The following is a 144,179-nucleotide window of genomic DNA, read 5'->3' as shown; positions in this document are numbered from 1 at the left end:
TTGCAAAGTATAAAAATAATTCTGAGTCACTTTGGGGTCATAAAGATGTTCTAATTTTCATCACTCAACTCCATTGTCTTGACAATTGTAACATTTTTGGACTGCCCATATAATTTAAAAGCACATCGAAGAATCTGGAATTTTGCCTACATTTCTGCTTTGATTATGCTTATAGGATTTTTTAATGGACTTACATATTATTGGAATTTAAACTGCTTTTCTTGAAAGTCAGCTAAAAGCTTTTATCTGATGTTCCGAGCTTGAGAGATAGACCTTCACAAAACTGGTTGTATACACCTTTCTCCTAGCTTTGAAAATTCCATGATGTATTCTGAAAAACCTGGCCTTTTCTAATACCTTTAATTGCATTGCCTGATGAGTAAAATGTTGTCTTCTATTAAAAAAAAACTTACAGTTTTTATGTGGCTGTGTGGTGCAGGCTTGTTTAAAAATATTTTTGTTGATTCTTACAGTTACACTTCTAAATTTGATTTCAATGATATAGCACCTGTGGGACTACCAATGGTTCTAACATAACTAAGGTCAACATCTACCCTCCACATCTAGTAAAGTTGGTACATGAACACAGGTAAGTGATGGCAACTAGTCAGGTTCTCTCACAAGCACCTGAAAAGTCTCTTTGGAAAGGTTTTCAGACACATCCTGATTTCAGAAATGTCACAATGTGGGAAATGTTCATCTTGATATCAAGCTAATAGCTGATATTCTTTTATTGAGATAGTACACGATAGACTTTTTCATGTAAGTAAATCACATGGTTTAATTGATTTAATCTGCACAACAATCTAGGAAGTTATAGCTCCTATGCCCATTTTACAAATGAGGAAACTGGTCATAAGGTTAATTAATTTCCTGAAGACCACCAAGTTAGATAATAATCAAGTGAGATTTGAGGCCAGCCCATCCGATTCCATATCCCATGTGTTTAACCAGTGTGTCAAAATGCTTCCTAATTAATTGCACCATAGCCAAGAAAAGTCATTAAGAGAAAATTAATAATCAGAATCAATCTATCTTGATATTATTCAATAACTGAGCTATTGCTGTTTAATCCAAGAAATGCAGACAGCACTACTAAGCAGTTAATGTATACATCAACATCATTTCTGGTACTAAGTTGGATAAATCACAAGTCACATGTACTTAGTTCTCTCATCTTAAAATGAATGGAACCATGTAAAATGACAATAATAATAAGTGGAAAATAACTCGCAGTTAAGGGGTTTTGAGGCGCCGAGCTCTTGTTTCACCTCTTCTGGTCCAGGCGGCTGGAGCAGGACAGTGCCATCCTAACCATCACTTTCACAGGATGAGGGACAGAGCAGATGAGCATGAAAAGGCCCCTGCCCCTTTCTTTTTTATTTATGTATTTGCTTTTATTGATATATAGTTGCTTTATAACGTGTTAGTTTCTACTGTATAACAAAGTGAATCAGCTAAGCATGTACATATATACCCTTTTTTTAAATTTCCTTCCCCTTTAAGTCACCACAGAGCATTGAGTAGAGTCCCCAGTGCTATAAATAGGTTCTCATTAGTTATCTATTTTATACATAGTGTCAATAGCCTCTTTCACACATAGTGTCAATAGTGTATATTGATATTATGTGTATAGTCTCAATTTTCCAATTCATCCCATGCCTCCATTTCCCACCTTGGTATCCATATGTTTGTTCTCTACTTCTGTGTCTCTAGTTCTGCCTTGTAAATAAGATTGTTGATACCAATTTTTTCAGATTTCACAAGTATGTGTTAATATATATGCATTGTTTTTCTTTTTCTGAGTTTTTCACTCTGTATCACAGTTTCTAGATCCATCCACATCTCTACAAATGACCCAATTTTGTTTCTGTCTATGGCTGAGTGATATTCCATTGTCTATATGTACTGCATTTGCTTTATCCATTCCTCTGTAAATGGACACTTAGGTTGTCTCCATGCCCTGGCTATTGTAAATAATGCTGCAGTGAACACTGGGATGCATGTGTCTTTTTAAATTATGGTTTTCTCTGGGTATATGCCCAGTAATGGGATTGATGGATCATATTGTAGTTCTATTTTCAGCTTTTTAAGGAACTTCCATGCTGTTCTCCACAGTGGCTGTATCAATTTACATTCCCACCAGTAGTGCAAGCTGCTGCTGCTGCTGTTAAGTCGTGTCAGTCGTGTCCGACTCTGTCTGACCCCATAGACAGCAGCCCACCTGGCTCCACCATCCCTGGGATTCTCCAGGCAAGAACACTGGAGTGGGTTGCCATTTCCTTCTCCAATGCATGAAAGTGAAAGTGAATAGTGCAAGAGGGTTCCCTTTTCTCCACACCCTGTCCCGCATTCATTGTTTATAGATTTTGTGATGTTGGCCATTCTAGCTGGTGTGAAGTGATACCTCATTGTAGCTTTGATTTGCATTTCTTAATAATTAGTGATGTTGAGCATCTGTTCATGTGTTTATTAAGGCTCCTGCCCCTTTCACATCAGGACTAGTACCAAAGGAATGGGAATGGTACCAAGGGGTGGAGTGTGGGACAGGAGGATGTCACTCGCCTCAAAGCATCAAAGGACAACTCAAGCACAGTAGCTATTGCAGAACATTAATGTCATCTAAGGGCCTATATTATCTGTCAGGAAACTCTGATGCTTCCTCATCCAGACCTGCCAGGATGGGTGAGGAAGGCCTTACTCTGTGCTGTGCTGTGCTTAATCGCTGTCACGTCTGACTCTATGAGACACCATGGACTGTACCCCGCCAGGCTCCTCTGTCCGCAGGCTCCTCTGGGGATAATCCAGGGAAGAATACTGGTGTGGGTTGCCATGCCCTTCTCCAGGGGATCTTCCCAACCCAGGGATTGAACCCAGGTCTCCCGCGTGGCAGGCAGATTCTTTACCATCTGAGCCTCAGGAAGCCCAGGCCTTACTCTAGCCACAACCAATAGCAAACATCTTGCCTATTCATTTAAAGTGCATCAATAAAGCTTGCAATATTATACTTCAAGCGCAAGGAACATTTGCAATACAAGCATAGTAACTCAATCAGGGCACCAGCAGGTTCTTAAGATTTCCTTCCCTGATTCTGAAAACCCATCCTGGAAAGCTTTATAGACTTTCCAAAGTCAATGTGGTTATTTGTTTTTCTTTAATAGTTTATCTAATGACCTAAAGAAACACATGATCATTGTTTAGAGAACTAAATAGAAGGCACAGCAACTTTCTGTGTGGGCTTTAAATGTGTTTGCCTTATTTCTCATTTCCTGTTACTTTCAGGCTCTGGGCTTGCTCTGTTGCCCATCCTTATGGCTTCCTTCCTTTGACATTTCCATCTCCCTGCAGCTCATCAGGCTCATCCTTGTGACTTTTAGGTTAAAACCGGTTACCTTCTGGTTGGTGTATCCTTTTCTTTCTTTCATTTATATTTTTCATTCATCTGTGCTACAAACACTGATTGAGTCCCTGCCATGTCTCAGATGCTGCTAAGTATGTTTGTCTGTGGTTCTCATTCACTGGGAACATTGCAGTCAGTTCAAACAAACACTAGCTTCATTCAGTAACAAACAGAAATTCAGTTCTATTCTTCCTTGGAATTGCAACTGGCTTCTGCATTGCCTTGGGACACCCTTAGAACAGAACCTAGATCTGCCTGTCTTTAAGTATCATCCCTGCTGTGCAGCGGGAACCTCAGCCTTTGGAGGATTATAGATTTTGGCCTTGTTCTCTTCCCATCCAAATTCTATATCAACTACCAGGTGTGAAATCAGAAATAAGTTTCATAAATTCTCCAAGTCTCTGTTTTCTGCATTTAGTAAACGTCATTGTGCCTTTACCTCAGAGTAGTTCAGAGGATCAAACGTTACTGTAAGTAATGACGAACCAGGCAGTCGTAAATGTTACTTCTCCAAGGACCTACCCCGTTCTTATTTATGTATTCCTCCCATTTATGTTGTGTTACATATTCATTCTTCATCTGTTTACTGAGCCCCTATTAGGTGCCAGGCCTTGGGCCAGGCTTTGAGGACCCAATGGGAAACAAAATGACTCTATGACACATGCCATAGAGTTTACTGCCTGGTGAAGATAAACTCTTAACTGAAAACAAAGAGAGTTAGACATTTTCCCTCTCAAACGGGGCAGAAGAGAATGACAGTTCCGGAAGTTCTAAATAGGAAGATCTTACAGGCACTCTCGGAGAAGGCAATGGCAACCCAGTCCAGTACTCTTGCCTGGAAAATCCCATGGACGGAGGGGCCTGGTGGGCTGCCGTCTATGGGGTTGCACAGAGTCGGACACGACTGAAGCGACTTAGCAGCAACAGCAGCAACAGGAACTCTGATGGAATGGAGACTTATCTCAAGGCTTTATTAGCAGAACAAGGTAGCTTTCTACTAAAATCTCTGTCCATGGGGTTGGGACTGGGAATGCTGATGGGAGGTACAGCCCTACCCGCATTGCACCAGCCAACCTCCCTGCAGAGAATGCCTCCTTCTGCTTACACCTGAATTGCTTCAGCTATTGATACTGCAGGCCTGCCCTGTGCATGGAGGTGTTTCAGGCTGCCCTCACTCATGAACCAGACGAAAAGAAGATTCCATGGCTTCCCACATCCTTGTCAAGAGTCCCCAGCTCTCCTGCCAAACTGGCTTCCAGGAAGGCAACCAACTTCTCTGCCGGTTCATCTTTTCTCCCCTGGCTGTGGATGAGGAGACCTCTTAAGCCAGCTTCCTCAGTCACTGGATTCTTTTTCTTCTACTCACGAGTCCTTTGCTTATAAGGCAGCCATACATAGTTCATTTAATTACTAGTGACAAAACCTATTTTTTTATTTCCTTTGTTCTTGGGTTTCGAAGTGAAATACTTGCGTGCATATATATTAGGAATATCTGTTTAGTGTTTTTTTAGGCCACATTTCACATACCTTATCTCATTTAACTCTTAGGACAACCCTGAGATATAGGTGTTATTACTCCTCCTATTTTGAAGATTTAAAAAAATCAAAGCATAGATTGACATGCAGGAGTCTTCAACTCCATAGGCTCTTTCCATTAGCCCAATAATGAAGAATTACTACAAATATTCTGCAGACAAATTCATAAGTAGAATAGGACACAAAAATTGTATGTGCAATGGCCAGCTGATGCATGCACTGAACTTGCCTTTATTTTTCACTTGTTAAATATTCAATCCTAAGCACACAGGCATCTTCTATTCTATAGAGAGCACTTGAGTCTAAATTTTGAGAAGCAATATCTCAACTTATTCATCCCTATCAAAGGGCCATTCGGTAGTATATTTTCTTAAGCATCAGTAGACCAGAGGACTTTATAAAAGTAATGGAGTACAATTATTACCATGCACATCAATTCTTTGTGTCTGTGTTACATTTATTTACTGACAATGTCCCCCCAGTGCAGCACTATATCTTTAATACAGCTTTAGAAGAGAATTGTGTTCTCCTCTGACTCATACATCTCTAACAAAATTATTTGCAAAGATCCAGTTCTCAATTACAAGCACAAAATAGCCTACATTTTAGCATATATCAAACCCATCTAGTTCAACAAGTGTTCTCTGACACTGATTAGGGTGAACAGAGAACACTGATTAGTGTTCCCTGACACTGATGTATTTCATCAGGATGGGACAAGTCAGTAAACCTTACAAGTTCCTCTAATATCATATTATTAGATTGTATTTTTCTTTTAGATCTTCAGTTTTTGCCTTCACACCCTAAAATCAATAGCGATCAGTTTTAAAGTAGATTTTTTAAGGCATGTGTAACTTTGAAATGGACACCTCACCATCAAGATGGGAAAATTTTAGCAAATTTGCCCAAGAAAACTCCTCTAATTTTATAAGTGAAGTTTTGGGGGTCAACCAACTTACTGCTTTATTCTTACTCACCCTAGTAAATGTTCAACAGTGTAATATATCCTAAATGTTACAATATGAAGGCCTGCCTTAGTCTTCTCGAGCTGCTATAACAAAATACTATAGACTGAGGGAGCTGAAACAACAAACATTGGGAAGTCCAAGATAAGGTGCTGCTATGGTCACATTCTGGTGAGAGGTCTCTTCTTGGCTTACCAATGGCTACCTTCCTGCTGTGTCTTTACACAGCAGAAAAAGAATATGCAAACTCTTTGGTCTCTTCTTCAGTTCAGTTCAGTTCAGTCGCTCAGTCGTGTCTGACTCTTTGTGACCCCATGAATCACAGCACGCCAGGCCTCCTTGTCCATCACCAACTCCAGGAGTACACTCAGACTCACGTCCATTGAGTCGGTGATGCCATCCAGCCATCTGATCCTCTGTCGTCCCCTTCTCCTCCTGCCCCCAATCTCTCCCAGCATCAGAGTCTTTTCCAGTGAGTCAACTCTTCACATGAGGCGGCCAAAGTACTGGAGTTTCAGCTTTAGCATCATTCCTTCCAAAATAATCCCAGGGCTGATCTCCTTCAGAATGGACTGGTTGGATCTCCTTGCAGTCCAAGGGACTCTCAAGAGTCTTCTCCAACACCACAGTTCAAAAGCATCAATTCTTTGGCGTTCAGCTTTCTTCACAGTCCAACTCTCACATCCATACATGACCACAGGAAAAACCATAGCCTTGACTAGATAGACCTTTGTCTCTTCTTATAGGGCATTAATTCCATCATGAAGAATTTACCCTTATGACCTCCTCTAGACCCAATCACTTCCCAAAGTCTTTACCTCCAAATACCATCACAGTTGTGTTGGGGCTTTAATACATGAATTTTCAGAGGACATAAACATTTAGTCTATGACAATGCCCTAATCATCTAGGATGATTCATAGATTCATTCTTTGATGATCTAAAAGGCTTTAAATTGCTGGTCCTATTACTGGCTTGCGTTCACTCGAAACTATACCTAAAGTATCCTTTGCTAATCATAATAAAGCAACAAAAAGCCAGGGTATGATCAGGGAGGAAGACTAAGAGGGAATAAGTTAGGATAATAAAAAGAAGAGACAATTAGGAGTTCAGGGACCTGGATCCTGTACAGCTCTGTCACTATTTCTGTCTCCTTATATTGCATCATTTGCTTGGGTGGCACCTTACTTACCAGAAAAATGAGTGAGGCAGAATGATCTCTAAAGTATCACCAGCTTCAATAAATAAAGATTCTATGATTATATGAATAATTTATATCCTGAGATTGTTGAGAAAACATACCACAGACCTCACTGAGGAAAACTTTACAAAGAATAAGTGTGAACAAAGCCATAGTGAATAAATAGTGCCTACTTACTGAAATAGTTATCTTGCTAGCTTCTCTGTTTCTAAGGGGAACGAACTTAAGTGAGATCAACAAAATTTTCCTGCTTAGAATAGACCAAGTAATAAAATGTGAATTTATAATCTATAATACAAGTAATGCTTGCCATCTGTTGGGTTGATATTCTGTGCTGGGCACTTTATGTCTTTACCTCCTGTGATCCTTAAACAACCTTGCAAAGTAGACTCCATCACTGCCTTCTTCTCTCTGCTCCAATCACATTAGTTTTCTGGGTCCTTCAGATACAACAAGCTCACTCCCACATCTCCTGGCTCATCTTGCTTCTAGTTTTATCTCACCATTTGGGTGTCTACTCAAATGGCACATATCATCTGAGAGTTTTTCCCTGGCTAAGTACCTACTCTGCCTTTACTCATAGTCACTTTCTATCCCATTGCCCTATATTCTTCATACCACTTATCACTATGTGAAATTATTTTATGTGTGTTTTTTCTCCCTCCATTCTCCACCCTGGCTGCACTGTGAGCTCCATGAAGTCAGGTACTTAGCTTCCTCACAGCTAGATCCCCAGCACTTAGGACAGAGTTAGCTTAGTTTCTACACATTGAATAAGTGAAGGTCATCCTCACTTTACAAATACAAAACTTCCAACCCAGAGAAGTTCAATGACTTCCCCAAGGCTACATACCAAAGTGCAAGGGCCAAGGTTTCAAGTCCAAGGTTCCTGAGCCCTAACATCCATAATCTTCCCAGTGTTTCCCAAATTCATAGATGTCGGCATCGTCTCTACAATAGTTTGGTTTTTTGTTTCGTGGTTTTGTTTTTCTGGTAATCTAAAAGTAAGCATGTTCAGAATGATATATCATGTCAGCTTATTACTTTAAAAATGAATATGGCTCCCAAATTTTAGGGCTTGGCTTGCTCTTGGATTTGCCACGACGTTAACACCATCTAAGCAAACATACAGAGGAGGCTTATTTCCAAGAGAAGACTAAGTGATGTAATGACATACTATAGGAAATAAAAGTTTTACAATAGTTCAAATGGGAAAAAATGGTAGAAGAATGGAATCATCACTTGGCTTATGATGATTTAAACATGCCAAATTCAAATGAACCTGTGTCCTAGCATCTAGCACCAAGACACATGAGCAGAATTGTCTGAAAATGGTCCTAAGAACTCACTCTGAGTCACCTGAATCACAAGCCCAGTGTCCACCTTCCCCCAGCAGGACAGTCCGGCCAAAACCCAACTCTACATGGATTCCTTAATGTCTCCAAGTAGCTGGTTTTCTCAGACAACTTTTTTAACACTGGAATCAAAAATTCAGATATCCTATGGAGTTGAGTAGTGTGTCTCACTTCTAACATGATGGCTTTGCTGCATTTATACTATTAAAAAGGTACAGCAGTAGGGGGCAAAGAACCTTCCTGAAAACACACATCCACAGCATGTCCAGTTAAGCTTGCTAACTCCAACCACCTCCCTCCATAGCCAACCGTATGTCTTTCTTCTCACAGAGTCTTGCCTTGTAAGTTTCCCCTAGTGAGACCTGTTCCCTATTCATTCTGGCTGGCATTGTGAAATTATTTCTGAACCCTCTTGCAAGATGGATAGTGATCCTGAAAGGAACTATCTTCAATGAAAGGTGGTAGCTACAAAGTATCCACTCACATAATGAAAGGTAATTTAGTTTTTAACAAACCAGCATTAAATAAGTGTCCCAGATTTGGATTCTGTTGATCTTACAGGTTGTATCTAACTAGTTTGTAAATTTGATTTGTGTTATAGTTATATAAAAGCTATAAGCATAAACTGTTGATATCTGGTTCTGGATTTATCCATATGGTCATACCTCATTTTATTGGGCTTCACAGTTACTACAGTCTGGGGTGGGGGGCTTTTTTTTTTTTAACAGATTAAAGGTTTGTGGCAACCTGCGTCAAGCAAGTCTATCAGCATCATTTTCCAACAGCATTTGCTCACTTCATGTCTCTGTGACATATTTTAGTAATTCTCAAAATATTTTCATTATTATTATATTTCTTATAGTGATCTGTGATCAGTGATCTGTGATGTCACTGTTGTAATTGATTAGAGGCATTGCAAACTGTGCCCAAATAAAGAGTTTGGTGGGATATATATATATACCACACCTTCTTTATTCATTCATCTGGCAATGGACATTTAGGTTGCTTCCAAGTCTTGGCTATTGTGAACAGTGCTGCTATGAACATAGGGGTGCATGTATTTTTTGAATTACAGTTTTGTCTGAATATAAGCCCAAGAATGGGATTACTGGATCATATGGCAATTCTATATTATTTTATTGGTAAATCTCCACACTGTTTTCCACAGTGGCTGTACCAATCAACATTGCTATTGACAGTATAAAAGGACTCCCTTTTCTCCACACCCTCTCCAGCATGTGTTATTTGCAGACTTTTTAATGATGGCCATTCTTTCCTGATTGAGGTGCTACCTCACTGCAGTTTTGATTAGAATTTCTCAAAGAGTCAGCAACGTTGAGCATCTTTTCATGTGCCTGTTGGCCCTCTCTATGTTCTCTTAGGAGAATGTCTATTTGGGTCTTCTGCCCATTTTTTAATTGTGTTGTTTTGTTACTGTTGTTACTGACTTGTATGTGCTGTGACTAGCACATTTCTGTTTTGCTATGGAAAGAACTCCCTAAGAGGGTGCATCTTGGTAACAATGAGTTTCTGCAGTATTTCAGTGACACTAAGTAGCATCCCAAACATGTGGGTATGAGTAAGCCTGAATGAGGAGGATGCTATTCACCCCTCAATATTAGGAAATATACTTTGGGCTGAGTTTCCCTTTGCAGTCATGAGTTGTACTGAGTCACACATGATCACATGCTTCTCCCAGAGGTTGATGGGAGAACCCCTTGATATAGAATATTTTAGCCTTAAACTACTTCAGCAAAACCTGACCTTATCAAAATTTAAGATTTGACTGGAGTACAGGAAGGGAACATTCTATAATACTCCATTCCTACGGGAGGACTGAAAATATTCCCTTGAGTTTCCCTATGGAATCAAGCAGTCCCAGGCCCCCTTTCTGACACCAACACTAAATTTGCCTAAAAAACTTAGAACAGTAAGAGTTTTATCAGACACAGGAACCAAACCAAAAAGTACAAACGTGAAGGATAAATCACTGGACACATTCGTTTTTCTCTCCCTCATTGTACTTTATCAAATCTACAACCCCTAGTTCCATTTCTGCTTCTCCCTCTGCCTTTAGGGAAATCTTGCCAAGCATGTGATCCCTTGGAAATTAAGCCCTAATGACTACATCTCTAGTCGAGTTAAGTTGGGTTCTTCTCTCATTTGTTTTTCCATAAATCATTTGAGCTTGTGAGTTTGCCAACAAGCATGATTCATAAATTCATTTGCTATTGAGTTTCTCAATATAATTTTAATTCTGTAGTTTAATGAACTGGCTTATAACAATATTCTAAAGACATCAAACCTCACTGTTGATCCTATTTTGGCATGCTGTGTTCACCCTGCCTCCTACCTACATGTTTATTCTTTCAGAGAATTAACTTATTAAGTCAAATTTCCAGAAGAAGACAATAGTTAATCCCACTGCTGTTTCTAACTCAAAGCAAATGCAGTAATTGGTTTTGTATAGAGAAGAAGCAGCCAACTACATTAATATATAACACTATCAAAACATATATGTCAAATGCTATTTTAATGTGCTATTGTTTAATAAATTATCCAAATATTATCAAAATGTAATGTTTCCATGTACTTTAAACCATGCATCTGTTTAACACTTCTTTAGGAAAGTTTGCATAATTATTTTCCTGTTTTGTATTGAATTAGACTAAACAGACCAGTAGAAAGCTCCTAGGAACTGTTCAGATATCAGAGATAAAAGCTTAAAAATAGAACAACACTTTTTAGTGTTTATTAAAAACATTCCCCATAAGGCTTTTGAAAGGAATCATTTGAAAAGCTATAGCAGTTTAGTTGTTCTGGAAATGAGGTTTTATTAAAGAGAGAGGAAAAAAGCAAGGTGTTACCAAAGAGATGGAATTTCAAAGAAACTGTGAGTTAAAATTAAAACGTAATTTAATGTCTCAGTTCATAGGACTCTTAAGACTTCAGCTCAAATTTTAGACACGACTAAAAATATGATAGGAGTATTCTGATGACCACACTCTTCTTCCCTCAGTGACCCTCACTGACCCTCCTGCTCAAGCCCTTCATTTGGAGAGACTCACAAAAGAAGACTGCCTTCACACCTTCTTTATTGAGCATCTCAAGAAACGCCCAAGAAATTAAGATGTAACCTGTCACAATTAGGAAAGGGAAATAGACAAAGACTCTAGTATTAGAGGAAAAAAAAAAAACCTCACCCAGAGATAAGTTTAAGTATTGCTCAAAGAGGCCATGTGTGTGTGTGTGTGTGTGTGCATGTGTGCTAAGCCGCTTCAGTCATGTCCGACTCTTTGCGGTCCGTGGACTGTAGCTCACCAGGTTCCTTTGTCCATGAGATTCTCCAGGCAAGAATACTGGAGTGGGTAGCCCTGCCCTTCTCCAGGGGATCGTCCCACCCAGGGACTGAAACCGTGTCTCTTAGTCTCCTACATTGGCAGGCAGGTTCTTTTCCACTAGTGCCACCTGGGAAGCCACACATATATATATATACACACACAAACACACATATGTATATAAATGTATGTGCATATATATATATCACAATCCATATATCTATATACATGTATATGGATGAATATACCATATGTCTATGTATATATATTTGGAAAGAGAGAGCATGTGTTTTCTTTAGGAAGATTCTGTTCATTTCTGGTTTAGTCTTTCTCTGCATAATCCTTTAAACATATATATATTTCAAAGAGCGTCTGTATGTCAATATCAGTATAGATATGTTACAGTAAAAATATAGATACAATACAGATACAGATATGTTAACAGTAGCAACATAAAGAGTTTTTACAATACTTTAGGATTGAAATGTACACACTGCTATATTTAAAATAGATACCCAACAAGGACCTACTGTACAGCACAGGGAACTCTGCTCAATACTCTGTAATAACCTAAATAGGAAAAGAATTTGAAAAAGAATAAATGCATATATTTATGTATTTATCACTTTGCTGTACATGTGAAACTAACACAAGATTGTTGACCAACACTGCTGCTGCTGCTAAGTCACTTCAGTCATGTCCGACTCTGTGCGACCGCATAGACGGCAGCTCACCAGGCTCCCCCGTCCCTGGGATTCTCCAGGTAAGAACACTGGAGTGGGTTGCCATTTCCTTCTCCAATGCATGAAAGTTAAAAGTGAAAGTGAAGTCGCTCAATCGTGTCCGACCCTCAACGACCCCATGGACTACAGCCTTCCAGGCTCCTCCATCCATGGGATTTTCCAGGCAAGAGTACTGGAGTGGGGTGCCATTGCCTTCTCCGTGATCAACTCTACTCCATTACAAAATAAAACTTTTTAAAAATACCTAAGAATAAATTTAACTACAAAGAAGCAGAACCTTCTTGAAGCAAATGTTTTATCTATATTGAGGTCCATAAAAGACTTAAATACATCACATACCCTGTTCTTGGGCTAAAAATCTTAAACTTGTAAAAATGTCAATTCCATTTAGATTAATCTATAAATTTAGTGAGATCCAAGTAAAAATACTGGAAAGTCTTTTAACCTTGCATAACTGCAATTTTTTTCCTTTTGTATAATTTTATTGGCTAATTCTTTCAGAAAAAATTAAATAATGACAGTAATAATTGTCACCTTTTTTATTTTTACTATACTTTCCATCATTAGGAGTTAGGCCAACATTGGTACGACATATACGTACTGTAATTTTTTAGTTACATGAAATAAACTTAACACTGAACTTCTTAAATTCAATCAAACACAGCTTATCTGTCTTTCTACTTTCTTCTGGTGGCTTCTTATGCCACCATACACTCCCATCTCTTCTTCACTATGGTCCTTTGCTGTCTATACCTCTTTATTCTGACGTCTAAAAGTTGAAGATGCCTCAGAGTTTCTCTTTATCTAAACTCTTGTTCATGTAATCTCATCTGGTCCATCGATAAAATCCTAAATTAAAAGAGCCAACCTGGGCCTCTTTCCCAAGTTCCTTCCTCATATCAACTCCCTTAATGACATCTCCACTTGCATGTCAAATAGGCATCTCAAGATTACCATACCCAAAATAGGACTCTCTGTTCTCTCTGCCCCCAAACCTATTAGTCACCTCACACACTTTGTCTCAGTAAATACCACCAACAACCCACTCAGTTGCTTAAGTCAAAAGCTGAATGCTTCTTGATTCTTCCTTTTCCCTCATACAGTCCTTTTGGCTGTACCCCCAAAATACCTTTCACATTTCTTCCTTTTGATTTCTATTCCTCCATCCCAGTGCAAGCCACCATCATTTCTAACCTAGACCCCTACAGCAGCCTCCTGGCCAGTCTCTCTGCTTCCGCTCTACTTGTGTCCCCGACCCCACAGCCCATTCTCCACGCAGCAGCCAGAAGGATTGTTTTAAGCATTAACCACATCTTGTCACTCCTCTGCTTAAAGTCCTCCAATGACTTCTCCTTGAAAGTACCAAAAAGTCCAAGCCTTTCTCTGCACCCCAGCCAACAAATCCCTTGCTGGTAGGATTCCCACTCACTCCTCCAACCTCAACTCACACCACACTCTTCATCACAAGTTTCCAGCTTTCTGGCCATGAAGAGAGAAGGATCTGATTAACTTTTGATTTCCAAATCAATAATTTTCTCCTGATTCTGGTGTTTAAATATACAATTTTTTCAGTGCAAAGTTATGATATTTTAAAGGAGTCCTCTATTTTACCCACCCTGTTGTCACTTATTGATTTATAGCTAGTGTTGTATTTAAACAATTCTTGTCCTTTGCACTAAATCTAAACTCCCTTCTACCACATATAGTCAATGCTTCCCCACTCCATCAGGTGCACAAAATATCTTTACTGAAATGAGCTTATATTCAGTGAAACAGGCAGACCAAAAAAAAAAAAAAAAGGTTGGATAGAAGGATAATTATGCTGTACAAATCCCTCCAGGGGATCTTCCCGACCCAGGAATCCAACTCCAGTCTGGTAGGTCTCTCACTGCAGGGGATTCTTTACCACCAGCGCCACCTGGGAAGCCCCATGTGGAAACTGACACTCCTGCGAAATTTTGTGCATGTGCAGCTGAGCTCAAAGACTTTCACACACGGCTTCTGATTATGGGTATCCAACTGAAGCAGTGCAAGTGTGGGGGTTCCTGTCTCCTGCTTATCTTACCCTTTTTCTTACTCTCTAACTTTGAGTACTTCATGCTTCCTCCATCCCACTTCCTCCACCCCAAACCAGAAGTCACTCAGCATCTTCACTGGCACTTGTCTGGTGTGCATTAGTGAAAATGATCCAAGGCTTATTGTAAGCATTTGTCATTTAAACTTTTACAAGAATAAAGAAGAGAAGGGCTTTGTTTCCTATAAAGGCTTTGGGAAACTTAGGGAAACCCTCCATAGTCACTCTGTGTTGTGCTTAGTCATGCAGTCACTTCCGACTCTTTGCGACCCCGTGGACTATAGCCTGCCAGGCTCCTCCGTCAATGGGATTCTCCATGCAAGAATACTGGAGTGCATTGCCACACCCTCCTCCAGGAGATCTTCCCAACCCAGGGATCTTCCCAACCCAGGGATCGAATCCAGCTCTCCCACATTGCAGACAGATTCTTTACTGTCTGAGCCACCAGGGAAGTCCCCATAGTCACATTAGGTTGTGTCTTTTAGGTAAAATGTACACATTTTTTAAGGACACTTGTATATCCAAGCATGTTTTGCAAAGTCCTTACATTGATTATTTAAGGTGGTAGAAGAAGTAAGTACAGAAAAGTGGAATTAACCATTGTATTCACTTCCTACTGCTGCTGCAACACCTTTCCAAAAATGTGGTAGTTTGAAACAGCACAAGTTTATTTTCTTCTCATTCTTGAGGTCAGAAGGTCAAAATGGATCTCACTTGGCTGAAATCCAGGGGTCAGCCAGCCTTCTGTTCTTTCTGGAGGTTCTAGGGAGGAATTGTTCCTTGTTTTTCTGCCTCTAGAGTCTGTCAATGTTCCTTGGCTCGTGTTCACCCTCCATCTCCAAAGTAAGCATCTCATGACCACTGACCTCTGCTTCTGTCATCACACCTCCTTCTCAAATTCAGACTCTCCTCCTTCCTCCTTTTGTTTACAAGGACCCTTGAGATTATACTTGGGTGAGCCTGGATAAACCAGGATAAAATCTTCATCTCAAAACCTTTCATCACATCTGCAAAAACTCTTTTGCTGTATAAGGTAATATATTCTCTGGTTCCAAGGATTAGGACACGGACATCTTTGTGGGGGAAGGTGTAACTAGTTTGCCTATCACAGTGATGAGGGGGAAAAGAACAAAATAGAGCAAGAGAAAGGTAAATTACCAGTAGAAATAATAATGGGTCTGTAAATTCCATGCATGTGAGATTAGGAACTCCTTGTTTCACCAGAGTGTTGTACAAACCAGTGATTCTCAGCCTTAGGTACACGTTGCAATCACCTAAGACGTTTTTAAACCTCCTAAAAACTAACCCGGAGGCTTCCCAGGTGGCTGTGTGGTAAAGAATCTGCCTGACAAGTAGGAGATGGGAAGTGGGAAGATATCCTAGAGAAGGAAATGGCAAACCACTCCAGTATTCTTGCCTGGAAAATCCCATGGGCAGAGGAACCTGGTGGCCTACAGTCCATGCAGTCACAAAAGAGTCAGACACAACTTAGCACCTGAGCATGATCACAAATAACCAACCCACACCCCAGGCAAGTTAAATCAGAATCTCTGAACGTGGGGAACATCAGGAGTCTTAAATGTTTCTCAGGTGATTCCATTTGGCAGCCGAGTTTGAAAACCCCTGGTCTAGGTTCTTGATGCTAAGTAAAAACCTCTTCCTGTGGGTTTTTATTGTTCCTGATTGGTTACGGGACCTAGAGCTCTCCCAGTTGGCTGCTGCCTAGTTCCAGCTATGTTCAACCCTGACTGGGTGCTCCATTCCCAGGTGAAAGATGCCCCATTCTAGTTACTGTCTCCAAGGGCGCCTGTCTTCTCCTTCAAAGCCGACCCTCCAGGCTGCCAGAGGCTGTCACCATCTCACTGTGCTCTCCACCTACCTCACGATAGAAACTGCTGCCTAAATCTCTTCTACCCCATCCTAACTTCCTCCCAAAGTGTGGTGACAATGCTTCGCTCTCTGGAAAGGTCATTCCTAGTTCCTTGGCCCTGTCTCTCTTTTAGGCCTCCAGCATCCAGCAGAGCAGCCTCTGAAACACCCAGAGGGTGGAAGCGAGGACACGGAAAGAAACAGAGGAAAAACACAGCTGCCTAAGAACCTAAGAATTGAGAGGTTAGTTCCAGACAGAGTGTGTGTGTGTGTGTGTGTGTGTGCGTGCATGCATATGTGTTTTAAATTCCATGTGTAAAAAGTACAAGTGATTATCATTTTGAATAACTCATGGGAAGAAAAGCTGTAACATCTCATCTTGATTCCACAGAAAGTAATACCAAGTGATTTTCATGAATTGTTTATTACTTGCATAATCATTGCATAGCATGAATATTATATATAATTTTATGCTGCTAAGTCGCTTCAGTCATGTCCGACTCTGTGTGACCCCATAGACGGCAGCCCACCAGGCTCCCCGCCGTCCCTGGGATTCTCCAGGAAAGAACACTGGAGTGGGTTGCCATTTCCTTCTCCAATGCATGAAAGTGAAACGTGAAAGTGAAGTCGCTCAGTCGTGTCCGACTCCTAGCGACCCCATGGACTGCAGCCTACCAGGCTCCTCCATCCATGGGATTTTCTAGGCAAAAGTACTGGAGTGGGGTGCCATTGCCTTCTCCGACAATATACCCAATTAATGCCAAATGAGTCCTGTTCTATCCAGTGATTCTTCAAGGAGCTTTTTACAATGTTCTGTCTGATAAGATGCCACCTTTTCCTGTGACCTGGTGTAGAAACAAGACTGATTAACTGAAATATTTTCAGTACACTGTTCATAGGTACAGATAGTGTATAGAATATCCATTCTTCCAGCAGGGGGCTGTCTCACTATTAGAAGTGTAGCTGGGAAAAATTATTTAAAATTATCCACTTCATTGTACATTCACATACCCATTCACCAAAATATCATTGAGTGTCTACTAACTGCCAAATTCTATTACTTTTCAGGAATATAGTAGGAAGCCCTTGGTCTCAGGGAACATAGAATCTGATTTCTAAATTTTAAGTAAAAGCTGTTATTACTAGGACATTCATTTGGGGATTGGGTGATTCTGGTTGCTGAGAAAGTACTTTGAAAAGATTTGGAATACACATTAAATTTGATTTTGTTCTCCTCTGTGCTCTGAGAGATATATTTCCTGCGGCAACTAGAAAGAGAAACTGCCTCTGTTCCTTTGATATACTCTTCTGAGATCCAGTCAATGCTCGATTCTGAGAGGAAATGACTGACGTAAAGGTAGAAGCTTCCTATGCCAACAATTTCAAATTGCTTGTAGAATTGATTATTCTAAGAGCTGGTGGTGTCCCTGGTGGTTCAGTGGTACAGAATCTGCCTGCACAGCAAGGGACACGGGTTCGATCCCTGGGTGGGGAGTATCCCCTGGAGAAAGAAATGGCAACCCACTCCAATATTCTTGCCTGGAAAGTTCCATGGACAGAGGAGCCTGGTGGGTTACAGTCCATGGGGTTTCAAGAGTCGGACACAACTTAGCAACTAAGCCACCAACCACCACCATTCTAACAGCAATGAGAGAATGAGATACAATATTCAAGATGCAGAGACCATAAACATCACCTCGTACAATGCTTGTCAAGTGGTTTTATATAGGGACTAGTCAAGAAAACTCAAGATTTTTCAGGTTACATTTCTGTCTTCCTTCCCAATGAAAATGACACCATTGCTTCTTATGGGAGAAAACCGTTCCTACAACTTGGATTTCCCACTTTAATGAGTTTTTTAAATGCAAATTAGAAGATTGGTACTGTTTTAACAACCAGTAAAACATTAACATGAGAACATATTTGAGAGGTAAAACGTAACGGCGGCTTCTAATCTTCTTTCTTAACATTTCAGGCTGGATGCAGCTTCAGGGCTACAGAATGTACCTTGACCCCATATCCAGCCGTCTCATCTTGCAGATTAAGGCTCTAGAGCCCAGGGACAACTCAGGATTTGTCCGCGTCGCACATTGAGTACTCAGGACATCCTTTTTTTTTTCCCACAATTAGTTCTTAAAGATTGTGAAACCAGAGATTCTGCAACTTAAGTTAACCAATTCAACCAGCCCAAAGTGAAAGCCAGTTCAGTAACCCCTCTGAAAAGACATCACTTAAGAAATGACAGATTGCTAACTGCCTTCACCCCATCACAGGAGCCCGCTCCATCCTGAGAATTATCATCTTATAAAATCACACTTTGGGCCCAAAGACAACTTCTCATTGTTTCTAGTTTTGTTCTCTGCATCTGTATAAAGGGTTGCACTATAATTATTTAAGAACAACCATCATAACTTCAGTTCTCTTTTCCAAGTTAAACATCCTCAATTTTTCAGGCATTTTGCATTTCCAAAGTTTCTCCTCAAATCCCACCCAGATCCTAACATGTGATGTCTAATGTGAAGTAATTTCAGAAGAATGTGAAAAGCAGTGAGTACAAAGCAGTGAGTGGGATATTCAGAGAAACAAAATATGTCCATTTCCCAGAAAATGTTTTATCTACAGATGAGAGAAAAAAGAATAATCACTCTGAACAACTAGAGGAAAAACTTCTTGCCTTCATGCCATTTCAATCAATAGAAGGACTTTTTCAGTTTAGCCAGTTCTTCAACCTAAAGAATGAGTTTATTTGGGGGGAAAAAAAATCAAGACATTTCATCCATATGATAGCAATTTACAAATCAACCCAGAAACTCCAGCTACCTCTCCTTCCACCCGAAAATCCCAGAAAGGTCCAAATGGATCAATGTGCAGCTGGAGGTTCAGTGCTCTTCTGGCGGTATTACATTGTCCTGAAACACATATTCTCCACTGTCTGGGATATAAGAGGTCTTTGGACTAAAATAATAAGCATACCAGAAAAACCACCAAGGTGTCATCTTCTACTGGTAAGTAATTCTGGATGTGTTTTTATAAATCAGTGAGTAAAAGATACTCTTTGCAACAATTTCCAAATACAGTTCCTAAAACTAGTTTTAGCTGTTTAAATATGGTAAAAATGAATCCATTGTCCTCGGGCTCTTTATGATTGAGCGAATCAGTAGTTACTCAGAATAGTCCAGCTTAAGGCCAGCAAATCAGTATCGACAAGTGTTCAAATTTCACACTAGCCCCTCACAACTTACGTGATTTGTCCTTTGAATTTTGTTAGTCAGAAACCAGCCATGTGTTCATCTTTTTACCTGTGTGTCAAGGCAGAGTTTAATTTCAGAGACTTACAGTGATCATATATATTGTACTGAATTGAAAGTCATAAAACTACATTCTAAGTCCATCCTCTGCAACTACTCCTTACTCCTGTGGGTAAGTTATTCCTTGGAATCTGTTGCCTAACAGAAAGCCCTCACGTAAAAAAAAAAACTGTCCTAGTAGAGTTCAGTTCAGTCACTCAATCGTGTCTAACTCTTTGCGACCCCATGAACTGCAGCACGCCAGGCCTCCCTATCTATCACCAACTCCTGGAGTTCACTCAAATTCATGTCCATTGTGTCCATGATGCCATCCAACCATCTCATCCTCTGTCATCCCCTTCTCCTCCTGCCTTCAATCTTTCCCAGCATCAGGGTCTTTTCAAATGAGTCAGCTCTTCACATCAGGTGGCCAAAATATTGGAGTTTCAACTTCAACATCAGTCCTTCCAATGAACACCCTGGACTGATTTCCTTTAGGATGGATTGGTTGGATCTCTTTGCAGTCCAAGGGACTCTCAAGAGTCTTTCCCAACACAACAGTTCAAAAGCATCAATTCTTCAGTGCTCAGCTTTCTTTATAGTTAAACTCTCACATCCAATCATGACTACTGGAAAAACCAGAGCCTTGACTAGACAGACCTTTGTTGACAAAGTAATATCTCTGCTTTTTAATATGCTGTCTAAGTTGGTCATAACTTTCCTTCCAAGGAGTAAGGATCTTTTAATTTCACGGCTGCAATCACCATCTGCAGTGATTTTGGAGCCCAGAAAAATAAAGTCAGTCTCTGTTTCTCCATCTATTTGCCATGAAGTGATGGGACCAGATGCAATGATCTTAGTTTTCTGAATGTTGAGCTTTAAGCCAACTTTTTCACTCTCCTCTTTCACACTTTCATCAAGAGGCTCTTTAGTTCTTCTTCACTTTCTGCCGTAAGGGTGGTGTTATCTGCATAACTGAGGTTATTGATATTTCTCCCGGCAACCTTGATTCCGGCTTATGCTTTATCCAGCCCAACATTTCTCATAATGTACTCTGCATAGAAGTTAAATAAGCAGGGTGACAATATACAGCCTTGACATGCTCCTTTTCCTATTTGGAACCAGTCTGTTGATCCATGTTCAACAGTTGGTTCTAATTGTTGCTTCCTGATTTGCATACAGGTTTCTCAAAAGGCAGGTAAGGTGGTCTGGTATTCCCATCTCTTGAAGAATTTTCCACATTTTGTTGTGATCCATACAGTCAAAGTCTTTGGCATAGTCAATAAAGCAGAAATTAACTTCCTAGAGTTGTTATAAATATGCAGTAAGAATAATACATGTGAAAAATATTTCTCAAAATCCTACATGAGACATTGTTATTGTTATGCTTTGTATTTACTTGATTTTCTCCTTTATTTATAAGATATAACCACCTGGAATATTTTCACATTTCCATCTTTATTATAGCTAAACAATAATAAAACATTAACACAGTGAAGTACTTTTCAAATGTTAATTTTCATAGTTTGCCAAACATACAATAACAATGCTCTACCTTTGATGTTCCTACCATTTCATTTTACTTCTTCTAACAAGTACAGAGAATGATGAATTTAATTAAGAATGATTTCAGATTAACTTCTCTAACATAAAGCACTCAACTTTTATAATATATGTAGAGCAAGTATAATAAGCACAGAAATATGTAATTGCTTTTTAGGAAATATTTGTTTCCAATTTAGGTTTCAGAGAAATGTGGAAGACTAAATTATATCATTTTTAATGGCTGTCAGGTAAAACTCTCAGGATCAGTAGTAGATTAAGAAATAGACAGGCAATTATAGAAAAAAGAAAAGTATACTTTAAAAGCACTGGACCTTAGGCTCTACCATTATTCCGTAAACCACAAGAAGACCATTATTGCTGAAGTAATATTATCAGTAATGCTCTCTAATATTCCTGTATACAGCTAGTTCTACCCTGTTTTAACATTTGTAAGTATAGATTTTAATCCCACTTTTTCATTTTTATAATCAACAAATAAATCCATATATATTCATCTTGGTGATAATTTATAATTACTTTCATCCTGTATTTTATCTTCATTTTTTTAAAGTCATATTTAGGAAATGTTGTTCAGTGTATACCTGTAGGGTCTTTCTGGCACCCAGGTTTGGGTGCCCCATCCCCATTTTCTCTGACTGAACTAAATTCTCAGAATTTCCTTACTTAGTGTGTGTTAGTCGCTCAGTTGTGTCCAACTCTTTACAACCTCATGGGCTGTAGCCCACCAGGCTCCTCCATCCATGAAGTTCTCTAGGCAAGAATACTGGAGTGGGTTGCTATTTTCTTCTCCAGGGTATCTTCCCATCCCAGATTGAAGCTGGGTCTCCCACATTGCAGGCAGATTCTTTACCATCTGAGTCACCAGGGAAGCTCCAAATAATTAGAAAGTAAAAGGAACTAGGTTCCACCAAGACTTGAACTCAGATTGCTGGATTCAGAGTCCAGAGTGCTAACCATTACACCATGGAACCCCTCAGCTACTTAACGTCTGCTGTTATTTGTAGCATGCCCCTCTGGCCACTTCCTATCCTATTCCAGCTACATCCAGGTGTTTGGTGTGTGCTTCTAGTTATCTGCAAGCCAGCTGCTCCCTTCATGGATCCAATGAAAGAGCAGGTAGGCAGGATGTCTTCATCCTCAAAAGAAAAATCTGAAAATAGCCTTAGCATGCTCCTTGTCCAAAAGTAGAGATGCCAGGGGGTCCTTAATTGTTTGTGCGTGAGTTCATTCATTTAGAGATGTTGTAACAAAGTATCAGAGCACCACCTCTAGAACAGCTTCCATTCCTAACTCTGCTGCTTATTAGCTATGATCTTGGGTGACTTAGTTCAGTCTCTTAGTCATGTCCGACTCCTTGAGACCCCATGAATCGCAGCACAGGCCTCCCTGTCCATCACCAACTCCAGGAGTTCACCCAGACTCACGTCCATCAAGTCAGTGATGCCATCCAGCCACCTCATCCTCTGTTGTGCCCTTCTCCTCCTCCCCGCAATCCCTCCCAGCATCAGAGTCTTTTCCAATGAGTCAACTCTTCACATGAGGTGGCCAAAGTACTGGAGTTTCAGCTTTAGCATCATTCCTTCCAAAGAAATCCCAGGGCTGATCTCCTTCAGAATGGACTGGTTGGATCTCCTTGCAGTCCAAGGGACTCTCAAGAGTCTTCTCCAACACCACAGTTCAAAACCATCAATTCTTTGGCACTCAGCCTTCTTCACAGTCCAACTCTCACACCCATACATGACCACAGGAAAAACCATAGCTTTGACTAGACGAACCTTTGTTGGCAAAGTAATGTCTCTGCTTTTGAATATGCTATCTAGGTTGGTCACAACTTTCCTTCCAAGGAGTAAGCGTCTTTTAATTTCATGGCTGCAGTCACCATCTGCAGTGATGTTGGAGCCCCAAAAAATAAAGTCTGACACTGTTTCCACTGTTTCCCCATCTACTTCCCATGAAGTGATGGGACCAGATGCCATGATCTTCGTTTTCTGAAAGTTGAGTTTTAAGCCAACTTTTTCACTTTCCTCTTTCACTTTCATCAAGAGACTTTTTAGTTCCTCTTCACTTTCTGCCATAAGGGTAGTGTCAGCTGCATATCTGAGGTTATTGATATTTCTCCCAGCAATCTTGATTCCAGCTTGTGTTTCTTCCAGTCCAGCGTTTCTCATGATGTACTCTGCATAGAAGTTAAATAAGCAGGGTGACAAAATACAGCCTTGATGTACTCCTTTTCCTATTTGGAACCAGTCTGTTGTTCCATGTCTGGTTCTAACTGTTGCTTCCTGACCTGCATACAAATTTCTCAAGAGGCAGATCAGGTGGTCTGGTATTCCCATCTCTTTCAGAATTTTCCACAGTTTATTGTGATCCACACAGTCAAAGGCTTTGGCATAGTCAATAAAGCGGAAATAGATGTTTTTCTGGAACTCTTTTGCTTTTTCCATGATCTAGCAGATGTTGGCAATTTGATCTCTGGTTGCTCTGCCTTTTCTAAAACCAGCTTAAACATCAGGAAGTTCATGGTTCGCATATTGCTAAAGCCTGGCTTGGAGAATTTTGAGCATTACTTTACTAGTGTGTGAGATGAGTGCAATTGTGCGGTAGTTTGAGCATTCTTTGCCATTGCCTTTCTTTGAGATTGGAGTGAAAACTGACCTTTTCCAGTTCTGTGGCCGCTGCTGACTTTTCCAAATTTGCTGGGATATTGAGTGCAGCAATTTCACGGCTTCATCTTTCAGGATTTGAAATAGCTCAACTGGAATGCCATCACCTCCACTAGCTTTGTTCATAGTGATGCTTTCTAAGGCCCACTTGACTTCACATTCCAGGATGTCTGGCTCTAGGTGAGTGATCACACCATCATGATTATCTGGGTCATGAAGATCTTTTTTGTACAGTTCTTCTGTGTATTCTTGCCACCTCTTCTTAATATCTTCTGCTTCTGCTAGGTCCATACCATTTCTGTCCTTAATCGAGTCCATCTTTGCATGAAATGTTCCCTTGGTATCTCTAATTTTCTTGAAGAGATCTCTAGTCTTTCCCATTCTGTTGTTCTCCTCTATTTCTTTGCATTGATCGCTGAGGAAGGCTTTCTGATCTCTTCTTGCTATTCTTTGGAACTCTGCATTCAGATGCTTATATCTTTCCTTTTCTCCTTTGCTTTTTGCTTCTCTTCTTTTCACAGCTATTTGTAAGGCCTCCCCAGACAGCCATTTTGCTTTTTTGCATTTCTTTTCCATGGGGATGGTCTTGATCCCTGTCTCCTGTACAATGTCACGAACCTCAGTCCATAGTTCATCAGGCACTCTATCTATCAGACCTAGGCCCTTAAATCTATTTCTCACTTCCACTGTATAATCATAAGGGATTTGATTTAGGTCATACCTGTATGTCTAGTGGTTTTCCCTACTTTCTTCAATTTCTGTCTGAATTTGGCAATAAAGACTTCATGATTTGAGCCACAGTCAGCTCCTGGTCTTGTTTTTGCTGACTATATAGAGCTTCTCCATTTTTGGCTGCAAAGAATATAATCAATCTGATTTCGGTGTTGACCATCTGGTGATGTCCATGTGTAGAGTCTTCTCTTGTGTTGTTGGAAGACGGTGTTTGTTATGACCAATGATTCTCTTGGCAAAACTCTATTAGCCTTTGCCCTGCTTCATTCCATATTCCAAGGCCAAATTTGCCTGTTACTCCAGGGGTTTCTTGACTTCCTACTTTTGCATTCCAGTTCCCTATAATGAAAAGGACATCTTTTTTGGGTGTTAGTTCTAAAAGGTCTTGTAGGTCTTCATAGAACCGTTCAACTTCAGCTTCTTCAGCATTACTGGTTGGGGCATAGACTTGGATTACTGTGATATTGAATGGTTTGCCTTGGAAACGAACAGAGATCATTCTGTCATTTTTGAGATTGCATCCAAGTACTGCATTTTGGACTCTTTTGTTGACCATGATAGCTACTCCATTTCTTCTGAGGGATTTCTGCCCGCAGTAGTAGATACAATGGTCATCTGAGTTAAATTCACCCATTCCAGTCCATTTTAGTTTGCTGATTCCTAAAATGTCGATATTCACTCTTGCCATCTCTTGTTTGACCACTTCCAATTTGCCTTGATTCGTGGACCTGACATTCCAGGTTCCTATGCAATATTGCTCTTTACAGCATCGGACCTTGCTTCTATCACCAGTCACATCCACAGCTGGGTACTGTTTTTGCTTTGGCTCCATCCCTTCATTCTTTCTGTGGTTATTTCTCCACTGATCTCTAGTAGCATATTGGGCACCTACTGACCTGGGGAGTTCCTCTTTCAGTATCCTATCATTTTGCCTTTTCATACTGTTCATGGGGTTCTCAAGGCAAGAATACTGAAGGGGTTTGCCATTCCCTTCTCCAGTGGATCACATTCTGTCAGATCTCTCCACCATGACCCGCCTGTCTTGGGTTGCCCCACGGGCATGGCTTAGTTTCATTGAGTTAGACAAGGCTGTGGTCCTAGTGTGATTAGATTGACTAGTATTCTGTGAGTATGGTTTCAGTGTGTTTGCCCTCTGATGCCCTCTTGCAACACCTATCATCTTACTTGGGTTTCTCTTACCTTGAGTGTGGGTATCTCTTCACGGCTACTTCAGCAAAGCACAGCCGCTGCTCCTTACCTTGGACGAGGGGTATCTCCTCACCACTGCCCTTCCTGACCTTCAATGTGGGATAGCTCTTCTAGGCCCTTCTGCGTCTGCGCAGCCAGGGCTCCTTGGACGTGGGGTTGGTCCTCCCGGCCGCAGCCCCTGGCCTCGGGTGTGGGGGCGTGGGGTAGCTCCTCCCGGTCACGGCCCCATGACTTTAAAGTGACACACAGGGCTTTTCTCTTTTTAAAATTTTTACTGCAATATAGTTGATTATATGTGGTTTTGGAAAAGGCAGAGGAACCAGAGATCAAATTGCCAACATCTGCTGGATCATCGAAAAAGCAAGAGAGTTCCAGAAAAACATCTATTTCTGCTTTATTGACTATGCCAAAGCCTTTGACTGTGTGGATCACAATAAACTGTGGAAAATTCTTCAAGAGATGGGAATACCAGACCACCTGACCTGCCTCTTGAGAAACCTGTATGCAGGTGAGGAAGCAACAGTTAGAACTGGACATGGAACAATACACTGGTTCCAAACAGAAAAAGGAGTATGTCAAGGCTGTATATTGTCACCCTACTTATTTAACTTCTATGCAGAGTACATCATGAGAAACCCTGGGCTGGAGGAAGCACAAGCTAGAATCAAGCTTGCCAGGAGAAATATCAATAACCTCAGATATGCAGATGACACCACCCTCATGGCAGAAAGTGAAGAAGAACTAAAGCGCCTCTTGATGAAAGTGAAAGAGGAAAGTGAAAAAGTTGGCTTAAAGCTCAACATTCAGAAAACTAAGATCATGGCATCCGGTCCCATCACTTCATGGCAAATAGATGGGGAAACAGTGGAAACAGTGGCTGACTTTATTTTTCTGGGCTCCAAAATCACTGCAGATGGTGATTGCAGCCATGAAATTAAAAAACGCTTACTCCTTGGAAGGAAAGTTATGACTAACCTAGAAATCATAGTAAAAAGCAGAGATATTACTTTGCCAACAAAGGTCCGTCTAATCAAGGCTATGGTTTTTCCAGTGGTAATGTATGGATGTGAGAGTTAGACTATAAAGAAAGCTGAGCACAAAAGAATTGATGGTTTTGAACTGTGGTGTTGGAGAAGACTCTTGAGAGTCCCTTGGACTGCAAGGAGATCCAACCAGTCCATCCTAAAGGAGATCAGTCCTGGGTGTTCATTGGAAGGACTGATGCTAAAGCTGAAACTCCAATATTTTGGCCACCTGATGCAAAGAGCTGACTCATTTGAAGGGACCCTGATGCTGGGAAGGATTGAGGGCAGGAGGAGAGGGGGATGACAGAGGATGAGATGGTTGGGTGGCATCACTGGCTCAGTGGACGTGGGTTTGGGTCCACATCCAACTCCGGGAGTTGGTGATGGACAGGGAGGCCTGGCATGCTGCAGTTTGTGGGGTCGCAGAGAGTCGGACACGACTGAGCGACTAAACTGACTGAACTGGGTGACTTACTTAAACTCTCTGTGCCTTAATTTCCTCAACAAAATGTGGGAAATAATTGGACTTACTCATAGAGTTCTTGCAGGAAGTAATTGAGTTAATATGTGTGAAATACTTAGTTCTTGATACTTAACATGTGTCCTGTGTGGTTCTATTAGTATGACTCTTTTTATTACTATTATTATTCACTCACTAATTAAATATTTACTGGTCCCTTCTAGTGCTGTTACTTGAGGCATTATTGTACAACCCTGAGGAAAGGAAACAAACAACCCTTGTTGAACCTAGACAAACGCAACTCAAATAATCTCACAAATATACAATAACAAACATGATATAAATACATAAGGGAAGATTGCCCCCCTGAAAATCATGAGTCGTATTTACCAGCTTTCTTTTTTTTATTTGGCTGCATCGGCTTTAAGTTACGGTCTGTGGAAACTTCTTTGCATCATGTGGGATCTTTTGTTGCAGTATGAGGGCTCAGCAGATGTGGCACACAGGCTTAGTTGTCCTGCAGCACATGGAATCTTAGTTCCTGGACTAGGGATCAGACTCACGTCCCCTGCATCGAAAGTAGATTTTTAACCACAGGAGCACTAGGGAGGTCCCTGCTGAATTTCTTAATACCTGTAGTTCTTCCATTCTTTCCCAGGTGACAGGAAGAAGTGTGCTCAGTTACAGACTAGTGAACTAGTAACGACTTATCCTTATGCCCTACTTCCAAGAAAAAGCCTGGCTCCCATTCCTCTCCATCTTGTTTTAAAATACCTCTATTTGATAGTAGAACCCATATCTCATGATTCCTGCAACACAGAGCTGCCCTTCTGAAGCTCAGCCCAGGCCCTGGTTCTATTTAAACCAGCAGCCCTCCTGGGCTCTGCCGCTCAGATAGCAGTGGACTTTCATTGTTTGGAATGTTGCCAGTCTTCCCACACCCTTCTACTGCACACACTTTAGGACACCCGTACCTGGCTTCAAGGGCTTCCCATGTGTGCTAGTGGTAGAGAACCTGCCTGCCAATGCAAGAGACATAAGAGACGCGGGTTTGATCCCTGGGTCAGAAAGATCCCCTGGAGGATGGTATAGCAACCTACTCCAGTATTCTTGCCTGGAGAATCCCATGGACAGAGGAGACTGGCGGGCTACAGTCCATGGCATCACACAGAGTCAGACATGACTGAAGTGACTTAGCACACAGGCACGCATCTGGGCTATGACAATCATCTCTTACATGACCTACCTATTTCCCCCATTAAGCAATTGTTTTTTGAATAATCATTTGTTGGTTATTATTTCCAACAATCAATTCTTCACATAACAAAGTGGCCTGTTGAGAGTACGAACACAAATCCTATCATGTCACCCCCCTACTTAAGACTTCTGGTGCTTCCTGATGGACTTAAAACATAATCCAAGCTCCTGACCCTGGACATGAGCCTATACCACTTGGCGCCTTAGCTCCCCTCTCCTGCCTTACCTTCCACTCCTACTCGTCCTCTCCTCCTATAACACTAAGCTCCCCCCACACTGTCTTCAAACACACCACAGTGGTTCCCACCCAAAGAGCTGCATGCATCTTACTTTCTCTGCCTCACATCCTGAACCTGGTCTTGGCAAGACTGGCTTTCTCTTCTTCCTTCTAGTCATACCGAAACACTTCTGTCTCTGAGAAGCCTTTTCTAGCTTCCCATTTAGAAAAACAAGTCCTTCAAACTTCCCCAGTCATTCTCTGCAAAGCACTACCCAACAGGACTTCCTGTGATGGGAATGTTGGAAATGTTCTATAATCAGTGCTAATCAATACAGGAGCCAAGAGTCAAGCCACATGTGGCTATAGGTCAGTTGAAATGTGGCTCCTGCAGCTAAGGAATTAAGTTTTTAATTTTATTTCATTTTAATTTATATTAATATGAATAGTCCCATGTACAGATCTATAGCAGCACTGTATTTTCTTTTTCTCAGTGCACAGTAACTACTTAAATTTATGCTCATTTTTTTCATATTGTTGCAGGAAGAAGAGGGGCACAAGGGGAGAGTCATGTCCCAGGACCTGAGGAGTCCCTAGGACTGGCTGCCAAGTGTGGGTCCTTGGTTTCATGCAGGAAAGAATTCAACAGTGAGCCATAGTAAAGTGAAAGCATGTTTATTTAGACAGCTACATTTTCCAAAAGCAGAATACAGTTTATCTCAGAAAGCGAGAGGACCCTTGGGAGAAACACACTCCGCAGAGTGTAGACCCTTTGAGAAGACGAGAGGCCCCAGGGTACCTGGTTGTCAGTTTTTATGTGCTCAGATGCTCAATCGTCTCTGACTCCTGCGCATCATGAACTGTAGCCCACCATGCTCCTCTGTCCATGGGATTCTCCAGGCAAGAACACTGGATTAGGTTGCTATGCCATCCTCCAGGGGATCTTCCTGACCCAGAGATCAACCCCACATCTCCTTCATTGGCAGGAGAATTCTTTACCACTAGCACCACCTGGGAAGGCCATCAGTTTTATAGGGGTAGGTAATTTCATAGGCTATGTGGGAGGATTATTCAAACTCTTTTGGGAAAAGAGCAGGGATTTCCATGAATTAGACCATAACCTACTTTTTGGCCTTTCATGGTGGGCCTTTGAATAGTCATGCTGCCTATAGATATGCCATTTAGCCTGATGATGTGTTACACTGAGCATATTCTGAGGCTCAAGTTCTAGTGGAAATTGACTTATCCACCATCTTGGACTTAGTTGGTTCTAACCAGTCTATGTCGTGTCCTCAAAGGCTGTCATTCTTTTAAACATTGTGCCTTACCTCCTTCCTGTCTCGGTAAGTTCCATAAGGGCAGGAACCTGGTGTACCTAGAAAAAGTGCTGGACACACTTTCTTTTACAGTATCAGTTGTCTATTTCTGCATAACAAATAACCACGAACTCAGTAGCTTAAAACAGCACTTATTTATATCACGGTTTCTGCGATTCAGGAATTCTGACATGACTTAACCAGGGTGCTCTGCTCCAGTGTCTCTCACAGGTCTGCAGTCAAAGCGTTGGTCAGGGCTGGGGTCTCACCTGAAAGCCTGACTGGGGAAGGATCTGCTTCTAAGCTCATATGGTTGTTGGTTGAGTTCAGTTCTTTAAGGGCTCTTAGAAGAAAAGTCTGTTCCTAGCTGGCTTTTTGCCTGGAAACTGCCCTCAGTCCCTGTCTGTGTAGGCAGCTCTTCCATTCCAATTTACTTTGTCAAACATGCAAGCCAAGAAGGAAACAGAGAGATTGTGCTAGCAAGAGAAAAGTTGCAATCTTATGTAAACTGACCATGGAAGTGACATGGCATGACCTTTGCTGCATTCTGTTGGTTAGAAGCCAGTCACTAGGCCAGCCTATATTCAAAGGGAGAGGAATATACAAGTGCATGAATACCAGGAGGCAGAGATCATTAGGGGCCATTATAGGGGGGTCTGCCTGCTGCAGGAGGTTCTTAAACGTCCTCTGGATGAATGAGTGAATGAATGAAGATTCTATCTTGGCTGAGTGGCTGTTGCGGGTGTAGTACTTTTATTCCTCACTGTGGAGTGTAAAGTCTCTTGAAATGATCAAAGAAAAGATAAGGAATCCTTCCCTGAAGAAATATGAAAATTAAAAGAGCAATGGAAAAGGAAACTTTTCACAAATTAGGTAGGTGTCTACTTCATAACTATTAAGAGGACAGGCCCTGACATCAAATAGCTCAGATTTAAAGCCCAGTACTGCATTTTACCAGTCATGCCCTCAAGTTCTCCATGCCTCAGCTTGCTCATAGCACACAGTTGTCAGGGATCAGTGAGCTAATAGATGTGGTGAATTTAGAACAGTACTTGGCAGAGAATAAGCACTCCAGTTACTATTGTTATTATTACTGCTACTGCTACTACTAAGTTTTGTGTTGAAAACAAATTTTCTGCTTTTACAGTTGTTAATGAGATTCTTATAAGTTAATAATTGTATCATTCAGGGTTCTTAGTTGCAGGCAACAAAACCCAACTCCAGCTGACTTAAACATGAAATGGGGTTCATTAAAGACATAAGGAATGACTCCCAGAATCACTGGAAGAATTAAAGAGCTGGCATAGGGCTATGCAATCAATAACAACACCCCAAATCATAAGGCAGAACCTGTCTGGTGTGACCCCCCTCTTCCCTCTTTCCCCGCTATGCCATTTTCATCTCTGAATATCAGATTTATGGTTTGCACCTCTGGCAGCCCCAGTTCCAAATGCTGTCCTGAGGAACTCAGTCTTCCTTCAGCTGTCACCACCATAGAACTGAACTCTTATAGCTACCATATCACTGGCTGTGGGCTCCAAATGGCATCATCTAACTGATGGAGGCTAGGTCTCAGAGAAATCCCAGAAGAGCAAGGATATAGCATCTTCTTCTATGGTTGTGGCTAAGCCCACCTTCTTCCAAGATTCATTAGAAGGGGGATTTCTAAAACCTAAGATGAGCATCTAAATTGTAGATGGCCAAAACTATTTTTAAAGATGAATGTCCACTAAAGTGGTCATTAATGATTTCTCCATAATGTTGTTCAGTCACCAAATCATGTCCGACTCTTTGCAACCTCATGGGCTGCAGCACGCCAGGCTTCTCTGTCCTCCATTATCTCCTGGAGTTTGCTCAGACTCATGTCCATTGAATCAGTGATGCCATCCAACCATCTCATCCTCTGTCACTCCATTCTTCTCTTGCCCTCAATCTTTCCCAGCATCAGTGTCTTTTCCAATGAGTTGGTTCTTTGAGTCAGGTGGCCAAAGTGAATGATTTTTTTAATACATGGGCAAATAATCTGCTTGCAATGCAGGAGACACAGGAAATGCAGGTCTGATCCCTGGGTGGGGATGGACCACTGGAGGAGGAAATGGCAACCCACTTCAATATTCTTGCCTGGAGAATCCCATGTACAAAGGAGTCTGGTGGGCTACAGTCCTAAGGGTCACAAAGAATCAGACATGACTGAGTAGTTAAACACATATTAAAATTTCAGGAAGTTTCTGCAAGGAAGTTCTCTTAAGGATTTACATCCTTCTTTATATTCTTTTCAAAGTTATAATGGTATTCTTGGAGCTGAAATGAAAGGTTGGATCAAAATACTAATTGTTTAATTTATTTGCATTACTATTTTTTCACCAATGGATTTTCCTTCACCAGGAAATCATTAATTGCATATTATACTTCTCCAGCAATCCTTGTGTTCTTTCAGCATTCAGAAGCTGTGATATTACAAGCCTCTCACCCTGTAAAAATTAAGTGGTCTTTATTCATGACTTCCTTGAAAGAAGTTCAAAATCTTATTGCTTATAGTATTTTAATTTTATTTTTCTAGGAGATAGTCATAAGAGCGTCTCTCATCAGAAATTTGAAAGAAATGGCTCTGGGCCCTTGTGATTCAGCACTAAAGTTAAAGTTAGTCATGTAGTCGTGTCTGACTCTTTGTGACCCCATGGATTGTAGCCCACCAGGCTCCTCTGTCCTTGGAATTCTCCAGGCAAGAATACTGGAGTGGGTTGCCATGCCCTTCTCCAGGGGATCTTCCCAACCCAGGGATCAAACCCAGGTCTCCCACATTGCAGGCAGACTCTTTACCGACTGAGCCACCAGGGAAGCCGTGATTGAGCACTAGTGAGCTTGATATGAAGTAGAGGCTCTCCACATGTTAAAGATGGAGTCGCTGACACCAACATCAAGATCATTTTACATGCCTACCAACAGCTTACATTTAATGTAAAAGAGGAAGACAAGGTATTTCTGCTCCAGGTAATATTCTACTGCCATTATCTCAAGAATCTGAAATTTTTCTCTAGTCTTTTACCTTGAAACCATAATTTCCTCTTTTATTTATACCTGATTTTTTGTTGTTGTTTAGCGACTTAGTCTCTAAACATGACTTAGTCTCTAAGTCATGTCCATTTCTTTGCCACCCTATGGATTAGTAGCCCACCAGGCTCCTTGGTCCATGGGATTTCCCAGGCAAGAATACTGTAGTGGGTTGCCATTTCCTTTTTCAGGGAATCTTCCTGACTATAGAGGGTCACCCAAAAAGCACTTGACAAGTTGATTGCATTCCTTTAAAAAATACTTTACAATAGTTTGAAGCAATAAAAAAAAAAAATACTAAAATGCAATTCATGTGCAGGCTGGTAAACACGAAGTTTAAATCTTCATTATTTAATTCAGCTTGACCCATCTTAAATAGTGGCTCAACCAAGGCAACTTTGTCCTTTGGGGGACATTTGGTAATGTATGGAGATACTTTGTCACAACTAGGGATGGGGAAGGGCAATGCTACAGACACTGGTAGAGGCCAGGGGTGTTGCTAAACACCCTACAATGCTCAAGACAGCTCCCTACAACAGACAAAAAAAATCATCCCACCCAAACGCCCAGGTCAAGAAACCCTAATGTGAACACAGTGACTTTCCCCGGCGTTTCCAGTTTTCCTTCCTCACGTCATAGTCCTTTCCCTTCCTGGTCTAGAGATAACTTGTGGCTCTCAGGTCTTTAAAGAAGCAAGATTCTCTCCAAATGGTCGCTCCAGAGCCCAGCATCAAACTTGAACTGTAGTAGATGAAGCCTGCTCTTTGGTTCTGAAAATTCTTTGGGCAAATTTGCCTTGGTAAATACCCCTTCAGTTCAGTTCAGTTCAGTTGCTTAGTTGTGTCCAACTCTTTGTGACCCCATGGACTACAGCACACCAGGCTTCCCTATCCATCACCAATTCTGGGAGCTTGCTCAAACTCATATCTATCAAGTTGGTGATGCTGAAAGGTTGTTGCTGAATCATGCAAAGATGCCGGGATTCTTGGCCCCTGGAGGAGAAGAATTCAATCTGGGGCCAGAGATGAGGCTTGATCGCTCAGAGCTTTGTGTAATAAAGTTTTACTAAAGTATAAAGGAGATAGAGAAAGCTTCTGACATAGGCATCAGAATGGGGCAGAAAGAGTACCCCCCTGCTAGTCTTCAGCTGGATGTTATATAGTCACTAGCAGTCTGTTAATGAAAGAAAGCAATGTCTTAAAACTCAGAATGGCACCAGGCCCTCACCCATAAGATGCATTTTGGGATAATCTTGGCAGCAAATGGTTCATCCTGGGCCATAAAAAGATTAACTTGAATCTTGTAGAAGGACAGATTACCATACAAATAGTTTCATTTACATAGATTAGGGGAACAATATCTGAATACAACATACCAGTTTGTCAAGCAGGTTTTGAACCATTAGGCAGAACCGACTTGAAGACAGAGTTTGGGGTAAATGTATACTACATTAGTATAGCTTAAGACAAACATTTCCATAAGAAAAATGCATTGGTTACCTCAAGGTTTGAGAATAGTTCACTTCAGGTGAAACCAAGTGTCATTATGGCAACAGAGTATTTTAAGAGAAACCTCCTTTTAAATTTGTATAGAGAAGGAAAAAATTATCCCTAGTTTCCTCCTGCCAATTAAGAGAGATAAAAATGTCTGACACTTGCAGGCTATGTCCTCCCTTTGGAAATCCCTGGCCTTCCTGCCTGTTACCCTCTTAATGCCAGTCAACCATCTCATCCTCTGTTGTCCCTTCTCCTCCTGCCTTCAATCTTTCCCAGCATCAGGGTCTTTTCCAATGAGTCAGTTCTTTGCATTAGGTGGCCAAATTATTGGAGCTTCAGCATCAGTCCTTCCAATAAATATTCAGGACTGATTTCCTTTAAGATGGACTCCTTTAGGATTTAGGGGTAGGTAATACCGCTTGGTTTTGAGCCTTTTCTGAAACACTGTTATGTATATTTGAACCTGAGATTTAACACACTTAACTGCTGTTCTCAGCAAAGATGCACATTTGTACACCCACCTCCACCGTTTCTCTGAACAGTATCATCCTAAAGCCCTGATGGGCTTCCAGCTTCTCCACCTAGAGCTCATGTGGCCTTGGAAAGTCAGACAAGCTCTCCCTGCTTCATTTATTTCCACATCTGCAAGATAATATAATGAAACTATTAATAACTATTAACGACAAGGTAGTTTTATGGTCAGATGAAATAATACAAAAGCATTTCGTAATCAGTGAAACAGTAGAATGCTTTTGCCATTATCGTTCTTTTTCTTGCCAGTTCTTTTTCACACCTTACTCCCCTGTGGTTAATCTGTGTGGCCTTCCTGATAAGGATGTCACACAGAATGCCAGTCAAACATTTGCTTTTAGCAACAAAATCAGCATATCTATAACATGAGTTTTTGTTACTCTTGCTCCTACCCATAGAGGCAATGAATCTATTGATGCATAATTACATGTTTTAAAGCATAGAAAAGGGATGACAAGGGACTTACTTCCCTGGCGGCCCAGTGGTTAAGACTCGCCTTCCAAGGCAGACAGTATAGGTTCAATCCCCGGTTGGGAGCTAAGATCCCACATGCCTCCTGGCCAAAAAGACAAAACATAAAACAGAAGTAATATTGCAAAAGGACAATATTGAAATTGGCCCCTCCCCAAATCTAGCAGAAAAAAACATTATAGACATGATTCAGGATTTTTACTAAAAGACACCTGGGGATAGAAAATAAAATGAATTATCACAAAATACCATATTTTCTCTTAGGCACAATCTTATGATTTGTAGTTAGGGAAAAAAAGAAAAGCCACCATCAAATAAATCTAAGAAAGGACAAAGAATAAACAAAATTCTATAATCTCTGAAACAGAAATTTACTCCAACCCATAGAAAATAAACATAAATGTGTCAGACAGATCAATACCTAATATTTGTGTTAGGCTTAACATTTATAAAACTTTTTTATTGATGACTTAGTTAGTTTATGTTATAAAAACACAGTTCATGGAAGTTTGAATTAGCGTCTTCCTTGTCCTTTAGGATGTTTCTCAAAACTTAGTATAAATAATCCATTTACCTTGGAAAGCCTTACAATGTTGAGACCACTGTTCATAGAGTCATTGCTATAGCTAAGCATTTGAAGCTTTCCCAAAGAACTTGAGTTCCCCGTTGCCTCTGTCCTCCAGTATTGAATGGGAAAACAAGCCACATAGGAAAACTATAAGAAAATGAGTGACACAAAGGACAATCCCAGTCCACTGGCTGTGAACATTGGAAGGTATTAATGAGTTGGCTGTTGATGAAAACGTCAGTTTTCATTCCAATCCCAAAGAAAGGCAATGCTAAAGAATGCTCAAACTACCACATAATTGCACTCCTCTCACATGCTAGCAAAGTAGTGCTCAACAGTCTCCAACCCAGGTTTCAACAGTATGTGAACCATGAACTTCCAGATGTTCAAGCTGGATTTAGAAAAGACAGGATCCAGAAATCAAATTGCCAACATCCGTTGGATCGTCAAAAAGGCAAGAGTTCCAGAAAAACATCTACTTCTGTTTTACTGACTATGCCAAAGCCTTTGACTGTGGATCACAACAAATGTGGGAAATTCTGAAAGGGATGGGAATACCAGACTACCTGACCTGCGTCCTGAGAAATCTGTATGCAGGTCAGGATGCAACAGTTAGAACTGGACATGGAACAACAGATTGGTTCCAAATCAGGAAAGGAGTACATCAAGGCTGTATATTGTCACCCTACATATTTAACTTATATGCAGAGTACATCAGGAGAAACACGGGGCTGGATGTAGCCCAAGCTGGAATCAAGACTGCCAGGAGAAATATCAATAACCTCAGATATGCAGATGATACCACTCTCATGCCAGAAAGTGAAGAACCGAAGAGCCTTTTGATGAAAGTGAAAGAGGAGAGTGAAAAAGCTGGCTTAAAACTCAACATTCAGAAAACCAAGATCATGGCATCTGGTCCCATCCCTTCATGGGAAATAGATGGGGAAACAGTGGAAACAGTGGCAGACTTTATTTTTTGGGGCTCCAAAATCACTGCAGATGGTGACTGCAGCCATGAAATTAAAAGATGCTTACTCCTTGGAAGGAAAGTTATGACCAACCTAGATAGCATATGGAAAAGCAAAGACATTATTTTGCCAGCAAAGGTCCATCTAGTCCAAGCAATAGTTTTTCCAGTAGTCACGTATGGATATGAGAGTTGGGACTATAAATAAAGCTGAGTGCAGAAGAATTGATGCTTTTGAACTGTGGTGTTGGAGAAGACTCTTGAGAGTCCCTTGGACAGCAAGGAAATCCAACCAGTCCATCCTAAAGGAGATCAGTCCTGGATGTTCATTGGAATAACTGATGCTGAAGCTGAAATTCCAATACTTTGGCCACCTGATGCAAAGAACTGACTCATTGGAAAAGACCCTAATGCTGGGAAAGATTGAAGGTGGGAGAAGGGGACAACAGAGGATGAGATGGTTGGATGGCATCACTGACTCAATGATCATGAGTTTGAGTAATCTCCAGGAGTTGGTGATGGACAGGGAGGCCTGGTGTGCTGTAGTCCATGGGGTCACAAAGAGCTGGACATGACTGACCGACTGAACTGTTGATGACAGAGCCTTTTGAACAGCAGGTCTTAAAGACCCATCCTCTCTGCTTATCATGTTGCTCCCCTGAGTTACCTCCCAGACTTTACAGCAGCATGAAACACTTACCCCAGAGACTGAAGAGTGACTGATTCTATTCACAGCAAGGTGAATCCTGGGTGTCAACTATCCAACTACCCACATTTGATATCTACTTGTAATTCCTAGTAAACCACCTTTCAATTTTATAAAATGTGATTCTTTCACGCCATATGTATTCTTTGGTAAGTATGTATAAAGAAGACATTTCAGGATTATTTAGTAATGTTATATATGCAGATACTTTGATGTGTGTATCCTAAATGGAAAATCCACTCCCCTGCAGCTACAAGCACATTTTTGGAAATTATTCTTGATGTATATGAAGTGAAGTGTTAGATACTCAGTCGTGTTCAGTTCTTTGTGACCCCATGGACTGTAACCTGCCAGGCTCCTCTGTCCATGGGATTCTCCAGGCAAGAATACTGGAGTGGGTTGCCATTTCCTTCTCCAGGGGATCTACTCCAACCCAGGGATCAAACTCCAACCCAGGGATCAAATCTCCCACATTGCAGGCAGAGTTTCTTTACTGTCTGATCCCCCAGGGAAGTCAAATACTGTGTCTCTATATTATTACTGGAATCAGCACTGACAATTAATGGTGCCTGCTCTTGAACACATATTGTTGTTTAATAGTCCAGTGAGATTTCAGCTCTTCAAAAGGTCATTAGTTGTAGCATGCACTCAACCGAATGTGGCAGACTTTGCAAGCTAAATCTCTGATTCTTAATCCATCCTGTCTGGTCTAGTTCCCTAAGGGTCCATTTCAGCATTTGCTATCACTTGTGGCTGCATGATCTTCGCCTTTTCTATCTAGGTTCAGGATTGCAAAAGTGACACCTCAGAGACTATTCATCTCAAACCCAGGAATATGCCTGAAAATTCAAGGGCTGCCAAAGCTGAGTAGTGGTCCCTGGCACTAGGATCCACATCAGTTCAATTCAGGTCAGTCGCTCAGTCGTGTCCGACTCTTTGCGACCCCATGAATAGCAGCACGCCAGGCCTCCCTGTCCATCACCAACTCCCGGAGTTCACTCAAACTCATGTTCATCAAGTCGGTGATGCCATCCAGCCATCTCATCCTCTGTCGTCCCCTTCTCCTCCTGCCCTCAATCTTTCCCAGCATTAGGGTCTTTTCCATTGAGTCAACTCTTCACATGAGGTGGCCAAAGTACTGGAGTTTCAGCTTTAGCATCAGTCCTTCCAAAGAACACCCAGGACTGATCTCCTTTAGAATGGACTGGTTGGATCTCCTTGCAGTCCAAGGGACTCTTAAGAGTCTTCTGCAACACCACAGTTCAAAAGCATCAATTCTTCGGCGCTTAGCTCTCTTCACAGTCCAACTCTCACATCCATACATGACCACTGGAAAACCATAGCCTTGACTAGACGGACTCTCCTCTTTCACTTTCATCAAGAGGCTCTTTAGTTCTCCTTCACTTTCTGCCATAAGGGTGGTATCATCTGCATATCTGAGGTTATTGATATTTCTCCCAGCAATCTTGATTCCAGCTTGTGCTTCATCCAGCCCAGTGTTTCTCATGATGTACTCTTCATATAAGTTATATAAGCAGGGTGACAATATACAGCCTTGACATACTCCTTTTCCTATTTGGAACCAGTCTGTTGTTTCATGTCCAGTTCTGACTGTTTTTTCCTGACCTGCATATGGGTTTCTCAAGAGGCAGGTCAGGTGGTCTGGTATTCCCATCTCTTGAAGAATTTTCCACAGTTTATTGTGATCCACACAGTCAAAGGCTTTGGCGTAGTTAATAAAGCAGAAATAGATGTTTTTCTGGAACTCTCTTGCTTTTTCAATGATCCAGCGGATGTTGACAATTTGATCTCTGGTTCCTCTGCCTTTTCTAAAACCAGCCTGGACATCAGGAATTTCACAGTTCACGTATTGCTGAAGCCTGGCTTGGAGAATTTTGAGCATTACTTTACTAGTGTGTGAGATGAGCGCAATTGTGTGGTAGTTTGAGCGTTCTTTGGCATTGCCTTTCTTTGAGATTGGAATGAAAACTGACTTTTTCCAGTTCTGTGGCCACTGCTGAGTTTTCCAAATTTGTTGGCATATTGAGTGCAGCACTTTCACAGCATCATCTTTCAGGATTTGAAATAGCTCAACTGGAATTCCATCACCTCCACTAGCTGTGTTCGTAGTCATGCTTTCTAAGGCCCACTTGACTTCACATTCCAGGATGTCTAGCTCTAGGTGAGTGATCACACCATCGTGATTATCTGGGTCGTGAAGATCTTTTTTGTAGAGTTCTTCTGTGTATTCTTGCCACCTCTTAATATCTTCTGCTTCTGTTAGGTCCATACCATTTCTGTCCTTTATTGAGCCCATCTTTGCATGAAATGTTCCCTTGGTATCTCTAATTTTCTTGAAGAGATCTCTAGTCTTTCTCATTCTGTTGTTTTCCTCTATTTCTTTGCATTGATTGCTGAGGAAGGCTTTCTGATCTCTCCTTGCTATTCTTTGGAACTCTGCATTCAGATGCTTATATCTTTCCTTTTCTCCTTTCCTTTTCACTTCTCTTCTTTTCACAGCTATTTGTAAGGCCTCTCCAGACAGCCATTTTGCTTTTCTGCATTTCTTTCCCAGGGGGATGGTCTTGATCCCTATCTCCTGTACAATGTCACAAACCTCATAGGTATGAATTAATAAAAGGAAAAACAGCATATTTTCCAATTGGTTGTATTTTGTTTATAACAATATATTTGTTTCTATAAACCAAGGTAGTAACAATAAATTATTCTCTAATAATTAAATATAAAGTGAAACATAATTCAGAACAAGGAAGAAATTCACACATCTCAGTAAAATGTCTGCAGTAAGTCAAGATCTTCCCATGTCTCTAAATTTCTCTGTTTGGTCAAGTTATCTCATTGTCTTCCTAAAATGGTCAAGGCTGTTTAATCTCTAATGACTTCCATTCTAAAAATGAATCTAGATCCTGTGAAGTGGTGGTACCTAGGCTCTAGCACTGTATTTGACAACTCAAGTTGTATGCCCAGCCCAGACATTGTGACCATCCAGATTCACAGCCATCCCCATTCACCCATCCACAAGCATACACAGCACGGTCTGTATGCTGCCCCTAGGCCCAGCTTTGACCTTGGACATCATCAACACTTGCTACCTGGAACTCAGTGCTCATACCCAAGCATTAATTTGTGAGTGCTTAATCGGGAGGAGCCTGGTAGGCTGCAGTCCATGGGGTCGCAAAGAGTCAGACATAATTGAGCAACATCACTTTCACTTTTCACTTTCATGCATTGGAGAAGGAAATGGCAACCAACTCCAGTGTTCTTGCCTGGAGAATCCCAGGGATGGGGGAGCCCGGTGGGCTTCCGTCTATGGGGTCGCATGGAGTCAGACACGACTGAAGCGACTTAGCAGCAGCAATCGGGACATGAAGGACAGAGTTCTTTGAAGCCTCATCTCTCTCTCTCTTTTTTTTAAAGGTATTTGAACCATATGTGAATATATCCATTCATATTTTTTATAAAGTTTTTATGAGTTTGTTACAATATTGCTTTCGTTGTTTATGTTCTGGTTTTTTGGTCATGAGGTGTGTGGAATCTTAGTTCCCTGACCAGGGATCGAACGTGTGCACACCATGCATTGGAAGGCAAAGTCCCAACCACAGAACCATCAGGAAGTCCACCTTGAAACCTCATCTTGAAACGGTTTACATATAAGGGTCTTAATTCTTCATGACGTGGAATCTAACTGAGGCATGCACGCATGCTCAGTCACTCAGTTGTGTCCAGCTATTTTGTGACCCCATGGACTAGCCCACCAGGCTCCTCTGTCCTTGGGATTCTCCAGGCAAGAATACTGGAGTGGGTTGCCATGCCTTCCTCCAGGGGATCTTCCCAACCCAGGGATCTAATCTGCAGCTCCTGCATTGGCAGGCGAATTCTTTACCACTGAGCCACTAGTATACTCTAAATAAAAACTTGACCATAGCAAGAGAAATAGGAAGATGAATTTTATACTCATTAGACTGTCTGTGTGATGTTAGTGCCATCTTAGCACTGCATTGTTTTACCACATTGTCAGTAATATTCTATAGGTCATTCTTTCATCTCCCCCAAGAAAACCCCCACAGCATATTCAGCAATCCACAACATTGTTGGGACTTGCCCTGGCTATTTATATACACCTCCCTACTAGCTGAGCCCACCCAACTCCTAATTCTGCCAAGCCTATACCCGCCTTAGCCTTTGTAATTGCTGTTCCTTCTTCTTGGAACGTTCTCCCTGCAGAAGCTTCAGTGGCTCACTCCTTCTCATCCAAGTCTCAACTCAAATATTCTGCTTCAAAGAGGCTACCTTTCATTACCCTACTTAGCAACTTTGCATCCCTCCAACAACATTCACTATTATAACACCCTTCTTTTGTTTCTTCATAGCACTAAACACTACCTAAATTAGCTTACTAATCTACTTGTTTATTATCCCCCACTAGACTATTGATCTACTTGAGAACAGGAATCTTATCTGTTTAGTTATCACTTCCTTCTCAATTTCCCAAACAGTGTCAGGCACTGAATAAATATTTATTGAATTAACTACTTGTTGTAAATTCATATTATGTTTGAATATCTGATAGAACTATGTCTACCTCATTGCTCTTTCTTGTCACCTGCCTTTATAATATTTTTTATTGCAATGACTGCAATTCATTTAACTGAATTGGACATAAGCTCTACTCTAGATGTTGAACATATCTGGATATGCTCTCGGAGAAGGCAATGGCAACCCACTCCAGTACTCTTGCCTGGAAAATCCCATGGACTGAGGAGCCTGGTGGGCTGCAGTCCATGGGGTCGCTAAGAGTCGGACACGACTGAGTGACTTGACTTTCACTTTTCACTTTCATGCATTGGAGAAGGAAATGGCAACCCACTCCAGTGTTCTTGCCTGGAGAATCCCAGGGACGGGGGAGCCTGGTGGGCTGCCGTCTCTGGGGTCACACAGAGTCGCACACAACTGAAGCGACTTAGCAGCAGTAGCAGATATACTCTAGATATTAGATATCTGCTCTAGATATTAGATATTGTCACCCTGCTTATTTAATTTATATGCAGAGTACATCATGTGAAATGTCAGGCTGAATGAAGCTCAAGATGTAATCAAGATTGCTGGAAGAAATACCTATAACCTCAGATATGCAGATGACACCATCCTTACAGCAGAAAGCAAAGAGGTATTAAAGAGCCCCTTGATGAAGGTGAAAGAGGAGAGTGAAAAAGCTAGCATAAGACTCAACATTCAAAAAACAAAGATCATGGCATCTGGTCCCATCAGTTCATGGCAAATAGATGGGGAAACAATGGAAACAGTTAGAGATTTTATTTTCTTGGGCTCCAAAATCACTGTGGGTGGTGACTGCTGCCCTGAAATTAAAAGACGCTTGCTCCTTGGAAGAAAAGTAATGACAAACCTAGACAGCATATTAAAAAGCAGAGACATTACTTTGCTGACAAAGGTCTGTCTAGTCAAAGCTACGGTTTTTCCAGTAGTCATGTATGGATGTGAGAGCTGGACAATAAAAAAGGCTGAGCGCTGAAGAATTGATGCCTTCAAACTGTGATGCTGGAGAAGACTCTTAAGAGTCCCTTGGACTGCAAAGAGATCAAATCAGTCAATCCTAAACCAAATCAGTCCTGAATATTCATTGGAAGGACTGATGCTGAAGCTGAAACTCCAATACTTTGGCCATCTGACGTGAAGAGCCCATTCTTTGGAAAAGACCCTGATGCTGAGAAAGATTCAAGGCAGGGGATGGCAGAGGATGAGATGGTTGGATGGCATCACCAACTCAATGGACATGAGTCTGAGCAAACTCCAGGAGACGGTGAAGGACAGAGAGGCCTGACATGCTGCGATCACAGCATGTCACAAAGACTTGGACACAACTGAACGACAACAAGTCACAAAGTCACAAAGACTCGGACACAACTGAATGACAACAGCAACAACTACTTAGATATATGACTTAATAAAGCTAATTTTATTTTTCTGATTCTTAAATTAATATTTGTTGATAGAAAACTTAGAAAATATGGGAAAATATACAGAAGAAAGCAAGATATCAACCATACTCCCATAACTCAGAGAATGACACAATTAATATTTGATTCCTTCTAGTTTTTATATGCATACACACACACAGTTAATGGTTCTGCACCCAATTCTATTGTATGTGGAGAAGAGACTGGGGGAGTGTGAGAGGGGTTTCTCCACACCAACAAGAAACATTCAGATATCAGCTGGATGTCCTACAGTTCTACCCAATTATGACACTATCTAAAATGGCAGCCAACTCCAGTATTCTCGCCTGGAGAATCCCATGGACAGAGGAGCCTGGCAGGCTACATCCATGGGATCACGAGAGTCGGACATGACTTAGCAACTAAACCACTAAACCATCACCACCACCACTGGGGGATAGCACCAGATTCCAGAGGCGAAGGGGTCAGTCCTACAATCCTGCCCCTCCCCACCTCAGTTTCAGATGCTAATCACAAGCCCAGGTTGTTATCTGTGCCTCTGAGAGTTCCATCCCTCTAATCACGTGGTTGGTTCTACTGGCAACCAGCCCCCATCCATAGATGGGATCCCAAAGTTATTTTATTAACACTATAAAATTCACCTTTATAGTTCTCAGCACTTAGGAGATTCTAAAGGTTTTAGGAGCTTTGTGTCAGAGACAAAGACCTAATATATATTTCTAATGATAAGTCACAATGGCACCATGATACTCCTTTTAAAAATTTATTTCTTTATTTATTTTTGACTGTGCTGGGTCTTCACTGCTTCATGGGCTTTTCATTAGTTGCGGCGAGCTGGGGCTTGTTTCTGGTTGTAGTGCTTGGCCTTCTCACTGCGGTGGTATCTCTTGTTGCAGAGCACAGGCTCTAGGGCATGCAGTTGTAGTTCCTGGGCTCTACAGCACAGGTTCAATAGTTGTGGCACACAGGCTTAGTTGCTGTGTGGCATGGATTGAACCTTTATCTTCTGCATTGGCAGGTGGATTCTTTACCACTGAGCTATGAAGGAAGCCCTTAAAATACTCTTATAAATCCATTTTTGTATGTTTTTATTATCTCAAGTTTAACATGCATACCATAGTTCCCCAGTACTGCTGAACATTGTCAGTGCTTATCTGTGGGAAAGTAAGTGGTGTGGTTTAAGAGAGAGATCAGAGACTGCAAGAAAGCCTGTTTTCACTTTTTTACTCTATGTGCAGTGATGTTTCCTTAAAATTTTAAAAACAGGCATACATTCACATAGTACTTTTGCAAATGGAAATTGAAGAACATGGCCCTCCTAAGATCCTGCTCTGGTAGCTCAGGTGGTAAAGAGTCTGCCTGCAATTCAGGAGGCCCCAGGCTTGATCCCTGGGTCAGTAAGATCTCCTGGAGAAGGGAATGCCAACCCATTTCAGTATTCTTGCCTGGGAAATCCCATGGACAGAGGAGCCTGTAGGGCTGCAGTCTGTGGGGTCGCAAAGAGTTAAATATGACTGAATGATTTTCACTTTACTTAAGATTATTCTTTTTATGTGTTATTTTGAAGCAACCTCAAAATTTGTTCTGAAAACTCTTAGGCCTGTTTCCTGGCATTATCTTGACTCATCACCATGCAAAATTGAGGTGACTATTCAGACACAAATTTTGGTTAATTAAGGTCTTTCTTTAATTATGCTAAGAGAATTCACCCGTATATTAATTCATGAAATATTTATTGAGCACCTACTATGAGCCTGTGAAATGAAAATATTTCCTGCCATATCAGTAGACAAGAAATGTCATAGCCATCAGTGCTTTCTGGCCTCCAAATGTGAAAGTGTGTGCTCTGTGCTAAATCATTTCAGTCCTGTCCAGCTCTTCACACTTCCTGCATTGGCAGGCGGGCTCTTTACCACTAGTGCCACCTGGGAAGCCAGGCAAAATGCTAATGAGGGCTCCCCAAACTGTGATCCAGCAGATGCTGCAACCCTCTGTGTTGATTGCTGAGGAGCTGGGGCAATGCAAGAAGCAAGGTGAACAAAGAAACAGGATTGGCCTCAGATAGCTGAGGTATACATGAAAGGAATGAATACAGTGAGCCCAGAGACTTGCTTCTTCCCATACATAGAATGCTAAATTCCTTAACTTGATCCTTGATTGTTCAGACTGCCTGCTCCCTTTGTTGCAAACTCATATATAGCCTGACTTCCCCTCCTGCCTCCTTGGAGCAGTTTTCTCAGAGCTACTGAGATGCTGTCTCCTGGGCTCAGAGTCCTAAACATTCCCACCAAATAGAATAGCTCTCTTCTTTTAGGTTGTGACTATATGTTTTAGTCAACAAGCCAGTGTAGTGATAAATATTTGGTATATACCTTATAGCAAGATAGACAAGATTCTTATCCTCATTAAGCCTACTTTCTAATGCAAAAAGCAGACAATAAATAGGTATCATTCAGGATAGGCTAGATTATTCTGCAGTAATATACAACTAATTGATACTACTTGTCTACCACATATTGGCAGGGGAATCTGCTTCTCATGGTTACTCAAGAACTCAGACTGAGGGTTTGTTTACTGGAAAAGAACATCGGAGGAGCCCCCAATGGCAATTAAATGTTTGTGGGAATTCTCTGACTGTCCAATGGTTAGGACTCTGCACTTTCACTGCTGAGGGCCTAGAATTAAGAGATCTCGTATGCCATGCTGTCTGACCAAAAAAAAAAAACTCTTAAGGCTCAAAAGTGATATATCACTTATGTTCCTGGCTCATTTGCCAGAACTAGTCACATACCCCTACCCAATCACTAGGGGGCCAGAAAGTGCTCCCAAAGGGGAAGACTGAGCAAGCAAGACCAATGACTACCACAGTCATCCCTGCTCATCAGATATTAGGTTTACTTTTCTTCCCATATGCAAAATATACGCATATTCTCTTCCAGAGAAATAAACAAAAAATTTCATCCTATCACAACATCAAGCTCAAAGTCCAGGATCTGACAGTAGTCAAGCCTAGATTTGTATCTTCTCTGGATCTAGAGACATATGAAGAAAATTTTGCACCACACCCCTTACCTAATAGATAATGACAGAGGAGAAACTGGGTAACTGCCATAAACACTCCCATTTGAAATGGAGAAAAACAGGAGCGATAGCAATCAGTGTCCAGCAACTGTGGAATCCTACCAGGCAGACACTGCAAGGGTGTTGCCTCCCAGTCTTTCCACTAGGGTGGGGGATGTTACCTTTTAGGCCCCAGTTCTGATCCATGGTACACTCCCCTCCCCCACTACATTGTTTTTTCCCAGATCCTTAGCTCCATCTTCTACCTTCGAGGGAAGGTCTTTTCCTTCATTCCCCTGTGCCCTATAGACGTTGTTCAGTCGTTCAGTCGTTCAGTTGTTCAGTCAACTCTTTGCAACCCCATGGACTGCAGGATGCCAGGCTTCCCTGTCCAATTCCTGGAGCTTGCTCAAACTCATGTCCACTGAGTCCAAGATGCCATTCAGCCATCTCATTCTCTGTCATCCCCTCCTCCTCCTGCCTTCAATCTTTCCCAGCATCACGGTCTTTTCTAAGGAGTCAGCTGCTTGCATCAGGTGACCAAAGTAATGGAGCTTCAGCTTTAGCATGGGTCCTTTCAACAAATAATCAGGACTGATTTCCTTTAGGATTGACTGGTTTGATCTCCTTGCAGTCCAAGGGACTCTCAAGAGTCTTCTCCAACACCACAATTCAAAAGCATCAATTCTTTAGCGCTCAGCCTTCTTTGTGGTCCAACTCTCATATCTATACATGACTACCAGAAAAACCATAGATTTGACTATACAGACCTTTATTGGCAAACTATTGTCTCTGCTTTTTAATATGCTGTCCAGGTTTGTCATAGCTTTTTCTCCAAGGAGCAAGTGTCTTTTCATCTCACTGCTATCACCATCTGCAGTGATTTTGGAGCCCAAGAAAGTAAAGTCTGTCACTTGTTTCATTTCCCCATCTACTTGCCATGAAGTGATGGGACCAGATGCCATGATCTTAGTTTTCTGAATGTTGAGCTTTAAGCCAACTTTTTCACACTCCTCTTTCACTTTCATCAAGAGGCTTTTTAGTTTCTCTTCACTTTCTGCCATGAGGGTGGTGTCATCTGCATATCTGATGTTATTGATATTTCTCCCAGCAAACTTGATTCCAGCTTGTGCTTCATCCAGCCCAGCATTTCTCATGATGTACTCTGCATTTAAGTTAAATAAGCAGGGTGACAATATACAGCCTTGATGTACTCCTTTCCCAATCTGGAACCAGTCCTTTGTTCCCTGTCCAGGTCTAACTGTTGCTTCTTGACCTGCGTCCAGGTTTCTCGGGAGGCAGGTAAGGTGATCTGGTATTCCTATCTCTTGAAGAATTTTCCATATTTTGTTGTGATCCAGACAGTCGAAGGCTTTAGTATAGTCAATGAAGCAGAAGTAGATGTTTTTCTGGAATTCTCTAGGTTTTTCTGTGATGTTTTTTGATGTTGCTTTTTCTGTGATTTTGGCAATTTGATCTCTGGTTCCTCTGCCTTTTCTAAATCCAGTTTGTATATCTGGAAGTTCTCATTCACGTACTATTGAAGCCTGGCATGGAGAATTTTGAGTATTACTTTGCTATCATATGAAATGAGAGCAACTGTGTGGTAGTGTGAACATTCTTTGGCATTTCAATAAAAACTGACCTTTTCTGATCCTGAACATAAAGAATAAGTCCTCAGGTTTTGAGCAGTTTTGTCAAACTACTTCCTGACCACAGAAAAGTGAGGACCAAGGGTCATTTTAAGTTTCACTTACAGTTTCCTTTAGTACTCACTGGTAGATATTTTGGCACTACCCTAAAAATTTTAGTCATCTTCTTTATTTGACTCAAGTCATCTGAGACACAAATTTTTATATCTCTCTTGTGGGTAACTTGAGCCCATGAAGCTTTGTTAACAGGAAGACCTGGGCCAGTGTATCCAACTTACTGGGCACCACTTTAATCCACTCAGAGGTTTTAGTCATGAGAATTGGACTGTGAAGAAGGCTGAGCGCCGAAGAATTGATGGTTTTGAACTGTGGTGTTGGAGAAGACTCTTGAGAGTCCCTTGGACTGCAAGGAGATCCAACCAGTCCATTCTGAAGATCAGCCCTGGGATTTCTTTGGAAGGAATGATGCTGAAGCTGAAACTCCAGTACTTTGGCCACCTGATATGAAGAGTTGACTCATTGGAAAAGACTCTGATGCTGGGAGGGATTGGGGGCAGGAGGAGAAGGGGATGACAGAGGATGAGATGGCTGGATGGCATCACTGACTCGATGTTTGAGTGAACTCTGGGAGTTGGTGATGGACAGGGAGGCCTGGTGTGCTGCAATTCATGGGGTCGCAAAGAGTCGGACATGACTGAGCAACTGATCTGATCTGATCTGATCTGTGACAGTAATATCCTTGATTTGATCCTTGACATAAGGCTGAATTCTAATTAGCCTTTGTTGCTCATCTCATTTAAAGATAAGAATCATTTGTATCTTCCAACAGTGCAAGTTTCCAAATTTCTGGATTCTTTATAATCTCTTCCATTTATAACTGTAAACTTAACAATTACTCTCTGATTCATCTTTTCCTATAATGTCTTATGTAATCAATAATTACCAACATTCGAATGTACCTAACAAACATATACAGAATATTTTATCTGACAGTATCAGAATACACATTCTCCTCAAGTGTACATGGAAAATTTTTTAGGATAGATTATATGAAAGTGTTCGTCACTCAGTCATATCCAACTCTTTGCGACCCCATGGACTGTCACCCGCCAGGCTCCTCTGTCCATGGGATTTCCCAGGCAAGAATACTGGAGTGCCTCACCATTTCCTTCTCCAGGGGCTCTTCCCAACCTGGGTCTCCCACATTGCAGGCAGATTCTTTACCATATGTAAAGGGGAAGAAGCCCTTATGTAAGGCAACAAAACAAGTCTCAAAAAATTCAAGATAGAAATTATATCCAGTATCTTTTCTAGCCACAGTGGCATGAAACTGGTAACAGGAGGAAAGCTGGAAAATTCACAAATATGTGGAAATTTTTTTTAATTAACTTGTTTATTTTAACTGGAGGATAATTACTTCACAATACTATGGTCGTTTTTGCCATACATCAACATGAATTGGCTATCGGTATACATGTGTTCCCCCCAAAATATGTGGAAATTAAACAACACAATTCTGAACAACCAGTGGATCAAAGAAGAAATCAAAAAGGAAATTTAAAATATCTTAAACCCAATGAAAATGGAAACACAACATACCACAACTTATGGGATATAGCAAAGCAGTTATATGGAGGACATTATGCAAGGTGAAATAAGTCAGACGGAGAAAGACAAATACTGTATGGTCTCATTTAAATGTGGAATCTGAAAAATCCAAACTCACAGAAACAGTAGATAGATGGTTACCAGAGGCTGTGAGGTGGGGGAAATGGGTGAAAGTGGTCAAAGAGTACCAAATGCCAGTTATAGGATGAATAAGTTCTGGAAAATCTAGTGTGCAGCATGGTGACTACACTTAACAATACTGTATTGTATACCTGACAAATGCTGAGAGAGTAAATCTTCCAAATTCTCACCACAAGAAAAAAAGTAACTATGAAGTGACGGTTGTGTTAACTATTCTTGTTGAGGCAATAATTTGCAATGTATACGTATGAAATCATCATGCTGTATATCATACACGTATTCAGTGTTATGTCAATTATATCAAAGTAAAGCTGGAAAGAAAATAAATAAAAACATGTCCTTCACCTCCCCAACACCCCACCCCACCCTCACCAGGCAACACATAAAAATAGTTACCAACACATGCCACCAGCTTTCCATTTCCCATTCTCTTCCACCAGAGCCACACGTTTACAGCATACATTCATTATCTGCCTTCCATGCCTCACCATGCTATCACAGGAGGTTGTTTTGCCCAATGTTTCTTTCCTGCGAATATGAATCACCATCCATATGGCTTCCAATACCACTTCCTTTGTTGTGTACCACCTAGCCCCTAAATCAATGCCATCTATTGAAGACTTGTGTTCTAGTGATAGCCCACCACTGTCAGTCAAAATTGGCTCAGTGTTGCTGCAGTCATAAACACCACAATCTCAGTGGCTTGAAACAATGAAAGTTTTATTACTATTTTATTTATTATGGAGTGGCAGGGGAATTCTGCTCATCGCAGTCGCTCAGGAACACAGCTGACGGCCGCCACTGTTTTGAATGTTGCTGGTTGCCGTGGGAGAGAGAATAGGGCCCTCTGAAGGGTCTTGCATTGGCAAGCCTGGAAGTGACTCATGTTACTTCTGCTTATAACTAATAGGCCAAAATTAGTTACATGACATTATCCAACCACAAGGAAGCCAGGAAGAGGAATTCTCTCTTGTGCCTGGGATGCCAGACAAAGGAAAAATTGCTGAATGCCTGCCAAAACAGGTAACCAAAAAGCAATGAATATATTTGTGATAAGTGAGCTAAATTAAAAAAAAAAAAAAAAAGTAGGTTATAGGCTAGACACGATTGAGAGACCTATTTAAAGTGAATAGTCTGGGAGGCATCTCTGAAGAAGTAACATTTGCATTGAGACCTCCAAGTGAGCATGAATTAAGAGACCATTCCAGACAGGAAGCAACAAGCTTAACAGCCCTAGGCTGGAATAGGCTTGATTTTTACTGAAACTGCCAGAAGATGAGATCTATGAGAAACAAAAAAGTAAAGGGATGTGAGGGGAGTGTTATGGATGGGAGAAACCATCAGGGTCAAGTCACAGAGGACCCTGAATGCCAGAGCAAACCAATAGAATTTATTCTAAAATGCAATAGGAAGTCATTGAAAGGTCTTAAGAAATGCATGTTTGATTTATATTTAAAAAAGTAACTGGCTCTGTGGTAAATTACTTGGAAAGGAGTGAGAGTGAAAATGGGGATGCCAGCTGGGATGCGATTGTAGCAGTGCAAGAGATGACAGGGTTAGTAAGGGCCGTAGCGGGGTAGTCAGCAGGGAAGATGCCAAGAAGTGAACCACTTAAGATATATTTTGCAGAGCTTACTGATGGATGAAATAAAAGAAAGGTTGGGAACGGCAGGAGTTGTCTACGACTTGCATTGTCAAGGATGAACAAAGCAGGACATTAGTTAATGTGGTAAGAACAGATTTTTATTGGTAATAACTACTGCTGTAAGGAAAAAAGAGTCCCACATGAACTGAACAAAACTTCAATCTGTACAGAGATGAATAGATGTTTTAAAGGGAGAATGAGGGAAAGGCGGGAGAGTCAAGTCAGGGGAGTAAAAAATTACAAAAGATTAGTTAGTGTCAACGTGTCTGAGTGTTTCAATCCCATGCACTGTAGCCCGCCAGGCTCCTCTGTCTGGAATTTCCCAGGGAAGAATACTGGAGTGGGTAGCCATTAGGAGGTTATGACAACCCACTCCAGTATTCATGCCTGGAGAATCCCACGGACAGAGGAGCCTGGCGGGCTACAGTTCTTAGGATTACAAAGAGTCAGACTCAACTGAAATGACTTAGCACACACGGACGCAGTCAGTGTCGATGCAATTAGGCCAGCTGTGTCTGCTAGTGGTGACGACTGGAGTTAGGATTCTACCCTCCTGCAGAAGCTGGGGGAGAGAGGTCCCAGTCTTGGGTGTTGACTGGAATAAACAGGGGCTTTGGCACCCTTGAATTTTCTCATCCAGGCACTTTAAGAGGATTGGGATTATTTTAGGATGTGGCCTCGAGAGGACCTATGTTCCTGTTCGAGTCTTTATAGACAGAGGTTGAAGGCTAGTCAAGGGGCTTCTGACTATAGTTTAGTCAAGGAGAGAAAATTTGTTGCTATGTTTTTGGTTTTAGTGGCAGGTGCTTGGTGATGTCATTCACAGAGAAGGGATGGTCTAGGGGACAACTAAATTTAGAATACAGAAGAGACCAAATCTTATTTTGGACACATTAAGTCTGAAACATTCAAATGAGTAAGAAGTTAAATATCAGAATGGATCACATAAGAGAAGTCTGGACTAGAGATATAAATCAAGAGCTTTCAGCAGGATGTAACTCAGAGATCACAGAGGTGGGAGTTAGAAGAGACATAGGAACCTCAGGAGTTACCCAACAAACTCATCCTTGAGATTTCTTTCCAGAAATGTATCATCGTTAGGTATGTGAAATTGTATTTCTAATTGTCAGAAAGGAAAATTAACAGAATAACAATCAAGGTAGCTATTAAATATTTGGAGATTTTTTTCTATTTTTCTTTTGGTTTGAATCCTATCTCTATTTGCTACTGCTAAATTATAGGGCTTCCTGGGGGGTGTGAGTGGTAAAGAACCCACCTGCCAACTCAGGAGAGGTGGGTTCTATCCCTTGTTTGGGAAGATCCCTTGGAGGAGGGTATGGCAACCCACTCCAGTATTCATGCCTGGAGAATCCCAGGACAGAGGAGCCTGGCAGGCCACAGGCCATGGGGTTGCAAAGAGCTGGACACAACTGAAGTGATTTCATAGATAGCATATTCAAAAGCAGAGACATTAATTTGCCAACAAAGGTTCGTCTAGTCAAGGCTATGGTTTTTCCTGTGGTCATGTATGGATGTGAGAGTTGGACTGTGAAGAAGGCTGAGCGCCCAAGAATTGATGCTTTTGAACTGTGGTGTTGGAGAAGACTCTTGAGAGTCCCTTGGACTGCAAGGAGATCCAACCAGTCTATTCTGAAGGAGATCAGCCCTGGGATTTCTTTGGAAGGAATGATGCTAAAGCTGAAACTCCAGTACTTTGGCCACCTCATGCGAAGAGTTGACTCATTGGAAAAGACTCTGATGCTGGGAGGGATTGCAGGCAGGAGGAGAAGGGGACAACAGAGGATGAGATGGCTGGATGGCATCACTGACTCGATGGACGTGAGTCTGGGTGAACTCCGGGAGTTGGTGATGGACAGGGAGGCCTGGCGTGCTGCGATTCATGGGGTCGCAAAGAGTGAGACACGACTGAGTGACTGAACTGAACTGAACTGAAGCGATTTAGCCACACATGCACAAATCATAGGTAATATATATGCATGTATTGAACACTGTTCTCATACACACTTAACATACATGGAAAACTGTACCGAGATGGGTTAAAAAACTTGCCTGAGGTGACACAAAATTAATATAGTTTGGGTCCTTTATTAAAACTAAGCATTCTGGTTCCAGTCTGTTTTCTGATCCCCTATTCTCTACAGCAAGCCTAGAAAAGTAGCTTGGTTTATCATTTATCAGTTTCAGTTCAGTTCAGTCGCTCAGTCATGTCCGACTCTTTGCAACCCCATGAACCGCAGTACGCCAGGCCTCCCTGTGCATCTCCAACTCCTGGAGTTCACCCAAACTCATATCCATTGAGTCAGTGATGCCATCCAACCATCTCATCCTCTGTCATCCCCTTCTCCTCCTGCCTTCAATGTTTCCCAGCATCAGGGTCTTTTCCAATGAGTCAGCTCTTTGCGTCAGGTGGCCAAAGTATTGGAGTTTCAGCTTCAACATCAGTCCTTCCAATGAACACCCAGGACTGATCTCCTTTAGAATGGACTGGTTGGATCTCCTTGCAGTCCAAGGGACTCTCAAGAGTCTTCTCCAACACCACAGTTCAAAACCATCAATTCTTTGGTGCTCAGCTTTCTATATAACACAACTCTCACATCCATACATGACCACTGGAAAAACCATAGCCTTGATTAGACGGACCTTTGTTGACAAAGTAATGTCTCTGCTTTTCAATATGCTGTCTAGGTTGGTCATAACTTTCCTTCCAAGGAGTAAGCGTCTTTTAATTTCATGGCTGCAATCACCATCTGCAGTGATTTTGGAGCCCAGAAAAATAAAGTCAGCCACTGTTTCCACTGTTTCCCCATCTATTTCCCATGAAGTGATGGGACCGGATGCCATGATCTTAGTTTTCTGAATATTGAGTTTTAAGCCAACTTTTTCACTCTTAAGAGGCTCTTTAGTTCTTCTTCACTTTCTGCCATAAGGGTGGTGTCATCTGCATATCTGAGGTTATTGATATTTCTCCCGGCAACCTTGATTCCAGCTTGTGCTTCATCCAGCCCAGCGTTTCTCATGATGTACTCTGCATGTAAGTTAAATAAGCAGGGTGACAATGGGTCATAAATAATAGACTATATATATATGCATATAATTGTTCCAATAAGAGTTTTTATTGCCTCTCTCTGTGTTGATATTTGCACACCTGGATCATTAGGGTTTAAGCACAATTCACCTAGTGGCTGTGCCCCAGGTTATTACAGTCAGTCTCTAGGAAAAGTGGAACTGGTTTTGCTAGAATGGTCCTGAAGCCTCAAAGCAAAAGAACAAAAATTCTTAAAACAAAATTTTTTAAAAATACACATTGTACCGGTCAGTTAAGTTTGCTCTGCTCTGTGGCATCAAACTAAAGTCTTAAGTCTCTGGACAGCATTTGCCAGTCAGAGAGATGAGTCAGTTTTCCCTCCACAGAACATTATGTGTAGTATTGACAGACACACAGCTTTCACATCGTTGTCTTAAGTATGGAAGAGTTCCTTGAGGGCAGGAATTGTTTTATGCCACTCTTTTTTTTTTTTTAATCTCCTTGGAAGAAAAGTTATGAGCAACCTAGACAGCATATTATTAAAAAGCAGAGACATTAATTTGCCACCAAAGTCCATCTAGTCAATTCTATGGTTTTTCCAGTGGTCATGTATGGATGTGAGAGTTGGACTATAAAGAAAGCTGAGTGCGTAAGAATCGATGCTTTTGAACTGCGGTGTTGGAGAAGACTCTTGAGAGTCCCTTGGACTGCAAGGAGATCCAACCAGTCCATCCTAAAGGAAATCAGTCCTCAATATTCATTGCAAGGACTAATGCTGAAGCTTAAACTCCAATACTTTGGCTACCTGATGTGAAGAACTGACTCATTTAAAAAAAACACTGATGCTGGAAAAGATTGAAGGCAGGAGGAGAAGGGGACGACAGAGGATGAGATGGCTGGATGGCATCACCGACTCAATGGACATTTTGAGTTTGAATAAGCTCCGGGAGTTGGTGATGGACAGGGAGGCCTGGCGTGCTGCAGTCCATGGAGTCGCAAAGAGTCCGACGCGACTGAGCAACTGAACTGAAGCTTTTTTTTTTAAAGTATATTCTCTGTGCCCAGCAGAGCCTGACATGTAGTAGGAGCCCAAGGATGCTCGATAGTGGAGGAAGGAAAGGAAAGATCAAGGAAGGGAAGGAAGGAGGGAAGGAGGGAAAAGAAAAGGGAAGGAATTCAATTTCTATTGAACACTTAGAAAGTGAGCAGGGTGCGCTCCGACATTATAAGTTGTTTCTTTAAGTTTTTCCCATTCATGCTGCGCAGTTCCTCCACTAGCGCTATGGCCCTTCTTGACCTCCAGACCCAGTCGTCTGGTCTCCTAGACACGCCCACTACTCCCCGACTCGCGTTCGCCCGGCGGCTCAGTCACTGCGTCTGCGCACGCGGAGCGCTCCGCCGCGCGCCTTCGGGGCGGGGTCCCGAGCAGGGCGTTCCGCCGCGGGGAAGAGGAAGAGGAAGTTGGGGGACGGTCCTAGCCGGGAGTGAACCGGAAGTGCAAGCGCTGCTGCTTCTCCTCGGCCAGGCGGAACCTGCTCTGCTGGGCCCGGTGGCCGCAAAAAAAAAAAAACAACACTTTTCTTTCTCCCGCCCTAACGGTCGCCGCGGCCAACTGCCTCGCCCGCCTGGCCGCCTACCCCGCCTTCTCTTCTGTGCGGCTACCGCGCGGCCCTGTGTCCCTCTCGCCCGGCGGTATCCGCTTGCCGCTGCCACCGCCGCCTCGTCTTGCTGTCCGGCCAGCTGGCCCGCCCCGCTGCAGTGATGTGCGACAAGGAATTCATGTGGGCCCTGAAAAACGGAGACCTAGATGAGGTGAAAGACTATGTGGCCAAGGTACGTGGAGGAATGAGTGGAGTCGGCGAGAGCACGGAGGTGGGATGGAGAGGAGGCTGAGGAAGCGGGGGCGACCTCCTGGGTGGAGGTGGCACGGAGAGAGTGGGAGGCTGGGAGCGTCTAAAGCCGAAAACTGGGTCCACAGAAAACGGTCGCGTTCTGGGTCAGATAGCTGCCGTGGTGACACAGGGTCTTGCCTTCCTGGCTTCTCGGGGGAGGGGAGAGTGGGTGACCAGCTCTTCTAGAGTCGCTTATGAGCACTGAGGACTTGAGTTTGGCCCTGTTCGACGCCAGCATTACTTCCAGTCTTTCTTTGGATGAGGTAATTCTCCATCTTGGACCTGCCCACTACTGAACGAAGTAACAAGTGATTAGAATCAGAGTAACGTTTTCTATTTAACTTTGGGCATGTTATGAATTTTTAAAGTATTCCTTGACCGTGGAAAAAAAAAAGAGTACCGAAAATAGCAGTAGTTAAAATTCTGAAACTTGGTGTCACTTCACTGTGAACTCTTAACTTTGGGTGTGGCCTCTTTCCTCTCCCCCGCTGCAAAGAATAACTTAATTTGCTTCCAGTGGTCAAGTTGTCAGTTAGCATCTGGGAGTGTTTAAGATACTTGAGTTTTCAAACCAGCGGGTTAACTTCAGTGATTCCATCTTTCTCCTAGATTCCATCAGAAGTGCTTACATGTGTAATAAAAAGTAATGTAGTTTAGTCACAGTACATTTAGGGGGAAAATCATGATGAAGAAAGCTAATCTCAAACCTAAACCCAAGTGTGAATCCACGTTGTGATGGAGTGGTAAACTTAAAATTCCAATGGCCTGCCTTTGGACCCTGAAATGACGCCTTGTATAATTATGAGAGAACTTATATGTGATTGTAATATGGTGATGATCTAAAAAATCTTCCAAAACAAAATAGGACTTTATTACATAAATATGGAGCACATGTTGTTTCTAAAATGTATAACTTTGTGACATGATCATGGAGGGCATCTTGCTCAACGTCTAAAAGCTTGAGAATCTGATCCAGCTTCTAGTTCTTCAAAGGCTGTGACCACTGGTATATGATGCTGTGTTTCTGTTTCACAGTGGAGTGTTAGAAGCAAGTAAGCAAAAGCAGAGTTTCTTAAAACTTACAGGATTGTGCAGGGCAAGCTACTGTTAGTTTTTACTCTATTTAATACCATTGCAATCTAGACATTCCGCATGCAGATTATCTTCTTAGTCCTTTGAGATGTATTTTTAGGATACTGTTAACTGCCTTCAGCTAGTGGGAGTCTGAAACCAGTCTTTTTTGGATCTTTCAATGTAAGGTTAAAGGAAAGAAGTTACTGGGAACTTTTCATGGTATGATTCCAGTGGTGAGACACTGCATGCAGTACTCTGGAAGTGAGTGGGCTTTTGTTTTTCTGCTAATGGTGGCACCTAGTTTATTTTATGTTCTTGAGATTTGAAAAGTTAAGGACTGAGCTTGCAGCTACAAAAATAACATGCTTTACATAGTGTCTTCCTGTTACATTATCCTTGTGCATCTTGTGAAGTAAATCTTTCTATTGGTCCCATTTTACAGATAAGATTACTGAGATACAGGGTGCATATGGGGGGGGGGGGAAATCTAGTTACAGAGATAACAAAAGGAAGGCAGAACTAAACTGCTGACTCCCAGACTTAGACTCCTTCACTGCTCCACAGTCTCACAATCTAAACTGTAATTGTGAAAGTTTATGATACCAAGATCTCTAGCAGGACATTTCCAAGGTCCACGTCCAGGCAGATTATGCACAGTTTTCAGTCTCACAAAAACATTTGTGTAAAAATAAGTGCTAGTAACAATGGATTGATTTGTTTTTGGTTTTTAAATTAGGTCATTCTATTCTGTTTAATTTTGATTTTTCCCTAATACTACCATACTGCCTACACTCATTAACAAAAAAGATGTGCATAAGAGGGAAATAGACATCAAAAGAAAGTATTAAGAACTGATTTATGCAAAAAAAGTAATTCTTTGAACAGATCATGGAGCTTTTTCTTTTCTTAGTTTTTATCGAGTAAAAACTAAGAGACTGTTGAGTCTCTTAAAATACCTTTTGCTTTGTTAATGAAAAATGATAAAAAACAAAACAGCCAAAAACTAGCCCTCCATTTTTCACTGACTGAGCTCTCCTATTGTGCCTTTTTATATTTCAAGTCCTCCTAACATGGTTTCTTCTGCCCAGCCTCCATCTTCCCTGCTTATTCATAGATTCACCTTTTTCATCTGGTGGGCAGTCATTATTATTTTCTAAGTTTTTGTTGTGTACAAAGAAAGTACATAAAGAAACATGTCTTGTTATGTAGTTTTCCTTCTAAGGGGTGAGAATCTTTAAAATAGTCTCCTGAGTACACCTGTGAAGATCTCTCACATTGTTAACATATAAGAATGGACCTGTAGGTGAAGCAGTTTAGTATTTTTCCTTAAAATTAATGTTTTAAAAAGCAATAATTGTACTTTTCTACTGACTTCTGTACAGAAGTCTGGAGTATGGATAGGCATAAATTGTTGGCTTGGGGGGAATTCTTGAATTCTGAAAAATAAATTCAAAGTTCCAAAACCATTGAAAATTGTATGTTCCTAAATGAAAAAAGCAACATATAAAGAAAAACAGATTATTCCATGTTACATGCTTATCTGATTCATCATTAAAACAGTATCTGAAGCAGTTTGGTTTCTTGACTATAAGAAACTAAATATAAAGACTATATTAATTCTTCCATTTTTATTGGGCACCATTCAGGCCCCCAACACTTTGCTAATCTTGGCATGATAGTGATGCTCAGAAAACTTAAACATTAATGTTCAGCTGACCTCTGGAAAAAGCATTCATACTGATAAGGTAGCATGTAGATTAAAAGTAACATCTCACATATGACAATTTGTTCAATTGGAAAACAAGCGAAAGACACAAAGTAGGATATTCATCAGCAATGGTGGTAGTAGTCACCGTCTTCAGTCTGTGTGATTCATCTGAATGCCTTATTTTTGCCTTCCATTTCTGCCTTTATGTTAATTTCTCCCATTGGAGTTAATTCGGCTTTCATTTGAGCTCCAGACATAGTAAATAACTGCATTCAGATAAATCCTGAATGTTTCTATTTTTCTTGTCCACCTTCTAATGACTTCATGACCCACCCATTTGCCCAAACTAGAAATTGGGGAATTTCCCCAACTTTTTGAGTGGTATCAAGACTACCTTATTTCTTAGTTCCTTTCTCTTAACATCACTACTTTAAATTAATTGCTGCTTAACCACCTGGACTGTATTTTCCTTGACTGTAGTTTCTCTCTCGTCCCTGGTCAGCTGGAACATCTCAGCTGGAGGAATCTCTGTGTAATAGGAATCTGAGCGTCTTTTTCAGCCAACCTCCTTCATTACCCTTATACTTTTGTGATTCCCCATTATTTATTTTTAAAAGGGCCAACTCCTCCTTGGTTTGGCATCCCAGATCATGAAGATCTGGCCTATGCTGGCCTTTTTAAACTCTCTTCTCTACATGTGCTCTGTTCCAGACCTCACCAAGCTCTTTCTTACTTGTGTATTTTCTTCACCTGTGATCTTTCATCCTTCTTGACCAAGTCAGTTCACCGCAGTCCCTAAGTCCTACCTGGTGAGCTGTTTATCCTCTTAGCTTAACTATCACCTCCTCCAGAAAGGCATTTTGACTTCACATGGGGTGCTGCTGCTTCTACTGTTTCACTTACCAAATTGCTATGATTTTGTTTGTGTGTCTGTCTTTAATTAAAGGCTGTGAGCCTCTGGAGGATAGATACATATATCCTTTTTCATCTTTGTATCTCCAGTATGGTGCCAAGGAATCTCACACATTAAAAGCATATGTTCCAAATAAATCCTTTATATTCTTAAGTTCACTGTAGTTTTAACATCCTGCATTAGTTATGTAATAATAATTATCATTGACAGGATGACTTATTTTGGCAGGTACTGGAAAGTACTCTGTAAGAGTTTTACCTCAATTTTTATTTGCCTTTTACCAAAGCATTTCAGTATAGGTAATTGCATTCCCATTTAAAGATGAGGAAATTGAAGCTAAAGAGAAGTTAAGTAATTTAACAAGATCACAAAATAAGTAGCATACCTGGGATTTAAACACAGAGCTGTCTCTACAGCCCATATATTTTTCACCGGATCGGTCTGCCATGAAATGGTTATCTGGCTTCTTAGCTCACAGTAACTTACTTAGCGTGAGCACCTTAAGAAGATGAGAAACGGGCTTGCAAGAGGCAAGCACTGCTGCTGCTGCTAAGTCGCTTCAGTAGTGTCCGACTCTGTGCGACCCCATAGACGGCAGCCCACCAGGCTCCGCCGTCCCTGGGATTCTCCAGGCAAGAACACTGGAGTGGGAAGAGGCAAGCACAAGTTACTTGATTGTGAATAAGGCGATGGCACCCCACTCCAGTACTCTTGCCTGGAAAATCCCATGGACGGAGGAGCCTGGTAGGCTGCAGTCCATGGGGTCGCTAGAGTCGGACACGACTGAGCGACTTCACTTTCACTTTTCACTTTCATGCATTGGAGGAGGAAATGGCAACCCACTCCAGTGTTCTTGCCTGGAGAATCCCAGGGATGGCGGAGCCTGGTGGGCTGCTGTCTATGGGGTCGCACAGAGTCGGACATGACTGAAACGACTTAGCAGCAGCAGCAAGGATATAGTAAAATGGCTATAGTTTTTTTAAATTTTAACTGTTTACTTTTAAAATTGTTACATTTGGAAATAATTAGCATGGAGACTTCTCTGTAAACTTTAAGTCTTGTCAGGTGCTATCTTTCTCAAAGTGTTCCTAAAGAAACTGATTGATGGCTTGTGGAAATGTGTGTGCATGCACGTGCGCATGTTCAGTTGTGTCCGACTTTGCGACCCCATGGACTGTAGCCCGCCAGGCTCCTCTATCCATGGAATTTTCCAGGCAAGAATACTGGAGTAGGTTGCCATTTCCTGCTCCAGGGGATTTTCCTGACCAGGGATCTAACCTGCGTCTCTTGGATTTCCCGCATTGGCAGGCGGATTCTTTACTGCTGTGTCACCTGTGAAGCCCTCATAGTCATACATAATCTTATCATTTGTATTAATAATTATCCTATAGAAAAGTTAAGTTGTGTCTGTTTGCTTTAAGAAGAAACAAAAGTTAACTGAGGCATTGCGATTTCTATTCAGAATGGTTTAAACAAATGGCACTTTTTTCAAAAAGTATGTTCTTAAAACTTTATTTGAATACTGTGAAGCCACGTAGAAGTGTAACTGCTTTTATTTATCACATCAACCCATGAACATAGTTAATTTGTTAACCTAATATTAGAGATTTTAGAGATGAAGAAACAAAGCCAAAGGTTAAACAACTTGCCCAAAGTCCTAGAGTTCTTGAGTAACAAAGCTGAGATTTTAAGTCAGTCTCTCTGACGTCAGAGCGCTTATTACTTAAGCATAACATTGACTTTAATTTTTCAATACTGGTAGATACCTCAGGGATGCTATATTATTGAGTATAAGTATTAAAAATAATCACAGCAAGATGGTAATTATCCATTGAGACTACTTAGAGGTGAGCTTTGTGTTTAGTTTTGAGACTCCAGCTCTCAGGTGAACGCTTGTGAGTTGTATGGATAAGTAGTTACCTTAGAATCTCCAGCAGGTCTGATATATGTACTCTTGTTTACGTGTGCTTCTGTTTCACTTGCTGTGAAACACTAGACATCAGGTCTCTCTCTAACTTCTCTTTCTCTGTGGTTTTCTTTCCCACTCCAGCCCCTTTCTAGTTACACCTGCCTTTGACATTCTGATAGGTTGAAAAGCAACAATTGTTCATCTTGTGAAAGAAAAGGATCTCTTGAACCTGAGGAAAAGTATCAGCTCTAATCTTAAGAAATTGCATGACTTATTGGGATCACTTTTCACTTTCCTAATAAAATAGGCAATTGAAAAGAGGTCCTGATTCAAACTATCTTGCATATATCAGTTCTACATAATTTCCTCTTTTTTGTTTCTTTTTTACATTACCAGTTTCTTTCTTATAAAAATTTGTCACTGTGTTTAGGCCCTTTCTGCAACAGGGCTTGTGACCCAGTCAGAAAGCCAGTAGGTCAGCTTGTGTAAAAAGGTGCCCTCAGTAGATACAGAATAGTTTAGATACTTTTCTCTGTTTCTTACTTTGAACTTAAAATGAGAAGATCTTTTTTACATTGCAGGAGGAGTGTTTACTCATATGTACATCAGCTATTTGTCATGTTTTGCTTTGAGATTCTAAACATAAAAAACTAGGGCAAACAAGTAAAAGTGTAATAAAGCTGATTTAAATTTTAAAGTAACATACTTATTATTTAAGGGATAAAGCTGTATTGATAGAATCATCAGTTCAGTTGCTCAGTCATGTCTGACTCTTTGCGACCCCATGGACTGCAGCACACCAGGCCTTCCTGTTAATAAAATTCGACAAAGTACCCCTTGCCCATTATCCCTACTAGTGTTTTGTTATTTAAAATACAGATTTTATTAGGTTTTTTTAAGACAGAAAAGTATAAAAAAAGACAAAATTTGGTCTGTAATTCTGCTCTCTAGATAATTACTGTTACCTTTAACAAGTGAAATTAACTCAGGTACAGACTAGAAAGGAGAAGGCAATGGCACCCCATTCCCGTACTTTTGCCTAGAAAATCCCATGGACGGAGGAGCCTGGTAGGCTGCAGTCCATGGGGTCGCTAGGAGTCGGACACGACTGAGCGACTTCCCTTTCACTTTTCACTTTCATGCATTGGAGAAGGAAATGGCAACCCACTCCAGTGTTCTTGCCTGGAGAATCCCAGGGACGGGGGAGCCTGGTGGGCTGCCGTCTATGGGGTCACACACAGTCGGACACGACTGAAGTGACTTGGCAGCAGCACAGACTAGAAAATACAGCACCTGTGGCTCTCTGTGCCAGTACCTCTGAACAGAGTTAGCCATTCTTAATACGGTCACATAAGTAATTCCAGAAAAACATTGGAAAACCCACTTACTCATCCATTTCCCCACTTTAAAAAATTATGTACACTTCTGCACTTTCCTTTTTTTTAATTCCTTAATAATTTATCTTAGGTTCCACATTACATTTATTCATCCCTCCTTTTTAAATGGTGCGTATTATTCCATTTTATGTATATACCATAATTTAACTAATGCTCCATAATAAACATCTTTTTTCTGGCTCACATTATTGTGATTACCTTTATATATGTATAGATATGTTTGTATGTGTATACACACCTTGACAGTTTCTGAGGCCATAGCTCTATGACCCTCCTGATGAGTTTTATCAACTTAGACACAAGTCAGCAGCACAAGACCATCCCTAATGACGTTGCGTTTTTTGCTCTCTGAATAGGTGATTTGCATTTCTTTAATGAGGAAATGAAACATCAGAACTTTTAGCATTTGTATTCATTTCCTCAGATTTCTTGTTTTTACCTTTCATTTTTCTAGTAGGTAATTGGTCTGGTTTTTTAAATTGATTTGTATGAGCCCTTTATAAATTAATTTTTTATCATACATTTTGCAAGTCTTTTTCCCGGTTTGTCTCTTGGCTTTATCTTCTTTTGTTTTCAGTTCAGTTCAGTCGCTCAGTCATGTCCGACTCTTTGCGACCCCATCAATCACAGCACACCAGGCCTCCCTGTCCATCACCAACTCCCAGAGTTCACTCAGACTCATGTCCATCGAGTCAGTGATGCCATCCAGCCATCTCATCCCCTTCTCCTCCTCCCCTCAATCCCTTCTAGCATCAGGGTCTTTTCCAATGAGTCAACTCTTTGCATGAAGTGGCCAAAGTACTGGAGTTTCAGCTGCAGCATCAGTCCTTCCAGTGAACACCCAGGACTGATGCTGTTGTTTTACAGCAGTCTTTACTTTTTATGTGATTGAATTTGTCACTTTTTCCCCTTTTGTGACTTGGATTTTGTGTACTATTTGAAGAGACTGTTTCTTCTCTATCAGATTATGAGTAAAGTTGGTCTTTTTTTTTTTTTTCCAGAACTTCTGGTTTTCTTTTTTTTTTTTTTCTGTTTTAGGCATTTGATCATTTTGTTAATTATTTTGTGGGAAGGTATGAAATAGTAATATAGTTAGTGTATTTTTTTAGACAGTTTCCACATTTATTGTAATTCCTCTTTGCCTGCTGATCTGAACTATTTTCTTTGTCCTAAAGAAAATTCCAATATGTTTCTTGCTCTTTTTCAATCCATACTAAGCAATTTTAATGGTAGCTTCATAATATGTTTTAGTATGGGATAGAGCCACTTTCTTTCTTATATTCCCTTTAGAATTTCTGCAATAGAGTTTCTTTAAGAATTCTTCCTTTTTTTCTGTCATTTTAAGGAAACTGAGCATTTTGGGAACCAACCTTACCTTTAACCCATATGTCTTCATAAACATTGCATTTTCTTTTTCCTGGAATGCTTGCAGCATGTGATCTGAAGACATGCTGCTTTAGATTTTAATTCTTTATGAAATATCTCAGAGTGGGAAGGTATGATACAGTATGGCAGTATTCTGTATCAAAGTATTTGGAACAGCAGAGTTCTGTTTAGGTAATCAAATCACAGCTGAATTGATAATTAAGAATTACTTTATGGTACTATATCCAGGCCACCTTGTAATGAGAAATGTGAGTGAAAGTAGTTTTTATGCAACTGACTTATTTTTTTAGTCTGCAAAACACTAATACGGGTGTAGAGGACCTGTGGTCAATGAAATCAACGAGAGAAGAAACAAAAATGTAAGCTGACCTGAGAGAATGAAGAGACAGAGTCATATTACCTTCAAGTTCCCCAGACCTGTACAATAACTACTGTATGTAAATATAACCTTGAGCTTCAGGAAAAGTTTAAAAGATTTGATCTACTTTTATCTCTTATTTAAAAGTCAGAGACAAGTGTGGTATATTTTGGAAAGATTTCTGTTTGACCATATAAAATAATGAGTATTTTGATACTTGGGTCTAAATTATTAGCCATCTGAAAAATTTAGATATCAGAAAAAGATAGATAATGTTTTTCCCATTGTATAATAAATGCTGTAATAGCAAAGTCCTTGTCCTGAGGGAATTTGGAATATTGTTATTGGTTTAACATGATTGAGTGTATTGACTTTGGAATTAAATCCTCCAGTTCTGGCTAGCTTATTAACCTGATCACTTTCAATGAGTTAGTTAACTGCTTAGAGTTTGAATTTCCTGAATTGGAGAAAATGGGGATAATGATACCTACTTAATATAATGTAAACTGTATACTATTTTCCCTGGAATATAGTGAGTGCCAATAAATGTTAACCATTGTTATTAATAACAACCCAACATTTGTTTAGAAGTAAAACTACTTAAAGATCATCTAGTCTACCTTCCTCATTTTGTAAATGAGGAAAAATTAGATATGAAAGGATTTGACTCAGATTATACTGCTAATTAGGATTAGGACTTCAGTTCACTTTTTCTGACTTGAACAGGTGCCTTTTCACTGCATTGCACTGTTTTCTAATGAAGTGCTTTATATAGCTATTACCACTGTCGTACTCTTTTTTTGTTCCACTCTATTTGCTTGGTAAATTTCTGCTTATTTTTGAAGTTTTTGTTTTGCATAACATTTCCTGTGTTACTAATCTCTCTTTTAAGCCAGTGTAGTATGCTGATAATATAGAGCTTTCTTGTTGTATTATGTTTTAGTGTAGAGTTGCTTAAACTTAAGACTTACAGGCTTTTGGCTTGACTAACAAGTCATTGGATTTGAGTTTGAAAAACTGTGTGTGGCTTAAGAAACTCTTTCTGTGGAATATATCTCTTAAGTTTTGAATGTTCCAAGAGTTTTGTCTTAATGAATGGTTAAAAAAGCACAGGTGCCAGGTATAGGAGTGTATCACTTGTTATTATTTAAGTATTTGACTAATGCTTTTCAAACTGAGAACACAGAGACTCCTCAAAATATTTCTGCAAGTCTCGATTTAATTTACAGTGTTTGTAGACAGGCATTTGTTTTCTTGGGGGTGGACCTCGAAGCCTTTGAGCCCCTTCCTGTTTTTGAAGAGTTCCGTGCTATATATATGGCTTCCCTAGTGGCTCAGAGGGTAAAGCAGTCTGCCTGCAATGTGGGAGACCTGGGTTCAGTCCCTGAGTCGGGAAGATCTCCTGGAGAAAGAAACGGCAACCCACTCCAGTATTCTTGCCTGGAATCCCATGGACGGAGGAGCCTGGTGTAGACCACAGTCCACGGGGTCACAGAGTCAGACACAACTGAGCGACTTCACTTTCTTTTCTGCTATTTATATATAGTATGAATCTTGGTCAAATGCAAGGCCCAGCTCCCACTGCACAAGCAGAAAAGGACAAATAAATTGCTTTCTTTTGCCCAAAGTTTAGGAAATGGGCCATAACCCAAACATGGCTAATTGGGTGCTTTTATCTGGAGCCGATACTCAGGCACAGGAAAAGATGAAGTGTCTGCAATAAAGCATCCAGTTTCCAAAAGGAGAAGTAATGTCTGTTGTGGCATCTTTTCTCTACCCAGGTGGTTCATGTCACAAATTTTGATTTTGATTTCTTGCCTTTAAGCTTCCTCACTTGATTCCTGCCCATTTACTGAGTGTGGTTCTTCAAATGTCTCAGCAATTCTGAGAGCTGCTTTTAATATCTGTACGTTTCTGTTCATCACTGTAAATTAGTTTCTGTTGCTTGCAGTTAAGAACCCCATATTAATTTTTACCTGCCTGTCTGCCCTGTTGTGCTATATAGTTTTTGAAGTTAGACCTTATCTTTGTATTTCCAGTATTTATCACATTATCTCTTACCCACCTGTAGTTTAGTTAAATTTGAGTTGAAGTATCTCCAACAGTTGACCCTTCCTTCATTTTTTCCAAAGCTTTTTTTTTTTTTACCATATTCCTCTTTAAAACATATGTTCGTAGTATAAATAATATTTCTTCATTTCCTCACTTAAAGCTCAGTTTCAAACTACTCTGTTCACCTTTTCCTTATTACTATAATAGTTGTGAAAAACAATAGTAATGATAGCAGGTATAAAACTAACTTCCACTTATAACCTCTTATGACAATCATTTTAGAATTTCAGTTAAGTATTTTCAAATTCTTAATTTTGTTACAGCATTATTTACAATAGACAAGATACGGAAGCAGCCTAAGCATCCATCAGTAGATGAATGAAGCATGTGCCATGTGTATATATGATGGAATATTACTCAGCCATAAAAAGAGAATGAAATAATATCATTTGCAGCAACATGGATTGACCTAGAGATTATCATATTAAGTGAAGTAAGTCAGAGAAAGACAAATACTGTATAGTTTCACTTATATGTGGAATCTAAAAAGCAAAATAAGTGAACAGAACATAACAAAACAGATGCATAGATAAGAGAACAAATAGGTGGTGGCCAGATGGGAGGAGAGTGGGAGAGTTGAGTGAAATAGGAGATGAAGAGTTATAATCTTCCAGTTACAAAATAAATGTGTCACAGGAATGAAATGTACGGTGTAGTGAATATAGTTAATATGGTAATAACTTTCTATGGTGACAGATGGTAACTATACTTACCATGGAGATCATTTTGAAATGTTTAGAAGTGTGATATCACTATGTTGTGCACCTGGAACTAATGTAGTGTTGTATGTAGGTCATTTACATTTCAGTTAAAAAATAAGATTACATATGTGATGAAAGCTTTTAGTAACAGCATTTGAAAATATTACCAAGAAAAACACTCAAATATGTAAATAAGTCTTAAATGTGTTTCCGTGTTCAGTTCAGTCGCTCAGTCGTATCCGACTGTTTTCGACCCCATGGACTTCAGCACACCAGGCCTCCCTGTCCATCACCAACTCCTGGAGTTTACTCAAACTCATGTCCATTGACTCGGTGACGCCATCCAACCATCTCATCCTCTTTCGTCTCCTTCTCCTCCCACCTTCAGTCTTTCCCAGCATCAGAGTCTTTTCAAATGAGTCAGTTCTTTGCATCAGGTGGCCAAAGCGTTGGAGTTTCAGCTTCAGCATCAGTCCTTCCCGTGACTCTTCAGGACTGATTTCCTTTATGATGCACTGATTGGATCTCCTTGCAGTCCAAGGGACTCTCAAGAGTCTTCTCCAGCACCACAGTTCAAAAGCATCAATTCTTCGGTGCTCAGCTTTCTTTATGATCCAACTCTCACATCCATACATGACTACTGGAAAAACCATACCCTTGACTACACCAACCTTTGTTGGCAAAGTAATATCTCTGGTTTTTAATATGCTGTCTAGGTTGGTCATAACTTCTTCCAAGGAACAAGTGTCTTTTAATTTCATGACTGCAGTCACCATCTGCAGTGGTTTTGGAGCCCCCCAAAATAAAGTCTGACACTGTTTCCACTGTTCCCCATCTATTTCCCATGAAGTGATCGGACCAGATGCCATGATCTTAGTTTTCTGAATGTTGAGTTTTAAGCCAGCTTTTTCACTCTCCTCTTTTATTTTTATCAAGAGGCTCTTTAGTTCCTCTTCACTTTCTGCCATAAGGGTGGTGTCATCTACATATCTGAGGTTATTGATATTTCTCCCGGCAATCTTGATTCCAGCTTGTGCTTCATCTAGCGCAGCGTTTCTCATGATGTACTCTTCATATAAGTTAAATAAGCAGGGTGACATTATACAGCCTTGACATACTCCTTTCCCTATTTGGAACCAATCTGTTGTTCCATGTCCAGTTCTAACTGTTGCATCCTGACCTGCATACAGGTTTCTCAAGAGGCAAGTCAGGTGGTCTGGTATTCCCATCTCTTTCAGAATTTTCCACAGTTTATTGTGATCCACATAGTCAAAGGCTTTGGCATAGTCAATAAAGCAGAAATAGATGTTTTTCTGGAACTCGCTTGCTTTTTCGATGATCTAGTGGATGTTGGCAATTTGATCTCTGGTTCCTCTGCCTTTTCTAAACCCAGCTTGAACATCTGCAAGTTCACGTATTGCTGAAGCCTGGCTTGGAGAACTTGGAGCATTGCTTTACTAGCGTTGTGAGATGAGTGTAATTGTGCAGTAGTTTGAGCATTCTTTGGCATTGCCTTTCTTTGGGATTGGAATGAAAACTGACCTTTTCCAGTCCTGTGGTCACTGCTGAGTTTTCCAAATTTGCTGGCATATTGAGTGCAGCACTTTCACAGCATCATCTTTTAGAATTTAAAATAGCTCCAGTGGAATTCCATCACATCCACTAGCTTTGTTCATAGTGATGCTTTCTAAGGCCCACTTGACTTAACGTTCTAGGATGTCTGTCTCTAGGTGAGTGAGCACACCATCATGATTATCTGGGTCATGAAGATCGTTTTTGTACAGTTCTGTGTATTCTTGCCACCTCTTCTTAATGTCTTCTGCTTCTGTTAGGTCCATACCATTTCTGTCCTTTATCGAGCCCATCTTTACATGAAATGTTTCCTTGGTATCTCTGATTTTCTTGAAGAGATCTCTAGTCTTTCCCAGTCTATTGTTTTCCTCTATTTCCCTGCACTGATTACTGAGGAAGGCTTTCTTATCTCTGCTTGATATTCTTTGGAACTCTGCATTTAAATGGGTATATCTTTCGTTTTCTCCTTTGATTTTCACTTCTCTTCTTTTCACAACTATATGTAAGGCCTCCTCAGACAGCCATTTTGGTTTTTTGCATTTCTTTTCCATGGGGATGGTCTTGATCCCTGTCTCCTGTACAGTGTCACAAACCTCAGTCCATAGTTCATCAGGCACTCTATCAGATCTAGTCCCTTCAATCTTTTTCTCACTTCCCTGTATAATAGTAAGGGATTTGATTTAGGTCATACCTGAATGGTCTAGTGGTTTTCCCCACTCTTCAATTTAAGTCTGAATTTGACAATAAGGAGTTCATGATCTGAGCCATAGTCAGCTCCCAGTCTTGTTTTTGCTGACTGTATAGAGCTTCTCCATTTTTGGCTGCAAAGAATATAATCAATCTGAAATTGGTTTTGGCCATCTGGTGATGTCCATGTGTAGAGTCTTCTCTTGTGTTGTTGGAAGAGGGTGTTGCTACGACCAGTGTGTTCTCTTGGCAAAACTCTATTAGCCTTTGCCCTGCAATATTCTGTACTCCAAGGGCAAATTCGCCTGTTACCCAAGGTGTTTCTTGACTTCCTACTTTTGCATTCCAGTCCCTTATAATGAAAAGGACATCTTTTTTGGGTGTTAGTTCTAGAAGGTCTTGTGGTGTTCTTAGAACAGCTTGTTTAGCATTACTGGTCGGGGCATAGACTTTGTATTACCGTGATATTGAATGGTTTGCCTTGGAAACAAACAGAGATCATTCTGTTGTTTTTGAGATTTCATCCAAGTGCTGCATTTTGGACTCTGTACTGTGATGGCTACTCCATTTCTTCAAAGAGATTCTTGTGCACAGTAGTAGATATAATGGTCATCTGAGTTAAATTCACCCATTCCAGTCCATTTTAGTTCACTGAGTCCTAAAATGTTTACGTTCACTCTTGCCATCTCCTGTTTGACCACTTCCAATTTGCCTTGGTTCGTGGACCTAACATTCCAGGTTCCTATGCAATATTGCTCTTTACAGCATCGGACCTTGCTTCTATCACCAGTCGCATCCACAACTGGGTGTTGTTTTTGCTTTGGCTCCATCTCTTCATTCTTTATGTAGTTAGTTCTCCACTGATCTCCAACAGCATATTGGGCACCTACCAACCTGGGGAGTTCATCTTTCAGTGTCCTATCTTTTTGCCTTTTCATACTGTTCATGGGGTTCTCAAGGCAAGAATACTGAAGTGGTTTGCCATTCCCTTCTCCAGTGGACATTTTGTCAGAACTCTCCACCATGACCTGTCCATCTTAGGTGGCCCTACAGGGCATGGCTCATAGTTTCCCTGAGTTAGACAGGGCTGTGGTCCATGTGATTAGATTGGGCCATTTTCTGTGATTGCGGTTTTAAGTCTGTCTGCCCTCTGGTGGAGAAGGATTAAGAGGCTTATGGAAGCTTCCTGATGGGAGAGACTGAATGAGGGGGAAACTATTCTTGTTCTGATGGGCGTGGCCATGCTCAGTAAATCTTTAATCCAGTTTTCTGTTGATGGGAGGGGCTCTGATCCCTCCCTGCTATTTACCTGGGGCCAAACTATGGTTGTTCCAACAACACAAGAGAAGACTCTATGCATGGACATCACCAGATGGTCAACACTGAAATCAGATTGATTATATTCTTTGCAGCCAAAGGTGGAGAAGCTCTATACAGTCAACAAAACAAGACCAGGAGCTGACTGTGGCTCAGATCATGAACTCCTTAGTGCCAAATTCAGACTGAAATTGAAGAAAGTAGGGAAAATCACTGGACCATTCAGGTATGACCTAAATCAAATCCCTTATGATTATACAGTGGAAGTGAGAAATAGATTTAAGGGACTAGATCTGATAGATAGAGTGCCTGATGAACTATGGACTGAGGTTCGTGACATTGTACAGGAAACAGGGATCAAGACCATCCCCATGGAAAAGAAATGCAAAAAAGCAAAATGGCTGTCTGGGGAGGCCTTACAAATAGCTGTGAAAGGAAGAGAAGCAAAAAGCAAAGGAAAGGAAAGATATAAGCATCTGAATGCAGAGTTCCAAACAATAGCAAGGAGAGATAAGAAAGCCTTCTTCAGCAATCAATGCAAAGAAATAGAGGAGAACAACAGAATGGGAAAGACTAGAGATCTCTTCAAGAAAATCAGAGATACCAAGGAAACATTTCATGTAAAGATGGGCTCGATAAAGGACAGAAATGGTATGGACATAACAGAAGCAGAAGATATTAAGAGGTGGCAAGGATACACAGAAGAACTGTACAAAAAATATCTTCATGACCCAGATAATCATGATGGTGTGGTCACTCACCTAGAGCCAGGCATCCTGGAATGTGAAGTCAAGTGGGCCTTAGAAAGCATCACTATGAACAAAGCTAGTGGAGGTGATGGCATTCCAGTTGAGCTATTTCAAATCCTGAAAGATGATTCTGTGAAAGTGCTGCACTCAATATGCCAGCAAATTTGGAAAACTCAGCATTGGCCACAGGACTGGAAAAGGTCAGTTTTCACACGCTAGTAAAGTAATGCTCAAAATTCTCCAAGCCAGGCTTCAGCAATACATGAACTGTGAACTTCCAAAAGTTCAAGCTGGTTTTAGAAAAGGCAGAGGAACCAGAGACCAAATTGCCGACATCCGCTGGATCATCGAAAAAGCAAGAGACTTCCAGAAAAACATGTATTTCTGCTTTATTGACTATGCCAAAGCCTTTGACTGTGTGGATCACAATAAACTGTGGAAAATTCTTCAAGAGATGGGAATACCAGACCACCTGACCTGGCTCTTGAGAAATTTGTATGCAGGTCAGGAAGCAACAGTTAGAACTGGACATGAAACAACAGATTGGTTCCAAATAGGAAAAGGAGTACGTCAAGGCTGTATATTGTCACCCTGCTTATTTAACTTATATTCAGAGTCCATCATGAGAAACGCTTGGCTGGAAGAAGCACAAGCTGGAATCAAGATTGCTGGGAGAAATATCAATAACCTCAGATATGCAGATGACACCACCCTTATGGCAGAAAGTGAAGAAGAACTAAAGAGCCTCCTGATGAAAGTGAAAGAGGAGAGTGGAAAAGTTGGCTTAAAGCTCAACATTCAGAAAACGAAGATCATGGCATCTGGTCCCATCACTTCATGGCAAATAGATGGGGAAACAGTGGAAACAGTGTCAGACTTTATTTTGGGGAGCTCCAAAATCACTGCAGATGGTGACTGCAGCCATGAAATTAAAAGATGCTTACTCCTTGGAAGAAAAGTTATGACCAACCTAGATAGCATATTGAAAAGCAGGGACATTACTTTGCCAACAAAGGTCCGTCTAGTCAAGGCTATAGTTTTTCCAGTGGTCATGTATGGATGTGAGAGTTGGACTGTGAAGAAAGCTGAGCACCGAAGAATTGATGCTTTTGAACTGTGGTGTTGGAGAAGACTCTTGAGAGTCCCTTGGACTGCAAGGAGATCCAACCAGTCCATTCTGAAGGAGATCAGCCCTGGGATTTCTTTGAAAGGAATGATGCTAAAGCTGAAACTCCAGTACTTTGGCCACCTGATGAGAAGAGTTGACTCATTGGAAAAGACTCTGATGCTGGGAGGGATTGGGGGCAGGAGTAGAAGGGGACGACAGAGGATGAGATGGCTGGATGGCATCACTGACTCGATGGACGTGAGTCTGAGTGAACTCTGGGAGTTGGTGATGGACAGGGAGGCCTGGTGTGCTGCGATTCATGGGGTTGCAAATAGTCGGACACGACTGAGCAACTGAACTGAACTGAAACTATGGTGAAGGAATGAAGATAACGGAGACCTCCTTCAGAAGGTCCCATGCATGTACTCCTGCACTCAGTGCCCCCAAGCCTGCAGCAGGCCACCACAACCCACGCCTCTGCAGAGACTCCTAGACACTCCCCGACAAGTCTGGGTCAGTCTTTTGTGGGGTCCCTGCTCTTTTCTCCTGGGTCCTGGTGCACACAGGGTTCTGTTTGTGCCCTCCAAGAGCCTATTTCTCAGACCTGCGTAAGTTCTGGAAGCTCTGTGGTGGGGTTAATGATGACCTTCTCCAAGAGGGCTTATGCCATTACTAGGTCTGCTGCACCCAGAGCCCCTGGCCCTGTGGCAGTCCACTGGTGACCTGTACCTCTACAGGAGACACTCAAACACAGTTCTGTCTCAGTCTCTTGGGGTTCCCTGGGTCCTGGTGCGCACAAGGTTTGTTTGAGCCCTCTGAGCGTCTCTGGCGGGAATGGGGTTTGATTCTAAATGTGAATCCGTCCCTCCTACCATCTTGCTGGGGCTTCTCCTTTGCCCTTGAGCGTGGGATATCTCACAGCCGCTCCAGCGCCTGCCGTCTTACTGGGGTTTCTCTGACCTTGGACATGGGGTGTATCTCCTCACAGCCACTGCTCCTGACCTTGGATGTGGGGTATCTCCATTTTATTTACTATGTATTTATTAATAATTGATTTAAATTGTCATTTAATCCCAGTATAACTTGTTTTAAAGAAATAAGTAAAAAAATTAAAAAAAAATTTAAAAACCATACAGTCTCAGTAAAAGTAAAGATAGTTTTTATGCTCATTTCCTTGTGAAAAATAAAAACCATTTCTCTTTCATTGGTATTAGTGGTCAAGAATTAAAATCTATACTTAATTCCATACATACATACTAAGTAGTACATACTACTACTACTCTTATACATACTACTACTTATAAGTAGTAGTACTTACATACTACTTACAATATAAAAGCATGTGGACCATCAAACCAATAAAGTTGAACGCTTTCTAGCCACAGACTGAGTCCTTAGAAAACACCTTTAGTGTTATTTTTAAAACCCCCTGAAGAAGAGTAATTATTCTTCTGCTCTTGTTTCCAGTAGACCTAGGTTTGACTCCTGGTCCGCCTGTTTACTTTGACCAGACTATTTAGTTTCATCAGATCTCAGCTTTCCCATCTGAAAACAGGAATTATAATAGTACCCAATTCATATGTTTTAACTGTAAATTTTATGCAAAAATTTTACCCAATTTTTAAAGGAGATAGTTAAGGTAAAATTTAACAAAGCAATGCCTAACATACTGTAACTGTATAGTAAATGCATGCTGTTTTTGTTGTTTTTAGACCCTTTTCTTAGTGTCTCTTTTGGCTTAGGTTTTGTAAGCCTTACAGTCTCTATCACAGCTTTTCATCTCTGCTATTGTTCAAAAGCAGCTATTGATGATATGTAAACAAATGAGCGTGTCCAATAAAATCTTATTTACAAAAATAGGCAGCAGACTAGATTTGGCACATGGGACATAGTTTCTTCACTCCTGTGTAACACTCAAGTTCCAAAAACTAGGTTGTCCAATAAACTAAATTTCATTTTTTCCCCTTGAGTTTTTGAGAACTAAAATAATTAAAATATATGATCAAATATAAAACTTATTTTGGGGATCAGCCTTTCCAAAAAAATTATCTTTATGGTTTAGATACTGAACTATAAGGAAAAGCAAGTCATGGAAAGCCATGTGTAGATTGGGATAAGGGAAGAGAGGCTGAATTAAATTCTCTAAAAGTATTGAGCTTTTATCATAAATTTGAACTTTAGGCAAGAGACCTAAAATTACTCTGAAAATTAGGAATCGTTACTTATAAACATGCAAACATGCTGATTTAAATCATAAAACTAAAAGGTAATTTTACAAAGTCTTTTTGGCTATCAAAGGTCATCCATCCTCAAAAATGTGCCAGAATTCTTCTTTCCAGCATTAGTGCCAGTCACATGACCTGGCTTGATTTCCAACTCGAGAAGTGAAAAAGAAGGCTAGTTAGCACAGTTCTCACTGGTTCATTCAGAGTTCATTCAGCCAGTATCATTTGAGACCTGCAATGTTGGCCAGTGTATTCAGTAACTCTTTTGAGGATTCGTTTTCTTGGGTAGGTTCTGATAAGAGGGTGTATGAAAGGGAAAGTCACTCAGTTGTGTTCGACTCTTTACGACCCGGTGGACTGTGTAGTCCATGGAATTATCCAGGTCAGAATACTGGAGTGGGTAGCTGTTCCCTTCTCCAGGGGATGTTCCTGACCCAGGAGTCGAACCGGGGTCTCCTATATTGCAGGTGGATTCTTTACCCACTGAGCTACCAGGAAAGAACAAAAAGGGTGTTTAGGACCAACAACAAATAAGGTAGATAGTTATGTAGGTTGAGTTATTTCCCTGTTTAATACATGATCTATGAATAAAACTTAGCAACTGTAAAAACGCTTTAAGAAAACATACAACTGTATAAAAAGAATAAACAGCCTTAAAAGCCAAGAAGTTATGTTTGGTTGCAATATAGAGGAGAATGAATGCTATAGAACATCAGATTCAGAATGGAAGATAGAATATATGCCTTCTCTTTGAGTACTTAGGCCAGTCCCACATAATTAATGAACATACAGATGTGTATGAAATTTAATCCTTACATCTACCATGTAGGTCTTGTCTCCATTTTATGGTTAGGAAAATGGAAAGTAAGTAAATTGCCTGCAGTTCTACAACTGATAAGTGGAAGGATTGGATTTGGTCTGACTCATTCCAGCAGAGTATTCTTTCTGCATCATTTGCATTGAAATATTTCAGAACCACATTTGAAATACATAGGTGGAAAAAATTGAACATTGAGTGTTACAGTAAATAAAGCATTGTAACCAGCTTTTGCTGGTTAGGGAAGAACGCATAAGTTTGAACTGATTGATAGAGATACAAGTTTTCAGAAAAAAGACCCCAGATTGGAAATAAGAGGGTCCTTGTATTTCTGTTTAAAATTAATAAACCCAAATGAGGAACAAGATAGATGATGCTGGCTAAAATGATTAACTGAACTTTGTTTTTTTCTTTTTTTAGTCTGTAAGCTTCTGGGCAAAATAACATTAATTCCTAAGGGGTTAAGTGAAATAAGCAATTCTGTCAGGATTAAAAGATGCAAAGAAATATATTTAAGCTGTCATTCACATATGATGGTGACAAAAAGAAAACAATCTTAAGAAAGTATATACCCCCTCTTCTCACTCAACAAATTTCTACAGAGACCATGCCTGAAATTTTAGAGAGAGAATTTTTCTTTTTCCTCTCTTGCCCCCCTCCTTTCTGTCTTTTCCCCATCTCTCTTCTTATCATAGGATTATTTACAGATATTGTCTTTTAAGAAGGTAGACCTTTAGAGCAGAACACAGGGTCTTTCCCTGGCTCCATAAGAGTTTGGGAATATATTCCAATTAGAGAGCCATGAATTAGTTTATTGAAAATGAAGCTACTTTTTAATCATACTAATCTTTTTTCCAGATTCAGTTACTGCTATAATATTTTGGATGGACTTTATTAATTTTGGTAGTTTTTATTTTTATAGAAATACGTATTTTGTTAAGAATTTTATACCACCAATTCGGTTCAGTTGCTTAGTTGTGTCCGACTCTTTGCGACCCCATGAACCACAGCACACCAGGCCTCCCTGTCCATCACCAACTGCCGGAGTTCACCCAAACCCATGTCCATTGAGTTGGTGATGCCATCCAACTATTTCATCCTCTCTTGTCCCCTTATCCTCCTGCCCTCAGTCTTTCCCAGCATCAGGGTCTTTTCAAATGAGTTAGCTCTTCTCATCAGGTGGCCAAAGTATTGGAGTTTTAGGTTCAACATCAGTCCTTCCAATGAACACCCAGGACCGATCTTTAGGATGGACTGGTTGGATCTCCTTGCAGTCCAAGGGGCTCTCAAGAGTCTTCTCCAACACCACAGTTCAAAAGCATCAATTCTTTGATGCTCAGCTTTCTTTATAGTCCAACTCTCACATCCATACATGACTACTGGAAAAACCATAGTCACCAGTAAAAAAGATTCTAATACTTCACATTTTCAGTTATGCTATCCAACCATCTCATCCTCTGTCACCCCCTTCTCCTCCTGCCCTCAGTCTTTCCCAGCATCAGGGTCTTTTCCAGTGAGTCGGCTCTTTGCATCAGGTGGCCAAAGTATTGGGGCTTGAGCATCAGTCCTTCCAGTGACTATTCGGGGTTGATTTCCTTTAGGCTTGACTGGTTTGATCTCCTTGCAGTCCAAGGGACTCACAAGAGTGTTCTCCAGCACCGCAATTTGAAAGCGTATTTTATATTTATTTTAGACTAGGGAAATGATTTTAAAGCAAATTCGAGTGATTTTTCTTACTCGAGTTCAAAATGAGTTGTAAAGCAGCAGAGATAACACCCAACATCAACAACTCATTTGGCTTAGGAACTGCTAATGAATGTACAGTGCAGTGGTGGTTCAAGGAGACGAGCCTTGAAGATGAGGAAACGCAGTGATGGGCCATCAGAAGTTGACAACAACCAGTTGAGAGGATCATTGAAGCTGATCCTCTTACGGCTACAGGAGAAGTTGCAGAAGAATTCAGCATTGACCCCTGTGCAATCATTCAGCATTTGAAGCAAATTGGAAAGGTAAAAAAGCTCAATAAGTTGGTGCTTCATGAGCTGACCGCAAAAAAAAAAAGTCGTCGTTTTGAAGTGTCATCTTCTCTTATTCCGTGCAAGAAGAACGAAACATATTGATCAGATTGTGACCTGCAACCAAAAGTGGATTTTATACAACTGGCAACTCACTGGTTGGAGTGAGAAGCTCCAAAGCACTTCACAAAACCAAATTTGCACCAAAGTAGGTCTTCATCACTGGTGGTCTGCTGCCCATCTGATCCACTACAGCTTTCTGAATCCCAGTGAAACCATTACATTTGAGAAGTCTGCTCAGCAAATTGATGAGATGTATTGAAAACTGAAACACCTGCAGCCGGCATTGGTCAACAGAAAGGGCCCAGTTCTCCACGACAGCACCTGATGACTGCATGTTGCACAACCAACGTTTCAAAAGTTGAATGAATTGGACTACAAGGTTTTGCCTCATCCATTATATTCACCTGACCTCTCGCCACTAACTATTACTTCTTCAAGTATCTCGACAACTTTTTTGCAGGGAAAATGTTTTGACAACCAGCAGGAGGCAGAAAATGCTTTACAAGAGTTCGTTGAATTCCAAAGCACGGATTTTTATGCTCCAGAAATAAACAGACTTACTTCTCATTGGCAAAAATGTGTTGATTGTAATGGTTCCTATTTTGACTAACAAAGATGCGTTTGAGCCTGCTGCTGCTAAGTCACTTCAGTTGTGTCCAACTCTGTGCGACCCCATAGACGGCAGCCCACCAGGCTCCCCTGTCCCTGGGATTCTCCAGGCAAGAACACTGGAGTGGGTTGCCATTTCCTTCTCCAGTGCATGAAAGTGAAAAGTGAAAGTGAAGTCACTCAGTTGTGTCCGACTCTTTGCGACCCCATGGACTGTATAGTCCCTGGAATTCTCCAGGCCAGAATACTGAAGTGGGTAGCCGTTCCTTTCTCCAGGGGATCTTCCCAACCCAGGGATCGAACCCAGGTCGCCTGCATTGCAGGCGGATTCTTTACCAGTTGAGCCACAAGGGAAGTCCAAAACTGAACTACTCTTTCACCAGCTTAATAGAAACTATCCAACTGTAACCTATTGCTTTTAAACCTTTTCTTCTTTCAAAGAAGAAAAGTGTGCTTTTAATAAGTAAATCAGTTATATAAAACTAAATGCCTGAAGTAGCATTTTGAAAAGAAAAGAAAATTTGAAGATTCTGTATCGGTATATAGATGGTATGGGAACATATGGTAAAGATTTGAGGCCTTAAATTATTGCAGGATTCCACTTTAAAGTGTTTGTTTTTTTTTTTTTTTTTGGTTGGAAAGATAGATGCTTAACACTTTAACTGATTAAAAATACTTGAAAAGACTCACACATTTGCACTTAACATGTTTTCTGGCACACATTTTATTGATATCTCTTTGCCTTCCCTTAGTTCCATGTAATGCTAATAAGTAAATTAATGAACATAAAGCCTGTAATTTGAATATATACTTTCAGAACCTTGAATAGTCCTAGGTTAAGAATCCCAGAGATGGAGATACATAATTATTTGCAAAACTGTGTTAAAAACACAGGACTTATTTTGTAGTTCTCTGATTCTTAAACAAGGAATATGTGTTTTGTTTTTTACTGTGAACAGTTTTGTTTTTTCTTTTTGGCCAGATTCTCAGCCATTGCTGCCATTGCAGTGTGTCCACTACAAGTGAACTACAAGTGGTAGTACCTCTACGAGTATTAGTAATTTTGTCAGTGAAAATAACCCTCAATTGGGAACATGTCTGAGGTGACTGATCCATTGGATTTTAGAAGGTGATCACTTTCATCAGGATCAGCCTAGTATGGATTTGTAGCTAGTAACAAAAAACTATCGTTTAAAACACATTCAAAATGTTTTATGAAACTGTGTCTTCATATATTACATTTATTAAACAGGTGTTCACTAAATAAATGATTATTTGTTACGGGTGTCATTGTTCATTATTTTGAAATGAATTCATATTTATAATATTGAGAGTTCAATGCATTTGGTGTGCAAGAACTCTATTGTTAACTTTGTAAAAAACTATGTAGAGTAAGGGCAAGTTTATTTTATTTTATACTTCTCAGACTTTCTACCTTTTTGTTGTGCCATCTGTTTTTCTTGTATCATAAAGTTCCATATAAAGTATTTAAAGTACTGATATTATACATTTGAATCCATGGCTATGTTGTAATTTATAACTCTGGTACTGTTATTACCCACTAATGTCACCAGTGCAGTAATACATGATTTTTCTTGCAAAGTAATACCCTTAAGTGGGGACTTTTAACCTTGAGTGGCAGGGGAGGGAGGAGGACAGGAGATTCATAGGAAAGGAGAATTGATTGCATCCATCTAGTTCTCAAAAGGATCTGTCGTCATGACAATACTAAACACTCAGCCTACAGACTTCTGAATTCTAAGTGGGGAAATGTAGGGTTAACTGTAACTGAATTATTGGGGACTTTGACTCAACTATATAGGATTTAAATTTAATAGTTTTACTGCATTCTACAATCAGTCAGGTGTCTAGTATTTACATGCTGTGCTGCAAAATGGTCACACCTGTGCCTCAGGATACTGATTTTTTATGACAGTACAGTATGTACTTATGCTTTAGAACTCAGTAATGTGTACGTATCTTATAGATCAAAAGAAGATAGTTTCTTTTTACCTGAAGAAAGACCTAAAAAAGAAATCATTCAAGTGAACCGCATGCTGTGTAGTAGAGGCCTGTAAGAAGTACTAGATCTATGGTAAATATCTCCAACCAAACTACACTTTTGAGATGAATTTTAAAAATTTTACCTTTAAGGATAGGAAATCTAAAACTATTAAAAATACATTTTTATTCCATATTAAGTCATTTAGAAGAGTGAGGAAAGCAAAGATGGAGACAGACTGGAGGAAATTTAGTGAAAGGAAGTGAAGTGAGTGAAGTTGCTCAGTTGTCTCCAACTCTCTGCGACCCCATGGACGGTAGCCTACCAGGCTCCGCCGTCTGTGGGATTTTCCAGGCAAGAATACTGGAGTGGGCTGCCATTTGCTTCTCCAGTGAAAGGAAGAGTGAGCTCTAAAAAAAAACAGAAATACTAGGTAAACTAGACTCTTGTTGATTTACTCTGTATTTGGATTGTGGGTGTTAGAACAATTCTGATCATAAAGCTCCTTGAACTTGCCTTTTCACCAGTGTACCTAAACTGTTGCCCTTTGTTTGCCTAACTCATAGCTGCATTTACAATGAAATAGTAACAGCAGTCCAACAGGAGAAATTTTTCTCTCTGGACCATATGTGATTAGAATAGTAAACCAAACCAGAGGCCTAATTTTTTAATTGAAATATAGTTGATTTAAAATGTGTTAGTTTCAGGTATACAGCTGAGTGATTCAGTCTTATATATATTTATTATTGCTCAGTCACTCAGTTGTGTCTGACTCTTTGCAACCCCATGGACTACAGCACGCCAGGCTTCCCTGTCCTTCACCATCTCCTGGAGCTTGCTCAAACTCACGTCCATTGAGTCAATGATGCCATTCAACCATCTCGTCCTTTTTCTTTTCCATTATAGGTTATTATGAGATATTGAATATAGTTCCCTATGCTATACAGTAAATCCTGTTGTTTTATATATGGTAGAGAAAGTCAGTGTTAGTTGCTCAGTCATGTCTGACTCTGTGATCTCGTGGCCTGTGGCCTGCCAGGCTTCTCCATCATGGAATTCTCTAGGTAGGAATACTGGAGTGGGTAGCCATTCCCTTCTCCAGGTATCTTCCCAGCCCAGGGATTGAACCCAGGTCTCTTTCATTGCAGGCAGATTCTTTACTGTCTAAACCACCAGGGAAGCCCATGTATGGTAGTACGTACCTGTATTGTGATTATTGTTATTTCATAGCACAGGGCAAAACTTAGGTCTCTAGTCATAGAAAACAAACCAAAAAGGGGAGAGAAGGGGGTAAGGGATAAACTAAGAGTATGGGATTAACAGGTACCTGGACTGGAGGTTGTGGTCCCTGTTTAATGTGAGGTGGTTTAGTGCTTACGTTTTTGTGTCAGAAAATTTTGTTTCAAAAAAACCATTAAAGATTGTTTTTGCAGATGAGATGAATGAGACTTGGAGAAATTCAAGTAACTTGCCTAGGATAACCAAGCTAATAAACGGCAGAGCCAGAACTTGTTTTTGGACCCATTCGATTCTGAAAACCACTCTAATTCCATTACAGGAACATGAGTATTATTATTTTTATTTAAGATTAAGAGGGGAGAGGAGGAATGGAGTTTGAACTTTTGTTTGACTTAGCACAAACCTGTTGACTCATTGGAAAAGCCTGATGCTGGGAGGGATTGGGGGCAAGAGGAGAAGGGGACAACAGAGGATGAGATGGCTGGATGGCATCACTGACTCGATGGACATGAGTCTCAGTGAACTCCGGGAGTTGGTGATGGACAGGGAGGCCTGGTGTGCTGCGATTCATGGGGTCGCAAAGAGTCGGACACGACTGAGTGACTGATCTGATCTGATCTGATTGTCAAAAGAGAAACTGAGAACTTCAGTGACCATAGTCCAGCTCATGCTGAGTAAGTTACAGCCATGACTTGACCTGATGAACTTTGCCTTTTTTGTTCATGTCTGTATTTCTATCACTGAAGATAATGTATAAGCTCATAATGAGAGCTCATAAATATTTGTTGAATGACTGACTAAATAAATGACGGGTAGCTAATAATAAGCTCTTTAAAGTTTCAAGGTCTTAGGGAAGATCTAGAGCTGTGTATACCAGGGTAAGAGGAGTGTGTGTAGAAAGAGCTTGCAGCTCTTCTTTATCCAGAAGGCAGAATGGAGATCAGATTAAGGAATATCAGATCGAGGTGAAAGTCATTGGCAAAATGTGGAGCCTAAATAACAGGGAAAGAGGAGCATCCACAGTATGAATAGGAAAAAGAGCATAGCAGAGTTCAGAATTGGCAAACTGGCAGATAGGGTGTCTGGATGGGTTGGGATGGGGTGGGGGTGGCATCCTTACAGGATTTGATTCTTGTCAACCAGTTGATTACAAGGTGGGTGGGTTGGGGCAGGGTGGTTCTGAGTTCTTTGATACTTTAACTATTTTTACTCTTCTAAGGTGAAAGTAAACAAAGGACAGGAGATCAAATAAAGATGCCAGACTGCTTTGACTTAATCACGTAAAAAAAGTGGTTCAGCATTTCAGGCTTCGTAATTAGATAATAATTTAACTTAAGTCATTGTTTTGGCATAGAATGTTGCTCTTTTTTTTTTTCCCCCCTAATTTGTATTTCAAGAGAAAACAGTCAAATTGCTACACAGTACCACCAAAGCCAGATATTAGTTTGCAAGTTTTATTTAAAGTGAAATATTAATCGGCAGCTACTTTGGCCCCAAATATCAATACTTGTATTTTTAAATTATTATTCATCAGTTAGTGCTGTAATTGCTATATGTTGTTCTTAATTGATTTCTTGTTTCTGTTTGCTGCTGTTGCTGCTAAGTCGCTTCAGTCGTGCGACCCCATAGACAGCAGCCCACCAGGCTCCCCCGTCCCTGGGATTCTCCAGGCAAGAACACTGGAGTGGGTTGCCATTTCCTTCTCCAGTGCATGAAAGTGAAAAGTGAAAGTGAAGTCGCTCAGTCATGTCCGACTCTTGGCGACCCCACGGACTGCAGCCTACCAGGCTCCTCTGCCCATGGGATTTTCCAGACAAGAGTACTGGAGTGGGGTGCCATTGGCTTCTCCGTGTTTCTGTTTAGAATACTTATTTTTATGAGGATATATTTTGAACAGTGTCAGGTTTGGGAATAATTATTTTAAAGGAAATATTGATGGAATGTATTATTTTTTATGTATGTATAGACATATTTATAAATATATATAAATACTGGGGTTTTTTCTCAAGTATTAAGAACTCTTATTTAATGAACTGTTATTAACACTAATTTTCCCAAAACTGGAAGGATAGATCTTTGAAGTCAGATGTTTTTGAGGTTAATTTTCAGTTTTCTTAGGAAGGAATATGGATTGAATGATGTTTCTAATCAGACTTTGTTAACGGATTTTTTAATTTGTAAAGATTGTTATTACCTTTCAGTTAATATGAAAAGTTATCACAGTATACTTAAAATTTTGTCAGATTTCCCTAGTGATCCGGCGGTTAAGACTCCATGCGTCCACTGCAGAGTTCACGTGTTAGAGCTCTCGTCAGGGAGGCTCCACATACTGCCCAGTGCAGACCCCTCCCCCCACCAAGATTTAAAAAATGCTTTTAGTTGTTTCAAGACTTAAGCAGAATTAGAAATGTTTCCGAAATCAAATGTGAAATAAAAGAACTGTGACTTCAAATTCATACTTTTGATTTAACCAACCATCTCACAAAAACTCCCTTGGTTTTTTCACAGTCAGTTTTGGTTCTGACTATAAGTGATATTCTGTAATACAATTAATATTTTTACCTTTATTTTCAAAAGAGTCTGTAATTCTAGTATTGTGTTCCTTTTTACTCCGTCAGTAATTTAGGATGTTGTGTTTGTTCTTTGTTTTTTGTGTTATTTTTATTCTTTGTTCCCTCAGTTTTTGTTCTGCTTTGTATTTGTGCTAAAGCTTTTGGTATTAATTTTTAGTTTTATTGCATTGTGATTAGGGAATAGGTTCTGTAAGCTTCTGAACTTGGGAATGTATTGAAGTTTTCTTTGGTCTGTGAATTTTAATACTCCATGGAAATAGAAGGTGTTGTTTCCCTAGAGTCCATAGTTTAATATATACTCATGCAGTCTCATTAATTATTAATCAGGCCCTGCTATATTCTTACCTACCAGAGACTCAGATTATTATGATGGACCCTCACTACAGTGCTGTTTTTTTAAATGTATACTTCTTTTTGTTGATTCTTTCATCTTTCTTTAACAGGAGATTGATAGATTTTTTTGAAGTATAGTTGCTGTACAGTGTTATGTAAGTTACAGATATACAATGTAGTGAATCACGGGTTAAAGGTTATGCGCTATAGCTACTGTAAAATATTGGCTCTGTTCCCTAGTTGTGCAGTGTCTTCTGGACGCTTGCTTTATGCCTAATGGTTTGTATCTCTTACTTCCTTACGCTTCCTATACCACGCCTCTCCTGTTTCCTCTCCCCACTAGTAACCATTAGCATGTTCTCTATGTCTGTGAATCTGCTTCTTTTTTGTTATATTTGCTTATTTGTTGTATTTTTAGATTCTCCATGTAAGTGGTATCATGTAGTATTTGTCTTTCTGTCTGACTTATTTCACTTTATTATAATGCCCTCTAAGTCTGTCCATGTTGCTGCAAATGGCAAAATTTCAGTATCTTTAATGGCTGAGTTAATATTCTATTACATACACACACACACACACACACACACACACACACGTACATACATACATATATATGAAAGTTGTTCAGTTGTGCCTGACTCTGCAACCCCATGGACTGTAAGCCTGCCAGTCTCCTCTGTCCATGGAATTCTCCAGGCAAGGATACTGGAATGGATAGCTGTTCCCTTCTCCAGGCACCTTCCTGGATCTTACTTCCTTATCCTAGAAGATCTCCAGGGAATCCTCCCAACCCAGGGATCAAACCCAGGTCTCCGGCGTTGCTAGCAGTCTGAGCCACCAGGGAAGATACATACATAAATCGCTTTTTAATCTTTTTTATCCATTCATCTGTCAGTGGACATTTAGGTTGTTTCTATGTCTTGGCAATTGTGAATAGTGCTGCTATATACATGTGTCTTTACAAGTCAGTGTATCTGGTTTTTTGGATACATACCCAGAAGTGGAATTTCTGGGTCATATGGTAGTTTTATTTTTAGTGAGAAACCTCCATACTGTTCTCCATAGTGATTGCACCAATTTACATTCCCACCAACGATGTCCGAGGGTTCCCCTTACTCCACATCCTCGTCCGCATTGGTTGGTTGTGTTCTTTTTGATGATAGCCTTTCTGACAAGTGTGAGGTGCTATCTCATTGTGGTTTTTGATTTGCATTTCCCTGGTGATTAGTGATGCTGAGCATCTTTTCATATTCCTGTTGGCATCCTTATTTCCTCTTTGGAAAAATGTCTGTTCAGTTCTGCCCATTTTTTAATTTTTTTTTTAATGTTGAGTTGTGTGCACTGCTATTTTTGTTAGTTGTTTTATTGATACTTTTCAGATAAAAATTCATGACTACCTTCTACATTTTAAAAAATGTAAAATAAACATCTTTTTCCCATTTACTTTCCTTTGTCTTTAATTCTACTTTGTTGTATATAAATATTAGTCGTCTTAGTTTTTTAGATATATGTGCTGATATGTTTTTGCCCATTCTTTTATATTCTTTCTCATATTACTTTGTTTTTAGTTGTGTTTCTAAAATCAGCTTCTATTGGGTTTTTTGTTTGCTTTTCTTTCTTTTGTAATTTAACAAAATCCAAGATTGATTCTTTTTATCTTCAGTAGAGTAACCTATTCACATTTAAAATTTCTGCTTTTTAGACTTTGTTTTCACTTTGTTTAAATTTGCTTTCATTTTTTAGGTGTAGGAATTTACTTCTTTTTCTTCCATGACTTGAAAGTCTACTTAAGTCTACTAAAACTTTAATTTCATCAGAAAAAAAATGCTTAGGTCTAGATTTTGCTAAGCAGCAGCCTTTAGTTTTTCAAAAGAAAAATGTCTATCTTGCTTTGACTAAAAGTAATATGTGCTCATTTTTTAAAATATAATATTACTGAAATACAGAAGTATGAATTTTCTCATAATCTTCTTCTTAAAGATAACTACTAATAAATTTGTTGTATGTATTCTCTGAAATTTTATGATTATATATAATCATCATCTTCTAAGTTTTGAAATAAAGGGGATCATACATCCTTTACTGATTAAATAGCATGGTCATCTCACATTTCAGCAATGTGGAACTTAGATGAGTTACCTTGTCTGTGCCTCAGTTTTCTTGTACAAGAAGAGGAGTACTAACTTCCTAAAGCTTTTGTGCTGATGAAGTGAATTAGGGATTAATACCCAGAAAGTACTTACAATAGTGCCTGGCATGTTGTAAGCTTTCAAGGAGTATGTGCCATTCTCATTTTCATTTTGAATGATTCTGCATAGTATTTCAGGGAGAATATGCTGTATATATCTAAAAATCTCCCATGTACAGCATTTAGCTCAGTGTGTCACTTAATAAGACCTTGTATCTGACAAAATCTAATAGGCTTTTTATTTTCTACCCATTACTACTTTATATAAATGTGTGATTATTTATACTTGTTACATGGTATATCTTCTCTCTGAAGATTTATTTTTTAATCATATTTGCCTAAATAAAGGCTCACTTAACTTTACTTTTCATTATTCTTTTATGCCAAACTCCCCATTTTTGTGTTCTAATTTTGAATTCCTCTCTTTTGTTTCACTGGATCAGCAGTTCTCAAAGTATTATAGATCTCCTGGGGCCCCAGAGACCTTTCCAAGAGATTCATGAGGTCAAAACTCTTTTCATAATAGTATTAAGACTTTTATTTTCTCTTTTGATTGTGATACTTTTACTGATGGTGCAAAAATAAAAGTAAGTATACCTGCTGTGTGAATCAAGGCAGTGGCATCAAAATGTGTAACTGCCAGTTGTTGTGAACTTTGCCCACACACATGTGTAGTTGAAAAACAGGCCCTTGTTGAAGTACTACTAAGAATTTATTTCTATTAAATGTTTGTTAAAATTTTATATATTTATTTTTTGGCTGAGCTGGGTCTTTGTTGTGTGTGTGGGCTTTCTGTAGTTGCAGCGAGTGGAGGCTACTCTAGTTGCCGTGTTAAGGCTTCACACTGCGGTGGCTTCTCCCTTGTGGAGCGTGGGCTCTAGGTTGTGTTTGCCCAGTAGTTGCAGCGTGTGGGCTCAGTAGTTGTGGCACGTTGGCTTAGTTGCCCTTCAGCATGTGGAATCTGCCTAGACCAGGGATCAAACCCATGTCTCCTGCATTGGTGGGCAGATTCCCAACCCCTGGACTACCAGGGAAGCCAGGCTTTTATTAAATCTTGATTGTGGAGCGCACATCTTTACTATTCTGTGTGAAGATGTCCTACATTTGTTGGACTTGCAACTTAAACTAGCTGCTTTTATATGAAACTTTTAAATATATATATTTTTTTTATTGAAATAGTGGCTCAGACAGGAAAGAATCTGCCTACGACACAGGAGATTGAACCCAGGGTTCAATCCTGGGGTCGGGAAGATGCCCTGGAGAAGGGAATGGCAACCCACTCCAGTATTCTTGCCTGGAAAGTCCCATGGACAGAGGAGCATGGTGAGCTACAGTCTATGGGGTTACAGAGAGTTGGACACGACTGAGCGACTAATATACACACACACACAGAGTTGACTTACAGTGTTTCAAGTACACAGCAAGATGATTCCGTCGTACATATACACATTATTTTTGAAATTATTTTTCATTTTAGGTTATTGCAAGGTATTGACTGTAGTTCCCTGTGCTATGCAGTAAGTTTTTCCTGCTTGTTGCATATCTGTTTTTTGTTTTTTGTTTTAATTAGAAATCTAGCATTCTGTTCATGCTTAGTCAAACAAGTGGAATCAAAATGTCATAAATTTTTTAGTTAGGGAAAAACTCATGTTTTCTAAAATATATATGCTGTTTATATATATAAGTATATAAAAGCTTTTTCCCCTATGCTTGATAAAGGCTTGAGAAAGAACATAAAAAAAAAAAAGATGGAAAAATAAGTGAAATGAAATGGGAGCACTGAATATGAAATAGAAAAAGTGAAACAAACTAGATAAAAGTAAAAGATCATCAGATAGTCCAGTTGTTTTTAAACATGGCTGGCTCACTAGAAACGTATCTGGAACTTTGGAGGAAAAAAAAGCAATACTTGGGCATTTGTATTTTTCAGAAACTTACAAGATTTTAAAAAGTGATTAAAGGTTTTCCTATTCAATAGTAGTTTTGGTGATACAGAATTCTGTTATTTTTCTGTTGATCAATCATGATTACAGTGGTGGTAAGTGAGTAATAGTTATATAATCACAGTAGTAAAAGCTGTTCATCTGTTTTCACAATCAGTAGCCAGACAAAAAATAAAAGATAATTACAGTTGCAAGCCATAATGGGAACATGATTAACCTAACAGTATAAAATAAATGCATACATTTGTGGAGGTGGGGAGTCAAGGAGAGTGATGTGGTAAGTGAAAGAGCATAAATGCATGTTTTCATACAGCCTGTCTTTGTCTTTTGGTTGATGCATTTAAGCCATTTACATTTAAGGTAATTTACAACATATATATGGCTTCCCTGATGGCTCAGATGGTAAAGAATCCACCTGCAATGCAGTAGACCTGGGTTTGATCTTTTGGTTGGGAAGATCCCCTGGAGGAGGGCATGGCAGCCCACTCCAGTATTCTTGCCTGGAGAATGCCCGTGGACAGAAGATCCTGGTAGGCTACAGTCCATGGGGTTGCAAAGAATCAGACATGACTGAGTAACTAAGCACAGCATATTATCCTGTTACCATTTTCTTAATTGTTTAGGGTTTATTGTCTGTCCATCTTTTTCTTCTTTTGTTTCCTGCCTAGAGAAGTTCCTTTAGCACTTGTTGTAAAGCGAGTTTGGTGGGGCTGAATTCTCATTTGCTTCCTTGGAAAGCTTTTGATTTCTCCATCAAATCTGAATGAGAGTCTTGCTGGGTAGAGTATTCTTATTTGTAGGTTGTTCCTTTTTATCACTTTAAATATATCGTGCCATTCCCTTCTGGCTTGTAGCTTTTCTGTTGAGAAATCAGCTGCTAACCTGATGGGAGTTTCCTTGTTTGATGTTTTTCCCTTATTGGTTTTAATATTTTATCTCTGTCTTTAATTTTTGTCAGTTTGATTACTGTGTGTCTTGGTGTGTTCCTTCTTGGGTTATCCTGCCTGGGACTCTGTGCTTCCTGGGCTTGGTTGACTATTGCCTTTCCCATGTTAGGGAAGTTTTCAGCTATTAACCTCTTCAAATATTTTCTCAGGTCCTTTCTCTCTCTCTTCTCTTTCTGGAACCCCTATAATGCAAATGTTGGTGAATTTAATGTTGTCCCAGAGGTCTCTTGGGCTTCCCTTGTGGCTCAGCTGGTAAAGAATCCACCTGCAATGTGGGAGACCTGGGTTCAATTCCTGGGTTGGGAGAAGGGAAAGGTTACCCTCTCCAGTATTCTGGCCTAGAGAATTCCATGGACTGTGTAGTCCATGGGGTCACAAAGAGTCAGACATGACTGAATGACTTTCACTAAAGAGGTCTCTTAGGCAGTCTTTTTTTTTTTTTTTTCTTTTTTCTGTATTCTGTTCTGAATCGGTGCTTTCCACCATTCTGTTCTCTCGATCATTTATCCATTCTTCACCTCAGGTATTCTGCTGTTGATTCATTCTGGTGTATTATTCATCTCTGTCTGTTCTTTAGTTCTTGTAGGTTTTTGGTAAACACTTCTTGCATCTTCTCGATTGTTTTCCCGATATCCTGGATCATCTTCACTATCATTATTCTGAATTCTTTTTCTGCAGGGTTGCCTGTCTCCACTTAATTTTGTTGTTTTTTCTGGGGTTTTATCTTGTCCCTTCATCTGGGATGTAACTTTCTGCTTTTTCATCCTGATTAACTTTTTGTACTGTGGTTTTCATTTTAGCCACTGTGAAACTGTGATTCTTCTTGCTTCTGTCTGCTCTCTAACGGAGGAGGCTAAGATGCTTGTGTAAGCTTCCTGATGGGAGGGACTGGTCATGGGAAAAACCAGGTCTTGTTCTGGTGGGCAGGGCCTTGCTCAGTTATGCTTTAATCCAGTTTTCTGCTCATGGGTGGGGTTCCCCACCCCACCCCACCCCAATTTGTTGTTTGGCCTGAGGCGACCCAGCCCTGATAGCTCTATGATAGGATTAATGGCAGCCTCCAAGAGGGCTTATGCCAAGGGGGACCTTCCAGGACTGCTGCTGCCAGTGCTCTTGTCTCTGTGGTGAGCTCCCGCTGAGCCCTGCCTCCGCGGGAGACCCTCCGACACTAGCAGGTAGTTTTGGTTCAGTCTCACGTGCGGTCACTGCTCCTTTCCTCTGGGTCTTGGTGAGTGCAAGGTTTTGTGTGTACCCTCCAAGACTCGAGTCTCTTTTTTCCCCCCAGTCCTGTGGAAGTCCTGTAATCAAATCCCACTGGCCTTCACTGTCAGATTCCCTGGGGATTCCCAATCCCTTTGTTGCTTCCCCAGGCTGGGAAGCCTGACTCAACCTTCACAACAGTGGAAGAGCTTCTTTGGTATTATGTTTTCTAGTTTGTGGGTCACCCACCCAGCGGGTATGGGATTTGATTTTATTGTGTTTGCACCCTCCTACCATCTCACTGCGGCGGCTTCTTTGTCTTCAGACATAGGGTATTTTTTTTGGTGGGATTTAGTGTCTTCCTGTTGATGGTTGTTCAACAGCTAGTTGTGATTTTGGCCCTCTCACAGGAGGAGATAAGCACACGTCCTTCTAGTCCACCATCTTGAACTGGAAGCCCACATCAGTTTTTTTTTTGTTTGGTTGGTTGGTTTGTTTCGTTTTTAACCAACTGATTACATTATGAGTTCAGTTATTCAGATTTGGATATTTGGCAGATACTGTCTTGAGGATGAATTTAATGAGACTCAATTCAAGGAAAACAGGTGATAATTTTTATTGCCAATGACAAAATTCAGATTTTCAGAGAAAACTAAAATTTTGGAACATTTACCTCTGCCGTTCTGAGCTTGACAACTTCCCAGTACTTAAAGACTTTTTCAGTGAGATCTGATATGATATCAATGAATGTGATGTTTTGCTGTTGTATAAAGAAAGTTGTCAACATCAGGAAGATTTGCATAACTAAATATAAACCAATATATTCTAATATATGGGTAATCCAGTATATTCTAAATGGCCAGTTCAGGAGATTACAGAATCATGCTGCATGGATATTTATTATAATGTCAAGAAGAATATCCATAATCAACTAAAAAGACTTAAAATTTTTTTTACTTGTTAAAACTACATATCTTCAGGAGGCCAAATTTTTCTTCATATATTTCAGCCAAAAGAGTATGTCAAAATAAATTGAATGTGGAAGCAGATATGAGAATCAGCTGTCCTCTATTGAAGCAAGCATTTAAAAAATTTACAAAAATAATATACAGTACCACCCTTCTCAATTTTGGGGTGGGGGAAATATGGTTATTTTTATTAAAATTGCATTTATATTAGCATGTAATGTCATTATTTCTATATGAATTAATCAACATTTAAAAAGCTTTCTAATTTCACATTCAGTAAATACCTACAGATATAATCCCCCTTAAAAAAAAAAGTTGTTTGGGATCTTGGAACTAAAATGTTGGCAAATACTGCCCTAGAAGTCTTAAGATTTTCCTCACCTTTTTCTCCCACTCAGGGGAGCACAGGTGATATATTTTCTGATTTGCTGATTCCCAAGACTGCCTTTACACATGAAGATTGATTTGCATAACGTATTCTTTCCAAACTGGAGATCAGAGATTCTCAACCTTCTGCCTACCCTCCAGCACCTCACACATCTCCCATTAGTATTAGTGTCAGTAACTCCTCAGGGGATTGTATCTCATATCCAAGCCTCCCTTGGATACCTTTATTGTAGATTGTTCCTCCCTCTTTAAAACTCTGTGTTGTGGAGAGGTCAAAATAAAATTGGGCTAATTTAATTTTCTTTTGTATTAATGTATTTTTCTTTTTTACACGTTTTGTTTTTGCTTTATTCTTATAAAAAATTGAAAAGCTGTATTGATGGAGAGGATATGTTCAGTTTTGTTTGTAATATAATTAGCTTTTATGGTCAGCAGACTCAGGTCTTTCTTGAGCTCAAAAAAACTTACTTTTATGACTATTTCTGTTCCCTTTGTTCTGTTTCTGTGTTTATAGGTTTGAACTTTTGACATACCAATTATCCTTTTTTTTTTAGTTAATTTTATTTCTTTATCACCTTTATATTCTGGAAGATAAGCTTGTTCCCAATACTTTATTTAATTTTTCTTGAGTAGTGCTGCCCAGTTCTACTGACTTTGGTGCAGATTTTAATTTTGCTATTACAGTTTTCATTTTCTTGCTACATTTTACTTTCTTAGCCAACTTGCTTTTCCAATCAGCTGGCATCTCAGTTTGTTCACTGTGTATGTTTGCCGGTTTTCTTCTTAAAATACCTGTTTCAAAGAAACCATGTCTTTTGGATTCCATTTTGGTCACACTATAAGTGCTTGCTAAAATTTAATTTCTTGAGATTCAACGTGATATTCCTTTTCTTTTGCTTAAATGATTAATTTTTATGCATTCCCATATTGTTTTTCTTCTGTTACTTATCTTTTAAAGTGGGAAAGCTGTCCAGTTTCAGGGTACATGAACAAATAGGATGTGGTGATTGCTTCTGCCTCGTGTGCTAGAATTCTAGTTGGAGGTGACTTTGTTGGCCTGATATGAGATCTTTTATGCTTTATATTGATATTGCCTGCTTCTAATAAACTTCAGAAAAAATTCTTCAGACGTGAATGTGCCTTAGGTCTCTGACTCTGTCTCTGCATAAGATGATCCTTTGTGAGTAGAGAAATAGTAGATCACTTTTTCTCTCTCATGGGAGCAGGCTCTGCAGCTAAGAATGAATATGCAAGTAGTTTTCTGAACTTTTTTTTGGATTATCCTTTCCTGCTTGTTTTCCCAGAAGTTAGGACAGGCATATCAGAAAATGTTTCCCTCAGAATATGTTACTTATACTGGAGTTCAGTTTACTTTCAAGTCTGTGGACATAATTCAGATAATGTCAGAACTTGTAAACATTTATATTAGCACTGGGGTTTAATGTGTCCTTTTGGGGTTTAACTTTAATCTCTTCATTATGTCAAAATCATATAAAATTACTTTCGAGGTATGAAATATTCTATTCTCTTTTTTGCAGTTCTTGACTGTTAGATAAAGGAAATCTCAAGCATTTCATTGAAACTATGGATGATAGAATGTTATGCTTGGGGCCATATGGGAAAGGATGATTAGAAAAGAGTGTGACGAACTAGATCTAAGATAGTTTGAATGGTAGTACGCAAATACAATACCTATCTCTTTATGCAGCAAATTGAAGGAAGCTTTCCTGACACTGGTGGGGCTCATTCCCTAGTCTTTTTCTTATTTAATTTTTAAATAAATGTCTTTAGGTGACCATAATGAGGATAGGGGAGATACAACTGGAGGGAGGGGCAGATGAGGACTAACAAAACTCTTTTAATAAAATCTAGAAAGAACTTGGGAGCCTGGAAAAAGAAGGTGACTTTTTTAAGATGCAGTTTAATAGCAGTTTATGTAATGGCCCTCCATGTATACTCAGAAAGTAACTGAAATTCAAGATGACAGCAAATCATATAGAAAAAAAATCTCATTTTAGTACCATGGCTACTAAGCAGTAATCTAATGAAAGGGGGAACTCCTTGTTCCATGTGTCCCCAAAGAACAGGATCAAAACCAGTAAGCAGTGAACTTTACAGCATTTAAAGCAGGGATAGACTGACTTGTAAGGTCTTGAATTGTCTTTCATTAGAGATTCAGTTGTATGCTGGGCATACACAAGCAAGGATTCAGATGCAGTATGAGCGGTTGAATTAGATGACAGAGTCCTTTCCAGCAGTGAGATGTGGCTTTCAGACACTCTTACCAGTGGTTTTTAAATACCTCTTTATATTTGTTTTGTATATGTTTTGATAAGCAAAAGGTTACATAGTGTGACAAACATGGTATAAATGAATATGCTAATTCTTTAAATTGGACTCATATACAAGTCACCCATAGACATGGTAGGTAGGCAGTATAAGGCATTGTCCTTTAATGGGTGTTATCATCGAAATGGCATACACCTAATGAAATAAAGGTAAATGTAGTAAAAGACATATAAATAAGAACTAGAAGAACTAAACGGAGGAAATTGTTTATCAAGAGTATCAAGGGTGGAAGGCGGGGAAAGTATCAGGTAAAAGTTTCATAGAGAAAATAGATCTTCAGGGGCAATGGAATTTCAGTAGACCAAGAAGAGCAACAAAGTGAAGTTTCCCAGATACGTTGGGAGCAGTGTGTCTGAGAATAAAAAAGTCCAGAATGGTAAGTTGGTGTTTAAGATGACTTGAGTATCGTGGCAAAGATTTTCTGTTTAACAAAAGGGAGCAGGTGAAATGTTTTTGCGTGAGGAAGAGGTGTGACCAGTGTTCTTGTGTTACTCTTCAGGAACATTGATTTACGTTTTTTAAATTGTTGAAAGTGGGAAAATTGATTGGAAAACTATTCAAATGAGAACTATTGAGACCTCTGATAATATTATCAGTTAACATTTATTGAGTGCTTCCTATACCAGATATATTACCTTATTTCAGTGAAGCCTTGCGGCAACAGGGGCTTCTCTGGTAGCTCAGCTGGTAAAGAATCTGCCTGCAGTGCAGGAGACCCCAGTTCAATTCCTGGGTCAGGAAGATCCACTGGAGAAGGGATAGGCTACCCACTCCAGTATTCTTGGGCTTCCCTGGTGGCTCAGATGGTAAAGAATCTGCCTGCAATGCAGGAGGCCTGGGTTTGATCCTTTGGTTGGGAAGATCCCCTGGAGAAGGAAAAGGCTACCCACTCCAGTATTCTTATCCATGGACTATATAGTCCATGGGGTCGCAAAGAGTTGGACACGACTGAGTGACTTTCAGTTCAGTTCACAGCAACAGTGTATTATAGGTGCTTTCCAAATGAGCACCTGGATTTCCTGTTGGCCTATGAAAATTCCATATAGCATAATATATTATTTAATTTCTCCAGATACCACTCTCTTACATATCCATACATCTGCACTCTCCAAATCAGTAGACACCTTGTTGAATACTGTTATTCCTTAATTTAGCATTTTAGAATATGCTGTTATAATTAGCAGTCAAAACAAATTTTTATTAAAGATTTAAAAGAACCATGTTGAGAATTATGCTACAAATGAAAAAGTATAAGATGTGGTGTCTGACCCCTAAGGCCATTGAATTAACAATACAAGATATAAATAGATGAAAAGTTAAATTGCAGTAAAAGATGAATTGCCAACAAAGTTGTCGAACATTAAGTTCATTAAGGTTCCTCTGTATTTTGTGGTAATTAACTAAATGGCATTCATTTATTTGCATGCTAGCTTCCCAAGAAGGTAGCAAATTCTTTTAATCAGAGTTCAGCCTTCCTATTTTATCCCAAGCAAGTAGCACAGTGCCTAACTTATAGTAGGCGTAGTAAATGTTGAATTAGATGGATTGCAAGTAGTATGTCTTTTTCAAAGACCATATTGCATCTTTTTAAAAACCATTGCCTACTTTTGTTAGCAAAACAACTCTAAGAATAGGTTTGAAAAGAAGTTTTTTACTTTGAAATGTAGATGTATTTTTAACATGATTCGTGTTGTTGTATTAAACCTTCCTGTTTGATCCAGTTTGTGTGGAAAGTTAAATGTACCTATGTAGCAGCCATTTTCTGCTTCCAGTCTCTTAAGCTACTACTTTGTTTTGTGGCCAGAAGTATAGAAACACCTGTTTTCCCTGGTCTCAAATATAAGGGGGGAACAGTTGTAGACTTAAGAGGCCATCTGCTCCAGCTGCAGAGTTTTCCAAGGTCCTCCAAGCTTCTTGCTTCCTCATTGTGAGCAGTAGCAGAGGTAACTTAGCACTAAGGGTTTCTGTCTGGTGGTCTTCCCACTGTTTAAATACTACTTCCCATCATAAAGTAGAAAAGTTAAAGGAAAGGGTTCCTAACTTCTCAGGGATCATGGTACCCTTTGAGAATCTGATGAAAAGTGACCTGGGCTCTTTACCTAGAAAATGTATACACACAAAAGAATTTGTAAGCTTTTTGAAAGTCTCTTCACTGATTGTCAAGTAGAATATATTATATATAGAAACAAAATAGCTTCAAAACAGATTTCTTGGTACAAGAAAAATATAGTAAAAAGTATAATTTTAATGTAACAAAAATCTGTTGTATATTTAACAACCAACAGGCTTCACATTGCAATGACGGAAAGGAGAGTAAAATGATACTGGATAAATTATTCTTGCTAAAAAGGGAAAAGTGAAGCTAAACCAGCCTGGATGTGTTGACAAATTATGTTTGTCAGCCTGCTTTACCTGAACTGTATGTGGTAAACAGAAGCTGTGTGCAGTTATTTGTCACCTGCCTGGTTATTTACACACCCATCATGGTGAGAATTTATTGCTGTCCAACTCTATGACACATGATATGATTCTATTACATAATGTTATTGCATGATATCTTTAAAAACATAAAAACTATCACTGAAGAAGTAATCAAGGTGTATACTATTACTGGACTATAAAGCTAACCAGTTTTTATCAACTGAATTATATATGATAATCAGAATTCATAACCAGGATCTCAAAAATTAGTTTTAAACATCTGCTGCTGCTGCTAAGTCGCTTCAGTCGTGTCCGACTCAGTGCGACCCCACAGACGGCAGCCCACCAGGCTCCCCCATCCCTGGGATTCTCCAGGCAAGAACACTGGAGTGGGTTGCCATTTCCTTCTCCAATGCGTGAAAGTGAAGTCGCTCAGCCGTGTCTGACTCTTAGCGACCCCATGGACTGCAGCCTACCAGGCTCCTCCATGGGATTTTCCAGGCAAGAGTACTGGAGTGGGGTGCCATTGCCTTCTCCAAACGTCTCCTAGAAGTGGACAAATCAGAAGAGGAAACAACAAAGAAATAGAGAGCAGAAGGAAAACTACTATAACGTGGTGTCCCTAAAGCCAGGGGAAGAGAGGGTGCTTTAAGCGGGGAGAAGTGATCCACTTTGTCATGTTGGGACCTCAGTTAAGGTGAGGGCTAAGAGATAACCTTTGCATTTCACAACATGGAGGTCTTTGACGTCAGCAAAAATGGCTATAGTATAATAATGAGGGTGGAAGCCAGATTAGAACAGGAAGTAAGAAACCAGAGATAGCAGATATTCACAATTGTTTTGGCAAGTTTAGCTATGAAAAGGAGGAGAAAGAATAGTAACTAAAAGGTGGATGTCAAGCCTAAGGATAGATTTTATGTTGCTGTTGCTTTTTTAATGGAGTTGTGAGTGGCATATTCTGATGAAAGGGAGCAAGTAGAGCAGGAGAGGTTGAAAACACAGGCAAGAAAAGGGATAACAAAGGAATGAGTTTTTTTGTAAGACAACAAAAAAGGGTGATACCAAAACTTACGTGAGGGATTACCTTTAGATAGGAAAGGATTTGTCAGTTGCAGGAAAATAGAAATTCAGGAGGGAATTCATGTCTGAAGACCATTTTCTGTTTGGAGAAGAATACAAGGTTATCTGAGAATAAAAAGGAAGGAGGAGGCTTACAAAAAGTGGAAGAGGTTTAAAATAGTCTCTGTGCAAGGTGTAAAAGCAAGAAAAACAGGAACGTGGTAAGATTGCCATGTAATGCTAAGGGACCTGTTGAAATTGTGCATCTCTCACTTCTATCCCCAGAATCTGGGAGACAAAATTAGGGTTAGATTTTTCTCCGTAGCTGGTAACGTTTCATGAAGTTAGAATGAAGGTGAAGAATATGTCTGACATCCTCTCTTCTGATCGCTGATGCCTGCCAAGAGTGAGGAGAAAGGAACTAGATAGAGCACTGCCTACCTTCCCTATTTCACCACCACTACTGAGGTTAACACTCTCCAGCTGCTGGGGAGCTGGTTAAATTGTCATTCCAATCCCTCTGTCAGTAAACATAGCACTGGTCTCACGTTACTGCTGCTATTACTGGGTAAGTAATGCATTATCAGTAGTTGCTTGAAGTAGAAGATCGTGTGTATGACTTACTTCCAAGTCTGTCACTTGAGCGATTTCACATTCATTCAGTATAAAAGCTTCTATTATGTAAAATTTACTATGTATCAGAAACTATCTAGGCATTAGAGCTACAAAACTAACTAATAGTGACATGATGTGTGGCCTGCTTTCATAGAGGATACAGATAGAGGCAGGTTGAGTTGAATGTGAAGCAGGGAAATACATACAAGCTGCTTTGCGCACCCCTGTGAAGGTCATATTACTCAAAGATGACTTTAGAGGAAGTTTGATTAAAGCTTGATTCTAAAGGATTAGTAGGAATTAACTGGGTAAAAGACAGTGGAAAGGAATGGGGTCGGCATAATGGGGCTGAAAGTTGAGGTGCTGAGTAAGATTTTTTTTTTCCAGCAGTGCAGACAATTGTTTTGATACCTGAAGCCCACCCAGCTAGTAGGGGCCATACTGATCTACACTTATTCCACCTTAAAACTTTTCTTCGATCTAGTTTCTTGAGTTATAGAATACAGAGGTCAGGAGCTTTTCATTTAGCATTAACAATGAAATAACTTGACCCCAAGTAGCTTTTCCTTTTAAGTCTCCCATGAAGGTACTGTTAGTCATTACTGCCCCTCTTCTACATCAAATTTTAGTTAGCATCAAGAATAGAGCCACAGAGACTTGATTTAGGAAAATCTATGTTATTAAGGTATAATTTAAATGCAAGAAATTGCAGATATTTAAAGAGTGCAACTGGATAAGTTTTGACATGTATACAATCATGAAACCATCACCACAGTCATAATAATGAATTTGGTGGATTCCATCACCCTCAGGTGCCCTTTCGTAGTCCCTCCCTTCCATAGTACCCCAGTAAGCAACTACTATTCTGCTTTTTTATTAGTATATATTAGTTTCCGTATTTTATATCTTTATGCCAGTACCATACTTTATTGATTACTGCAGTTTTCAATAATTTTTGAAGTCAGATATTGTTAGCTCTCCAGTTTGTTCTTTCTTTTCAAAGTTGTTTTGGCTGTTCTAGATTGTTTTTCCACATGAAATTTAGGGTCAGTTTGTCAAAGTTTTTTTTTTTTTAAAGCCTGCTAGGATTTTAATTGGTATTGCGTTGAATCTGTATATCAATCTGTGGAAAATTAACATCTTTGCAATATTCAGTCTCCCCACCCATGAATGTGCTTATCTCTCCATTTATTTATTTAGATCCTCTCTTAATTCCTCTCAACAGTGTTTGGTGATTTTAAGTATATAGGTATTGTATTTTTTGTTAAGACTTATTACCAGATATTTTATAAATTTGTATGCTATTGTAGATAATACTGGTTTTAGTTTTTATTTGTAATTATTAACTGCTGGTGCTATATTAAAATGCAGTTGAGTCAGTATATTGATCTTTTGTTCTTTAACATTGCTAAAATTACTTATTCTAGTAGCTTTTTGGTAGATTCCATTGGACTTTGCTCTACATAGCTATCATCATCTGTAAACAAAGACAGTTCCACTTCTTCCTTTTCAGAATGGATGAGGTTGGTTTGTTCCCTGGTTGCAGTGCTCAGAACCTCTAGGACAGTGTAGAATATAGGTGATAGAAAAAAGATGTCTTGTCCCGGTTTTAGGAGAAAAGCATTCATTCAATCTGTCACCAGTTAAGTATGATGTTAATTGTACTGTCTCTGTAGAGGCCCTTCATTAGTCCAGAGAAATGTCCTTCTTTTCCTAGTTTGCTGAGCTTTTATCAGTAAAGGATGTTGGATTTTGTCAGATGCTTTTTGAGATGATTGTACGGTTTTTCTTTTTTCAGTTTGTTAAAATGGTGAATTATGTGGACTGTCTCTAAATACTCAACCAACCTTGTATTCCTGGGATAAATACTACTTAATCATGGCCTCTTGTACTTTTATACATTATTTGATTGAATTTGCTAACATTGTTTAGAGTTTGTGTTCGTGAGGGACATTATCCTGTGCTGTTCCTGACTTGTAATGTCTTTGTCTCAGAATCAGAGTATGTTGGCCTCAAAGAACACATTTTGGCCTTCCTATTATTTTGGAAGAGTGTGCAGAATTATTATTATTCATTTTTTCTTAAGTGTTTGGTAAAAATTACCAGTGTAGCCATCTGTGACCTGGGAGTTTCTTTGGGGGAAGATGGTCTGTAAAATCTGATATTAGCATTTTCTGTGTTTTATTTTCCCCCTAATCATTCTAGCTAGAGATCTATCAATGGTATTGATCTCAAAGAAATAGCTTTTGATTTCTATTATTTTTCTGTTTTCCATTTCATTGGTTTCTGCTCACTTTGAATTTATTTTTTTTTAATAGACTTTATTTTTTAGAGCATTTTCAGGTTTGCAGCAGGGTACAGAGATTTCCATATGTCTTTTTCCCATGCATTTTCTTACGGTAGAAGGACAAAGATGGTTAATTCGAGACCTTTCTACTTTCCCAATATAGGTATTTAGTACTATAAATTCCTCAAAGGCCTACAGAAGAAGATGCTTTCTTTCCTGTCAGTCACACTAAGCCTTTCCAGTATTGTCATTTTTGTCTGCTAAAATAAGAATTGTAAAGGCAGCATCTGCAGGGATAAAGGGAGTTTAAACTCACAACTGTTCCTTTTCATATGCCTTTTGCACATTTATACCAAGTTGAGAAGGACGGTATCACATATTTTAATTCAGGAACACTACTTTTGACAAAGCTGTCTTACTGACTACTGCAGTTATTTCTTTACTTTGTTCCACTGAAAAGGCCTATCTAGTTAATCCTCTCCAGTTAATAATTAGCATGAATAATGGAAAGGAAGTGAAAGGAAAACTAGTTTTATCTAAATCATTTTAAGCAATACTTCTTTGCCTCAAACAAAGCCTCACATTTCTGCAGTTGTGAATATAGATTAAGCTGGTACTCCAGGTTGGCCTTACTTTTAAATTTGTTTCTGAATATAAAGTATAATAAGTCATATCTTTATATTTCAGCCATTATTCTGAACCTTCATTAACCTAATTTTGGATAGTCTTTTAGAACTAGTGTGAATCAATCCACAGCAATAATACTTAACCTTTATTAAACATACTACCTTGTCTAGTACTGTGTTAGATACTTTGCATGGATTATTTCATTTGATGATACACTAAAATCCAGTGAGGTGTGTTTTTAGTCCCATTTTATAGATGGGAGTAAAAATGGGAAGAAAACAAAGATTTTGAAAGTAGTCTTAAGGTCCTACAACTCTGGTAGAATTGGAGCTCTTCCCCAGTCTCCAGTGATATTAAGTATGTTATACACCTTCTTTCTGCTGCTGCTAAGTCACTTCAGTCGTGTCCGGACTCTGTGTGACCCCATAGACGGCAGCCCACCAGGCTCCCCCGTCCCTGGGATTCTTCAGGCAAGAACACTGGAGTGGGTTGCCATTTCCTTCTCCAGTGCATGAAAGTGAAGTCGCTCAGTCGTGTCCGACTCTTGGTGACCCCATGGACTGCAGCCTACCAGGTTCCTCCGCCCATGGGATTTTCCAGGCAAGAGTACTGGAGTGGGGTGCCATTGCCTTCTCCCACACCTTCTTTCTACTAATGTGTTAATTTACTGTATAAGGAGCCTTGTTGTTGTTCAGTCGCTCACTTGTGTCAGATTTTGTGACCCCATGGACTGCATCATGCCAGGCTTCCCTGTCCTTCACCATCTCCCAGAGTTTGTTCAGACTCATGTCCCTTGAGTCAGCGATGCCATCCAACCATCTCATCCTCTGTCATCCCCTTCTCCTGCCTTCAATCTTTTCGAGCATCAGGGTCTTTTCCAATGAGTCGGCTCTTCGCATCAGGTGGCCAAAGTATTGTAGCTTCACCTTCAGCATCACAGTCCTTCCAGTGAATATTCAGGGTTGACTTCTTTTAAGGTTGACTGGTTGGATCTCCTTGCAGTCCAAGGGACTCTAAAGAGTCTTCTATAGCACCACAGTTTGAAGGCATCAGTTCTTCGACACTCAGCCTTTTTTATTATCCAGCTCTCACATCCCTACATGACTACTGGAAAAACTATATAGAACTTTGTAGGCAAAGTAATGTTTCTGCTTTTTAATACACTGTCTAGGTTTGTCATTGTCTTCCAAGGAGCAAGTGTCTTTTAATTTTGTGGTTGCAGTCACCAACCGCAGTGATTTTGGAGCCCAAGAAAATAAAATCTGTCACTGCCATTGTTTCCCCACCTTAATCTTTAGTTCCTCTTCGCATTCTGCCATAAGGGTGGTATCATCTGCATATCTAAGGTTATTGATATTTCTCCCAGCAATCTTGATTTTAGCTTGTGCCTCACCCAGCTCAGCGTTTTCCATGATGTACTCTGCCTGTAAGTTAAATAAACAGGGTGACAGTATTCAGCCTTGACATACTCCTTTCCCAATTTGGAAACAGTTTGTTCGTTGTTCCATGTCTGGTTCTAACTGTTGCTTCTTGACCTGCATACAGGTTTCACAGGAGGCAGGTCAGGTGGTCTGGTATTCCCATCTCTTTCAGAATTTTCCACAGTTTATTGTGATCCACACAGTCAAAGGCTTTGGCATAGTCAATAAAGCAGAAATAGATGTTTTTCTGGAACTCTCTTGCTTTTTCGATGATCTAGTGGATGTTGGCAATTTGATCTCTGGTTCCTCTGGCTTTTCTAAATCCAGCTTGAACATCTGGAAGTTCATGGTTCACGTACTGTTGAAGCCCGACTTGGAGAATTTTGAGCATTACTTTACTAGCATGTGAGATGAGTGCAACTGTGTGGTAGTTTGAGCATTCTTTGGCATTGCCTTTCTTTGGGATTGGAATGAAAACGGACCTTTTCCAGTCCTGTGGCCACTGCTGAGTTTTCCAAATTTGTTGGCATATTGAGTGTGGCACTTTCACAGCATCATCATTTAGGATTTGAAATAGCTCAACTGGAATTCCATCACCTCCACTAGCTTTGTTCATAGAAAAATGCTTTCTAAGGCCCACTTGACTTTGTCTTTTAGGATGTCTGGCTGTAAGTGATCATACCCTCGTGATTATCTGGGTCGTGAAGATCTTTTTTGTACAGTTCTTCTGTGTGTTCTTGCCACCTCTTCTTAATATCTTCTGCTTCTGTGAGGCCCATTCATTTCTGTCCTTTATTGTGCCCACCTTTGCATGAAATATTCCCTTGGTATGTCTGATTTTATTGAAGAGATCTCTAGGCTTTCCCATTCTATTGTTTTCTTCTGTTGCTTTGCATTGTTCATTTAAGAAGTCTTTCTCTCTCCTTACTATTCTTTGGCACTCTGCATTCAGATGACTTGAATAAACAATCCATTAGAAGTTACTGCTGTGAATTACTCATATCCTCTTAACTGAAAAAGGTTGTTTTATCATCGAGGAATTAAAAAGGAGAAAAATTATTTTTTATTAAATTCTTGACATAGAGACAATATATTTAAAACATACATCTGGCCTGGAACTCAGAAACACTGTGTGTAATTTAGTTTCCTGACTTAATGCTATGAGGCCTCCACTGATTGTTGTGATAGGCAGGTGGTTTTACCTCTTGGAATGCTTTCTTTTTTTTTTTTAAAGTACCAGCCCTTGAGAAATAAGATGATAACGCTAGTTTTCTGGAGGATGTAAAACCCAGGGGTAAACTTTTTCCTTAAGGGAAAAAAATACCTCTGTATATTTAGTGATTTCAAATTGTTTGAATTTAATGATTTTATTGTTTGTAAAATAGATGCTTTATCTATATAATGACCCTTAACCTTAAAATGAAAATACTGAGTAATGGATTTGACTCAGTATTTAAATAAATATTTATTTACATAGGTAGCTTATAATAATAGCTAATCCTATATCTGTTAATTTTAGCTATACCACCTTATTTTCAGTGCTTTGCATGGATCAGTTACTTTAATTCTCACAACTCCATTAAATGTATGTTTAATCATGTGATTATTAGATTACTATCTGCCTCCCACACTGGGTGGTAGGCTCTGTGGAATCAGAAACCATCTCGGATTTTGTTTACCATTGTTCACTCTGTTCACAGAGCTGACCATACAATAGAGCTTAAATTTGAATGAATGAATGAAATGAATTCTTAATAGCTAATACTGATTACCTTTTGATAGTGATGTCTGCCTCCATCAAAGTAGTGATGCTTTCTCTGAAGTATTAAAATACATGTTATATGATCTGTGTAAAATCGTTATTTAAACTCAACATTTTTTCTTTGCTGGTCACATCTTGACATCATGGTGATTAAAATTCCTTAGAAATAGAGCACAATCATATATTTCATTACATTTAGCTTTTTTTTTTTAAATTGTTTTCAGCTTGACTAATGGTTTGAATTGCAGTCATACTGTGTGCTAACCATTGTGCAGAATTTAATTTCAAGTTCTTGGTTGCTTGTTTCACTTTGCAGGTAATGTAATTCTTTGACGAAACCCTTGTAGCTTTAAGAAAGTAAAGCTACCAGGTGCTTCATTTCCCTTCTTCAGTCTACCATCCTTACGAATACTGTTTTCATTTGGCTTCTAAGGGAGAAGATGTCAACCGGACACTAGAAGGTGGAAGAAAGCCTCTTCATTATGCAGCAGATTGTGGACAGCTTGAAATTCTGGAATTTCTGCTGCTGAAAGGAGCAGATATTAATGTATGTAAAGAACATTGTCATTCTAGAAAAAAAATTCCTGTTGCATGCTATTGGGTAGTTGTTTTCAGTAGATTTGTAAAATAGTTACTGGTGGAAATCTCATGTGAAAGTAAGAATATAGTCTGAAATTTTGCTGAATTTCTGTAGCTTAGAAATACATGGTTGTGATTTTTTTTTTAATAAGCAGAACAAGTTTATTTTTTTAAACTGATAAAATTTGGGGGTGGGGGACACAGGATAGATAGATTCATGCTTCCTTTTCATGTTCTAAAGCAGTCTGAGAGTTAGCACTATCTGTAGGTAGCAAATGGCTATCACCCAGTGGAGGATAGGCCCTGTAGTCATACGGAAAATCTAAAAGTGGATTTTTGGACAACAGTCAGGCAGCATTTATCTCTTAATTCTTGCCTTTTGTAGCCTCTGCATTTCAGAGTTTCAGAAAAATGTTTAAGTAACCATAAAGAGCAAGTGAGATGAACTTTTCACATCTCAGGGGCTGCCATGTCACCTGGCCCAATTTTGGGCATCTGTTACCTCTTCATACTGGCGAGCCTACAGTAGTGGGGGGTTGAGGCTCAGAGAGGTTAAGTAACTAGTCACACAGTTAAGTGCCAGAGTCCAGATTTGAGCTGGGGTCAAAGTCCTGCTCCCTCTGTTTCACCGGCTTCTAAGGAGAAACTGCTTGTGGGCCTAGGCCTCTGTCAGCTCTGTAAGAGGCTAAAAATGGGAGAACATTGATTTTCAGTTATTTATAAGCATTCCCTAATGATCTAGAGAGAAGGAAGAAATGAAAAATGGATAAAGTGATCTATATCTCATTCTTTCATAGGCTCCAGATAAACATCATATCACACCTCTTCTGTCTGCCGTCTATGAAGGTCATGTTTCCTGCGTGAAATTGCTTCTGTCAAAGGTGAGGTCAATTGCTGGTTTTTATTGTTTTATAACTGTTCAAGCTAAGTAATTGGTTATTAATTTACTTAAATTTTGTGTGGCATCAGGAACAGAAAAATTAGAGGTAACAGCCAAAATTGAAGACTAGAGCAATGTTGCTTGAAAGAGCTGATCCACACGCTGTTACCAGTTCTTACTGGGTAAAGAGCCTGAGCTAGAAAATAAGTCAACACAGTCTCCTTCATCAAGAATATCCTGCAATTTTCTTTTTAAAAGTTAGCTGAACTAGACATTGTACTTAATACAGAAAATGTTGTCCTGTGCTAGTAACAGTTTGCAGACTGGTGCCAGATTCACATACCACACTTTTATAACCTTGCCTTTGAAATTTGTAAACTTCTTTGTCTGTAGTGATCTTTCTGAGCAAGATTATTGAGGATTGCTGTAAGGGGCTCTCCAAGTCATTTGGTTTCTTGATATGATTGAGATCATGGTACATTTGGAGTTTTCCAGTGTTTTGTCTTTGATTACAAGCTCTCAAATGAAGGTCAGAGTCCAGCCTTAAAAATTAACCAGTCAGTTGCAACCATTCTAACTGTATTAAATGGAAACTGCAAATGTTGGAAGACAAGAAATCATCGTAAAATAAGGCACTCAACGTTAATCCCAAAATTATCTTTTCATGGCCATATTCTGGAAAATGTTAATAATGTTTAATTTGGAATTTTCAAATAAGTCCTGCTAAAAGAAGCAAGAAAGAATTAGAAATAAAATGAGTAAATATATATGAAGCATTTTGCACAGTACCTGACACATCATAATAGTCAATAAATAGTAGCTTTTATTATGTTTAAGACTAAAGAGGATTATATGCTTCATAGATTCAGTTTCAGTAGGATTTGGAGAACATTGGGAAAGAAAGTAGTACTTTTGTCCCAACACTTGATTGACAACTTTTCAAAGGTACTATCTGAAAGCAGTTAACCCAGGTCCTTTAAAATTAGGGGGTTTTACCCATACCTTCAGCACAAATACCGGATTTCTTGAAACGTGTGGTGGTGGAACACATTCTTCTTTACCACTGTAATGGATCCAGCATCTTTGGTGGGATGTGGTCATGAAGATTTCCAGCCACTGTATCTTTCTCCTGTCTTCCCATCCCCCACACTCCTGTAAAGATTAAAAAGAACCTTTGAGAACTATGGATAATTTCAGCCTTGGGGGAATGTTTTTGTATTATGTTAAAAACTGGTTGTCGGAGGCTACAAATATTAATTTACAATTCATGAAAGATTTAATTGTAATATTTTATTGGTTAGGACTCTATTGAAAGTAACTAAACCCAGCTTAGACAGGCTCAAGCAGTAAAAGAGATCATGTTGACTCACACAGTTCTAGGTTGAGGCACAGCTTGTCTGTGGGTTTAAGCCACATGACCAGCATCTGATTTCTTTGTCTCTATCTCAGCTTTCTTCCTCAGGGTTGGCTTAATTGGCCCACCTCAATATATCTTCTGAGTGTAGAGCAAAAGAAGCAGCAATACTATATTATATTTGAGAGATGCTCACTCCAGTACTCTTGCCTGGAAAATCCCATGGACAGAGGAGCCTGGAAGCCTGCAGTCCATGGGGTCGTTGAGGGTCGGACACGACTGAGTGACTTCACTTTTCACTTTCATGCACTGGAGAAGGAAATGGCAACCCACTCCAATGTTCTTGCCTGGAGAATCCCAGGGACGGGGAAGCCTGGTGGGCTGCCGTCTATGGGGTCGCACAGAGTTGGACACGACTGAAGTGACTTAGCAATAGAGCTTAAAAGTTCTCAGAGGAAAAATTTTAAACTATGTGAGGTGATTTTTATTTAAACTTATTGGGGTAACCATTTCACAGTACATACACATATCATTTTGTTGTATACCTTAAATTGTAATTATAGTATCAGTTATATCTTAATTACAAATTAATAAGTCAGAATAAAAACAAGAAATGAATGACTCCGACTCCTCCTTTCTCCCTCTTTCTGTGACCTTTTGTACCTAGCCAAGGCTTTTTGTTCTCTGAAAATAAAAACCTCCAGGGATCCTTTTTTAGCTTAGGGCTCTGGTCATTTACCAAATGAGGTACCCCTAAGCCAGCTCCTTCTTTGTAGCCAGATCTCAAACTGTAGATCAGAAATGTATTTGTTTCTGATAAGCCTTTCTTTCGACCTCAGTTCAGTTCAGTCGTGTCCGACTCTGCGACCCCATGAATTGCAGCACACCAGGCCTCCCTGTAATTCCCGAGGTTCACTCAGACTCACGTCCATTGAGTCAGTATGCCATCCAGCCATCTCATCCTGTGTCATCCCCTTCTCCTCCTGCCCCCAATCCCTCCCAGCATCAGAGTCAACTCTCAGCATGAGGTGCCAAAGTACTGGAGTTTCAGTTTTAGCATCATTCCTTCCAAAGAACACCCAGGGCTGATCTCCTTCAGAATGGACTGGTTGGATCTCCTTGCAGTCCAAGGGACTCTCAAGAGTCTTCTCCAACACCACAATTCAAAAGCATCAATTCTTCGGTGCTCAGCTTTCTTCACAGTCCAACTCTCACATCCATACACGACCACTGGAAAAACCATAGCCTTGACTAGACGGACCTTTGTTGGCAAAGTAATATCTCTGCTTTTCAATATACTGTCTAGGTTGGTCATAACTTTCCTTCCAAGGAGTAAGCATCTTTTAATTTCATGGCTGCAATCACCATCTGTGGTGATTTTGGAGCCCCAAAAAATAAAGTCTGACACTGTTTCCATTGTTTCCCCATCTACTTGCCATGAAGTGATGGGACCAGATGCCATGATCTTCGTTTTCTGAACGTTGAGCTTTAAGCCAACTTTTCCACTCTCCTCTTTCACTTTCATCAAGAAGCTTTTTAGTTCCTCTTCACTTTCTGCCATAAGGGTAGTGTCATCTGCATATCTGGGGTTATTAATATTTCTCCCAGCAATCTTGATTCCAGCTTGTGCTTCTTCCAGCCCAGCGTTTCTCATGATGTACCCTGCATAGAAGTTGAATAAGCAGGGTGACAATACACAGCCTTGATGTACTCCTTTTCCTATTTGGAACCAGTCTGTTGTCCATGTCCAGTTCTAACTGTTGCTTCCTGACCTGCATACAGATTTCTCAAGAGGCAGGTCAGGTGGTCTGGTATTCCCATCTCTTGAAGAATTTTCCACAGTTTATTGTGATCCACACAGTCAAAGGCTTTGGCATAGTCAATAAAGCAGAAATAGATGTTTTTCTGGAACTCTCTTGCTTTTTCGATGATCCAGCAGATGTTGGCAATTTGATCTCTGGTTCCTCTGCCTTTTCTAAAACCAGCTATCTGGAAGTTCATGGTTCACGTATTGCTGAAGCCTGGCTTGGAGAATTTTGAGCATTACTTTACTAGCATGTGAGATGAGTACAATTGTGCAGTAGTTTGACCATTCTTTGGCATTGCCTTTCTTTGGGATTGGAATGAAAACTGACCTTTTCCAGTCCTGTGGCCACTGCTGAGTTTTCCAAATTTGCTGGCATATTGAGTGCAGCACTTTCACAGCATCATCTTTCAGGATTTGAAATAGCTCAACTGGAATTCCATCACCTCCACTAGCTTTGTTCATAGTGATGCCTTCTAAGGCCCACTTGACTTCACATTCCAGGATGTCTGGCTCTAGGTGAGTGATCACACCATCGTGATTATCTGGGTCATGAAGATCTTTTCTGTACAGTTCTTCTGTGTATTCTTGCCATCTCTTCTTAATATCTTCTGCTTCTGTTAGGTCCATACCATTTCTGTCCTTTATCGAGCTCATTTTTGCGTGAAATGTTCCCTTGGTATCTCTAATTTTTCTTGAAGAGATCTCTAGTCTTTCCCATTCTGTTGTTTTCCTCTATTTCTTTGCATTGATCGCTGAGGAAGGCTTTCTGATCTCTCCTTGCTATTCTTTGGAATTCTGCATTCAGATGCTTTTATCTTTCCTTTGCTCCCTTGCTTTTTGCTTCTCTTCTCTTCACAGCTATTTGTAAGGCCTCCCCAGACAGCCATTTTGCTTTTTTGCATTTCTTTTCCACAGGGATGGTCTTGATCCCTGTCTCCTGTACAATGTCATGAACCTCATTCCATAGTTCATCAGGTACTCTATCTATCAGATCTAGGCCCTTAAATCTATTTCTCACTTCCACTGTATAATCATAAGGGATTTGATTTAGGTCATACCTGAATGGTCCAGTGATTAGTACTGGTGTCAACATATTTGGTAAAATGTAAAACAAGGGCATTAAAGTGTTTTGATCGCTGTGGCAGGAGTTTATATGTAACCCAGCAGGGATCTAAAGGAAGGAGAGGTCACATGTCCTGGGAGTCAGAGGCCTAGTGTGATATAAATAAGAATGTCATTACAACTTCAGGGACCACAAATGTAGCTTCAAAAAGCAGTTGACACTTGAGTCCTCGAAACTCAGTGTCCAGGAATCGAATAGAGAACTGCATTACCTTTCAAAGCAGAAGCATCAGTGTGAGAAAAGTCACAGAGGCAAGAGAGACCTGACGTGTTAATGCATTAGAGTAAGGGAGATTGTTCAGCACAGCTGCAGCATGGGATTTAACAAGAAATTTAGCAAGAGGTGGGTAGTGAGCAGATTATACCTTATGTATCACATGATTTATCTTGTTTTCTTCTGTGAGGATGCCATTAAAGGCGTTTATGTAGGTGAGTATTACAATCAGACTTGAATTTTACAAAGATCACCCAAACAGATGTATGGAGTCTGAGTTGGAGTAGCAGGAGAATTGAAAAAAGAAACTATTGCATTAGAATTTACATATGAAAATACTGAACTGAGATAGTAGCAAGGACAGGTGGGAAATTTTAAGAACATTATTGTCTAAAGACTTAGTGACTGATTACATGTGAAGTAAGCAAAAAAAAAAAAAAAATGCATAGTATCTCCACATTTAACATGATAGAGAATGTTCCAGATAAAGAAATAAGTTGGTAAAAAAAACATTATGGATTCACTTTAGGAAAGGCTCCATTTATAGTATTTCTGGGACTAAAGTAGGTAAGTCTCAGTGTGTGTGAGTGGTGGGGAAAGCTTTAAAGATCAGGGTAGACGTTCAAAATGAATACATAAGTCAGAAGTTAAATCATAACGTGGATGAGATCTGGCAAAAGCATACTGAGCAAGTGGTGAAGATGCCTGCCAAAAACCAGAACCATGGAGAATCCAGCATTTAAATAAAGTTGAGAGAAAGTAAAGGGGAGGAGGGTGGAGTGGAAGGAGTAAGAAGGAGAGGCAGGCTAGACAGAATTTAGAGATAATATTCCAGAGTATTTTCAGGACAGCATAGGTTAGGGTGCAAATTGCCTTTCATGTCCAGTGTTTACTCTTCTTTTAAAAAGAGAACCTTCATGTTTTAACTTGGTGCATAGTGGCGGCCTAGCTAGTACTTGCATCTCAGTTTGTCTTGCAGTGGCTGGGGCTTTGTGTCTAAGTTTGGCCCGATGGGGTGTGCACAGATGTGTGCCATTTCTAGATCACCTAACATATGAGGCCACTTGCTACGGACTTCACGCCCACATCTAGCAGGCTGGAAGCAGATGTGGAGGTGAGCACACTAAGCATTACTGTTCTATGAGAGAGAAATAAGTTAACTTAGTTTAATTCATTGTGCTTTAGCCTCTGTTATAGCAGTTTAGCCAAACAGATAGGATAAAAAGTTGTTATTTGTAAATGAATGAATAGGACTGAGGAAGAACTCAGCTGTGGATCTCCTGACTCTGTCATTTGAGAGGAGTGCACAGGGTTTTGATACTGGAACAGTAGAAACAAAACTAATCATAGTAGTCTGCCAGGTGCCACAGTGAGCAGTGTTTACCCAGAAGTAATTTTTAATTAAATTTAATTGGAGGCTAATTACTGTACAATACTGTGGTGGCTTTTGCCATACATTGACATGAATCAGCCACAGGTGTACATGTATCCCCCATGTCAAACCCACCCCCGTCCGCATCCCATCCCTCTGGGTTGTCCCAGCGCCCTGGCTTTGAGTGCCCTGTTTCATGCATTAACCTTGGACTGGTCATCTGTTTCACATATGGTAATATACATGTTTCAATGCTGTTCTTTCAAATCATCCCACCCTCGCCTTCTCCCACAGAGTCCAAAAGTCTGTTCTTTATATCTGTGTCTCTTTTGCTGTCTCACATGTAGGGTTGCCGTTACCATCTTTCTAAATTCCATGTGTGTGTTAATATACTGTATTGGTGTTTTTCTTTCTGACTTTACTCTGTATAATAGGCCCCAGTTTCATCCACCTCATTAGAACTGATTCAGATGTGTTCTTTTTAATAGCTGAGTAATATTCCGTTGTGTATATGTACTGCAACTTTCTTATTCATTTGTCTGCCAGTGGACATCTAGGTTGCTTCCGTGTCCTAGCTATTGTAAACAGTGCTGCGATGAACATTAGGGTACATGTGTCTCTCTAAGTTCTGGTTTCCTCAGTGTGTATGCCCAGGAGTGGGATTGCTGGGTCATATGGCAGTTCTATTTCCAGTTTTTTAAGGAATCTCCACACTCTTCTCCATAATGGCTGTACTAGTTTGCATTCCCACCAACAATGTAAGAGGGTTCCCTTTTCTCCACACCCTCTACAGCATTTATTGTTTGTAGACTTTTTGATGGCAGCCATTCTGACTGGCGTGAGATGGTACCTCATAGTGGTTTTGATTTGCATTTCTCTGATAATGAGTGATGTTGAGCATCTTTGCATGTGTTTGTTAGCCATCTGTATGTCTTCTTTGGAGAAATGTCTGTTTAGTTCTTTGGCTCATTTTTTGATTGGATCATTTATTTTTCTGGTATTGAGCTGCATGAGCTGCTTGTGTATTTTTGAGATAATTCTTTGCTTTCAGTTTTTCGCCATTGAAGATAATGTTTGTTGTGGGTTTATCATATATGGCTTTTATTATGTTGAGGTATTTTCCTTCTGTGCCTGCTTTCTGGAGAATTTTTATCATAAATGGGTGTTGAATTTTGTCAAAGGCTTTCTCTGCATCTGTTGAGATAATCATATGGGTTTTTATCTTTCAGTTTGTTAATGTGGTGTATCACATTGATTGATTTGCAAATATTGAATTCTTGCATCCCTGGAATAAAGCCCACTTGGTCATTATGTATGATCTTTTTAGTATGTTGCTGGATTCTGTTTACTAGAATGTTGTTGAGGATTTTTGCATCTATGTTCATCAGTGATATTGGCCTGTAGTTTTCTTTTTTCGTGTGGCATCTTTGTCTACCCAGCAGTAATTTAAGCATTGTTTTTATATATTAACTGTAAATTTCTATCAGTATTCAGGACCAGATAGCTTTACTGGTGAGTTCTACCAAACATTTAAAGAAGAGTTAATATCAGTCCTTCTCAAACTCTTCCCAAAAACATCAGTACAGATGGGACCGCTTCCAGTCTCATTTTACAAGGCCAGCATTTCCTCATCCAAAACCAGACAAGGATGCCACAAGAAAATTGCAGGCCAGTATCCCTGATGAACATAGATACAGAAATCCTCAACAAAATGTCAGCAAACCGAACTCAGCAATACATTAAAAGTTTCATACTCCATGATCAGATTATTCCAGGGACACAAGGACAATTCAGAATCTGCAAATCAATCATTGTGATATAATGCAATAACAAGGATAAAAATCATATGATTATTTCAGTAGATGCAGAAAAAGCATGGACATAATTTAACATTCATTCATAATGAAAACACTCAATAAATCAGATAGAGAGGGAATATACCACAGCATAACAAAGGCTGTATTATGACCACAACCTGTATATCATACTCAACTGCGAAAAACACAGCTTTTCCTCTAAGATAATGAACTAGATGAGGATGCCCACTCACACCACTTATTTAACATAGTACTGGAAATCCCTAGCCAGAGCGGTTAGAGAAGAAAAGAAACAAAAGGTATCCAATTTGAAAGGGAAGAAGTAAAATGTTCTCTTTTTGCCAATGACACAACATATATTATAGAAAACCCTAAAGACTCCACTAAAATAACTTAGAACTATTCACCTAATTCAGTTAAGTATCAGGATACAAAACCAATATCCAAAAATCTGTTGTGTTTCTATATACTAATTACAAATTATAAGAGAATTTAAGTTCCACTTAAAATAATTGCATCAAAAAGAATGAAATACCTAGGAGTAAATTTAACCAAGAAGGCAGAAGACTCATTCGTATGCTGAAAACTACATTGATGAAATATATTGAAGAAGACACAAATAAATGGAAAGATACTTTGTGCTCATGCATTGGCAGAATTAATATTGTTAAAATGTCCATATTGCCCAAAGAAGCTTTAATGCTGTTCCTATCAGAATTCCAATGGCAATTTTAATAGATTAAACAGTGCTAAAATTTGTATGGAACCACAGCAGATCCTGAATACTCAAAGCAATCTTGAGAAAAAATAACAAAGCTAGTGGTGTCACACTTCCTGATTTCAAACTGTATTACAAATATATAGGAAGCAAAATTGCTCCCCAGGTGGCCCAGTGGTAATAAATCTCCCTGCTGATGCAGAAGACACAGATGTGAGTTCAATCCCTGAGTTGCAAAGAGTAGGAAATGGCAACCCACTCCAGTATTCTTGCCTGGGAAATTTCACGGACAGAGGAGCCTGGTGGGCTATGTCCATGGGGTCACAAAGAGTCGGACATGACTGAACGACTGAACTGATACACACACAGTCAACGAATTTACCGTTAAGCAGCTAAGAGTATACAATAGGGAAAGGACAGTGTGGTCCATTAATGATATTGAAAAGTGGACAGGTATATGCAAAAGAATGAAACTGGACCACTATCTTACAACTACACACAAAAATTAACTCAAAATGGATTAAAGACTTTAAAATAAGACCTGAAACCATGGAACTTCGAGGAAAAAAAACATGGATGATAAGCTCCTTGCCATTCATTTTGGTGATAAGTTTTTTAATTTGGCACCAAAAACAAAACCATCAACAAGATGAAAGGGCAACCTATAGAATGGGAGAGAATTATTTGCAAATCATATATATGATAAGGGGTTAATAACCAAAACAGAATATTCACATAACAGGAAAAAAACTCAGTTAAAAAAATCTTATTTTAAAATGGATAGAGGATCTGAATAGACATTTTTTACAAAAGATATTCAGATGGCCAGCAGGTACATTAAAAGGTTCCTCAACATTAGTAATCATCAGGGAAATATAAATCAACCACAATGAATTGTCACCTCACGCTTATTAGAATGGCTGTTATCACGGATATAGGAAACAGTAAGTGTTGGCAGGGATGTGAAAAAAAGGGAACCCTTGTGCACTATTGGCTGGAGAAGGCAATGGCACCCCACTCCAGTACTCTTGCCTGGAAAATCCCATGGATGGAGGAGCCTGGTGGGCTGCAGTCCATGGGGTCGCTAGGAATCAGACACGACTGAGCAACTTCACTTTCACTTTTCACTTTCATGCATTGGAGAAGGAAATGGCAACCTACTCCAGTGTTCTTGCCTGGAGAATCCCAGGGACGGGGGAGCATGGTGGGCTGCTGTCTATGGAGTCGTACTGAGTCAGACACGACTGAAGCGACTTAGCAGTAGCAGCAGTGCACTATTTGCAGGGTGTAAGTTGGTGCAGCCTCTGTGGAAAACAGTATGGAGGGGGCTCGGGAATTAAAAATAGGACTACCATATGATCCAGCAGTTCTACTTCTGGGTGTTTATCTGAAGGAAACAGAAATCCTAACTCAAAAAGATATCTGTACCTTGTGTTCACTGCAGCATTATTTACTGTGACCAAGACTTGAAAATAACCTGTGTGAATAAAGAAAATGTGATATATGTGCGTGTGTATATATACACATACACACTGCAATGGAATATTATTCAGCTATTTAAAAAAAGAAAATCCTGCCATTTGTAACAACAGAGAGGCCTTGAGGGCATTGTGCTAAGTGAGATATATTGGACAAAAACAAATACTGTATTATCTCATTCATATGAATCTCAAAACTCATTTGGGGGCAAGGATTGGGTGAAGGTAGAGAAAGTATCTTACAGAGCAGAGATACTGTCAGAATTGATGAAACAAGAAGCACAGGTTTAAATAAACACATCACACATTTACAGAGAAACAAAACTGCTGTTTTTAAGTGTAAGAAATCGGGAGGGTCTGGGGTAGAAGGTGGTAGTGTGCTAGAGCCGCATCTGCGTGGTGGGGAATCAGAAGGTAATATCTGAAGTTAATAACTCCAGTGGCACGAGTGTATTAGAGCCATGGACGATCCCTGGGACTAATAACGATTGATTGAAAATGGTTTCCTCGAGGAAGGGTTGAGATACTAAGAAATATCTTAAGTTCTCCAATCAGCTACCAAAAAATCATTTTCTTTTAATATCTTTTTCCACATTGACAGAACTGCTCTATCATTTTTAGAAGAACTGGTTTGAGTTCATTAAATTTATCCCTAACATTTATTTTTGATGCTATCATAAATGGAATTGTTTTCTTGGTTTTATTTGGAAATTTTGGATATTAGGCCTTTTAATAATACGAAATGTCCCTCTTTGTCTCTGGTAATACTTCTTTATCTTAAAGTTTTTTTGTGTGGTGTAAGAGTCACTCTGTTTCTCTTATGCTTACTCATTTATTTTTAAAAGCGATACATGCACATACATATTTAGGACATAGAGAGTAGATAGAAACACTAGAATGTTAATGTTGTATCTGGCTTATAGAATAATGAGTATTATGGGGGCTTTTTTGGTGTGTCTTCTGAGTTCTGTGATTAGTTTGTGTTATAATTAGGAAAAAAGAGATGGCATATATAAAATTTTAGATACTTTTATCAGCTAGATTTTTGGGGTTGCAAATAGCAGAATTTGACTCTCACAAGTAGAAGATAATTGGACTAATCATAGAATCAGTTGGCAAGTTGGAGTACTGGGCTGAGAAGAGGCCAGAACTATGCCAGCTGTGAGACTTTAGATAGGAGAGACTTCTCTGCTGCCTTTCCTGGGTGACGCCACAGAAATAAGTGAGCTCTGACTTCTTGTTGCCTTTCTTTTGCTCTCTTCAGTCAAGATTCAAAATCCGGAAGTGAGTGTCCTGCTCTGATGGTTGGCAAGAAAAGTACCTGGCACCTTAAGTTATAGTTTGAGGAGTCCACACAATAGGGACAAATGATTCCCTAGAATGAAATTAGGATGCTGTTATCAAAAGAAGGGAAGTGAACTCTGGCAGCTAAAAAGCAACAGATGTTCACTGTGATATTTGACTTTTTGTTAATGCAGAATTACAGTTTACAGTGCTAGTCATAAAAACAGTTACCAATAAGAATAATTGTTTTGTTAAAAATAGAACCACCATATGATCCACTTCTGGCCTTATAAGCCAGACGAAACTATAATTCTAAAAAAGAGACATGCACCCCTCTGTTCACTGTTTACAGTAGCCAAGACATGGAAACAGCCGAAATGTCCACCAACAGATGAATAAAGATGTGGTGCATATATTACGGTGGAATACTCCTCAGTCATAAAAAGGAATGAAAGTATGCCATTTGCAGCAACATGGATGGGCCTAAAGATTGTCATACTAAGTGAAGTAAATCAAAAAGAGAAAGACAAATACCATACGATATCACTTATATGTAGGGTCTAAAGTATGACACAGATGAACCTGTCTGTGAAACAGAAACAGGGACACAGAACAGACTGGTGGTTGCAAAGGGATAGTGATGTGGAAGAGGGATGGATTGGGAGTTTGGGATTAGCAGATGCAAACTGGCATATATAGAATGGTGAACAATACGGTCCTACGTAAACCATAATGGAAAAGAATATGAAAAAAAATGTATATACGTATAACTGAGTCACTTTACTGTGCAATAGTAATTAACACAACAGTGTCTTTCAGCTAGACTTTGGTAAAAAAAATTTTAAAGAATTTGTTTTGAATACAACTGACCCAGTTATTGTCACTTAACCTGTGTTGGCATGCTCGCCACTGAAGTTCTCACTTGCAGATTTCTCTGTCACTTGACTGTAAGTTCCGTGTGTCTCATAGTGCAGTTAAAATCACTTAGAAAAGGAGAAAGCAAACCTTTATATTCGTAATGGGGAGGACTTTGTGATAATTTAACACTTGCTAGAATTTCTGTCATCTCCTTCCTGGCTCACCTAATCAGCTTGTACTTACTCATCAAGACCCAGCTCAAGCATTACCTCATCCAAAAAGACTCTTGCACACTCCTACCTCATCCCATTCTAGTTAATGGGCCACTCACCACTGTGCATAGTGCTCTTTTTGTTCTCATCCCATTGTATCATAATTGTTCATTTGTTTGTCTCTCACACGAGCCAGACTGGCAGAGTGTATCTTGTTTTTCCTTTGATTCTCCAGCCCCTACGCCTAGGAAGTCCCATCGAGAGAGGAGCCTGATTGGCTACCATCCCTGAGGTCACAAGAGTCGGACACGACTTAGTGACTGAATCACCACAAGCCCCTTACACAGTGTCTATACATCAGACAGTCAGTAAATATTTGTTGAATGATTGAATGGGTTTCCCAGAGAAAGGGGGCAGGGCATTCCCTATGGAACCCAGCAATGTAAAGGTATGGAATGGTTTAGGAATGGTGAGACATTCTAGAGGATTAGCACATTGAACGATGAATGGGAGGAGAGACTGGTGAATTTGACTGACTTTGGTCTCTACATGACGGTGTATTCCAAGTTTAGACAGTTCTGTAGGCCTCAGGAAGAGGAGAGACTTGGCAATGGAGGAGGACAGGACACTAGAGGTTATTTGATGAATACATCCTGGTTGGGCTGGAGCTCTCAGAGCACCCTCAGATGGTGGAGTGTTGTTGGCACAGGGAGTTAGAGAGTTCAGACACAGTTTGGGAGCAAATTCACCTCCCGTGCACCAGGCACTTGTTTAAATACTGGGGACACAGTAGTGGATAATATGAATAAGATTTCTACTTCCCATTGAGTTTTTATTCTAATAAGGGAAGATGGATAAGAACAACAGACACCAACCAAAGCATATGTACACATTCTCAAAACTGCAGTGCCATGTTGGAAGTAAAATGTCCAGAACAGCACTCTCCTCCTGAAGCACAAGGGAGCAAACTGGAGAGACTCTCTCTGGAGTGTAGCAGGGACCCTTCCTTCCTGGCTTACATTCCAGTCCTTTACTGCTCAGTTTTTGGAAGTATAATGACCAGTGTCATACATGTTCTTTAGGAATTTGTCTAAAAGATTTGTAAGTTCTAGATTTTAAAAATATGTGTGTAATATTTATACACTCTCCAAAAAATGTTGCAAAGAAGAAAGTGTTGTCACAGTAATGCTTTTTTTAGCAAAAGTGTTCTCTCCCCACCCTCATTATATACTACACACAGGGATCTTCCTGTTTAAAACTTAATTAGTTAGGTATTATAAGTAATACCTAACCAGAAGGCCATGGCACCCCACTCCGGTACTATTGCCTGGAAAATCCCATGGATGGAGGAGCCTGGTAGGCTGCAGTCCATGGGGTCGCTAAGAGTTGGACATGACTTGAGTGACTTCACTTTTCACTTTCATGCATTGGAGAAGGAAATGGCAACCCACTCCAGTATTCTTGCCTAGAGAATCCCATGGACGGAGAAGCCCGGTAGGCTGCAGTCCATGGGGTCGCACAGAGTCGGACACGACTGAAGCGACTTAGTAGTAGTAGTAGTAATTATAAATAAAAACCAGTCATTGCCTATGTTATTGGCAAGTTGTGTTTGTAGTTTGTATATTTCTAGTGCAATATAGTGAAAAATAATCTGATATTTTTACAGCTTAATCTGTATCCTTGACAACTGTTTGGGGGTTTTCCTTCAGTGGAACAGATTCCAGGAGCAAAGAAGTTTTGCATGTGCCAACTAATCTAGCCTTTCATTCTCTTCTCTTGGTTGTAGGCTTGTTTAATGATAAAGGCTCTTTCCTCTGTTTTCCAGGGTGCCGATAAGACTGTGAAAGGTCCTGATGGACTGACTGCCTTTGAAGCCACTGACAACCAGGCAATCAAAGCCCTTCTTCAGTGATGGACGGATGGGCTAACAGCTCTGGAAGAATGACTCTCCTGTGGCCTCACACTGCTGCCTGTCTGTCTGTTACTCTCTATCTGCCAGCTTCTTCAGCTAAAATACTTTTAGAGGGGTGAGGGGAGAGAGAAATTCATAACAAATCAGACTACCAGGAACAAAATAAACAATGTTTGGGAGGAGAGGGAAAAAACAAGATCAGGCTTTTACTAGGATTCCTGATCAGGTCAGCCTCTTTTCCATTTCCAGTTTAAAAAAAAAAACTGATACCCATGGGAGAGCAAAGACAAAACATACCGTTAATATTTGACCTTTTCAGCTCCCTGGCTAATTTATTAGATTGTGTTGAGGGTCTGATTATACCAAGGCCAACTATATATTTGGTAGCCCTATCTGTGTGAGCAGTAGTGGCTGCTGTGACGAAACTTAGGGTGCTGAGACAAGCAATTAGCTCTAGCCTTCTGCCTTAAGATGCACTCTAGTGGGGATTTCCCAGCGTAGTTACGAGCGCTGCCTGAGGTTGGTGACCAAATCTCCCCTGGTGACTTCCAGCTTTACATGAGAGCTCGGTTAAGGCGAGGGGGCACACACTCCTCTGCTGCTGGACGGCTGGACTTTGGGTTTCCTCTCCCCCTTCACATGGATTTCATGTCTCTTTAGGTAAAACTGACTAGTTTTATTTATAAAATCTCAAATTTTGGAAGTCTAAAGGAGAAATCATTCCAGTCTGCTTTTTTTTTTCCCTTCCTCTAGATTCAGACATAGAACATTGAAACACTTTCCAACTCTCGCTGGTAGTAAAAGGGGATTTAAAAATAGAATCATAGCCATAAGCCTGTTAGATACAGAGAGAACAGTTGTCTTAGTACCTATGGATTTTCTTCATTTGCTGTTTGAATAGATTGGCCTCACTTCTGTTTGAAGAATCAAGGAACATTCTTTTGGAATGCCTCTCTCAGACCCACCTTGGATGCTGATTACTTACTGCACCAAAGCTCTCACTGGGGTGAGATTTACTGTTCGGACCAGTTTAACCCCATCTCTTAAAAATACGCATGTCACCAGTTTGCCCAGAGCTGTTGATAGGCTTCTGCTGAATGTATGCCAGCCCACCTGCCTAATATATTTTTGTTTCTTTTCTCTTTTATGCACTGCATAAAATGGGACACCTTCAAATTATATTCTGTATTTTTAAAAATACAGTGCCCTAAAATGGTGTTCTGACCTGCAGAAAATAGACACATTTTCTAATGTTTATTTCTTGAGCAGTACAGCTGATTAAAACATACATATACCCTTAAATTTGCTGTCCTGCATATAAAATAAGATTCATTTGACTTGCCATCCATATATGCTTACTGAAAATACTAGCATTTTTCCTTAGCCATGTCATGCAATAATTGAATGTACCTCAAATTTTTAAAAGTGGGGGGAGGGTGGGTTAGGGACTTGTATTCAGATTGTGGTTAATAAAGAATTAATGACAATTTTTTAAGGCCATGTAGCATCCTACAACAGGGTTAAACTAGTACCAAGAATAGTCAGCCTGGCCAATAACAAATCTTACCAGTTGCTGATTGGTTGGTTGATGTGTGGGTTTGTTTGTGTGTATTTTTCCCTGGTGAACCCTTTTTTTATCCTGTGGCTTTTTCACTTAAAACTAGCCTAACCCTGGAATTTTCCTGCGTCCAAGAAAACAATCACAGAATACTGGTTTAAATACTTTGATACCTGTGGCTAATTCTGCTGTCTTGATGCAGGCTATTAGAGTTGGATTAGAAGTCAGTAATTAGTGCTTTATGCCATCACTGAACTGAAACACAGTGATCCTCGCTGAAGATGGAGGGCACTCTGTCAGCGTGTACTGTCGGCGTACAAGGTGTTCTGGTATCTTTGTTTTCGCTTCTTGGCATACTGCTGTTTAAAAGGCTCGACTTTTACTCTCTACACAGTTTTCACCTTTACTTTCCGAGTGTTTTCTGTAGTGGGCTACTGTAGAGAGTGTGCTGTTCTATCATTCCTAAACCTGGTCTGCTTCCTCCAGTCACTGGTCCAGAGACCATGTGATTCTTTGTACAGTTTATCCTGGTGTTCCCTGTAATGCAGTAGAGGCTACTTTGCCTTCCCTCTTCTTTCTCAGCCATTTTGTAAACCCCGTAATTATGAAGCGGTTGCTTGAGAAAATAACAGATAAACATAGAATAGACTGACCAAGATGGTTTAGAGTTTGTTTTTTTTTTTAACTAGGTTATTTATAATGTATTTCTGAACCACTTGGCAGAGAAATTTACAACACTTAATGTTCATATTTTGAGTAAAGAAAGCTAAAACCTTGTCTGCTTTTTTGGTACTACATGCATTAGTAAAAGGTTAAGTTTTGTTCTCCACTGCAGTAATATTTAACATCTCAGAAAAAAATCTTGCATGTTCTGTAGTTTTGTATTAAGTCAGTCTTTTCATATGCACTATTTCAAGTGAAAACAGGTGGTTTGCTTGTCTACATTAGTATCCTAACAGGTTCCCCCTGGCAGCTTCAGACTGGCGTCTGTAGACTTACAGTTCAGCTAACGGCACCGGAATCGACCCAGTAGTTCTCTGCACAGCTAACCTTCTAAACCCAGTGGGGCCTGAAGGAGAAGTAGGTGGATGCCATGGGTGGAAGCTGCCAGCAAGCAGGCCCTTCATTCATTGATTTCCTTCCCCCAAATAATGGATTTCAAATCTATATGTACCTATTTGATTTTTTTCCCCTAAAACTTCAACTGAGCTGCTGTTTTCTTCCATGCAATATTGTATACTCGATTGTGTATAGAAGAAGCTGGTGAAGTGCCCTCCTACATAAGCAATTGCAGTGTTTGCATGCAAAATTCTAAAAAATTTAAATTGTCCTGATTCTATTTTGTAAATGGAGAAACAATCATATCTTTCTAAGCAGTAATGGAGGAAGACTAGTGCTTTGTGCATTTTGATATATTTGAGTTCATTTTTTCCACAGTGTAATACATTTGACACAGTTGGGGTTCTCATTATCCTAGTTCATGTACATCAGAATGCTAAATAATACTGTGTTTAAGTTTTGTGTTGCAAGAACAAATGGAATAAACTTGAATTGTGCTACAGCCAACGTGTCAGGGTTTTTCATTTTTCTCTTCCCTTGATTACTTTGGGTTATTATCACCTTCCTCCTCTGGTCTTCTTTATAACTGTATTGGTACTTTGCCTTAAACTTTAATCTGAATTTCCCCCCATTTATTCCACTTCTAGAAAGAAAATAAGACTAGGAAAGATTTAATGGAAATAAACTGTACTACTCATCTCATTGAGAGGTTCTGCTCATCTGTGTCAGTTTCCGAGTACACACTGTTTCTAATAAATGAGGAGTTTCTATGAGCAGGCTGTAACTGGGAAACTTTGAAGCGTAAGCGTCAGGATCTTAATAGGTGTTAGAATAGCATCAAGCTAAACCTCTTTAATCCTTTCATACACTTATTTAAGCTATCACAGAACTTTCACAATATATCAGACTGTTAGATTTTGTCCTCTCCTAGACTAGCAACTGTAACCTGGGAACGTGATAGAAATGCCGCCCCCCCCCCCCCCGCCCCCCCCCCCGGGCCCAGCAGTCTGTTACAGTGAGCCCTCCAGGTGAATCTAATACACATGAGTTTGTACAAGACAATAAAGAGAAAAACAAAAAGCCTGTAAACAAGGTGTCATCAAGGGTGGCTAAACTTCAGTTATGTTCCGGGTAAAAAGAGTAAGATAGAACAGCGGTTCCAGAGATGTAATGCTGGTAAGAATGGTGTGTATTCACGTAGTTGTGGCCAGCTCTGCGGCTTTATGCATGGTAGCCATGGGGATTCTCCAGACAATACTGGAGTAGGTTGCCATGCCCACCTCTGGGGGATCTTCCCAACCCAGGGACTGCACCCAGGTCTCCTGCATTACACACAGATTTTACCATCTGAGCCACCAGGGAAGCCTATCCCTTCTCCAGGGGATCTTCCCGACCTAGGAATTGAACTAGGGTCTCCTGCACTGCAGGCTGATTCTTTACCAGCTGAACTATGACCCTTCATTGTTAGGATTTTTCCCTGAAGGATGTCCCATCAATTGCTGTGGACAGTATTTCCATGGTCTCCAGCAGCAACTCATGGTTACAGTCCTCATAGCTGAATTGCTGAGGCTTGAGCCTTGTCCAAGCTCTTTGTTTGAATTCCTGAGTGAGGGGAACATGCAAGTAATTTGGGGAGATATGTCATAAATATCATGCTTATGTCACAGGTCACGGGGATTCCTCTAGTCCAGCCGTGTCCCTCCTGGCTTCTGCCTGGCAGTCTCCTACATACAGCAGGAGAGCCCTCTGGGAGACAAGGTGCCTTTTCAACTCTGCTGTCCTATGGAGGCATCAGTGCTTTGGAAATGGATTCTCTACTGCAGTGGGTGTACCACCAACTCGGAAACAGCCACCCTTGTGCCAACAAACCATCTCCTGTTTTAGATCCACCGTCTTTCCCCAGACACTAAGGAGATCATCACACATCAGCCATAGGATATTTTTCTAGAGTCAGACACGACTGAAGCAACTTAGCACACACAGTAGAATTTATCAGCAGTTTTAGGAACACCAGATACATAGCAGACATTCACTGTATTTGATCTGAACCACTAACGTCAAATTATATAGTCAAATGCAAGATAAACTTTGTTTTAGTAAATCCTAGCTAAAGGATTACTGGCTACTGGGATCGTGGGGCTACACCTAGGTGTCATTGTACTCAAATATTGGCCAAGCAGCCTCAAAAGTACCACTGAACTTACAGACCCAAATCAATTATACGCTGAAGAAATGCTGGCCATGGGGTCAAATGCAGGTCACTGAGCTATTTATAGCGCATACTAAAACACAGCTGTAAATAGAGTAGCAACACAAAGGATGGTCTGGCCACCCTAGCAACTTCTATGCATTCAGCAGCTGCAGCAGAGCAGCCTTATTCACATCATTTGGATAGAACGATGGGTCACAGGTCTGGCAGTGTTGACGGGCCACAGCATCTTATCACACAAAGAAAAATAATGCATAGACAATTCTTAGCCACTGGATGCTGATTTTGAAGACACTACTAGATAACTCTTTTAAAAAGAAGCTGTGTTTTTCTAAGTTTTTCTTTAACAAATCTAAGGCTGTATCCGATATCTGTGTATCTTCCTGATATCTAATAATGTCCTATATGTTTATGCACACCCACCAAGTCTAGCCATGTACCACTGTTGGTGAATTGTGAGTCCAATTTCAGTAGGCTTGAAAGTACTCGATCTAATTTATATTAATTTTACTAGTAAAATTTTAATAATATTTATTGTATTTCAGCTAAGAGTTGTGCTGAGAACTTTTTACCTTGGTAGTGGTTTAGTTGCTCAGTCGTGTCCACTGTTTGCGACCCCATGGACTGTTACCCCTGCAGGCTCCTCTGTCCATGGGATTTCCCAGGCAAGAATACTAGAGTGAGTTGCCCTTTTCTTCTCCAGGGGATCTTCCCAGCCCAGGGATTGAACCTGGGTCTCCTGCATTGTGGGCGGACTCTTGACTGACTGAGCCAGCAAGGAAACCACCCTTTTATATTATCTTATTCAATTTTCATAATAATCGTATGTTTAAAATATCATATGTTAAGGAAAAGAGAATATAAGATTAAATATAACTTGCTCACAGCCAATAGTTCTGTTTGATTTTAGAGCCCACACTCCTTCAAATTAAATGAAGAGGAAAAACTATTCTCTTCCAAAACCAGAGCTTATACCTGCTCCCTTGCAGAAAGTTCAAGGAAGCCCAGCAGCCCTGGTACCTCTTTTTCTTAATAATAGATCTCCAGAACTTATTTTGCATAACAGAAACTTCATGGGGGAGGGAAGGGCTGGGAGTTCCGGATTAGCAGGGGCAAGCTATCATATATATGATGGGTAAACAACAGGTCTTGCTGTGTAGCATTGGGAAATATGTTCTATGTCCTGTGATAAACCATAATCGAAAAGAGTGTGAAAAAAAAGAATGTCTACATCAAACCAGGCAATCCTAAAGGAAATCAACTTTGAGTATTCATTGCAAGGACTGACGCTGAAGTTCCAATGCTTTGACCACCCAATGTGAAGAGCCAACTCATTGGAAAAGACCCCGATGCTGGGAAAGATCGAGGGCAGGAGGAAAAGGGGGCTAAAGAGGATGAGATGGTTGGATGGCATCATTGACTCAATGGACATGAGTCTGAGCAAGTTCCGGGAGATACTGAAAGACAGGGAAGCCTGGCGTGCTGTTCAGTCCATGGGGTCGCAGAGTCTGAGATGACTGTATAACTCAGTCACTTTGCTGTACAGTAAAGGCTGGCACAACCCTAAATCAACTATACTTCCGTAAAAAGATAAAATTGTAAAAAGCAGATCTGCATAACTTATTTATTTTGCACAACATAAACTTTGTAACCTTTAGCCAACACCTCCCCACTTTCCCCTCCCCTAGCGGTTGGCAGTCTCCATTCTGTCTCTTCTTCCGTGAATTTGAATACTTTTGATACCACACACAACTAGTTCCTGACTTATTTCACTTAGTGTAACACCCTCAAAGTCCATCTACGTTGCTGCAAATGGCAGAATTTCCTTTTTCCAGGGCTAAATAATATTACACCTATATCACATTTCCTTTGTCCATTTGTATAGCAACAGATATTTAAGTTGTTTCCATGTCTTGGCTATCATGAATAATGCTGCAAGGAATGTGGGAGTGCATTCAACTATCAACTATCTCTTCAAGATCTTGGTTTTACTTTCATTGGCTATATACCCAGGAATGGAATCACTGAATCAAATGGTAATTCTATTTTTAATATTTTAAGGAACCTCAATATTGTTTTCCATAATAGTTGCATGAATTTACGCTCTCACAAACAATAAGGGTTCCCTTTCTCCATATCCTTGCCAACATTTGTCCTTTGTGAGGTTTTGTTTTGATAACAGCCATCCCAACTGATGTTAAGGTGATATCTCATTGTGGTTTTGATTTGCAGTTCCTTCATTAGGGGTGACTTCCCTGGTGGCTCAGACGGTAAAGTGTCTATCTACAATGTGGGAGACTTGGGTTTGATCCCTAGGTTGGGAAGTTCCCTGGAGAAGGAAATGGCAACCCACTCCAGTACTCTTGCCTAGAAAATCCCATGGACAGAGGAGCCTGGTGTCCTGATTAGGGATGCTTCCCAGGTGGCTTAGTTGTAAAGAATGTGCCTGCCAATGCAAGAGACTCAAGAGACACAGGTTCAATCCCTGGGTCAGGAGGATCCCCTGGAGTAGGCAATGGCAACTCACTCCAGTATTCTTCCATAGGAAATCTCATGAACAGAGAAGCTTTGCAGGCTACAATCTATGGGGTCACAAAGGAGTTGGATACAACTTAGCGACTAAACAACAAAAATGATGATTAGTGACCTTGAGCTCTTTTTCATATATATGGTGGCCATTTGTATGTCTTCTTTGGAAAAAATGTCTATTCAGACATTCTGAAGTTAAAATTTAAAATTTAAATCAAATTTTTAAATCAAATTATTTGGGAATTTGCCTATTTTTAAAATCAAATTATTTGGGTTTTTCTTTTTTTTTTTTTTGCTATTGAGTTATAGAAAGAAAGTGAAGTCACTCAGTCATATCCTACTCTTTGCGACCCCATGGACTGTAGCCTGCCAGGCTCCTCCATCCATGGCGTTTTCCAGGCAAGAGTACTGGAGTAGGTTGCCATTTCCTTCTCCAGGGAACCTTCCTGACCCAGGGATTGAACCCGGGTCTACCCACATTAAAGGCAGACGCTTTACTGTCTGAGCCACCAGGGAAGATCCCATTGAATTATATAGTTCCTTATATATTTGAATATTAACCCCTTATCGGCTATATGGTCTGCAAATATTTTCTCCTATTACGTAGGTTGACCTTTCATTTTGTTGATGGTTTCTTTTGCTGTGCAGAAGCTTTTTAGTTTGATGTAGTCCCACTTAATCTTGTTTTGCTTTTGTTGCCTGTGCGTTTGATACTATATCAAAGAAACCATTTCAGAAACCAATGTTAGAAGCTCTTTCCCTATATTTTCTAGGAGTCTTATTGCATTGGGGCTTTAAGTCTTTAATCCATTTTGAGTTGAGTTTTGTATATAGTGTGAGATGGGAATTCAATTTTATTCTTTTACATATGGATATCTAGTTTTCCCAACACTATTTATTGAAGACTATCTTTTCCACATTGAGTCTTCTTGGCTCCTCTGTCAAATATTAGTTGAGCATATGAATATGCCAGAGTTTATTTCTAATTTCTTTTATTCTGTTCCACAGTCTGTCTAAATGTCTGTTTTTATGCCAGTACTATACTGTTTTGATTATGGTAACTTCGCAACATGTTTTAAAAATCAGGGAGCTTTGTTCTTCTTGCTCAAAACTGCTTTGGCTATTAAGGGTCTTTTATGGTTCCAGATGAATTTTAAGATTGTTTTTCTCTTCCGGTAAAAATGTATTTTGGATTTTAATAAGAATTACATTGAATCCATAGATCACTTTGGTAAATATGGACATTTCAACAATATTAGTTTTTCCAGTCTGTGAATGTGGGACATCTTTCCATCTGTATTTCTTTTATCAGTGATTTGTAGTTTTTAGTGTACAACCTTTCACCACTTTGGTTGTTAAATTTATTCCTAAATATCCTATTCTTTTTTACACTATTGCAAATGGAATTGTTTTCTTAATTTCCTCTTTGTTTTTGGCTACACTTCACGGCTTGTAGGATCCTATTTCTCTGACCCAGGATTGAACCTGGGCCTTCAGCAGTAAGAGCACAGATTCCTAACCACTGGACCACATTAGAATTCCATTTTCTTTTTTGGATAGTTGTTTGTATATAGAAATGTGACTCATTTTTGTAGATTGATTTTTGTATCCTCTGACTTTACTGAACTTGCCTATTATTTCTAATAAAGTTAAAATTAAGTTTTTGAAACTAAACACTATGAACCTGGAAATCCTATCATGTACCCATGCTTATCAAAAATTACTATTTAAGGGAATTAGAATTTTACGACATTTTGATGTTTGTTTCACATTTTAACTGAGCATCTATTATGGTCTGGGCATTATGCTAACTATTTCCTATGAACTAACTCATTTACACTTAATAAAACTATAAGGTAGAACTATTTTCAAATGAGAAAACGAAAGCTCAGAGAAGTCAGGTAACTTGTATATACTCAACTGCCATATACTAGTGGTAGGCTGTGCTTTCTACATAAATTGCCTCTCCAACTCTCACTGAACCAACTTATGACATTTTATTCAGTAAATACACATTTTCCAAGTTCTTAAACATTTTATGATTCTATAAGAAAACATTTTATGAGTTTGTTTATGATGTTAAGCAATTAGATGAAAAGTATCAGGTAACATGCCTTGATCAATCACTTCTCATGACAAAATCAAATTCTGCAGAGATGACATTTAATTTTTCATTTGAAAAATAGCACTACTTGAATGTACTGTTTTTCTGGCATCTAGAATTAATATATAGATCAAGACTCAGCACACTGTGTCCCACAGACCTAACCTGCCCCACCACCTGTTTTTTTATAAATACAGTTTTTTATTGGAACACAGTTTTACATCCATTCACTTACTTTTTTTTTTTTTTGATTTATGGCCTCTTGCACACTTCAAAAGGAGAGGTGAGTAGTTGTAACAGAGACTTGATAGCTCACAAGGAAGGAAAGCCTAAAATATTTACTCTCTGGCCCTTCACAAAAAAAGCTTGCCAACTCCTGATATACTTGTTTAGTTCAGATAAGTTAAAGAAAACTCTGTAGGATTGACCAGGACCTAGTTAGAGAGTGATCAGCAAGTCATTGGAGAATGTAATGTGTTAAATGAAACAAATTATTAATAAAAGCCAAGCCTATAAATGGGCTTCGCTGATAGCTCAGTTGGCAAAGAACCCGCCTGCAATGCAGGAGACCCTGGTTCAATTCCTGGGTCAGGAAGATCCACTGGAGAAGGGATAGGCTACCCACTCCAGTATTCTTGGGCTTCCCTGTGACTCAGCTGGTAAAGAATCCTCCTGCAATGTGGGAGACCTGGGTTCAATCCTTGGGTTGGGAAGATCCCCTGGAGAAGGGAAAGGCTACCCACTCCAGTATTCTTGCCTGGAGAATTCCATGTATAGTCCATGGAGTCACAAAGAGTCGGACATAACTGAGCAACTTTCACTTTACTTCAAGCCTATAAATAATGCACCTCTCTTCATACCTAGAGTAGATTATTACAGTAATGGTCTCCAGTGAGTCATGTCTGGGTATGTAGGATTTGGGGCAACCCTTTCCCACACTGACACTCGGGCTTGGCCATGTGACATATTGGGGCCAGATGGGACATCGAACATGAAACCAGGAGAAGAACACAGGTGTTGCCTTGCTGGGGCTTGCCTCCTTAGAGCTTAGCAATCTCAGCATGGAAAGTAACCCAGAGTTATACCTCAGGAGAGACCACATGAGGAGCTGAGGTATCCTAGTCCACAGATGAGTGAGACAGATGAGTGAGACAGATGAGTGAGACCATCTTGGACTATCCCACCCCATTTGGGCCCCCAGAGGACTGTAGCCATGAGTGACCTCAGGTGAGATCAGAAGAAACACCAACTGGACCTAGCTCAAACTGCAGAATTAAAAACAAATATATATGGTTGTTTTAAGCCACTAGGGTTTTGGGGTTTTTTGTTTTCTTATGCAGCAAGAGACAATGACACCCCACCCTAGATGGAGGAATCTGCTGATGAAACATCAGGAGCATCACCTGGAGGCAAGAAGATATGTCTCATTAAAAGGAAAGCATCATCCTTTTAATCATGACCAGATCACGACCTCCTTATTGCAAAATTCAGATTTAAATTGAAGGAAATAGGGAAAACCACTAGGTCATTCAGGTATGACCTAAATCAAATCCCTTATGATTATACAGTGGAGGGGATAAATAGATTCAAGGGACTAGATCAGATAGACTGAGTGCCTGAAGAACTATGGATGGAGGTTTTAATATTGTACCAGAGGCAATGACCAAAACCATCCACAAGAAAAAGAAATACGAGAAGGCAAAAAGCTTGTCTAAGGAGGCCTTACAAATAGCTGAGAAAAGGAGAGAAGCAAAGGCAAAGGAGAAAGGAAAAGATGCACCCATCTGAATGCAGAGTTCCAAAGAACAGCAAGGAGAGAGAAGGTATTCTTCAGTGAACAATGCAAAGAAATAGAGGAAAACAATAGAATGGGAAAGACTAGAGATCACTTTAAGAAAATTAGAGATACCAAGGGAATATTTCATTAAAGGATAGACACAATAAAGGACAGAAATTGTATGGACCTAACAGAATCAGAAAAGGTTAAGAAGAGGTGGCAAGAATACTCAGAAGAACTATGCAAAAAAGTTGTTAATGATCTGGATAACCATGATGGTGTGGTCACTCACCTAGAGCCAGATATCCTGGAGTGTGAAGTCAAGTGGGCCTTAGGAAGCATTACTATAAACAAAGATAGTGGAGGTAATGGAATTCCAGTTGAGCTATTTCAAATCCTAAAAGATGATGCTGTGAAAGTGCTGTACTCAAATATGCCAGCAAATTTGGAAAACTCAGCAGTGGCCACAGGACTAGAAAAGGTTGATTTTCATTCCAATCCCAAAGAAGGGAAATACCAAAAAATGTTCCAACTATTACACAATTGCACTCATTTCACATGCTAGCAAGGTAATTCTCAAATTCGTTCAAGGTAGGCTTCAACAGTATGTGAGCGAAAAACTTAAGAGATACACGGGCTGGATTTAGAAGAGGCAGAGGAATCAGAGATCAAACTGCCAATATCTGTTGGATCATAGGGTTTCAGAGGTGGCACTAGTGATAAAGAGCCTGCCTGCCAACATAGGAGACATAAGAGACAAGTGTTCAATCGGGAAGATCCTCTGGAGGGGGGCATGGCAACCCACTCCAGTAGTCCTGCCTGGAGAATCCCAAGGACAGAGGAGCCTGGGGGGCTACAGTCCATGGGTCACAGAGTCAACACAACTGAAGTGACTTAGTACACACAGTACACACGCTGGATCATAGAAAAAGCAAGAAAGCTCCAGAAAAACCTACTTCTGCTTCACTGACTACACCTTTGACTATGTGGATCACAACAAACTGTGGAAAATTCTTGAAGAGATGGGAATACTAAACCAACTTACCTGCCTCCTGAGAAATCTGTAGGTAGGTCAAAATGCAACAGTTAGAACCAGACATGGAACAATGGACTGGTTCAAAATTGGGAAAGGAGTACATCAAGGCTGAATACTGTCACCCTGCTTATTTAACTTACATGCAGAGTACATCATGCAAAACGCTGGGCTGGATGAAGCCCAAGCTGGAATCAAGACTGCTAGGAGAAATATCAATAACCTCAGATACGCAGATGACACCACCCTAATGGCAAAAAGCAAAGAGGAACTAAAGATACTCTTGATGAAGGTGAAAGAGGAGAGTGAAAAAGCTGGCTTAAAACTCAACATTCAAAAAACAAAGGTCATGCCATCCAATCCCATCACTTTGTGGCAAATAGATGGAAAAACAATGAAAACAGTGACAGACTTTATTTTCTTGGGCTCTAAATCACTGCAGATGGTGATTTAGACTGCAGCCATGAAATTAAAAGACACTTGCTCCTTGGAAGAAAAACTATGACAAACCTAGACAGCATATTAAAAAGCAGAGACATCACCTTGCTGACAAACGTACATCTAGTCAAAACTATGGTTTTTCCAGTAGTCATGTACAGATGTGAGAGTTGGACTATAAGGAAGACTGAGCACCAAAGAACTGATGTTTTCGAACTGTGGTGCTCGAGGAGACACTTGACAGTCCCTTGGAAAGCAGAGATCAAACCAGTCAATCCTAAAGGAAATTAACCATGAATATTTATTGGAAGGACTGATGCTGAAGCTGAAGCTCCAGTACTTTGACCACCTGATGTGAAGAGCTGACTCACTGGAAAAAAACCCTGATGCTGGGAATGACTGAGGGCAGGAGGAGAAGGGGGCAACAGAGGATGAGATGGTTGGATGGCATCACAGACTCAATGTACATGAGTTTGAGCAAACTCCAGGGGATACTGAAGGACAGAGAAGCCTGGTGTGCTACAGTCCATGGGATCACAGAGTCAGACAGGACTGAGTGAACAACAACCATTAAGGGTCCAGCATTTCCTTTTCTTTCAACTCTTGAAGAAAAGAAAAAATAGGCTAAAAGCAAAATACTTTGGTTTTCTGTCTAAAAAAGGTTGATACTGCTGCTGCTAAGTTGCTTCAGTCGTGTCCGACTCTGTGCAAACCCATAGACGGCAGCCCACCAGGCTCCCTGTCCCTGGAATTCTCAAGGCAAGAACATTGGAGTGGGTTGCCATTTCTTTCTCCGATGCACGAAAGTGAAAAGTGAAAGTGAAGTCGCTCAGTCGTGCTGGACTCTTAGCTACCCCATGGATTGCAGCTTACCAGACTCCTCCGTCCATGGGATTTTCCAGGCAAAAGAGTACTGGAGTGGGGTGCCATTGCCTTCTCTAAGAAAGGTTAGGTGCTATAAATAATAAACTCTTGTGTTTCTGAAGAATCCTCTTTATCCCTTTCTATCTGCCCAGACAGAAAGTGTCTCTCACATTCTTGTAGGTTTTTCTTTTTTGCCTCTTGGAGGAGTTAAAAGCTAGTGAGGATTCGCTGGTACGAGTCAAAATATCCATGCCAAACTAGTGGCGTTATGGTAAAATACTATAATAGCTTAAGTAGTATGGGGAGGGGGGATGGAAAAAGGGGACAGCACCGAATAAAGAAGAGCCACCAGGGTTAAGCTTCCCTCCTGCCATTCCCACACTAACTGCCAAGTGAGCCTACGCTGACCATCCCTCTGTGTCGGGTGGCACTGACGCAGGCTAAGACGTGGGAGGAAGGTGGTGGGTGGCAGCAGCGTTGAGACCAGACAAGACATTGAGCAGACCCTGCGGAGGATCGCCTGGCACCCGGCAAACAACCCTGCCTCCAGGGCAGGCCGGGCAGTGACGTCCCAAGGCCATTTCTCTGCACTGTGCATGCTCACTGGTCAAGAGCAGCAGCAGCAGGGCCCCACCCAGCCTAACCAGACTGTCCTAATGGGACCATGCGGGAGCCAGCAGCTCAGAGCTCTCTGTCAGTTCAGTTCTGTCCCTCAGTCGTGTCTGACTTCTCGACCCCATGGACAGCAGCACGCCAGGCCTCCCTGTCCATCAGGGAAGAGCTCTCTGCAGGGAGCCGCTAATGCTCCCGGGTCCAGGGAGAGGTCGACCAGTGCTTGGCTTGCTTTACCAAACAGGAGTGAGGTCCCAGGCTTTGTCGCCCCGAGGAGGATGTGCCTTCTAGATACCTACTCCTCACACTCAGCACAAAACACTAGAGAGTGGCTTGCCATCTTTTTCTTACTCTCCCTTTTCTTTTTGAATGCACCATTACTTCAGTCCTGAGTTCGTCTCATTTCAGTAGCTGTGAGTTTAAATCTTGGTTTCACGTCTTTATTAGCAATTCTTTTCATGATGATGAGAATCAATACAAACCCCAATTAAAACCTGGACATCTGCCACCCAGTTGCCACAGGCAACGGAGCCCTTTACTCAGGAGGTATGGCCGAGGTTTGACGATGTGGAAGACAGAAGGGAATTCTCCCTGAGGATAGCCGAGCCGGAAACATTTATTTTGATTGTGTGACCCAGTGGATTCTGTTTTAAAAGTTTAAACTCCCTCATTTAAAAGAGAGATGTGTGTTTTAAAAGGAGGTCTTATAAAGAACAGACTTGTGGGGGCCAAGCAGGAGGGGTGAAGGGGAGGGATGGAATGGGAGGCTGGGGTTAGCAGATGTAGGCTATTATATATGGAATGGATAAATCACAAGGCCTACTGAAGTAGCCCCCAGCCTTTTTGGCACAAAGGACCAGTTCCATGGAAGACAATTTTTCCCCGGACCTGGGGGGCTGGGGGGTGGGGTGGGGACAGGGATGGTTTGGGGATGATTCAAGCACATTAGAGCATCACGTGCTTTATTTCTATTATTATTACATCAGCTCCACCTCAGATCTCAGGCATTAGATCCTGATGGCTGGGGACCCCTGTATAGCACAGAAAATGATATTCAGTATCCTATGATAAACCATAATGGAAAAGAATATTTTTTTAAAGGAATGTACATATAGATATAACTGAATCACTTTGCTGTACAGAAATTGACATTGTAAATCAACTATGCCAAATAAATAAATAAATATTAGGGAGTTTAAAAAAATCTACCACCTCTGGCTCAGAATGTTTTCATTTAGTTCAATTTCCTTTTTTTCTGAGATAGTCATTATCTTTTTTTTTTTTTAACTATCTTATTATAATATAGAGTCAAGCACACCACTTAATGTGCCTTCCAAACTGTGGAGCGTTGAACAAAAAGAAAATATCTTTATGACAATGTTTCTCCTGCCACAGTTATTTGAGTTATTCTGCCTTGTACTTCCCGAAATATTTTAGGAAAGAATTATGTTCAATGCCTTGCCATGCCTGTGTGCGTGCTAAGCTGCTTCAGTCGTGTCTGACTCTTTGCCACCCCATGGACTGTAGCCTGCCAGGCTCCCATGTTCATGGGATTCTTCAGGCAAGAATACTGGAGAGGGTTGCCATAAGTTCCTCCAGGGGATTTTCCCAACCCAGGGATCGGACCCTCATCTCTTGTGTCTCCTGCATTGGCAGGTGGGTTCTTTACCACCATGTCATGAGTTAACTTGACAATCTTTTTTGCCATAAATCACATCCACACTTTTAGCCCTACTCTTTCTCTTTGAGGTTGTTGTCTCCTTGTTAAGAAGGAAAAAAATAGGGGCTTCCCTGGTGGCTCAGTGGTAAAGAATCCGCCTGTCAGTGTAGGAGACAGGGGTTTGTTCCCTGGTCCACGAAGATCCCACATGCCTCAGAGCAACTACTGGGCATGAGCTTTAAAGCCCGGGAGCTGCAGATACTGAAGCCTGTGCACCCTAGAGCCCGTGCTCCGCAGAGAAGCCAGCACAGTGAGAAGCTGGTGATCGTTTACAGTGAACAATGTCGGATTCGTGATCTCCGAAGATTTAGCTTCGGGACCAGGGACCAGGCTAAATTAGCATGAAAAGACATAGAGAAAGCTTCTGACATAGACAATCGCAGGGGGAGAGTCCCCAGCCCCCGCCCCAACCCCACCCCCCTACCCCCCCACAGCTAGTCTTAGCAAAGCCTTCTATACTTTTATCAGACTCACTCCCACAACAGACATCTTAAGATAACAGGATTAGTAAGATGGTTTTTGTTAAGGAAAAACATATCCTCAAGCAAGATACATTGTTAAATTGGCTAAGACAAAGCAATGTAGAAAAAAATGTTTGTCCTTTTCTCCTCAAGAGCCCTGGACCCCTTTCTCCTTCTCAGGGACTGCCTAGGAATTAACTCTCTCACCAGCATACTGCAACCAGAGAGTAGCCCCTGCTGACTGCACCTAGAGAAAAGCCCACGCAGCATGGAAGACTCAACACAAGCAAAAATAAATCAATTAAACTTTTCAAAAAGAAGAAGGAAAAAGTATATGCTTCCATAAGCTTATGGGCTAACATGTCAAAGGGGAGGACATGGAAGCCGATTCCAGGTGGAGGAACATGGGGCTGCCCGAGGCTGACCTCAAGCAGAAGTCTGCAGACGAGCACTACCTTTGTTCATGCTGTGTTCTGTCCTTTCGTGCACACAGTGACACTTAACATGCAGATGAACTTGCATCCTAGACGAACCTGTCCAGGTGGTCACACCTGGCTGATTCCCAGGAGCTCAGACACAGTCCTGACACCAAGGACAAACCAGGTTCCTCATGTCCAAAAGTAAATCCATCCAACCAAATTTGAATTAAGAGGTCCTCATTGCCCAATCCTGCTTCCTCCTTTAAGGATGCTTAATGGGTCTAATTAAGTTTCATTAGGACCACCCAGGCCTCCAGGGAATAAAGTAAACAGCTGACGAGCAGTACTGGTCAGCCAGGTTTAAACTGGATGACTAATGGAGGCAAACACGTGGGTAATCAGGCAAGAAGAAAGCGCTGAGCGCCCTGCTGATTCTGCAGCACAAGATGGTCACGAAATGATTCAAGGTGTTTAAAGATGGTGTATTTTGAGAAAACAGTTGTGCCAGGTTTCAGGAAATCTGAAGACATCCTGTTTCCAGTCACAACAGGGAGGGTTCCAGGAGTGTGGGGGCATGAACAAGCACATCCTGGAGATAAGTTTCAAGCCAACTTGATAGAGTCCTTCTGCATCCTAACTCCTAAAGCACTTTTAATCTCATCTCATCCTCAAGGAGACACCCCACAAAAAGCCTATCACACCATCAACCCAGGAAACCAGGGTTCATTTGTTACGACAGGAGTCCCCACCCTGCTGGAGAGAAAAGTTGTACAGGACTAGAAATGTTCCTTGCACAGATGTTTAATATCAACACAAGAGACAGCAACCCCAAAGCCAGTTCAGGGATACAGACAATAACTTAAGAGCTCCAGGAGCCACCCCCCTCCACCAAAAAGACTCCCAGATTTATATCTTTCTTGAAATCTCACCCAAGCTTTGGGCCTGGACCTCCAACTACCTTCAACATCCACAACTAAACCTATGATCCTCACTGCCACCCACTCACAAAAAGAAAACATTTTAATCCTGCTAGGAGTATTTATGAAAATCCATTAATTGAATATATACCACAATATCATTTTTAAAATCATAATGATCCAAAACTTCATCAAAATTGCTTGATTATACACCCTCAGTTTCAGCTTCTCTCGTAGTCATTTCTTCCTTAAAAACCCTCCATGGTCAGAGTCTTCCCTAGTGGGTCCAGTGGCTAAGATCTGAACTCCCAATGCAGGGGACCTAGGATTGATTCCTGGTCAGGGAACTAGATCCTACTTGCCATAACTAAAGATCCTGGGTGCCACAGCTAACACCTGGCACAGCCAAGGAAATAAATAAGTAAAAATAAATACTAAAAAAAAAAACTTGGCCAAGCTAACTCTCCATTCACACTCATGCAGGTTGGATACTGTCACAACCCCCAGCAGAAAGGCCCTCTCACTCCAGTCAGTCAACACACTCCATTTAGGCTAACCTTATCATTATCTTACTCTTCACCGATTCACCCCCATTGTGAGTTGAATTGTGTCTCCCCAAAAGGTAGAAGTTGAAGTCCTGACCTCCATACCTCCTAAGGTGAATTTCTCTGGCAATAGGGTTACAGGTGTAATTAAGATGAGGTCATACTGGAGTAGGTGGTCCCTTCCTCCAGTGTAACTGGTGTTCCTACAAGAGGTTTAGCTATGAGAGGAAGATGCCACGTGAAGACACAGGCAGAGACTGGACTGAGACAGCCGCAAGCCACAGAAGTTAGGAAGGGACCAAGAAGGATTCTACCCAGACCCAGAGTCTCAGAGGGAGTAGAGCCCTGCTGACAACCTTGATTCCTAACCAGAACCATGAGACAATAAATTTCTGTTGTGTTAAGTAATCCAGTTTGGGCTACTGTGTGATGGCAACCCTAGGAAACAAATACAAGCCCTGTTCCCTTCTAAAACCTTCATTGATTCCTATTCCTTCATTATATCAAGTTCTATTCATTGGCCTGGCTCCTGAGGCCCTTTCCCACGTCGCTCTCCCTGAACAAATATATCTCCCACCATGTCTTCAGCACTTTTTCTAAACTTCAATCTACACTGACCTCTCCCTTCTTCAAAGTCTTGCTGCCTATCGTCCCACTAAAATATCCTTTCACTCTACCAGGTATATTTATTTTTGCCTTTCCTATCAATTCATAAGCACCTTGAGAAATGGACTATGATTTTTTTTTAATCTCCCCAAGTACTGTTGCTGTTGAGTCGCTAAGTTGTGTCTGACTCTTTTATGACCCAACGGACTGTAGCTCGTCAGGCTCTTCTGTCCACAGGATTTCCCAGGCAAGAACACTGGAGTGCATGGCCATTTCCTTCTCCAAGGGATCTTCCCAACCCAGGGATTGAACCTGCATCTCCTGCATTGGCAGGCAGATTCTTTACCACTGCACCACCAGGGAAGCCCCCCAGAGGATCAGATACTCTATAAGTACTCATAGATTAATTAATCTAGTAGCCTTTACACATGCTTTGCCCTTGACCTGAAATACCCAAGTAGGCTGTGAGCTACATGCCAGGGACCCTTGTTTTAATCTTTGTGTCCCCAAAGTCTCACACCATATCTGGCATTTCATAAACTTTCAAGAAATATTTTTACTTAATTCATTTAAAAAACCCTGTCTCCAGGTATATCTGTTTTGGGAGTCATATCTGCCTGCTTTTAAAGAAATGACTAATGAGATTCCACTTCTCCCATGGCCTCATATGGAGTCATTAGTTGGGCCCCTGCCTGGAGCTTCAGGGAGCCTTATTAGTCCCCTGCGACCCATCCAAAAGGGGAGTCTTCCTCCCCATTATCAGGCTTCCTGTTTAACAATACATGACAGGGTTTGTTCTTCTACCCCATTGTTACCTGTGTTTCCAAGAGCCCTTTGAAAGCATAAATAAATGATTGTTGACTGATCTCCTTTCCCCGGGATTTTGCCAATGCTGAGAATCCTGAAAGCTTTCCAAGGCGTGATTTGTCACTGAAAATGCCAAGTGGGGGAGTTGTTGTCCTCTCTACTCATAGGGGTGCTTGATAATTCAAAGTCCCTGTTTCTTCCCACAGAGTCGGGCAGAGTAATGTGCTGTCACAAATTCTCCAGTGATAGAGCTGTGCAGGGGGCTTTCCAAACAGCGTAAGCCTCTGCAAGGTCAGGGAGACCTCTGCTGGGCGAGGAAGTCATCCAGACTTCCAAGATGCTACATCCAGAAAGCCTGCAGGGGCCACCCTGTGACTCTGAGGGTCCGAGTCAGGGAAGGGCCCAGAGGAAGAATACAGCTGTTCCAACGCTGTCAGCCTACCAATGCCCCTCCCCTGCCACCTTTCTACCCACTTTCTCTAAAGCATATGAATTAGCCTCCCTAACAGACAGCATATTAAAAAGCAGAGACATTACTTTGCCAACAAAGTCTGTCTAGTCAAGGCTATGGTTTTTCATGTATGGATGTGAGAGTTGGACTATAAGAAAAGCTGAGGGCTGAAGAATTGATGCTTTTGAACTGTGGTGTTGGAGAAGACTCTTGAGAGTCCCTTGGACTGCAAGGAGATCCAACCAGTCCATCCTAAAGGAGATCAGTCCTGAATATTCATTGGAAGGACTGATGATGAAGCTGAAACTCCAATACTTTGGCCACCTGATGCAAAGAGCTGACTCATTGGAAAAGACCCTGATGCAGGGAAAGATTGAGGGCAGGAGAAGGGGACAATAGAGGATGAGATGGTTGGATGGCATCACCGACTCAATGGACATAAGTTTGGGTAAACTCCGGGAGTTGGTGATGGACAGGGAGGCCTGGTGTGCTGCAGTCCATGGGGTTGCAAAGAGTCAGACACGACTGATTGACTGAACTGAACTGAACAGACAGCTAAATATTTTCTTGGTCATGACTCTCAGAATACAAAACCTCTGACCATCCACTGGATATTTACAAGGTTAGATCAGGGGAGGAGAGGTGTAGTGTGGAAGGTTGAAGAAGCCAAAGAAGAAAGAGGGGAATTTCCAGTTTCCAGGTCCATATGTAAGGAGTTTAAAGTCACCACTCCCCCTTGAGAAATAGAATGTGTGTGCTTGCTCACTAAGTCCTTGCAATCCTATGAGCTGTAGCCCACCAGGCTCCTCTGTCAAAGGGGATTCTCCAGGCAAGAATACTGGAGTGGGTAGCCACGCGCTCCTCTAGACAAATGGAGTATGCCTGCCGTATCAGTAAACAGAGGATGTCACCATCATCAGCAATTGCTGCCCTCCAAAATGAGCCAGTGAGCTCTGAGGAAACTCAGGATGTGAAAACAGGATACTGGCTCCATTTACTGAGGTGCCTATCAAAGGAATGGTTTCAGTGAGCCCAGACTCTTGCCTCTTCCCATATATAGAAAAGCACTAAATTCCTTAACTTGGGAGATCTGGTTTTCTTTAATTAACAACAATCTTCCGATGTTCAAACTACCTGCCCTTTGTTGCAAAACTTTTATCTAACCTGGCTCATCCCCTTGCCTCCTCCGAGCAGTTCTCTCAGGTTTACTTGAGATGCTGTCTCCCAGGCTTGAAGTCCTAAAAATTCCTGGTCGAATAAAACATAACTCCCAATTTATAAGGTTGTGAATATTTTTTGAAAAGACAATCCTGGCCACCTGATGTGAAGAGGTGACTCATTTGAAAAGACCCTGATGCTGGGAAAGATTGAAGGCAGGAGGAGAAGGGGACAACAGAGGATGAGATGGTTGGATGGTATCAGTGACTCAATGGACATGGGTTTGGGTGGACTCCGGGAGTTGGTGATGGACAGGGAGGCCTGGTGTGCTGCAGTTCATGGGGTCGCAAAGAGTCAGACACGACTGAGCTGAATTGAACTGAGCAACAAGTAGAAAGCTGAACAGACTGAAAAATCAACAATACTTCTTGAATCTTGCTGGAAAGCGGAGAACACAGGGCAAACCACTGCCCTTAGGTTAGAGAGACAGGAGAATATAGGAGTCACAACTTACCTGAGCAGAGACTTGGGAGAAGAAACAGCAGCAACCAGGGCTCAGCTAGGAAACGTGTATTGTTGGAGGCTCAGTGTGGACAACTCTAATGGTTAAAAAACTACAGAGTGACCAAGTCATGGCCAGCCAGCAACACACTGAGATTTCCCTCTTGGAGAGGGGCAGCAAAGGAAACATTTTTAAGTTGACCACAGCTGCTGATCATCTCAGTGAGGCCTGCTCTCAGGTGAAACCAGTTAACCAGAGCCTGACCCACTGGTATATTATTATCAGAATCTAACTGACCTGGGGAAGGGGGATACCCAGCTCCAACTGGCTCTCCATGGGAGAAAAGATATACCCAGCCCCAGCTGACTCTAGCCTTCATATCCCACCTCAGAAGGGAGCAGAAAACTGAGAAAAACTCATGAAGTTCACAATCCAGAGGCACATGCTCCCCAAAACATGGAGACCTACTTATGGGACAGAGAACGCCTCCTCTCCCCGTACCCATCACCACCACATTGCTGTCATTGTTTAGTCGCTAAGTTGCGTCCAAGTCTTTCGAGACCCCATGGACTGTAGCCTGCCAGGCTCCTCTGGCCGTGGGATTTCCCAAGCAAGAATACTGGAGTGGGTTGCTATTTCCTTCTCCAGGGGATCTTCCCGACCCAGGGATCGAACCCACATCTGCGTTGGCAGGTGGATTCTTTACCGCTGAGCCACCA

At 40.5% G+C, this 144,179-nt stretch overlaps 1 protein-coding gene and 1 non-coding gene across 2 annotated transcripts; one reads left to right on the top strand and one right to left on the bottom strand.

The window, feature by feature from the left end:
• Nucleotides 1–22,233: 22,233 nt before the first annotated feature.
• Nucleotides 22,234–22,305, bottom strand: TRNAQ-CUG (transfer RNA glutamine (anticodon CUG)). Its single transcript has one exon. It is a non-coding gene; the product is annotated as a tRNA-Gln (tRNA).
• Nucleotides 22,306–56,629: 34,324 nt separating this feature from the next.
• On the top strand, nucleotides 56,630–124,810 carry MTPN (myotrophin). Its single transcript, XM_019959148.2, has 4 exons — nucleotides 56,630–56,984; nucleotides 106,518–106,631; nucleotides 107,461–107,544; nucleotides 121,605–124,810. The coding sequence occupies exons 1-4, from the start codon at nucleotides 56,913–56,915 to the stop codon at nucleotides 121,689–121,691; spliced, it is 357 nt and encodes a 118-aa protein (XP_019814707.1). The 5' UTR covers nucleotides 56,630–56,912; the 3' UTR covers nucleotides 121,692–124,810.
• Nucleotides 124,811–144,179: the final 19,369 nt, after the last annotated feature.

The sequence above is a fragment of the Bos indicus genome, chromosome 4 (assembly GCF_029378745.1).
Source record: "Bos indicus isolate NIAB-ARS_2022 breed Sahiwal x Tharparkar chromosome 4, NIAB-ARS_B.indTharparkar_mat_pri_1.0, whole genome shotgun sequence".
NCBI lineage: Eukaryota > Metazoa > Chordata > Mammalia > Artiodactyla > Bovidae > Bos > Bos indicus.
Note: the sequence above shows the minus strand (reverse complement) of the source record. Positions and strands in the feature narration are given on the sequence as shown.

What these genes read in the sequence shown, in the direction of transcription:
- MTPN (XM_019959148.2), top strand. Translation starts at nt 56,913, where the DNA reads ATGTGCGACAAGGAATTCATGTGGGCCCTGAAAAACGGAGACCTAGAT. An exon ending in TGAAAGGAGCAGATATTAAT is followed by an intron (nt 106,632 to 107,460) that starts GTATGTAAAGAA and finishes ATTCTTTCATAG; the next exon opens with GCTCCAGATAAACATCATAT. An exon ending in TGAAATTGCTTCTGTCAAAG is followed by an intron (nt 107,545 to 121,604) that starts GTGAGGTCAATT and finishes TCTGTTTTCCAG; the next exon opens with GGTGCCGATAAGACTGTGAA.